The 132,024-nt window shown below is 41.1% G+C and overlaps 4 protein-coding genes across 5 annotated transcripts; 1 reads left to right on the plus strand and 3 right to left on the minus strand.

The window, feature by feature from the left end:
• The first annotated feature begins 46,175 nt into the window (after positions 1-46,175).
• Positions 46,176-58,954, plus strand: aco1 (aconitase 1, soluble). Of its 2 annotated transcripts, XM_076087201.1 has the most exons (22): positions 46,176-46,291; positions 47,591-47,723; positions 47,832-48,000; positions 48,942-49,079; positions 49,230-49,299; positions 49,401-49,584; positions 49,779-49,918; positions 50,030-50,201; positions 50,285-50,385; positions 50,749-50,865; positions 51,420-51,579; positions 51,677-51,812; positions 53,167-53,251; positions 53,504-53,660; positions 54,361-54,485; positions 54,560-54,664; positions 55,552-55,694; positions 55,934-56,081; positions 56,290-56,412; positions 57,042-57,227; positions 57,318-57,437; positions 58,230-58,954. In XM_076087201.1, the coding sequence occupies exons 2-21, from the start codon at positions 47,615-47,617 to the stop codon at positions 57,432-57,434; spliced, it is 2,685 nt and encodes an 894-aa protein (XP_075943316.1). In that variant the 5' UTR covers positions 46,176-46,291; positions 47,591-47,614; the 3' UTR covers positions 57,435-57,437; positions 58,230-58,954. The 2 variants fall into 2 exon arrangements, with proteins under 2 accessions (XP_075943316.1, XP_075943317.1); XM_076087202.1 differs by lacking the exons at positions 46,176-46,291; positions 47,591-47,723 and having other exon boundaries at positions 47,940-48,080.
• Positions 58,955-67,669: 8,715 nt separating this feature from the next.
• Positions 67,670-70,541, minus strand: paqr9 (progestin and adipoQ receptor family member 9). Its single transcript, XM_076086872.1, has one exon. The coding sequence runs from the start codon at positions 70,119-70,121 to the stop codon at positions 68,964-68,966; it is 1,158 nt and encodes a 385-aa protein (XP_075942987.1). The 5' UTR covers positions 70,122-70,541; the 3' UTR covers positions 67,670-68,963.
• A 7,211-nt stretch (positions 70,542-77,752) lies between these two features.
• On the minus strand, positions 77,753-82,288 carry LOC142945965 (leucine-rich melanocyte differentiation-associated protein). The gene is made up of 4 exons (XM_076086905.1): positions 82,125-82,288; positions 80,578-80,769; positions 79,175-79,252; positions 77,753-77,945 (listed from the first exon to the last, which is right to left on the minus strand). The coding sequence occupies exons 1-4, from the start codon at positions 82,286-82,288 to the stop codon at positions 77,753-77,755; spliced, it is 627 nt and encodes a 208-aa protein (XP_075943020.1).
• Positions 82,289-86,910: 4,622 nt separating this feature from the next.
• Positions 86,911-116,725, minus strand: frem1a (Fras1 related extracellular matrix 1a). Its single transcript, XM_076087203.1, has 36 exons — positions 116,402-116,725; positions 113,862-113,956; positions 113,448-113,758; positions 112,598-112,794; positions 112,062-112,385; positions 111,862-111,970; positions 111,040-111,171; positions 109,162-109,506; positions 108,933-109,075; positions 106,361-106,557; positions 106,182-106,272; positions 105,913-106,080; positions 105,584-105,792; positions 104,547-104,640; positions 104,208-104,460; positions 103,485-103,670; positions 102,148-102,333; positions 101,608-101,804; positions 101,326-101,536; positions 100,185-100,329; positions 99,952-100,093; positions 96,457-96,652; positions 96,018-96,282; positions 94,360-94,777; positions 92,527-92,728; positions 92,302-92,446; positions 92,087-92,216; positions 91,883-91,955; positions 90,541-90,690; positions 90,105-90,322; positions 89,967-90,014; positions 89,704-89,889; positions 88,960-89,091; positions 87,933-88,048; positions 87,696-87,781; positions 86,911-87,569 (listed from the first exon to the last, which is right to left on the minus strand). Exons 1-36 carry the CDS (start codon positions 116,642-116,644, stop codon positions 87,367-87,369), a joined length of 6,546 nt encoding a protein of 2,181 aa, XP_075943318.1. The 5' UTR covers positions 116,645-116,725; the 3' UTR covers positions 86,911-87,366.
• Positions 116,726-132,024: the final 15,299 nt, after the last annotated feature.

Consider the following 132,024-nt stretch of genomic DNA (forward strand, 5'->3'; position numbering starts at 1 on the left):
GGGGGGGGGGGGGGCATCTGGCCAAGCACCAGGCTCTCTGAATATTTTATGAGAGGGGGGGGGCATATCAAAAGAGGGGTGAATGAGGAGGAAAATGAAACGGAGGGAGATTATCGGTAAAGAAAAAGACGGTGAAGAAAAAAACCACAACCGTGTGTACACACGTAACAAAATTGTGTAAACTTTGGTTTACTTTCCTTCCAACGCACCCAGGATTATGAGACAGTGTAATCCTCTACAGGAGCCCGTTGAGAAACACTCCTCTCAGGACTGAATGGAGCAGTTGATCTTCATAGGTCCTGAGGTGAACGCCTGCTTTTGTGCTACAAAAATGTGCTCCACAACAACTCTTCAATGCCTCAACAATCGATCTACAGTCAACCACTCACCTGGCTCATACTACTGAATCAGTGGTGTCTCTAACGCTGGTCTCTGCCCATACACTTTACATTGTGATGACGTCACAGATTTACAACATATTTTCATGCTGATTAGTGAAGCTTTAACCATTTCATTGTTGAAGAATAATGAAACATGAACACAATGTCATTCACATACAAAACATTTGAATCTGTTCCAACTCTGATTTACCAAGTTTTACTTCTAGTTCCACAAATGTTACAGTTGTTTGGCACAACTCTACACAGAACTCAACAAGGTAGTCATTTGAACTGTATGTACAACACTGTAGGTTTATACAGTCTACTGTACATCACCAACCAAACATCTTCCTCATACACTGTTGCACTTGCACTTTAACCAGCATAACTCACACAATCAATTTGTATGTCATTTTCATAATCGTGAGTCAAGACAGGTGACGTAGTATAAAGAGCAATAAATAATCTGTAGAGAGGAAGTCAGGGTGGACAGGTGGAGCAAACGACACAGGGTTTTTTGTTACATAACTTCCATACCTCTGTAATTATTTGAACCCAAACAATCTTTTCCTAACCCCAACCAGGTAGTTTCGTTGCCTAAGCAGGTTCTGCACCACAGGGACTTGCACAGGCGTACAATCGCTCATGCTGCTTGACGTTCGTAGAAAATACGAACTTTTGTATGAGCATAAATTGCACCAACACACACTAAGTGAATGAGACCTGATCAGCTGCAGGCTCTAATGAGGCTATTGGCAGCTGCTGATGAGCTGGAGAGGATGGTGGCTAAAAGAAGTGATGATGAGGGATTGATCGGGACAGGCTGATCCATAGCGTGACCATGTAACATCTGAACCATTCTGCTGACCATTCTGTGACTGATGACGCAGGGACAGATCGGACATCTATTGATACTTCTCAGAGAACATAAAGAAGACGGTGATGAGAAGGATATCTGTGTCTGTAAGTCATATTTAATGGCTTTGATTAAAAGGGATGCAAATGAGAGCAAAGTCAAATCTGGGTCAATCTGAGCTGGTTCAAAGTCTGTTCGTAGTGTTCTCTGTGTTGTTTACAAAATTGTAAATTAGCTAACTACAATCAGGAAGATCTGTTATATTACCCATTGGGTAAACGTTGAATATCCTGGGTCAAAGTTTCCATTCAGGGGTAAACATTTTGTCCACAAGGTAGTTTCTATAAATACTTTCCGTGGGAAGAGGCAGAAACATCTTTCAAGCCCCCATCCTGTGCACGCCATGGTTAGAAATGGAGTTTTGTCATCACAGTAAAGTTTCCATGTTTGGTGCCATCTTCCACGTGCAGTACAGAGACAAAAGCAAACCTGTTCTCACTGACTGTATCCAGCAATATATATGATTGAGTTTAGAGCAGAGGAAAGACTGCATGGAACGTCCTCAGTGGTACACCAACTAACACTGTTCTGTGTGTTTCATGTGTTTCCACCTGGACTCCTGCTGAGCCACTTCCTCCCAGGCCCCCAGAAACAGCGTTGCTATAGTAATTGTATCTAAGTGAATAACCATAGCCACCATAGAGATGCTTTTGATGGCCCACTGGTAGCTGCTGGTTGGGATCAAACAGGCCTGATGTTGTTTGAGGAGGATGAGGAAAGCAGTGAATGTAGAGGGAGAACAGCAAGATAAAAGGACAAAGCAAGGAAAGGAGAGAGGAAAGGAGGAGAGTGGCAATAAGAAATGAAGGAGGCAGAAGAGAAGGAATAGGCGAAGAGGAAATTAACAAAAAAGAAGGTATTCTCTGAAAGCACTGCCACCCTTTCCAAATCCCTTTGGTCTAATAATGATCTACCCGTCGGGGGTAAAGTGTAGAGCAGCACCTGGAACAAGAGGAGGTGGTGATAAGTAGCTGTTTCATCCATGCTGTGCTTCATGTAATACAGAGCCCATTTAGAGCCAATGGCTTCCAAAAGAGATAGTTCTCTTTTGAGTGACTCTGTAAGTGACCCAGTCGCCAGAAAAGATGTTGGCATTGTAAGTTTGTGAACCAAAAATAAAATTCATCAATATGTTTCATAACATTATGAAAGAACTGTAAGCAGCAAAGCTGCTTGGTTAAGGTTAAAAAAATGGTTTGTGTTCAAATTATAAAGTAACAACATAACGTAAGAACCTAGTTACCGCAAATAAATAACAACCGCCCCCTAAGAAGCTAACAAGCATAACAACGTTACGCAACAAGCATAAAAGTTTACTTTAGGTTTCAAACGGGACTCAAACAGCAGTCTGCTGGGTGAAAGTCCTGTGTTTCTTTACAAGGTTAGGATAGATTGTGGGGCAACAAGTCTCCCAAGGTTTTTTGTTTTGTTTCTCAAATTGTTGGTAACCGTCTAGACAAAAACACGTAACTTTCAATAATGGGCGCTCGTTGTACTACGTTACTTGCTGCTAAATCGTCCTCATTCAGTCCGTGGTCTGCAAATACGATGCCAACATTTCTTTCTGGCGACTGGGCTGATATACTAGAGCTCTGCTTGTAGCTGCCAGTACGGGTCAAGATGATCACTGGTTTTAATTAAGACACCAAATAATCTTCCAGAATGTCTTCAGGTGCTGCTCTTAACATAGGACCCTAGCCCTATTTTTAGGCCTCTGCTCGAAAATTGCATAGCCATACGCAAAAGAGTCCTGAACTCTAACTACAAGGTATATTTTAATAATTTTGATGCTAGAATAGTGGTAACACTTGTGAGATGTGTTGAATTGTGTAAATATTGTGTATATGTTACTGGTTAATAACTGATACACTTATGGCACAGCTCAAATAGAAAAATTTCTAGGTTCGCCTGAAAAAAAGCACTTGTATTGAACATTTTTTTATTTAAATAATGCAGCTGCAAGCCTAAAATCACACCACAGTCATAGAACAACACGTGTTACATGTCCCCACAACATATTTTACTTCGATTGAGTGAAGAAAGGCCAGCATAAATGGTCATAAAAATCTAAATTTGGATTTTCGGAACCAGCTGTTGCATTGCTGTATACTCATTTTATATACTATATAACTACATATTAACTATATATTCACTTTTCTTATCACTAAGAGTGTTCAATAATCCTAATAAATCAGTTTGACACCATTTTGAATAATTTTGAGCAGTTATGATGCGTCATATCTGTCATTCATAACAATAAATGGCTCATTATGTGTGTCCATGTGACCCTGGTAAGGCCGATTTACTGTGTGAGACATTTTTAGATGCGGGATAGTCCAACGGGAGCCATGCAGGGGTGTTTGATCGTATCCGGGTCTGTTTACTGACTAAAAATCGCAAAATGCTGGGCGAACCCCCCTCTCTACATGGATTGCTCCACCCCACAGAATCGTCTGCCATTTTGTGATTCATTCCGCCAGCGCATTGATCTCACTCACAGACATGCAGCAGAACATGGCGGGCATAGTTGTGCAGAAATCGGCTGGAATAAATCCGTTTTTCATCGCCAAAACCCTCAAAACGTAAGTTTTTTTACCCAATTTCTTTTCTCGTGACCTGCGGCTGATGTTGGCATGCATACCCATAACTTTTGAACGGTTTGAAAGAGAGTAATTTGGACGCCATGTGCGATCCTGCTCCGTGATGAGAGAGCCATAGAGAGAGCATAGGTCGTCGATTTTTGGCCAAAATTGTGGCAAATCTTCTAGATATCTTCCAGATATGATATTAGTTCATGTATAATTGTGTTTGCAGTGTTTACAATGGCTGGTATGATGATGTTGCTCGGACTTTTCCCGTTAATTCGATATTTAATATGTCTGGAGCAATAATCATATTTCTTTATGAAAAATGCTTTCTACGACACGCTGAATGCTGCACACTCTAAAACAGCCCCCCGTGGGGGGCTCTCAGGTCCTATGGTTAAACTAAAACTTTAAACATAGTCTAGTACCTTACTGCAGCTTTGGAAGTTAGCAAAGAGGCAGGGAGTAGCCAATTTAAAGTGGTAACCCATGCTCAGCTTTGATCATGATAATTTATATTTAAGCTCCAAATGTTTATATCACAGACTGTGTATAAGAAGTGGACGTAGTCGTCATCCATTGGTTTGTGGACGGATGTTTTGAAGCCTTGAGTTTGGCGTTTTGGCCATCTTGGATTATGGCCGTCGCCATCTTTGCTTTTTGCACCCAGTAAACGGAAGTGACCATATTTAGAATGCGTAGGAGTGACGTATACGTACGTCTCTGGAAGCAACCTGTCAATCACAACATAGCCCTCCCCAAAGCATACCCTGCTTTATGGCCTATGTGACTCTAAATGGACCATCATTTAAAGACTTGAAACTAGAGATTGAGACCATAAACTCATGTTTACAATGTTTACTGAGGTAATAAATCAAGAGAGAAGTAGAGTCATTTTCTCATAGACTTCTATACAACCAGAGGAGTCGCCCCCTGGTGGTCAGTAGAGAGAATGCAGCTTTAAGACACTTTCCGTATCAGCTTCACTCTTCAGAACCAGAGGTTGCCGCCTGGTTTGAATAAACAATGGATCAAATGTCTGCGTATAATGTGAAAAAAGTGAGGAATCATCAGATTTCTGCAATTCAACTCCAAGGAACTGTTTTTGTCACATCTTATCAGTCTAAGAAGCATCTACACCACTCTACCCAGTCCGTCACATTGGTGATGTTTAACGCCTGACAGTGTTGGGCTAGTGGGAAATGGTGTTAAATATATACTTTTAAATTTTTAATCCTTTCTAGACAAATGGAGTGAACCGCTGGACAGATGTTGAGCAGGCTTATGCTCCAAGGCTGGAGTTTGAGTCATTTTGAAATGTGTGGATTTTGTAAAGAGGTTCTCTTACTCTGTGTCAGCTCTAGAGCGGTTAACATTGCTGTCTGCCACAGTGTCTGTCTTGATAATACCACCGGATGGCTCCAAAGTGAAACATTTGGTGGCTTCGCATTTTGATATAATGAGACCTTCTATTTCCTTTTTAGATCTTTCTTTATTTTGCCAAATTTTGAAAAGTGAAAAGTTTTTGTTCTAAGATTGAGAGGAGGCGTGTGACTCCTCATTGCCTTTCTCACTGCCCCTCCACCCTTAATGTCCTATAATCCAAATCCACAATCTGCCATACAGTCATGTGTTACTGTACTCACAAACATGATCCATACTCGCAAATCTAAAATATATCTTTGGACCTTGAGCCAAAGCTGCACTGCATTCTCCAAGAGCTCTGAACTGGGACAATCAAGAACAATAAGAGAAGAGCCGTCTCCAGTTATTTATCATCTAAATCAGATTTCACGTTCACATGTTGTGCTGCAACACAGGCTGTCAGTCCAGACAGGGGGGGTCCCTCATCTGTCTGGTCTCCAAGGGAACCCTTGCCTAGGTGTCTGTCTGTTGTCAGGGCAACGGGGCAAAGGGGAAAGATGGAGAGGAAAATACCGCTGGAGTCGAAGGGGCCGGAGGAGGGCTGATGTGGAGACGACAAAGACAGGCGTGGCCGCAGACCTTCTGTCCGCTGAGACCTTCACGATTTCATCGGCGTTAAAAATGTACATACATGCTTGGACTAAATATGAATGAGCAGCTGTGTAGCAGTGCATATATGAATATGATTTTAATATTGCATTCTCTGCTATAAGACAGAACACAAAATGCTCATTAATCTTTAAACAAGCAGCCAGGTGAAAAATACAGTGGAACACACTCAGAACATTAGAACATTAGATAGACTGGTCGTTAGACCTTTGGTGATAAATGATTTTACTTCATACCATCAAACTGCTAAATGATTACGATGAGTGAGTTGATGATCAGGATGGAGAGGACACTGTACAATGACTCAGGCCTTTTGAAGCTGCTCTCTTGTGGAACAGGTAAGACAGATCCGGCAGTACAAACACATTATGGGTAATGGTCTGCAAATAGAACCGAGATGCTAAGTTTGGTTGGGATGAAAACCAAAGAATGGTCTGATTACAATGTCCTGTTCCCTGAAATTCAAGCGGCACACACACCCTCTAGTGGAGCTACAGGCACATAAACAGACTACTGTGAGGTCTGAAAGTACAGACACATTGAATGAAACTTATTTCAGCTTTTCATGTAAATGCATTTAAGGTCAAAGTAAAATGTTGGTGTTGCCTTTTGTTCCTGCTTTAAATTGCGTCTATTTTAGGTGTTGTCACTTTTTCTTCTACTTTTCTTTCCAGAATCTTGACTCTCAACTGCCACCAGAAAAGGGAAATTATGAAATTGGAAGAATCTTCTGTTTATCATTTCCTATGAATTTAATTCAAAGTGAAAGATTTGCTCCCAAATCTGAGCCTTTCTAATTCACCCCATATTTCACTGATCCAAGTCTCTTCTCCTTCTAATCAGATTTCAGTTGGTGAATGGCGCCCTCTGGAGGATGCTTCCTAACATTACATGACCACAATAACTTGGCATGTGACTAAAGCCATTGACAGAGATGTAAACCTGAAATGGCTGATATGTAAGTAAGTAAACATGACTCCCAGTCTGGGGTTGTTCATATTGTGTTCAGTGACATTACTGTGTTGTGTCCTCTTCCTCTCCTGACCTTCTCCACAGCATTACAGTGGCTGTAGTATTATTCCTGGCAGCAGCTCACATAACTCACTAATGTGCCGAAGTGTTCGATCAAAGACACACAGAAGAGAGACGGAGAGCACGACAGACATTTACTGTCCCTGTCAAAAATAACACAGCTGACAGTTTGCCGTAAATAAAAGCGTGCAGCTGAAATCTGATCAGTGTTTGGAGCGGCAGCGTGTGACTGGCATCAGCTGCCACTGAACTGGTGTCAGAGTGTTTAGACAGATAGAGTCGCAGTAAAATCACCTTTGACTTACTGTAGTTGTACAGAAACATAAGAGCTGCTATATACCCTATTAAAGGGACACTCCACTGAATTCAAATGCCAGCTTTAGTTTTTTTAGCACTATTCAAACCTGCAGTCGCATGATGTCTTCTGTGGCTGTGGAGGAGCTTTAATGGAGAAAGTAACCCCTGATGAGGTCATCAGGGTTATCGAAGAACCTAAGAAGCTTTTCAGATGAGAGACAAAATTAAGGTAAGAAATCTACTTTTATTTTATCATTCATGGTCCCCTTCAAAATGCATGTAAGTGAAAAAGAGGCACAGAAGATGCAGTGGCCTTTCTCCTGCACTGTCTGCTGCAACACCTGGAAACAATGCTAGGCTTCTTTTCACTGATTTTAGCTCCGCCTTTAACACAATCGAGAGCCATCAGGTAATCAACAAACTACAGCACCTCCAAGTTCCACCACCACTAATCCACTGGATCCATAACTTCCTCTGCAAGAGACCAAGCAGTAAGGGTTGGCAATTCTGCACCCACCCTCATACGGGCGGTCCGCAGGGGTGCATACTCCATTTCTCTACACCCTTTGCACAAACGACTACAAACGACCACCACTACCCTCTCCTCAAATATGCAGACGACAGGACCATCCTTGCACTGCCTAACAACAACATCACCTCCCTCAGGATCAGGTGTGTCTCCTCCCACACCTGATCTCAATGCTCTCCTGAAGGAGTGGGTGGAGCCTTCTGGCTGGAATGTAGATTCCAGCCACTACCCTGCCCCTCAGGCCCTTACAATATATTGGTGATAGACTATCTCAGTTCAACATGAATCCATCATGTAAGACAGTTAAATGCATAGTTATTATTATTATTATGATTAATACAATATGTATGACTGCCCTATTGCTGCTCCAATTACAGGGTAGGAACAGGAGATGTATTTTGTGTCAGCACCCTGTTGTTATTTCCTCAGCAGGATATTTATTATAATATTAATTATGGATAGTCAAGATTGCACACACATACATAGAAACACATGAGGGCTCTCTGAGGGCATCTTCATCAAAAATGAATGCATCTGCTTCACGGCTCTACTCAAGGGGACCAGAGCACATTCACTCAGCTGTTGGTCATTGATTCCTTTAAACAAAAGGCAGACAGCACTCAGCCACAGGAGGTTAGCAGAAGGTTGTATATTTGACTTAAACAAACAGGATCTGTGGTTCCCGGGTATCACAGTCTCAAGCAGTCTATCTCAGGATGGATCTGGTCCAGATAACAGATAAGTGACCTCTTTGAGTTCAATGAGCCATGCGGTCAAACTAAAGTCATTCTCTTCTATGCAAACAGCAATTAATAAGCCATTAATAATGAATCTATGTTTTTATATGTTGCGATCAGAGCTCTCACTGTAAAGTAGGTCAAGCCTCTGGCTGGCTTTCCTTTAGTTTAATAATCTGCACATGCATTCACGTAGCTCTTTCTGTTTATGAAGCACAGCCAATGTTACGTGCTACATGGTGTTGTATAGTGCATATATCTATTTTGTTTTGACTTGTTTGGGATTGAAGTACTTTTTGGATTATTTTATAAAAGATTTGATCGGACAGGATTGAGGGCTTTATTTCAGGCATATTCATTCAAGTTGTGCCGCTCAATTATGTGCAAGGCCTATGCATTCTAATACTGTATATATGGGTATGCTGCTGCCTGTTACATCATTCACTGACCCATGCTAACCAATGCTAACACTGCAGCTTAGGCATTAGCATGTATGCATTACCTTCAATGATGAGAACAAGAAGACTAGAAGAAGGTGTGAAGCTAAATGATGAAGTGAAGTGTCATGGCCAACAGACATTACATTATGCAGGACACAATAAACAGAGTGTCTATGCTGTACTATACAAATATCTTTTGTAGATGGAAGGGCTCCAAATGACTACAGCTCCTTCTCGTACGAATGTTTTTCTGCTGCTCTTTGCTGCCATTGCTCCCCTCTGTCTGCATGCATGTATGAGTGACTTTGACAGGAGGTCAAATGTTTCCTTTTGGAAACAATGCACCACTTTGTCCACAAAGCAGACATCAAATCTGACTTTAGCTGAGCAACACTTTGCTAAAAACCTGCTGAATTCTAAAGAGGCACTCAGTAAATTCAAGCTTAGAGTTGCAACCAACGATTTATTTTATTAATCTACTTATTACTTGTTTTAATATACTCTTATTTGTTTGTTTATTTACCATATATTTATATTTTATTGTAAATTTCAATATGTTTCTATTTTTAAATCATGTCTTGTATTTTGCACTGTGTTGATTGTTTAATGTTATGCACCATCCACCTAGTCAATACTTTGGCAATTAAACGGTTCTGATTCTGATTATTGATCACTTAGCAAAACATGCACATCACAAGTTCCTAGAGCCCACAGTGACATCTGCAAATGTCTTCATTTGTTCAGAGAGTCAGAAAAGCCCAAAAAATACTCACATTGACAAGCTTGCCTTTAAAAAAAACGTATCAAAGTTGACAATCAATTCTCTGTTGAAAGACTAATCGAGCCAGAGGGACATGTAGACAGTTAAGGTACGACATAACAGCACTCACACAGCATTTTGACTACACTTCTAATGAGTATCAGGCACTGCTTGCATGCATTTTAATATACAGTGACATTATTATTCCAGATATGTTCTTTATTATTGGGCTGCTGGAATGCAATGGATTACACTGGAGCTTCTGTAAAACTGCATAAAGAGGTCAAACAGCGTCAAAGTTCAGCGTATGGGATCTTTACAGGACCGAAAATGAAAACACATCTAACAAATACGTCAGATAATAAATGAAAGCTTAACGAGTGAACAGTCACCAGAAACACGATCTTATGAGACGAGTAACAGCCAGTACAGTAGAACCAAGACAATGAAAGAGATCCCATCCCTTACCATCAACTGTATCTGTATCAATGGTTTATATCACAGCATGACACCAAATAATCAGCCCGGACAGGATGCTGGTCTGCTTCTGTCCTCTGTCTCCTCTGTATCATCTCCATCCATAGGAGTCAATAGCTGCTGCTTTGTCTTTTTATCAACAATCCTATGTTAAGACCCAAACCAAAAATGAACTAATCCTACTAACAAGTATCATATATAAGATTCATTTTTTCTTCTGACATCCACTGGAATTTAGCTCTGCATCCAACAAGAACAAAGAAACACACACTAAAGCCACATGAGAGTTATACAGTGAGGCCTCTGGTCTGAACCGATCCACGCCAACTTACCCAGAAGAGAAAAGACAAAATTATAAGAAAAAAGATTTAAAAAAGACTAATCGACTAAAGAAAACTTTGTCATCTAAGACCAACACAACTGATTAGTCGACTAAGAGAGAGCAGGCCCATTTAAATTCAAACTCTGTTTTGTCCTGTAGTTCATTTTTTGGAGGGGGGGGCTGGACTAGTTGATAGTAATGCAGATAACTTCAAGCCTGTAAAGTTATATCTACCAAAGTTTAATGGGCGACCTGAATATGAAGATAAATATCATGATTGAGCCTTTCAGGAAGCCTCTTTGCAACAAGAATAACGCTGTGTCTCCACAGTGGAACAGTTGCATCTCACTCACACTGAACAGAGGTTGAGTGTTGGGCTCTGACTGCTGCCAAGCTGCTGGTGACCTACACTCAAAACTAAATAACCACCTCTAATAAAACTGAAGCCTATTTGTTCCTTCAGACCTGCAGCCGTACAACTACAACTAAAGAAATCAAATAAAGTCACACTCTTCAATATGCTTACAATGGATCAAATAAATGTGAAAGGAATGTGCAATCAGATGGGTCTTAATTTTAATGAAAGAGCACAGAGAGATCCACAAATGAATTTCATGATAAAGGACTCTCATCAGCCGCCCTGTTCAGAGGACATCTCCTGGCTGTGTCCTGGTCCTCTACATCCCCTTGTGTGCAGCTTATCTCAGGGATATGACGTCTGACTCTGTGTGTAGTGCCCTCCTCAGAGGGTGTCTCTGAGGAGACACCCTCTGGGTCAGGTTGATGCTTTTTTGATCAAGTCAGCTCCTAGATCAGACCTTGTGGTTATGTTATGGGACCCCTGGTCGGGTGGTGCTCAATGGCCTGACCTTTTGAACTTTTTCACCCAGTCAGCAGTCCGGTCAGATATGTTTGTTGTTTGGTTTCGGGCCCAGCTGTAAGTACATCACATCCCTAACGGTGGTAACCAATAGCGAAGCCCTATTAGAGGGCATAGCAAGTATGAAATAGAAATATTAGTTACTGGACGTAACACCAGTTCTATAGTTCATCAAGTCATCAAGTCCAGGCCCACATGGGTCTATACCTGTATTTATAGAACTGGAGTTATTTCCAGTAACTACGATTTCACACATAACAAGCAGTCTGTAAATTCTGATTCAACAGTCTGTGAATAAATTTAACATCATCCAATTATGTTTTTGATGAAAATTGTAAATACTTTTAAAGACAGATATTTGTAGATTTCAATTACATTCATTTAAAAGAAGAAATAGTAGTGTTAGAAATACATTAGTGCACCTTCTGTGTACTTTTTTATATTCATAAAACGGTTGATCATTTTTCACATCATAACATTAATATTTTCTGTCTATATCGCTCTGTATTTTCAATAATACTTTGATCCTAACCACCTAACTAATTGTGACAAGTTCTATATCTTTGGTTTTAAAGGACCATACTGTTGTGTGTGTTTTCTTTCCATTTTATTGCTTATGCAGAAGAACATGAACAATACTACTGACCATTTTCCAAAGCACATTGATAACATGTTCTGTAGCAGCAGGTTCAGTGACAGCACCATGTTACAGGTGCTGTCACTGAACCTCAGTGGTGGAAAAAACATTCTGAGATGGGGAGCTACAGAGGTCTAGTAAGATGATTTCTTTCTAACTCCATACCTTCAGATTAGTTCATCTTAAAAGTAGAAGTCTTCAACCGACACTGACTCAAGTGACATCACATGATGGCATTTTTCAGACTTCACAATGCTCAATTTGAATAAACTAAAGGCTTTATCCTACCACAAATGCAGTAGCATGTAAAAAATGCAGTTGAATCAAGCTGCAACCTCCGGTTCTGAAAAGTAAAGCCTAAAGTGCCTTGAACTTACATTCTTTCTAATGACTCCTCTGGTTGTATAGAAGTCTATGAGAAAATGACTCTACTTCTCTCTTGATTTATTACCTCAGTAAACATTGTAAACATGAGTTTATGGTCTCAATCTCTAGTTTCAAGTCTTCTTCAATACAGCATGATGTTCATTTGGTACATTATGGTCCATTTAGAGTCAAACAGACCATAAAGCAGGGGATGCTTTAGGGCGGGGCTACACGGTGATCATTTTCCTCTTCGAACTTTGACCCTTCCACAGTGTTTTTTAATTCATGGCAGTTAATTGTAACATTTTGATGGCTTAAAAATGTCTTATTCAGTGTTCATATGTACTTAGCTCCACTCTCCTGTGTCACTTCTGGTTCCAAAAAAACAAGATGGCCACGGCTTAAATCCAAACTTGAGGCTCTGTCCACAAACAAATGGGTGATGCTGCAGTGACTACGTTCACTTTTCATATACAATCTATGAATTCAATTAGAAATGTAGTGGAGTAGAAGCTTATTGCAGCACATAAAAATAAATACTCAAGTATCTACATCAAGATTAGGACTTGAGAAAATGTACTTACAATCCACCAGCATTAGAACATCTCTATAAGCAGTATGTTAATTTTTCATAAATACACTACATGTATTGTAATATTTTTCCCATTATCTTATGTTCTCATTGCACAGCTACTGTCTTCCTCAGTTGCTCTGCTTCCAGTGCAGCTTGTTTTAAGTAGAGCTTTTATCCAATCAGATCTCACCTCTGTGTCTCTAGGTAAGAACAGAGGCAGAGGCCTGCAGACTCACAAGTGAATCCATGTGCAGTTTAAAGGAATGGGGACGATATTGTTGATTGTCATAGTGTTCAACCAATCAGATCTTTAGTTTGACATGTTGGGCGTATTCTTTGACGTGTCAGAGCCTGCTAGCTGGCCTACAAGTACGTGATTGGTCAGTGGGCTAGCGTGACATGTTGGGCGGTGACAATCCCAATATCTGCTGCCTCTGCTGAGTGGACATTTTCAGCCTCAAACGCATTAAAAATGTATTCAAGAAACACAACTGGGGAGGCTTGACTGTCTTCACTGGCGTCCATGAATGGAGAAGGACTTCTTACTGGAACTAAAACACACGGAGGTACTGAACAACCGTGAGATTAAACTCTTTGTTACCAAAGAAAGGAGGATGGACTTTGTCTTTAAATAGTGAACAGCAGCTCTGGTAAGTTAACTGCTATTCCCTCTGTTAAAGGAGGACAAAAAGTAGGACATCCAAGGTTGGTGACATATTTAAAACCTTGCTTATCATTTGACTTGTCTTTTTTGCCCCATCTTTGCAATAGGAATTTCATATGTTGCCAGATCTCGCCAATGACTTTGTAAAAACAGTATCATAATTGATAGAAACGATCGGCCAATTTCTGAAAATAAGTAAGTAATAAATACGTTGTAATAACCCAGAATTATAATTTTCATTTTAGGTTTTCTGTGAGCAAATTCCCTAAAAGGAACAGGAGTTTCACAGATAATCTTCACTCCCAAGTGTAATATCTCAGTAAGTTGTCTGTGGAAAGACACACTCACTGTCTGATTTTATAATACATCCATGTTCCTCCTCTGTCTTTGTGATAAAAGCAGCTAAAGTTAGACTAAAATGACAGTGAAATTAGCTGTTGTTATTTGTCTCAATAAAGCAATAAGGAAAAACAGCTCCAGTGATTTCTACACATTCAGTCACTGTAGGTCTAGAGAGCATAAAACGTTTGCCTTCCTCATACTTCACAAATATGAATCATTCATGTGTTTGTGTTACTTTATAGACAGCTGTTAGCTAATGGCAGATAAACTTATTATCTTATTGTTGTAACTAAACTACTAAAGTAACCGCCGTTCCTTCTGCCTTTCTTCGCAGTTACCGAACAGCTTCAGGTGAATAACCACCATCTTCTGAAGTAACGGAGGGCCGACCCTGATTTACATCTAGCCTAAGAAAACCAAGAATAATTGCAATCACATTTGTGTTCTGGCTAATGAAAAGCATATAATTCAATAAGGCGAAATAACAACATATCAGGCATTAGATCCAGTTCCCACCATCATAAAAATCAGCTTACATGAAAATATCCTGCTCCAACATTTCTTCAGTCCATTGTCCTAACGTCCTGTGGACATTTGTAAAACAGGGTTCTTTCACTATCCCCATTACTTGTTGCTCTTTTAACAGAAATTCGCATCTTGGGCAAAATAACAGATTTATCTGGCATTAAATCCACATCGCACCATAAAAAAATCACCATAAACGCAGAATGTTAAATATGACGTCTTCCTGAACATCCCTCCAGTCAGTTTGTTAAGTATGTGATTAATAAGAGTCTGACCCCTCCATCAACTGGCCTAATCCCAAGACACCTCTACTTACCAACATCTAATGGGATGTTGAGGTGATCTAATACCTAAGATTTCATAAATCATCAAATCTGAATGATATGAAATCAATGGCCACCTGGACGGTGAAAGATCTATCTTAAAACCTTTGCTTTGGAAATTCAACATCAGGTGCCAGTCTTTTATTTTTAAGGTCATCATTAACGTTGTATAACCGCAGGAACTATTGAGTATTCTACTCAGCGTGAGCTCACATGCTTACATGTACAGTAAGTGAATCAAGAGTTACAGGCTGTCCTCCACCAAGTGATCCAACTGGGACAGGGTAGCTCTCAAGCAGCAGCTTCAGACACTAAAACATACTAGAATCAGGAATCCAGTTTGGCCACAGGGAAGTTGAAGTATACAGTCGTTCTATGATATTAAAAACACACTTTTCATTGTGCAATTATTTTGACATGCACTGCATCAATGGCCTACATTTAACTACACAAAGTACAGCAATACTGGCAACAAAGCTGACTGTAATGTTTCTTTCTTTTTTTGTAGCTGGCAAGAATCTAAAAGCCATTGAACTGTTGGACTGTGCAGGGTCAAGAGATTGCATTATGAGGTCGCTACACGAGGCACCTTAAGGACTGTTTGACATCTGGTCTTAGTGAGTTTGTCACTATTTCAGTTTCCTTTTTTACACACTTAACAGTGGGCTTTAGTTTTGTGACTTACTTTGACTGATACACCCAGTACTGTTCCTCGTGAATTGGCCAGTGATGAGCTACTCTTGGCCCTAAGAAGTTCCATGATCTCCTATGTTTTTTGTTGTTAATAACCAAAGAGTACTTTGTTATAAGATCTGGTGAGTCCACCTACTATCTAACAGCTCACCTGTCAATGTCGCAGAGCCACATCTCAACATATGCAAACCACAGAGGGAAGAGAAGCAACGACTCGCTGTCACCCAGTCTGTATTTTTAGAGTTTTCTTCTTTTTTTTCTATTCAAAAAGACAAAAACAAGGACACCTTCCTCTAGGGAGAAGATGTCTCCTGCAGGTATAAAAAGCAAAGGCTTCTGAAAATCTTACTCTGTACAAGAAATGTGGAAATTGACCACACAGCGAGAGGCAAAGCAATCCGTGACCTTTCATCGGCCAAACATAATGACAGACATAGCTCCTCTGTGGGTTACAAATTGATATTTCACATATCATAGATACAACGTTTCAGCAAAAAACATTTTAAATACTTTGGAATTATGGAAGTGGCGGGCCGTGCATTTTATACCTGGGCCTTCACTGCTGTCCTGCAGCTGAAATACCACCTTATAACCACATGATGGCGCCACAGCTATTGTTTGTTTTTAAGGCTGTAATTATGTACATCTTCGTATTAAACCGTTCGGTACGAGTCGTTTGAATAATGCTAGAGCATTTAGAAAATGCAAAAGCCTAAATTCAGGAAAATATAATGTCCTCAGCTGGTCTGGCTGTGGGATCCACTGTCATTCGCAACCCAAAGAGATTATCATAGGATTTTACTTTCACAACTTGAACATTGAACGTACTGCTCTGCAATGTCTTTCCTCGTCTCAGCCCCCTGTGTCATGGTGTGTGGTACATCTCACTCGGGTCAGAATGCCCATATTTGATTGGCTGAGCTGCATCACGTGATGTAATTCACTACCCGACAGCCTCTGCTGTTAAGTTTCGTTTCATGATAGTCACGTGCTCGCCCACTGACCAATCACAGCACACTCTGCACCTGGCAGAGCTGCACATGGAAACTGAGCTGCATGTAATGCTGACGTCATTATAGGCCGGCTAGCAGGTGCTGACACGTCAAAGAATACGCCCAACATGTCAAACTAAAGATCTGATTGGTTGAACACTATGACAATCAACAATATCGTCCCCATTCACTTAAACTGCACATGGATGCACTTGTGAGTCTGCAGGCCTCTGCCTCTGTTCTTACCTAGAGACACAGAGGTGAGATCTGATTGGATAAAAGCTCTACTTAAAACAAGCTGCACTGGAAGCAGAGCAACTGAGGAAGACAGTAGCTGTGCAATGAGAAAATAAGATAATGGGGAAAATATTTTTATAAATTATAATACATGTAGTGTATTTAAGAAAAATTATTAAATGATAAAATAGCTATAACTTTGTGATTCTGTTTAGGCCAGCAGAGAAGGCCTTGAAGGCCCTGACGGCCCACCACTGAATTATGGATGACTAAGCTTAGATTCTTAAAGGACAAGCAGGGTGTCACACTGCTCTGCTGAGTCAGCTCTGACACTTGACCAAACAACCCGCTTCTTATATTGACATATAATGACTGGGAAAAGCAAAAGAGGACACTGATGGATGGGGTTGTCTTAAGAAGGCATTAAGGTAACATGAAAGTGATCCTTCATATTGATCCATATGTAGTGTTGACTGTAAATCTCAATATGGGACCCACATGGACTAAAAGCTCCACAGTAAGACAAATCTTCTTTCACTGAAGCTGCTGAAAAGGATTGACGTGAATACTCTGAATACTTGACAGAAAATGTTATAGATATTATTATTTTTATTACATAATGTGTTTATTGCATTTATAAAGACAAACACTGCATACCCATTAGGCTTCCTGGAAGAAGAACATTTCTGTATAACAATGCCAGAAATCATGCACGGCATATTGGTTGAAAACAAATAGTTAGGGGGGATTGTGAGTGTTCCAGGGATATAAGAACCATGTTGAAGGGACATTCAGAGCTTCAGAAGTCAAAAAAGATAAAGTGCAACATAATAGAGTTCATATTAATTAAGTCCTTTTTATTGTTTCTCTTACTTCTAGGGGGATAATATTTAGAACCACAGTTTCACAGGGGATGTAAACAGTAAGTGAGTTATGCTTTGGTCTACAACATGGGCCCAGGTTTTTTCACATATTTTGGGTACATTTTGACTAAAATGAACCAGTAAAAGTGAGCAGGAAATTCATGGATGATCACTGAATTTATTTGATACGGAAAATAATGTATAAATGATGATTCTTAGGCTTATACAGTATGTAATTAAATGATTGGCAGAGTCCGAGAGACGAAGAGAGAAAATCTTATGGAAAAATCCTGCTGTTAAAAACAACTTCACTAGCTTAGGACCCCGCCTCAGCCGAGGGCGAACCTACGTCGATTATTTGGAGCATTGAGGAATGGTTGGTGGAGATTGGCCAGTAGCGGTTTGGGGGAGGCTTAGTCCACTGCGGCTCCCGGGCCTTGCAGATCCCCAAAAGAAGTCCTCCTGGAAAGCAGGGTTGCCTGCCCGTGCGCGGGTCGATGAAGCTGGCGAGTGTAAGTTGGTAGGCGTGGGAAGGTAGGTTATTGACGGTGGAGTTCTGCTGATCGATGGTCGGCAAGATCGAGTAAGGATTTATGGGTTTAAAGACGGCGTTGGATATGGCTGAATCGATGTTGGACAGGCGTTTGCAGGAGGGCGGATCTTCTGAACTTCTGGAATGAGAAACAAGAAAGCCATGGCGTTGCGGGGGCCCAGACGTGAGCTGCATCGAGAACGCGCCCTTGACGGACGGGTGTCGCAGCGTCATTTGATGATTGGGTAACCGTCTGCTAGGTTGTCAGGAGTTTAAGAGATGGACTTGCTGGGCCATCCGTGGCCCCACGTAATGGCTGCGGCTAATATTGGTCAGATTTTGTAGCATGAGGGGAAAACGACTTGGCATTTGCTTGCGAGGTCCGAGGGCTGGTCTACGGCAAAATGTCTTCTGTCGTGGAGACCCCCCCAAAGACGGCAGAGGGAGCGGCATCGTTGTGTTCAGCTAAGTTGTATCTACAAAAAATAAGGGAAAAGGAAAAAGTGGAGATCAGGAGCCTTTTTGTTGGCCCACATCTGATGTGATGAAGTTTTAGTCCACACAAATAGTGTAGACAGACGAGGGTAACATCTTTCCTTTAGTCATCATGGAAGCGATAGGAGCCTTGCAAGACTAAAAATAAAGCTGTGGAGGAGTAAACAGAATGCACAATTTCTTTGACAGGGGAGGTTCAGAAAAAATGAAAGAATAAGGGTACAGAAGTAAATAACAAGACCAGTTTACAACATAAGGCAATCCAGTACAAACCACCACAGCTTTAGGCCTCAACAGGGACATATAACATATTTCTAAGCTAGTGGTGTGATGGAGATATCTGAACAACTTTTACAAAGATTAAAGATAACATTTTCTACTGACATTTATGGTCCCCAGAAGATGAATCATACTGACTTTGGTGGTCTCCTGACTTTACCTCTAGCTCCGCCAGCAGGTTCACATTTAGTTTTGTTTTTTTAGGAAATGTCTTGGCAATTATAGTATCAATAACCATAACATGTTGCACAGCCATTCATGTTCTCCTGGGGATGAACCCTTTTGATTTGAATGGCCTCCATGACATCCCTTACACCATCCTCTCGACATGTTAACGACATGTATGGTGATGAACATAACATCTAGTGGCTACTTGCGGGACTTTAAAATAACCTGTATATTTGCGTTTAACAAAATGTTTGTGTGCGCTAGCTTGCTCAAACTGCTTGTGACTGACTAGCACTAGCAGTTATCCAGCTACCCAGCATGTTGTCCCGGCAGCTACAGCAGTTCGCCAACTAGCCCTACAATAATTTACGACATCCAGAAAAACTTATTTCCCAAAAATGCTCAAATGCCCAAAAGTGCCCGTGCCACTTTCTGGTGACAGGGCTTTCACGATGTGCAAAAACAGAAGAATTCACTTGCACAAGTGTTAGACTTATAAGTAGCCTACTTTTGTTATGTTTAAATGTCGTATAGGAGAGAAGACAATGTCTTCAGATGTAATCAGACTAAGTAAAAACAAGCTGGCAGTTGCAAAACTGCATAAAGGAAAATAACAGAGTGTTCTGCTAAGAAATCAATAACATTGTTAAGAAAAATCTAGATAAATTAACTATTTTAATATTATATGCATAATCAACATTTTTGTACATAGTTTTCTTTTTCAAATGTGTGTCCCACAAAACAGGTGTTGGATGTTGATGTATGACTGGGATTGCAGTAGACATATTATTGATGGGTGATGGTTTTTAAACAAGAGAGGAGAGGCAAGGACAGGAGAGAGAAATTTGCTGAGTCATTATAATGACACTTTGAAATCGCAAAAGACATATTTGTATTAGTGCTGGGCAAGTTAATGCGTTATTATCGCGTAACGCATCAATTAATTAACGGCGACAATTATATTATCGAGCGTTAACGCAGTTTTTTTTAATTATTATTAAGCGGACATTTTTAATACAAGAACCAGGCAGCAAGCAGTGAACAGCTGTCTTTGTGTCGCGTCACTTCCTTCTCCCCCCCTACACTCAGTCACCGTGGTTCACTCTTGTCTCACAAACACACACACAGGCGCGCGCGATCGTCTCGTTACAGGATCAAAGTGACTGTTGTGAAGTGGAGCTTCTAGTGAGGACCTTGACACGTCTTGTTTGAACAGAATACTTTACTGTCTGAACTGCAATATTACAACAGTGTTACAGTGAACAGAACGCACTCTTGCACCCGACATGTGGTTTTCTAGTATCAATATTGTTAGCGCCAAGAACACGTACCATTCTACTTCCTGTCTCTTCAAAGTAAAAGCACTTCCGTTTTCATACTCTTCACAATAAAAGTAAATCATGCAATCAAACAATTTACAACAGTGACAATATTAAAATACATATTGTCGAGTTTTTAAAGTGTTTTTGTTTGGAATATGTATAATAAGCATAATTTTGTTGTCGCTACTGAGAATTTAACAAACATAAAAACATGACGTAGATAGGTTTGCAGTTTTCAAGGTGTATATTTCAAATTGCATCTATTACACACATGAAAATAAAGTTATGAACACCGGCTGAATATCTATTATCAGAATCATTATAACTGTATTATAACTGCTACTGTGTAAAGGGAATACTGCTGTTAAAAATAACCTGATATGTTTAAAGTGTTTGCAAACCAAATGTATTGCACTTTTGTTCATATAGCAGTACTTTTAAAATAAAAGTGCGCAATACAATACTTTTGAATTCATTATTGAACTTTGCGCATAACAATGTGATTAATCGTAAAAAAATCATGCGATTAATCGCGATTAAAAATTGTAATCGTTGCCCAGCACTAATTTTTATATCAGAGGGAAAGACAATAACAGCCCCATATCTGGGCCTTATCCTCCAGGACAGGGAGCTCTAACTTGTTTCAAGGTTGTTGGACACAGGTCACATTGAGTAACATATAAAGCTTAACATAGTGGCACCTTTCCCTGCATGTCTGTCTGTCTGTCTTCAAAAAGTAAATGGTAAATGTGATATTCCGCTGCATTCGACATTCCTTAGCTCGTTGCCCTGTCTGCCAGCTCTGGTGCTTTAATGACTTCTTTCAGTGGCAAACCATCAGTATTTCCATTTTCACAGCCCAGTAAAACTTGGATAGTATCCTCGTCCACGTGGAAACTACCAAAACATTACAGCTCTACATTAGCTCTGCATGCTAATCATGACTCATTCATTAATTTATTACAGTCAAGAATTGTAGGCTGAGAAAGTTCTAGCCAAAGGACTTTAATATGTTACATCTTTAAAGGTGCAGTAGTCCAATTCTTTTTTTATCATTGGATAAAAACAGTGGGTTTTTTCACGATCAGTGAACCCACAGAACATTATCACAAACAAACGTACAGTTCCGATCTGCTCTACTGAGCTTTTGGGGCACTTTCAGTTCGTTGTTTTGGTTTTACATCCCAACATAATGGACCCCCGTTAGATTTATGTTTAGCTATGTTACTGTGTATGTTCCCAGATATTAGCAATTTACTTGGTGGGTGGAACAGTTCCTTCCTAATGTTACAAATCACTGTAGGACCGTTTCCTTACCTGCCACAGCAATGGTGAAAGTTTGGTTTCTACTACTAAGTTTCGAACACAGTCTCAGTTAAAAACTAGTGCTGGGCAATGATTACAATTTTTTATCGCGATTAATCGCATGATTTTTTTGATTCATTGTTGTGCGCAAAATTCAATAATGAATTCAAAAGTAGTGTATTGCACACTTTTATTTTAAAAGTACTGCTATATGAACAAACGTGCAATAATATTTGGTTTGCAAACACTTTAAACAAATCAGGTTCTTTTTAACAGCAGTATTCCCTTTACACAGTATCAGTTATAATACAGTAATAATATAATGATTCTGATAATAGATATTCAGCCAGTGTTCACAACTTTATCTTCATGTGTGTAATAGATGCAATTTGAAATATACTTCTTGAAAGCTGCAAACCTATCTACGTCATGTTTTTTTCTTATTTTTTTATGTTTGTTAAATTCTCAGTAGCGATAACTAAATGATATGCTTATTATACATATTCCAAACAAAAACACTTTAAAAACTCTAAAAAAATAATTTAAATGAATCATTGCTTTTTTGCTTTTTTTGGTATTTTGGTCAGATTACCGTAATATGTGTGGTATTTGTTATAAATGTACGCGATAATAACGCGTTAACTTGCCCAGCAGTATTAAAAATATCTACTCTTTTAGGTTTGGGTAACAACATTGACCCTTGGTAAGAAACCTGACATGAACAGGGACCTTATCAAAGTAGCTCGCTTTGCGGACCCATACGACCACACACACCACCTCCCTACGAAGTTTTAAGGGTCTATTTCATGTTACACTACTTCCACCATTGCTCCTGGCAGTAAAGAGTCATAATTCACTCAGGCACTTAAGGTATTTGACAGTAAAATGAAAACAGAACTCATAACTAGGCATTTCAACAAATTACTTGTGCAGTCATTTTCTTGGTAGGACCTTCTCCATGGGATGATGTCCAAAACTATGAAGATCCAAATGGTAATAAACCAAAGGAAGCACCCTTTAATTAAGGACATTGCATTCTGTAAGCCATGGTTGCTTTTGACTAAACCTTTCAAAGCTAAAGGAATATATTTTAATAAATGAATGAATGATTGATCATCACATGCAGCATGCTAAGCTCCCTTTTAGAGTATTGTTATTTCAGGGTGAGTCCAAAGAGCACAAAAGCCAGAGTCAATGATAAATGAACAAACACTATGACCCAGCCAACAGCACAGCTTTGGGCAATGGTGGTGGTATGTCTTGATTAGAGTAGACTGACTTGATGAGGGCTATGCCTAAAGCTCTGTCTCCTCATTCAACATCAAACCCAAACAGAGCTGCCAGACTGTTTACCCTGAACTCACTAAGGTCACAAAAGGTCAGACAAAAATTCACCTGCAGTCTAAACGATCCAGGGTAAAAACGTGTCCTCTCACATCCGCACTCACTGAATCACATTCTCCTTTATGTTCTCTGAGATGGACCAATAGGTGACTGATCAGTCACAGCTGTGTGGTCTACAGAATCAGAGGCTGGTTCAGATGTTACATGGTCACGCTATGGATCAGCCTGTTCGCCCAATCAATCCCTCATCATCGCTTCTTTTAGCCACCATCCTCTCCAGCTCATCAGCAGCTGCCAATAGCCTCATTAGAGCCTGCAGCTGACAGAGTTACTCTCTGTCTCATCCACTTAGAGTGTGTGTGGGTGTGTTGGTGATGTACAGCATACTGTAGAAAACTACAGTATTGTACATACAGTTCAAACTACCTCGTTGAGTTGCAGTTCTATGTAGAGTTGTCCCAAAATAGAAGTGAAGTGAAAAGTGAAAACCTGATGATGAACAGACATTTTTTCCCTACAAATGTATGTATTTCTAATGTCATCATATTCAAACAAATGAAGACACTGTGGCTCCATCCCAGTATGAAAATACCACCAATCAGGAGGAAGAAGAGGAAAAGAGAAAGCAGACAGAGAGGGACAGCAGTGACCAACTTTGGCCATTTCATCAACAATCTGTCTCTCTGGGCGAAGATCCAAACTGGAGGCCGAGTCCAAAGATCACGTCCAGAGTTATCAGTTATGTGATGTGAAACGCTGTCAACACAAACGTGAGGTCAGTCATGATGACGAAGCCTCAACACGACCCTGACTCCACATACACATAACAAATGATGTGAGCGTTCAACAACCTAGCCCTATGTAGCCTATACTAGTCTGTATAAATATATGTATATGTGTGAATCAGACAGAGGATCCTAAAACACTAAAGAAAGAAAAAGCACAGCCACTGTGTGTGTGAAATCACAGCCTTGGTATGAGAGCTCACAGCTCCACCACTCCTCTGCTTTAAGGATCCAGATGACGTAACAGAATGCTGCACAGTGCGAACTTCAGGGCAGACACATTCAGAACCATGAGCAGAAGAGAACACCCAGAACAGTTCTGATGAATCCCAGAACCTCAGTCATCTTGTTAGCATCTGAGGCATGTGGCCGCTACCCAAGTGTTAATCATTGAGTGTCTGAGTGTGAGTCATCTGCATCACTATACCATACATCTGGCAGAGCAGCAGCCAAGCTAAGCCTTGAGCTAAACACGGCCCGGTTGGTAAAATGCTAATCTAGATACTGCTCAGGATATTAGATCATGGGATTAGAGCACTACCAGTGTGTGTGTGTGTGTGTGTGCTGGGGGGTTTCCAAGCTGGAGCCATTTTATCAAGGGAAGCCACAATAGCGAGTCCCCCTCCCTCAGATGTTCTTTTTCTTTTGGTTAGTGCGATGCCGAGGCTAATTCATTTCACATTGCAGGACAAATGACCGTTTTTTTAACTGCGGGTCAGTCCACCCAGATGTTTTCATGAAGTAGAAAAATCAGAACATGAAAATATGAAAATATGAATTGATGCAAGGACAGAGATACTGAAACTGTATTTAAAGCTATTTCCAGTCAACTGCTTTAGTTTATTGTGTATTAGTGTGTTTGATGTTGGTTCATTTTCAGAGTTTAACAAAGTTGCAGTATTAATGTTGAGTTTGTTCAGTTTAAAAGAATCCAAGGCAGATGGTGTGAAGTCATTTTACTGTAGTTTAGCACTATTAGTGATATTAATGATTATCAAGATAATACCGTTTACAGTGACAGTTTTGACCGCAATATTAGAGTGATTGTCTTTCTCAAAACTTGCATAAGAAATAACTAATAGCCCTCCCTAAGCAATCAAACTCCCCCCCCCCCCCCCCCCCCCCCCCCCCCCACACACACACACACTTTTCAGTCCACCTCTCTCAAATCATTTTCATACAGTCTTTCCAGAATTTACTACATTTAGCTGTTGAATTGTAACAACCACATTCTTCAAATACCTTTCACAAGTGAAACAATATTGAGGAGAAAAGCATGAAATCCTCAAAGAAATTCTTTCATGCATTCAATCTGCACAAATGTCAGGTAATCCTGCCTGCACACACACTCACAGACACACACACACACATACCTCATTACACACTGTTCCACTGGCTGGTGTACGTGCAACTACATGCAGAGTCATGCTGTCATGTGTGTGATGAAGAGTGTGCACCCGTTCATAAAGCCAGAGAGAAGAGCCTGATGGGATTGACTGGGTGTCATCCGCGTGCTTATCAGCCTGCAGACAGGCCTCTTATCGGTGCTATTGATCCGCCGTGTGGTGGGTGGCGTACAGACTATCCTCATGCTGAGATGGGGGTTCAAACCCACCAGCTGCTGGGCCATAACAACCTTCACCTCAAGGTCTGCTGAGCGTCAGCCCCCCCAGCACAGAGCCGCTCTGACAAACGACAGGTCACGGTGTGTGCTCCATAGCAGCAGGAAAATGGTACCAATAAACCAGATGCAGAAATGCATTGGATTTGATATTATGAAGTGCTCTGTGTAGCCTTTTAGCGCTAGTAAATCACAGCCACCTTCATTTTGAAGAAGAATAGCAGCCTAATTCTGGACTCTACAATACTCTGAATTCTTTTTTATTTTGACTTCATCAATCTATTGTGATCGTTGCTGCTCTATCAGAACAATACTTTGGTCACGGGCCAGATGAATCCAGGAGTTCCTGTTATATATAGGGATCTTATACAAATCAGTACACAGACCTTATTGAGCGAGTCAGGGTTTTCCCACGACGTGACCCCTCCACAGTTTCTTTGTCAATGTCACTGTGAAATTCTGTGTTTCTCTTGTCAGTTTCATTCATTCAGTCAGACCGGCCAGCAACTCAGTTATCTTACATTAAAAATGATTCCCGTCAGTATCCAATGAGTACTGACTGGACTCCTCCATCACAAAAATCACAAAAATGGAGGAAAACAGGTCTAACTCTTTTCATTTGTATCTAACTGTGAGCTCAAACAGAGCCCAAGAAACATTTCGTGAGTGGTTGTGTATTCGCCCACTGCAGAGCGGATTTAGGTCCAGATGTATCTGCATGGTGTGAAAATGCTTCAACTTGAGCTAAAGGTTTGTGCTAATCCCGGGACTTTATCAATCTGCCTCATAAGCGTACACAGACAAGAGAGACCAATAGAAGGAGCTGGAGTTCTACACAGACTGTGGAAGGTCCAACGGTCAAATAAATAAATGACACAGGGTAACCATTCCTTTCTCTTTCTGTCTGAGCACACGACACAAACCTCTCCTAGATGAACTGCATTGTGGGACTCTGGATGCCACGGTGACAGTGGAATATCTTGCACCTCCTTGAAGGTATTTAAAACGAATCAAATTTGCTCCAGTATCAGCCAGAACTCAACAAGCTGTGTGAGATCACACTATGTGACCTTTAAACGACGCCCACGAGAAGGCTCTGGAGATTCTCACTTTGCATTCACAGGGACAGACCAGGAGGCCCTGTTCTCATTCACGAGCTCACACTGTAAATGTAGAACACATGCCGTGTTTTTAGGGACACTCGTCTGTTTCCTGACCTAAACAAACAGCTTCAGGGCATCTCTGTGGACAACTTCAATACTCCAGCCTCCCCAGGACAGCAGCTCATTGGCATTCAGGACTCAGAGGCAAAGAAAAAGAACTGCATACACAGTACAATGCACAGCAAGGTTTTGCATTTGGGAGAACAATATGAAGCGATGAAGGTTGGGGTGGTATATCTATTTTCACCCCTGAATGAACTATAATCCATGTCTTGATCAGGTAAAGAGTTCAGGTCCGTGATTTCTCCATATTATCACCGTAAAGTTAAAGTCCATGTTACCTTGCAATGAGAATAAATGACAAATGTGAGTCTATCAACCTTCCCAACAAAACTTTCTTTTATCTAATAAAACAACTCTTATTTTTTTAGTTAGTGAGGTTCTTCAACCTCTCCTCTCAACATTAAAACAAACTGTGCCGGTTTACTGGAAAGAATGGCAAAACAGGAAGTGACTCAACATTAATATCTTAATATATTACAGTCGGTGTTTTTCCCTCTGTCTGATATAATTCCCTGCCACCAGGCCATACAACTGATCTATTGAGGATATCTACATAAAAGATGTAGCTTAATGAAGGATATTTGCCGTTCAGAATTCTCAAGACAGTTTTGTTTAGCTGGCAATTACTTTGACTTGAATTTTCAATGTTAGTCCAGTTAAAACAAAACACAGTAAAACAGTAAATATGTGTGTTCAAATATAGCTACTGCTGTACATACGTATATCACGTTTGCTGTTTCCTGAGCTCCAGCGTCTGATAGAGGAAGCAGAGATAGATGGCAACTTCCACTGACCGGTGAAAAAACAGCCTCAATTTAGATACTGGTTTAAATAGACCTGTTTATCAGGAAAGAGAGAGTATGTTGGATATGTTGGACGAAGTATGCACTCATCTCAAGACCTAATGCCAAAACCAGAACCATTAACCTGGACTGAATAAAAGGATGTTTAAAACCCAAGACTTGAGAAAGGCTTTCACATTCAGATTAAGCTTCAAGCTCATGTAAGAACATCATGATTCATCAAATATTAAGTTTGGAGGTATTGGAGATGTAACAAAACATTAAGGTTTGGATCACGAAGGAAATACGTGCTTTTTTTATCTGCGTTCTAACTGCCTTACAAATATCACCACTTTCTGCACAATATATTGTTTTTTTTATTGTCATTGCGTTGAATGAAACACATTGAAACACATTGAAACACATTGAAACACATTGCAAAAGACTGCCATATTCCACTCAGGGATATTTTCTGGAAATTTAAAGAGAGCTTGACTTTAAAATGTGACAATTTTTAATGGTGCCTTCAGTTCAGTTCAATAAATCATTTGTATAATTTGTTTTATTTCAACAAGCATTTTGCTGTTTTTATACCAGAGTACTGAAAGCAGCATAAAAGGCGAACTGTGTACACTTTAATATATATTAATTTATTGTAAGTTATATCGTTATTGCAATTTTCAACAGTGTTTATTATCCTCATATCCACATATATATAACACCAAAAATAAAAAATAAAACGCCAAACACGTTGTCAGCCCTCTAGAGATTTTACACACATAAAAACCTGACAGAAGTAAAACAGAGCTTTCTGATCAAATGTCCAGTTCTGAGGTTTTTTTGGGAGATGAACAGCTTCCCTAAAATCCAACTCCTTCTGTGACAAACACAAGTGCTCGCTTTGTCCTCTGGAGGCTGTGGACCGTTCCTGGACACACAGACTGCTATTCAGACGCACACACAAACACACACACCCATACCAAACAAGTAGAGCCTCCAGTTTGCACTTGATTCTCTCAATGCACCATACCGTTGTGCTCTTCACATGTCCTGTTTGTCCTCATGCACACACACACACGTGGTGACTTTATGTACTAACCCAGGAGGCCCAGTGAAGGCATGCCATACATGTGACACATGCCCACAGCCCACACCGGTGCAAATATGCTGTCAGCGCCTTCAGATTCAGACCTGAGAGTGAGTCAGTGACTCTGAGGAAGTGGAAGAGGTAGGGAATGAGCCTCAACGGAAAAGGACTGATGAAAGTTCTCACCGCTGTTGGACATTTGGTTTAGGTTAGATGGGACGCATGGACTTCAATGGCCTTATCACTCTAGATCCATGGTGTGAACCAGGATTGATTACAATCTACTGAACTGTGGGGGCTATGCATACCTATGAGGACATATATCCAAAACCTGCCGTTCTCTTTTTAGTTACTCTTCACTGTGTCCCTTTTTTATACAGAGGTGTATAAAAGGAAGCGAAGTATGAAACTTGAATCAAGAGGAATGTCATGTCACAATTATGGACAAATTAAGAACGAGTTCAGAACAGGACAGTCTGTCATATTTTATGATGTATAATTTGCTGTAATTTGAGACTGCCTGTAATCAAAAGCATTCATCATTTGTAAAGGTATCTACGTTTGGGATTGTCTTGTACCTTGTCATTGTTATACAGCTGCAAAACCTCCTAAGTCTGGTGGATGTTTAAGCATAGATCAGGATTTGCAATAGTCAAGGTCGGCTTTGTTTGACCATGATTTTCCCTTAAGCTAAGTAGTAATTAGCCATGCTATCAGTGGATGGTAATATTGGTCACCACTTTGGCTCGGACTGAACTCTCTCAGCAACAATCAGATGGATTGCCATGATTGTACCAACAACCTCTGTGTCTCTCTGGAGACCCGGAATGAAGGTGATATATTTGTTCTTGAGGAAATTACCTCGACGACTGTCGGATGGATTGAATGAAATGTGGTTCCGATATTCATCTTCATTCCAGCGCCACCATCAGGTCGAAATTTCAGTTTGTCCAATACCTTTTGTTTATGGCCAAATACCTATGTTCTAACCTGCCTAACCTGTACTTTGACAACCATCTGACACTTCAGTATGAACCGACCGACCAACAGCAGCAAAAAAACTAGGTGCCAACACTTAAAGATATGCAATCTGCCTATAACATTGGACAATATTTAAATAAATCAGTGGGGACCATGAAAGATATGTAGGGTTGACAGAACACATTAAGATTCATCCTCTTGGGACTACAAATATCTACAGCTAATTTCCAGCCCTTAGTTTTTGAGAAAGGTATTATGAAAAATTAGTCAAGTCCAATATGACCTCAGGGGGGCAAAAAAAGATTGGTCTTGAGCTCACCAAGAAAGGTTTATCCTCTGGGGAACATCCAAAGCAAAATGTATGTATGTCGGTTGGACAGACAGGCTGACCAGTCCACCTTATTGTCCATAGGTCTTGCCATTAAGGAGGTCAGTCACTGAAATGTTCCAGAAATCCAATGATCTTTGTTTCCTCTACACGTGGATCTGAGGTCATATACGTCTTAGAATAGAAATTCTCATCTACTACTTGATAGTAAGTTACAGGCAGTGAATGTAAAGATTGGTGTATCACAGACGTGTAGCAGTGTTACACATGAACAACTGAATAAAAGATGGAGATTGTATTTGTCTGTGTGGTGGCTCCTCCCTCCTTGATTCAGCTGTCCTCAGGCCTCCGTCACAGCTCATGGTTGGTTTGTCATCAGCTGATGTGTCCGCAGGACAAGCGTGTTGTGGGATTTGTGGGGGTAAAGAGACATAATGACGGCTAATGAAAGGGCTCGATGAACTATAATAACGGAGAGTGAGAGATCAGAGCGGAAACACAATGTGAATATATGAGGTGATGAAGGGAGAAGGATAGAAGTCAAAAACATAAAGAATTTAAAGAGTTAAGTTACTCAGAGGAGAATGAGTCGGATCTGAGTGCTGACGGATCGACAGCTTCGGATTTACTAAACACCAGCATAACACAGCAAACTGAGCTTGGTACATCTGTCTACTGCCAGCTGAGCGGCACATCTGTGTGGTATGATAGCCCCCCGACATACTCCACAGTCATACACAGCAAAGTAATTACTGATCAGGCCATAAAACCAAACACACAGTGTAAAGTCAAGGCAACATGCAAAAGCAACTCATGGTGTAGAAGTGGAGATATTTCAGTTTGGAACAAAGTGGTGGACAAACCAATCAACACGCAGGTGTAGCTGTGAAATGTCATTTTGACTGACGACTAACTTTGTCACCGGCAGTGGGAAAGTCATGGACATGGACTCTCACACGGCTCGTTTTAGCCATGACTTCCCTGAGATAGTGGATACGACATGTCAAGTGCACAGGACCGAGACCTTTCCCCTGTTATTCTTCATTAATGAATCTGTTACTTTCCATCACTACTACGGTGATGTTGTTGTTGATGATGTTCTCAGATCTTTTGTAGGCGGGATTAAGAATAGGGATCTACCCCCATTCAATTATTCAATTCAATATTTTTGTAGAATCAGAATCAGCTTTATTGGCCATGAATACGTACGCATGGTTTACATATTGCTCTCAACGTACATACATAGAATATACAAATAAACAAGAAAAATATAACAACAAGGACATTAAAGACAACAAAGTAGAACAGAGAAACTAAGCATAAACATTTAACATTTAACTACTATGTACAATACAAATATAAATATATATTGAAGAATATATATTAACATAAAGAACAACAATGACAATGGATTTGGGATATTAGTGTAAATGCAAATGGTAGTAATAGTGCAAATGGAGGTGGAATATCTCAAATATTAGGTCAATATCACAAATCATACATTTGCCTCAGAGGGCTTTACAGTCTGTACAACATGCGAAATCTTCTGTTCTTGGAGCCTCGCATCGGAACAGGAAAAACTCCCCAAAAATACTTTAATGGAGGAGTAAGAAACCGTAGAGAGAACTGATGGACAGAGGTGCAATAGATGTCATGTGTTCAGAATGAACAACACAATAGAGTTACAACATCAATCAATATGACAGAAATGATAAATATAATGAAAGTAGTAATTCCAGTAGTAGCACCAAAAATAAGAATAGGACAATGATTACTAATAATAAATATGTCACTCGTTTCTGATTGGTTTGGAGGAAAACCGAAATAAGTCCCCAAACTGACAGAGATGAGCACAATGTCGGGCCGAATGAATGAAGTGACACAGAATGGTGCTTGATCATTGGGCTAGTTGTACTCTAATTGTCTGTGGGTGGAACTCGTAACTTGTCTTGCCTGTAGAATGGCATACATTAGCATGTCTACATCTGCAGCTCTGCAGATGTAGACATGCTAATGCCTGCTGCTGCCGTGACTCTTTTTGTCTCCAGATGTGTATGTGAACATTAAACATTTACATCATTCAAATTGGCTTGTATAGAACTAAGTCCTTACTAGTCCTGTCACGTTTAAATCAAAATGATGTATGGTTTCCCATTGTAATGGCTAAAGCTGTCATTTTATTTGACTTTTAGGCTCCATAAAAACCTTAAAACATCTGCCCAGCCATCCCTGAAGAAAAGAAAGCTGAGACTCTGTTGCAGCGTGTGGGTTATTGACCGAGGCGAGTGGAGGGAAAGCGGCTGAATAGAATAGCCCCAATAGTCTGTTGGGGCTGGTGGGCAGGAGGAAGATTTGACAGACATCTACTGATTTCTGCCAGCCAAGAGGTCATAGCTGGATGTGCTGCTGTCCAAAGATTTCATGATGAATCGGGCCCAATTTGTTGAAATCATACAGATTTCACATTTGGTACATCATAGCTGAAAATAAGCCTGTGTTCATTGACAGATGAACTATTACAGATGAGATTACAGATTTTTTGTAATTTCTCCATTACTTCATGGAGAGAAACTAATGATAGAAATGGATTTGTTATGTGGAAATAAATCATGTTTCTCTGTACAGCCCCTTAATTCTCATGCTGCTCGCTCCACCTTAAAACAACGTGCTGCAGTTTATCATTGTGCTTTGCTCTTCCTTACAGGAGATAAATATCGTCTTCATCACTGTGTATACTACATGAAAAGTAGGCTAGTCCTCACTTGCAAGAAGAAGACTTCTATTTCTATAAGGTATCCTGTAAAAGCTTCACTTACCATATAATATATAAAATAATACATAAAATATATGAAGCACAAGATGTAAAGGAAGGGGGGAAGTAATGACATCATAAATCATTAGAACCTTTATTTTACATTTGATGTGTACTATGACTACGTGACAGGCATTACATTGCATTATCGCCTTTATTGTGAAATCTAGGTTGACAACTGTCAAGACACAATGGTCTAACAGCTTCCTTGAGAGAGGTGTCACCATTAATTTGGTAATAATATAAAGACTACGAATTAAAAAAAATACAATAAAATATTTCTTAGATGATGAATCTTCATGTTTCTATACGTAAGGCATTACCCATGTGTACTGCACCTCACATATTCTATCACATGAGCATCTGCTCGGCTGGCGAAACGCTTAGTCATGTCCTGCAAGGTGGAGGCAGAGACAGAGGCGGTTGCAGGAGGAAACTATGTACCCATCAGCACTTCAACACAGCTGTGACCCGGCTACTGCTCCTGACCTCAACCCTCTCAGGCCACCTTAAGTTTATATGAAGCTGTTCAAAAACACACATGATCTTTGATTCAATGGAGACAAGAGGTGTGATGGCACTGTTTCACTGCAGCAGAGTGAGATCTCAGTGACATCACATCATGAGATGAATGAGGGTCTGACACACTAGGGAGCACACGCACACACACACACGCACACACACGCACACACACAGCCTATTACCTCCCTACCTGGTACGAATCACTCTCATCTGTCATTCTAGTCCTCTTACTTCTTTCTTTTCTTTTCCTCTGTCTCATCGAATCATCAAATTTAAAGCTATCAATATGTATTCATATTACCCCTATATTGGTGTTAAGCAGTGCATGGATATCTGTTACTGGTTATTTCAGCACTAAACATTTAGCTGTATACTGTAAATGGTAAATGGACTGTACTTTTCTAGTCTTTCCGACCACCCAAATCACTTTAACACTACATGTCATCATTCACCCATTCATACACTGATGGCAGGGGCTACCATGCCCACCATCAGCACTAACTAACATTCACACACCATAGGCACAACTACGGGAGCAATTTTGGGGTTAAGTGTCTTGCCCAAGGACACTTCGTCGATCCTTTGATTGAAGAACTAAACCACAATATAGTGTAGATATTGTAATGACATTATGTTGGTCGTATTGATATATTGGATGTATGATGTACAGATTGTAAAGCCCTCTGAAGCAAATTTTTGGTTTGTGAGATTGGGCTATACAAATAAATTTGAATTGAAAATTGAATAAACTAGCTGCTTAGCCTCATCTGTGACCTCACCACTCAATCATAGCTTCATGATTCAAATCATCGAATATCGTGCTGAGATTTGTCAACATTTATCCTCTTTTGAATAAAGGAAACATATACACAACAGCTGTATTATAATCATAGCTAATATCTCCTTACCCAAAAGTGAGAATAATTCCCTTTCAGGAGATATAGGTGATGTGTTCTTTGAAAACCCTTTCTTTAGGTTAAAAAATGTACACACACTTTGTAAGATAATTATGGGAAGTGCAGAGGAAATGTAGCTAATAATCTCTGTAGCACTGTGGCCAGGATTATCTAACATGTAAATGCAAATGTTTTTTGCCACACAATTGTTCACAGGAGAGAATGAAATGTAGCCTCTGCATTTATCCCATCCTAGTATTAGGAGCAGTAGGTAGCTGTATACAGCGCTGGTGAGCAGTTTGGGGGTTCGGTGCCTAGCACAAGGGCAAACTTGTGCAAACATGGGCAAACTGGCTCCTCTCCAGCTACCAGTCCACACTTCGTACTTGGTCTGTGAGTGGGACCCACTGGTACCCAAGCCAAGTCTCCAGGGACTGAGCTACTGCTGCACCCATTCATCTGGAGGCAAAACTGAAGGTGAGCACACCTGCAATGTTTGAGATGATCCTTCACAGAAAAACTCTACGGCACGAACGATCGGCCAAAGTTTAACCAGGAAGTTGGTCTGAAACGGGCAGAAAAGTGAAAAGTGAAGCCAATGGGGAGGTGCGTTAAACTTACATTCTTTCTACTGGCCATCAGGGGGTGACTCCTCTGGTTGCAAAAATAAGTCTGATTGTATTGAGTTATGCAGGGATGACATATTTTTACAGGCCAACCCCGGCACACATGTTCCATTAACAAAAAGTCAGTGGGATTTTTCCATTCTTCAATACAGCATGATGTTTATTTAGTAAATGATGGTCCATTTAGAGTCAAATAGACCATAAACAGGGTATGCTTTAGGGCGGGGCTACTCTGTCTCTACCACGGTCTGGGAGTCGTCTGTGTTTTTGTCTTCCAAATAAAATTTTAACTTTGAACTAGTTGATGTAAGTTAACTCTAACATGATGGTCGCCTAAAAATGTCTTATTCAGCATTCCGTTGTACTTGGCTCCACCCTCTCTTCTGGTTGCAAAAAAACAAGATGGCGACTTCCAAGATGCAGAACTCAAGGCTTCAAAATCATAGTCCACAAACCAGTGGGTGATGTTGTGGTGACTATGTCCACTTCTTATACAGTCTATGGACTGAAAACTAAATTGCATGTTTACAAAAAATTGAACCTTGAAACTTTTGACATTTTATAATCATTATAATCAATTGGCTAACCTGTGCTAAAGCAGCCAGACTACTCCATCAGAAGTGCTTGTTGGGTGATTGATTAGCACGTTACACCTTTCCAGATAAAGGGTGTCTGTGTACGACCATTTCTGTAACTTTCAAAACTGATGATCCGACATTCACCGCCACTATAAATCATACAATGGCAATGACCCTAACCGCTCTGTTTACAACCGATCTCATGGTCTGGCTGCTCATTTTTCTTTCCGTCTGACTTTTAATGATGACAATGCATTTCCAGATCTTAACAATTACTTTAATGAGAACAATGTTACATTTAGAAACACTTCAAAAATTCAACCTACCTAGCATTATCCTATCTCACTTTCTCCTTCAGAGTTACATGTTAGCTGTTCTGGGATTTGAAAACCTAACTTGATCTTCCCCCATATCCATTCACATTTCTGTACGAGCTGCAAAGACAGAAACAGAGGCCTGATGTGCTGCCTTAGTGGCTATCACATTAACATCCTTCAATTGATCACTACCAAAGCACTGCATTTCTCTTCTCCGCTGTCTCTTTCTGTTTTCATCCATGTCTCTCTCTGCGTCGCCACAGTCACAATCTGACCTTGGCTGGGGCAGAAAGAAACGAGTGACAGATGTCCTCCTCTACAGGAGCAGACCTGGTGGCAAACCACACGTTCACCCCCCTCTCAATGCCCTGTCCGCCATCACACTCCTGTTTGCAATATGAATCACTCCACTTTCTCACATCCTGAATGCTGCGATGGCTACAAACAGCAACTCGCCTCCGTTTTAGGCCTGAGCTTCCGAGGGAGGAGACTCATTTGTTCTTCATGGCGGCGCAGCCTCGAGGAGGTCATACGCTTCCTGATTGGCCGTGAGTTCATATTGTGGATGTGTATCTGCAGGAGTTTCATGCAATTACAGCATTACTCAGAGTGGAGCAGGGCCTAAGTGTAGAAAAATGAGGCAATCTTATTGAAAATTGGTGCAGCGGTCGCGTTGCTTTCAGGCTATTCGTCATCTCACAATCACAGAGACCAATCCTTTTTTTTTAAGCAAAGTCACATAGTGACTTTAAATTTAAGGCAGAGGATAATGATACTCATTTTAAGACCAAATTACAGGTACATAACAGTCTGCCTAGCAGATTGTCTTCATTATTCTCTTGTGTGTCTTCAGTTTCCAGAGTTAAGTCAGTTGCACTTCTATATTTTAGGCTGCATGAATAAATATATTCATAGTATGTTGTGCACTTTTGCAGTGTTGGTTTTGCATCTGGCATTTCCTCAGAGCTCTGACTGGACTTGTGTTGATCATCATGAAGTTATAGCTCTGAGTAACTGGAGCTACTTTTACCAGAAAAGAGTATACAGCTCTTTAGTAGTTTGGTTGTTGTGGTGTATTGAGGTACCGAGGGTGGCCCAGCAAGCATGGTATTATGAGTACTCCTCTCTTTTAATGCCCTCCCTCTCAGCTCCACCTTCTCTCTCTCTTCACTCCACGACTGACTGTTGTGTTGATGTGAGCATGTGTGATGACAGGCACACCAACAGGTTAAAGCAGAAGGTCTACGGTGCTCTGTTACTGCAGCTTTAACCTTTTCATTTTGCTTTTTTAACCCAGGTCACTTGCTTACTGCACTAGGCTGATACTTGCACATGACTGCTCTGAGAATATATTTGCCTCAGACATTATTGCCTGAAAGCTTCCCTTGATCTGAGATTGAAAGCAAAAACTACAACAATAAAAACAGCATTAGGCAGGTCTGGCATGGCCACGCACCGTAATTATTTGATTGTTAGGCCTATGCACTAAAATGATTTGGTCTCAGTTACGTAAAAAACTCTATTAACACACACTTGAAGGGAACAGTTGAAAAGCTGCATTATTTCAATGGTCAGCATTCAAAGGATCAAAAGCCGATTTTGATCAGTTAAGGTCTCAACCCGTCTGATGAATTGATAAATGAAATGCAGATTATTCATTGTCTTTCAGGTGCTAATCATAAAGCAAACTGCCTTGCACACAAAACAAATGAAACTGCTGATTTTCTTATGTTCTTGCATATCATTTTGATGCCTCGCCTGTGCCTCTGCAGCTTCTTTGGCATAAATAAACAATATGTAACTCTTCCTATAAACCTGTGATGGGTTGAAACATCCATACTAACATGTCCATTACATGACCATTGAGTGCTTACAGTAAATACTGCAGTAAAATAATTTTGCATCTTCAGCAGATCTCCTGATTGCAACAATTACAAATAAATAAAAAGATTTCCCCTCTGAAATTTTACATTTTAAATCTGTAAACTGTTGACCAAAGTTACTAAAGTTACCTGTTGTGGTTTAGTCGATGTTCACCACAATAAGGAGTATAACAAATGACAGGCTCCTTATAAATAAGGTATTAACCATGTCCAACCCTAATTCCGTATTTCCCAAACATACAAAGTTTTAACAGAGCAGCCATGAAAAACCTGAACATGCATTTTATTGCTATCACTATGCAGGACTTCTGGGTTTTGAATCATAACCCAGATTTCAGCCTCAGATCTTTTCTCACAGACTCTCGGATGTCCCCTCACGCAGGTTTTCAGATCAAGCAGTCTCTGCTGTACGTCTGGCATTCACTTTGCATTCCCGTCACTCCGGCCGTGTGTACAAATTAGGACATCAGAGCCGGCGGGCCGGTGACACCGACACCACCATGCACCTGCTGTGAAGGCATCAGTGTAGAGACAACGTGCTGCATGGTGTCTAAATATGAGCGTCAGAGCACTCTGTGTTTCATATCTGACTGAAGCACATGTTGACTCTCCTATGTATGACTCATTCTCAAGCACGGCAGGCTGATCGAAATGAAATAGAGGCATCTATTGGCCTGTTTCAATATGTTCAGGACTATGATCTAAATAATGAAAACATAAGCCAATGTAAAATGTCAAGCACTGGGGTCAACATGGCTGTACACACTAGAAAGGTTTCCTCATCAGTGCACAGGAAGAAGTCATCTTCATATACAGCCCATCACTGCTCTGGATGAACAACAGTAACAGAATCAGCAGACAGACAACTTCCACTCAGTGCTTTGGACCATGCATGTGTCACATTCAGGGAAACGCCTTCCCAACTACTGCTTTTTTCTTTCTGCGAAAAACTATCCACTGAAGTATCCGTGTCAGAGACGTACGTGTGTCAGCAGAAACAATACGTCACACCAAACTCCATTTCAAAACACATCAGGTTTACGTTTCCTCAGACATGAGCAAATATGCATACATGTCATCGAATGACGTGGGCAGTCGCATGTGTCTTTATGTGTTGTGTACATTCAGTACTCACTGGATTACTTGAAATAACGATTATAAATTTAGATTTTATTTTAAATATATCGCTGTTTAAAGTATTAAATGCATGCCGAATTAAAAAGCACTTTCTGTTGACTCAGATTGTATCTTAAATCACACTCTTGCACGCATGCGCCCTTGTAGATGACCGAGTACGTTTCAAGTTGATGTATTTTCAAATGAAGTTTGGCATGTTTGTTTTTTTACACATTTGCAAAAATGGAAGGTTATCGGACATGCAGGGTACCTGTCGGGTTGTAGCGGGCTCCACATCCCCGGTGGGTGAAGGTGTTACTCCTTCGAGCGATGCTGGGGTGCACGGAGAAGAAGCCATGTCCCCCCCACGTCAATCACTCACTTTGCTCCTGGTGTCACTTTCTGCGGCGTCCTCCGGCATTCAGCCCCGCTGCCCGCAGCTGCTGCGAGAGGACCGGTAGCAGCGATGGTTTCTTGTCCGAACACAGTGACTCTCTGTCCGGCTACACAGTGGAGCGACTGTCCCTCCTCCGGACGGTGCTCGTATGCTTGTAGTCCGGTGGTCCGGTCCAGGCAGATGACGTTTCTCACTCTCACTCTTTCATACACACACACACGCGCCGCGTTCTCCCTCCGTCACACTCTCCTTCTCTGTGTCTTTGACTTCATCGCTGTGTGCTTCTGAACACAGAGACAAGAAAAGATTCTTATTTTGCGTGACATCTCTTTCCTCTCTTCCACGCACCACTGTGTTCGTGCGTGTATTTGTGTGTGAATCTCTGCTCCAGCACACAGCCAGTCTCATTTATTTTAGCTCAGTGCAACATTTGGTATGACAGGAATTACGTTGTCAACAGCATATCTTGCCTACGTGTGGATGATGTAATTCATTGCAAGTTCAATGTACCTATTTTGTGCTTTTAGGATGAACATGAGGGGTAAATACATTTGACACTGTCAGATGACAGCAGCGACATTCCCTCCTCCCACACACATCTCACACAGTAAAGTGTGAAATGACATCGCAGCATCGTCAACCCCCTGCTTCTGTTTTGTACTTCCATTTGTGTTACTATGATCTTCTACACTTTGCCTAAACACTGATGCATGCAGAGCAAAGCCAAGCAAGCTGCTTCCCATCATATCACATGCCCTTGCCTATCATCATCATCATCATCATGCAGGGGGTTTATGGGGGATGGTGGACTGTTTTATGGGGGTTGGGGTACCAAGAGGGAGAAGACGACCCTCAGCCATCCAATTTGTCACAGGGGATGCTGGGGAGGGAGTGTTGAGGATGGAGGGGGAGCTGGTTTTGGATGATTGGTTGGTTAAGGGCAGCGACATTGACCGCCCCTCTGGGTGACCCCAGAACAGAGGCAGAAGAATACAAGAGGGACTTTCTTACAGCCCAAATCAAGGAGAGGACAGTGTTTGCATGGAAAGACACCAAGTCATATTTGATCTGGCTCGAAATTTAAGAGCCTGACTGATTTCAATTGAATATGCTCCACTATGTTCACCAGCTAGTCTCTAGTTGTGTCCGTCTGCTGTTTGCTGTAGGTAGAGTAGAGTGACTTCATCAGAGCTTTCTCTCTGAAAACAGGAGCATGCTGCTGGAAACCAGATTGATAAGAGTGGTGAGAACAATAAAAAACAATAAAGTTGGGCTTAAAGATGCTAAAACACTTTGTACAACCAAGGGGTGCAGTCTGTGGGTTTAATTCACAAGGGACCACTTTCACATGAAACATACACATAGATCCATTGTTACTGCAAATATATTGATAAGTGCCGCTTCAAGGTAGATGTTGCTATGCAAACCAAACAGTGTGTTCCACAGGAAAAGATCCAGCTGTGATGCTATTGTTAAAATCCATGTAAAAACAGATCAACCCTTTATAACCTTAAAACCATTAGAGCTCATACACACACCTGACCTTGAAGCAGGCTAGAGCACCTTTCGCTCCTGCACTTCCACACATTTATGTGGGTGGGTGTGCTAGCAGGCCAAAGAGGGCTGTCTGTGGTAATTGAAATAAAGATGGATGATGCAATATTTCTGAGTGGAGGAGGAACTGGGACCCAAAGGTTACAAACCTTGTTAATCAGAGACAGATGGACAGGATCGAGACTTCTCCCGGACATACCGTATTCTCTGGATGGATCAGAGATCGTAGGTTAAGTTCATCTCAGGATTCCCCTGTTGTCTTGGTGTGCAGGGTTGTTAGTATGCCTGCACGAGGCTGAGAGCAGCCAGAGAGGTTATTTTAGCATTGGGAGGGAATGACTCAGTTCACCTGTCTAAGAAGATCCCAGCTGGATGAAAACCCCAAGCATTAGTGAACAAGGACTGCATGGCCCCGAGGGAGAAAGCACTTCACTGCTTTGTTTGTGTGTGTTGATGTAAAGGAAAGCCCACTGTATTGGTTTGGATTGATACGCTGTAAAACATCATACAAAAATGAAATGGCCTTCCTGATTCATCTTTCATCGTCTCAAAGGTACCTGAAAGAAAAAGTTTGCTTTTACAAATGTTTTTGATCTGAATAACCAGACTACTAATACATATTTGCTACCTTGAGTTACATTATGGAACTTTGTAAATAATAAATAAGTGGGAATTTCAAAGCAATAGATCACATCCCAGCTCAATTCAATAAACACAAAAATCTATGTTTGAAATGTAAACAGATTTTAAGTTGAATTAACTTAAAGTTTTAGTATTTATTTTCAGACCATTTCAGAACTCGTGTACATGATTGATTGACCTGTCATTTGACTTAAAATTATGAGTTGAGTAAATGTACTGCTGAGTGCTCACTAATGGAACAGGATTAGCAGACTTCCCAGCATGCATTGTTAGACAGTTTGAACTCTCTAGACTTCCTGTGTGTCTTTTATACATGTTAAATTATGCGTTGTTGTTTTGTTGATAACAATGAAGCAATGCAAACCTCAATGAAAGTGGATTTCACTCCCTATACTTAAGTTCTCTGAGGTCAAGTTAATATCTTGTCTTGTATGAGCTCTGGTACAAAAGTGGCTGCAGCGGTACTGGAAATGGAAATGGAAAGCAATTGAAAACCACACGTTATTACAGTTTGGGTTTTATCATTTTAGCAATGACCTTTGGTTCTATCTGTGCTTTTTGCACACAAGTTGGTTTTACCTGGCAAGAAACATGAGCGCGCAGGTGATGATACAGGTTGGAAACAAGCTGGCAATTTAGCTACATTAGCAGGCTTTGATTGATACACAGGAAAATCAAGAGTGCGCCCAATGAGGTGGGAAAGTGCCAGTACTCCCCTTATTCACATGTTGGTAAATATGTGTATCAGTAATCACTGTTACCCTCTGAATTTTAAAGTGAAGAAAAGATGCTATAGGAGATATTGTGGTTGGGGGTCCGCCCCCAAGAAAATCTGAAGGTTTTCGATTTAACACTATGCAATTCCACATCATTTTTGACCATTATTATTATTATTATTATTAATATTACCATATAACATTACCGTATATCTCCTAAAAAGCTAAAAGACATAACTTGCTATAGTTATGTAATTATTTTATCATTACAGCATTTATTTTCCTGTAAAATCATATTCTGTAAATCAAAAGGGCATATTCAGTTTCATTAATTATTGTTCACAAATTTTTTTTAAAGTATTGATATATTGCAGCACCCTCATTCTCACATTATCTCACAGCTAGCTAGCTTACTTAGCTACATACATGGAAAAAAAAGATATAAAAATGGCCAAAAGGGTCACAACTCTAAAATCAACATGTATTTTGATTTCATAAAGAACGTTAACTGCTCCTGGTAACGTCTACCACATCTTCTGTCTATGGTTGTCACTCACTACTGTTTGGTTAGGTTACAACAAGGGAAAGTACCGCCCTCCCAAACACAAATCGGCTAACATTAATCAACATTCTACATTCGAAATCAAACATTCAAACATAGAAACAGAAGGTGGAAGTAAGGGGGGTTAATAGGGGCCCAGCAGCTCATTTTACCCCAGGGCCCTCTACCAGGTTAATCCGGCTTTAAAGGCCCAATTTATAATACAAATGAAAGCAAACTTCTTTGGTAGTAGGGTAACTTGATTGGCAGGCTTTATAATATAGCAACTAAACAACAACTATTGTGTGAAAGTAGGTAAAAACCACAGGTTGGATCTATAGGTCATCTATGGGGTGAGGTGTGGGTCAAATGTGCTCACATGTGTCCAGATGTCATGGATAAATGAAGACAAAGGTGTGTGGAGACTCCAGCAGTGTCCCAATCGATGACATGTTTATCCCCGCATGATCAAGCATGAATAATGCTGCATGAATGTGAATGAAGTGTTAGTTTGACTGATCTGGACATTTTGAGGCAATCATCCCAATTTCTGACGTCACAGTTACATCATCACAGACCTGTCAGAATTCATTCATATTCCTTAGACCACGCCCATAATATTTAGTCAGCCAATCATGACCTGCTGCCAGAACCAAGCCCCTAATGTCATGGCCGATGTGTGTGTGTGTGTGTGTGTGTGTGTGTGTGTACTGTGACTGCTGAGGTCACACAGTGCATTGGCTGAATGGAAAACAAAATGTCTCAGTCACGGGAACAGACTGAGCTGTCAATCACTCTGTCACCTTCCTGCCTGGAGGACATTGACACAAAGGACAACTGGTATGAAGCATACCCACAACACACACACACACACACTCACACACACTTAAGTTTTTACATTCAGTTATTGTTATAATATGAGTATTTGTATTGATTTTCCAATGAATGCTGTAACAAGTGCTCTTTACAGTGTGTACAGATGGACTACAAGCTGGTTTTAGTCACCATAAGAAACATCAATTAAGCTTTTAGATGGTAAGAAGACAAACACTAGAAATTAATTATTTATTTCTCATTAGCCATAAGGTCATAAATCCCTGAAATGTTCCCAGGTGGGATGTGACTGTGTATGTGGTAGTTTTTCAGGTTGGGGAAACATTTAAACACAAAAAAAATGCTTTGTTAACCAACAAGTTGACACTGATGTTACTTCTGAGCCTACAGCGGCAGGTGAATAGATCTGCAGTGCAGAGCCACGATGTAGAGGTACTACATGAGAGGAAATAAAACCACTGGAACCACTGGAACTCATTGTTAATCTGGTAAAGTGAACCAATTATTTCGTCGGTGCCACGTTGATCCAAAGTGGGTCAATTTTTAATCCAGTGAGTCGACTGCACAGGACATGCACAAGTTTCCCAGTGACCTGAATCCATTGTCACACTCAAATATCTCTTATGAGAGTACATAGAAACTAGTTAGTATACTTACAGAAAAGTTGAAATGGTTAGCTAAAAGTGATGGATAAAGTATTATGAATGCATGTTTAAACCATTAAACAATTAAACAATGTATTCATGGTACCATTGTGCAGATCAGTGGGGATTATCTTGACTTTCATAGATTATTTGGGGTCATTTCTCCTTGAGCAAGTGTATGTGATGTGATGATGATCCTGTTGGTTTACTAAAAACTGTAAAGATGACGACAGTAAATGCTACTGTCTGATTACACGCTGCTGAACTTGAACTGGTGGAAGACAAATATGATTTGAATTGAAATGATGCGTTACATGTGCTCTCACCTTTGCGCCTCCTCTCAGCAGCACCATCTGGTCAAAAGGTCAGAAGCTCTTGAATGACTATCATACTGTGGAGCTGACAGCAGCTGTGAAGACTGCAACAGCACCACCACCTACTGGACAACGTAATGAACTGCAGGGACTCTCAACATTTAATCTACAGTTTAAACTCTTTTTTTCATGAACAATGAACAATGTGACTGAATCATCTGTAGTTTTTGAAACTGAAGCTTTAAAAGAAATTGATGACAGAACACAAGGGTCATTCTCTTTCTTCTAATGGTCCCTGGACGGCACAGGGCTGGCCTGCTGCAGCACAGGGGCCCACACATTCCAGGGCCCCGGATTGGTTAAATTCAAACACATAATATATATAATAAAACTTATATTTGTGTGAAATATAGGTGACAGGATATATTGTATGGCATTGTTATGCTGTACTCAGACAGTAGGGGTTTAGATACCTCCTTACTTTGAATTCCTGCTCATGTAGCAAATGAACATGCAGACGTATCGGCTAAACAGTCATTAAAACAACGTCATTGACATACATGTACCATTAAGCAAAGCAGAGGTTAAAACTCTCATTAAGGACAATATACGCAACACCTGGCAAGAATATTGAGACTTAAGTGACACAGGGAGACTTCTGTACAGTATTCAAAAACATGAAGGTGTTGGTGGAATACTGAACGGGAGCCCAAGGGAGGAGAAGGTCATTACCAATCTGAGAATAGGACATACAGGATTAAATCAAACACTCTATAGAATAGGCAAGCACCTGAATTGACAATGCACACACTGTAATAAAGCAGAAACTGCTTAAGCATAGGTATGAAGAAAGAAGGAATATAATCAGGACTGATCAATGGAAAATATAATATTATATTGGGGAATCTGTTGGAAAGGCATCAAGGAAAGTACACAATATCCTAATTAATTACCAAAGAGCAGTGGTGTATAAAGTACCCAAAAGTCATACTTGAGTAACAGTAAAGATACCTTACTGGAAAATGACTCCAGTAAAAGTGAAAGTCACCTATTAGAATACTACTTGAGTAAAAGTCTTAAAGTATCTGATATTTATTGTACTTAAGTATCAAAAGTAATTTTCTGATATTAAATGTACTTAAGTATTGAAAGTAAAAGTACAAGTAAATGCTGTTAATAAAAAAGCAAAGGGTCAGAATTTTGAGAATTATGAAGTTTATTCTTTTAAGTGCTGTGGCACCATGACCAAGGACATGGAGCTGTGTTGAACATAATTGGGTTGGCTGTGATCCATCCAGGAGCAACAATGTTCAACATAATATATTGTACATAAGTATACTTTTGCATCTACTATGAACTTATCATAATTCTCCGAAAAGCAATATGACACTATGAAGGAGTTGTAACAGTGCGTTTATAAGTATGCTCATTCCGACTAGAGGATCTAGAGGGCAAATGCATAATGTTGTGTTCAGCAGAGAATATCCACTTGATGCATCAGGTCAGTGTTGTGAGAAAGGACACCTGCCTTGTAAACTCCTATGGGCCTGATTTGAACACAATAGGCAAAGGTTTTGCTCAAGCTGAATCTGCTACCATCATAACTCCATCTGATCATCCACAAAATGACTCAAATATCAAAACATGATCAATACTAAAGCAGCACCGAAAGTAACCCAGTCATTACTTGAACCTGAAAAATGTCCTGTTCATCTTCAAAAGACAATTCTAATAGAATGTAGCTTCTTTACATTCTAATAGAATACAAATACAAGCTTCTTTACATTCCACTGCCAAAGAGCAACGGGAGTAATAGAGAAAATGTGTATTCATTTATTGTTTCCGTCAATCTACCGCTCCCACACTCCAGTCCAATAGGTGGCGGCAATGCACTTCTAAGGTGGTTTGCCAACTGCCAATAAACACCAAAGAAGACAAATGAATCGCTGTTGCTGCTTTCTGCGGAAGTAGTCTTATATTCTCTTTCTGTCAGTGTAAAACACGGCCGTGCTCTGTGGCGTCTCCTCCTGCACACAGAAGTAAGTAGAGTCTGACTAGATTGAATAAGTGTCTCGTAAACTGTCTTCACTAATGTTAGAGCGGATACTAGAGTAACGTTGTGGAATCCCTCTTCTGCACAATGTTGAGACGTAGGTTAAACTAGCTAACTTGGGCTGTCACATTCAACATTTGTATTGGTTGTACCATGTCATGCTAATAGATGGGAAACAGCCACTAGCAATGCTTTAAGACTGCCCCTTTCCTTTTATGTTTTCATACTAAACTCATGCGTTTTGTTAACATTTGAGTTAAGTACCGTTAGCTAATGCTAACTTCCGTCAGAGGGCCAAGTGAAGTTAAAGGGTTGGAATGTAAATATGGATGAACAATGTAGGACAAGATCCAAGTCAACTGCACTTACGGTAATACAGTTCTGGTTAGATCAAACAAAATCATCTCATTGTTTTAGAAAGAACATATTTATTTGCAATATACGGGATGGTTTGTTTATATGATATCCATAATTGTCAAATTTTAGATTCACATGAGGAACTGTGTGGTCAGAGAATTACGTCAACAAGATGACAAATCTGAACAGACATTCAGTTTTCCTAATACTCATGGCATGGACATATTTAGGTTTGAACCAAAGAATATAGACGTTCAATATCCAGCACCAGTCATTATCAATTAATTCACCAATACACTGAACATAACTGTTTCATATTGTCACACCAGACACGTGCTCTGGGTGTGTTGCATCACAGTAATGTCAGTGTCATAAATGGACTTTGCACTTTGCAGCAGACCTCTCTCTCTTCAACTAAGCAGCCAAATATGTGGCCATTCAGGATGTGAGAGAGTCTCTGTTGTTAACCATCTACAGGAACATGTAGCACAAGCAATCCTCTGAACTCTTATTCACTTTGTGTTCTTTTTCAACAAGTAAAGCTTGTCCAACACTCAGTTGCACATTTCCATTTCAAGTTTGTTTTTTTGAAGAATTGTTCTGTTTAAAGTTGAATGAGATTGCTAAAGAGGTTTCGGTGAGTTATGTAAGGGTTTGTAAAACATGCGATGAGAGTTCACTAACCCTCCGGCTAATCCATTACCACACTGAACATGGAAATGCCTCCGATGACTTGTATTTAACCCTCTTCATGCTCTGTATAGAGATACCACTTTCTGATTTGATTAATCTGGTCTTCACGTTAGCAGGAAAAAAAAAGACTAATGAGAATATTTCATATTTTCAATATGTTTAATTTCGTCCCTGCTTCTGTTATTTATTGTATGATATTACAAACATCCTTATGTTGCTTTTGTTCCTGCTTTAGATTCGTACCGACACACAGAGGAGGATGTCTGCAACTGTGAAAAATCCTTTCCAACATATAGTTGAGCCTCTGGACCCCAACGACCCAAAGCAGCAGTTTTACAATCTTTCCAAACTTGGAGATCCCCGATATGGTAACAACAATTCTCTACTGGATGCAGACATGCAACCTGTTGTCAGAGTAATGGAGTAGTTTTAGCGATCTATATTCCAGAGAGGTTCACTGTTCATCTGCTCCTCAGACCGCCTGCCCTTCTCTATCCGCGTCCTCCTGGAGTCTGCTGTCAGGAACTGTGATGAGTTTCTGGTGAAGCGCTCAGATGTGGAAAGCATCCTCAACTGGAAGCAGACCCAGACTCAAACTGTGGAGGTGCCATTCCGACCCGCTCGCGTCATCCTCCAGGACTTCACGTATGTGGACACTATTCATTTGCATTAGAATGTCAGTGAGTAGCTCCATAGGTTTTTAACAACGGACGGAGCCCTTTACAGTAAGTACAGCATAGGGCACTCCATCAGTTTTACACACATGGGCCACAGTCACTGGGAGAACTACTCATTGTTTAATGAGAATGAGTGATGTCATCAGAATATCTGTTTGGCTTTGAATTCTACAAATTCATAACAGAGAGCCTGCGTTACAGTCTGCCTACTTAAGCATGAAAGACATGGTTGTTTATCAGACAGTGTCTAAGGTTAAATGATACTGAGGTGCATTATGGGAAATGTAGGATGTGTTTATGCAGGTTGACCCATACAAGGACTAAAGTCAGGATATCTTGTTCTCCGCTGCTTCAAATGTTGACCATTTGGGAGAAATATGTTTAAAATGATATGAGCAGAGCCAAACTTGATAAACTACAGTGACCAGCTGTTTCATGGAATTATTAAGCTTCTTGAAGATTTAAATCTTCAGTGGAAACCAATGGGCTTGGAGCTCATAGCAATAGACTGGGTTAGAAAGTCAAACCGTTTTGAGCGATTGACTAACTCGTCGTCGTTGTTGGTTTTTTTTTGTTTTCTTTGTTTAGAAAAACACAAAAATATCGTCATCCTTATACTTATATGATATCTAATTTGATGGAATGGTGCAGCCATGAAATCATGGTGTCAAGCAAAAGCCTCAAAGGCTTGTTAACTGCTGAATATGTCATAGTCATAACCCATTCATATCAGTTTATTGTTCAACACAAATAATTAATAAGATGCTGCCTGTGGAGATAAAGAATCTTGTCCTAATTGTGATATTGATTTCAGGTGATGTCTCCCAAGCCCGATTTCCTTTTGAATTCAGTGATGATGATGATGATGATGATGATGATGGTGAGTGGACACTGTCTCTGTCTTTGCAGTGGTGTCCCTGCTGTGGTGGACTTTGCTGCCATGCGTGATGCGGTGATGAAACTGGGCGGTGACCCAGAGAAGATTAATCCTGTTTGCCCCGCCGACCTCGTCATCGATCATTCCATCCAGGTGGACTTTAACAGGAAGTAAGAACTCTCTCCACCATGGCGCCATCACTTCATATTCTCTATTATCCTTCATACGGATAAAACATGAACATCATCTCAGTTTATATCACTATAATATACTTTGTCTCCTTCTCTACGTCGTAAACACACGGGCTCTTTTTCCTTTAGGTCGGACAGTCTTCACAAAAACCAGGACTTGGAGTTTGACCGCAACAGAGAGAGGTTTCAGTTCTTAAAGGTGATAAAAGTGAACAAACCCAGTGTGAGGTCTGCGTGTCTGATATAAAGGGAACTATGTAGAGATTTTTTTTACCATTAAATATGTTGTGTCCTTCCCAGTGGGGCTCAAAAGCCTTCAGGAACATGCGCATCATCCCTCCTGGTTCAGGGATCGTTCACCAGGTCAACCTGGAGTACCTGGCCAGAGTGGTGTTCAACCAGGATGGCTTCTTCTACCCAGACAGCCTGGTGGGCACCGACTCCCACACCACCATGATCGATGGACTGGGAGTGCTGGGCTGGGGTAAGACACCGTCTCCTCTACACTATACATATCCACTTGTGGTTTATATTTGGTGCAGATGCCTGCTCTCATTTATTCATGCAGTGCAATGGATGAGCTCCTAGCTAACGATAGCGTGACAATAACCAAAACAGCCGCACTTTATTGATCTCTGATCATGAAGTTCCTAATAAGAGTCGCCATCAAACCCTCAGGTGTGGGTGGGATTGAGGCGGAGGCCGTTATGCTGGGTCAGCCAATAAGCATGGTGCTGCCTGAGGTGGTGGGATACAAGCTGTCCGGGACTCCAAACAACTTCATCACCTCCACAGACATTGTCCTCACAGTTACTACGGTAATCACGCTTAAACCTTTTAACAACGTAATCATCAAAGTAAAGAATGTCTAAATCTGTTGTGTTCATCATCACAATCTCACATTGTCCCCTCCCCCCTTGTGCTCTCAGCACCTCCGTCAGGTGGGTGTCGTGGGGAAGTTTGTGGAGTTCTTTGGCCCAGGCGTTGCTCAGCTGTCCATCGCCGACAGAGCCACCATCGCCAACATGTGTCCGGAGTACGGAGCCACAGCAGCCTTCTTCCCTGTGGACAAGGTCAGCATCCAGTACCTGGAGCAGACCGGTGAGTGTCCAGCTGTGGAGATCCGGACGTATTCATCTCTCTGATTCATGACAAGAAATTGTTTCCATTTTGTATGTATTCAGGGCGAGAAGCAGAAAAGCAGGCGTACGTTACAAAGTACCTGAAGGCAGTGGCCATGTTCAGAGACTACAACGATGTCTCCCAGGATCCAGACTTCACTCAGGTCAGTCTCTACATTGCTCTGCATTTTGAAGTTATAGTTGGAGATTGTTGAGCCTATAAAGAAAGGTTGATTAACAGTGGCTTTTTAAAAGGTCAAATAGTGTTTCCAAATGCCAAAATGGCTCAACAGAGTTCCTCGCTGACACTCTGAACCTGGTAGCTGTCAGCTGCAACATGTAGTAATGTGATACCAAACACTAAAATATGATGAGACGAAGAACATATATGACTTGGTTCAGCATATAAGACGTAAGTTTCGACTATGTGTAAGCAGAATAGTATGAATTGTCAAATGATGACGGAGACTTCTGGCAGCGCACAGTGAGACAGAGAGCTCTAGTACATCCTCATCTCCGTCTCTCAGGTGGTGGAGCTGGATCTGACCACAGTGGTCCCATGCTGCAGTGGCCCCAAAAGACCTCAGGACAGAATCCCTGTGTCCGACATGAAGACAGACTTTGAAGCCTGCCTGGGAGCAAAGGTAGGTGCTCACACATCACATCATGAAGAATCAAGGATTCAGGGATTCAGATACACTAACAATATATGTAGTGAAATGCAATGTGGCTTGCTCCTAAACAAAGAAGCGCTCAACATGAAATATGATAACGTATGCATTTAACGTGAATTAAGACTGGTGCCACTTGTCAGAAGGGCTGGGGATTGAATCTCAGTACCTTTTGATACTGACTCAAATGTCTGTAGTATTAAGTAAAGAAAACACAAAGAGCTAGCATCAAATGTCTGTTCAGAGCTGTAATCTTGCTTTATTTTTTAATTCGATATTTAAATCAAAACATTGCATATTTTAGACTTATTTGTATGGGTGCCTTCTGGATAAACATTATTTCATTTAAAACTTCTCTTGTTCTCTGTTGCGTTTTTTTTTTTAAATTAAATGAAAGTTTGTACAAAATTCTGTTCATATTTCTCAAAGTAAAGTATGGTGAAACGTATAGTTTCAACAATTGAAAGGACACTGCTGTTACTGTCAGTGTGTTTGACTCGTCTCATGTCGCTCTGTGACATCTTCAGCAAGGTTTCAAGGGCTTCCAGATGGCTCCAGAGCGTCACAGCGCTGTGGTCCCCTTCCAGTTTAACGGGAAAGAGTATTCACTAAGCCACGGCTCCGTGGTCATCGCTGCCATCACCAGCTGCACCAACACAAGCAACCCATCTGTCATGCTTGGAGCAGGTGGGTGTGCAAGACTTCTCTTAATGGGATTTCTGGAATATCATGGGGGTGTATTAACTCCTGACACAGTTAATACAGATAAATGCTCTTCTTTCAGGGCTCCTTGCAAAGAAAGCAATCGAGTGTGGCCTGAGCGTGAAGCCATACATAAAGACCAGCCTGTCGCCTGGCAGTGGAGTGGTCACCTCCTACCTAAAGGAGAGCGGGGTCATGGACTACCTCTCTCAGCTGGGGTAAGCTGCTCACAGTCCCATCAGTCAGTCCTCTCTGTATGGAGGATCAGGATGTTCAGTGTGGGGAAGACAAAGACGCTTAATGTGCTGAGTGTAAAAGTTCATTCTTTATTTAAAAAACACACACAAACAAAAAACAAGGTCCACTTTCTAGCTTTTTTTTCACATCTTTTAGGGCTTTTTTTTACCCGAAAAATCAAACATTTGTTGGCACGTTGTTAGTATTCAAACTGTAATGACGTGTTTGAATTCAAGATTTTTCCGTCTCTGAGACCGTTTGAAGTCATTTGCCTTGTGACCCAGCAGAGGGCACTCTAAACATTCACATGACCTGTTTCCTGTCCTGTTGACCAACAGTACCAGTAAGAGAAAGTAGTGATGTTCTGTTGTTTGCTACACTAGTGAGCACAGCCGTCCTGAGCCAACAGTCTGGACACCAGAGCTTCTGAGGAGCAGTGTGTGGAAGTCCTCATTTGAATTCATTCCAACATATTTTGTGTCATTTTAAGTCATATAATCGTTTAACAAAGTTTGCCCTGTTGAATAAAGCTCATAAATACATAGATTATGTTTGTATGTACTTTTATACAATAATACATACTTGTGTGTGTATATATACAGTATGTAACTGCCTGTTGTCATGTGACAAAAGTTGATCTTGACAACAAATCTGCTGAGAAAGACAATCTTTGAAAAATGTCGGCAAATAAGTAACAAGCACTTGTAATATTAGTTTTCAGTAAAATGATCCTCTTATTCAATTTCTATATATGTATCATGTGAAATATTCTGGAAATTGAATTGAGATACAACTCTGTTGATGAATGCCTGTTCTGTCTAATCCAGTGAGGTAGATACAACATGGGCTGCAGTGGCTTAATGCACACACACACACACACACATGAAAGAGACCGCGACCACTGAGGGGAGAGAAAAATGAATTGTGCTGAAAATATTTGAAAAATATAATTTTATTTTGAAGCATTTGATCGAGTGAAAATGGAACCATTGCTTGGCTGCCCTTGATATTGCATTTGTATTCAGTCAAAGACTGATAAAGGCCAGTTGAGTGTTTCATTGGAGAGGTTCCCACTTTAAACTGACCGCAGACTTTACAGCTCTGCTTCTGCTTTTAAAGCTTTCAAAAGCAAAACACTTTGTTTTTGCTTTTATGTGATCTCTGCAAAATTTCATTGAGAACATCCTGTCAAAATACAACAAATAAACACAAACATTTAGTCAAACAATGCTGTGATATAAGTGTGACACAACAGGCCTCGCTCATGGTGCTCATGTGATTCTTGGCACAGTATTAGGCTTACCTTGTGAACAATCCTTTTGTCTCTCCTGTTAGCTTTGAGGTCGTTGGCTACGGCTGCATGACGTGTATAGGAAACAGTGGGCCACTCCCCGAGCCGGTGGTGGAGGCCATAACACAGGTAATAAGAGTACTAGGAGGCTGTGTCCACATATCTATGAGCATTTCACATTCCAAGCACTCACTAGCTCCTCTTCTTCCTCATCTATCTTCTTTTTCTCTTCAGTTGTTTTCTGTTCCCGTTACTCTTTCTGGTCTGAAGTCTTCCTCATCTTATTTTACTAGCTCTGTAGATGAACAGTAATACATTTCCAAAATATAATGACAAAAAGTATTTTCTACCGTGCAGTGTTTACATCGCTTTGTGTTCCAGGGAGATCTGGTTGCTGCAGGGATCCTTTCAGGAAACAGAAACTTTGAAGGGAGAGTCCACCCCAACACCAGAGCCAACTACCTGGCTTCCCCCCCGCTCGTCATCGCCTACGCAATCGCCGGCACTGTGAGGATCAACTTTGAGAGCGAACCCGTTGGTGAGTCGTTGTGTTCTGAGAGTAACTACGCAGAGAGAAACACATGTAGTTGTTTCAAGTGTCTGCTGCAGGCTGGAAGCTCCAGGCTACATTAGCTGCTATCCATCCAAACTATATATATATATAGTTTGGATGGATGCTGAATCTATGTCTAGAAATTGCTTTCTCACTCCTGGACCGAGTGGGGGAGTGAGTATGATTGTGGAAGCTGTGTTTGAGATGTGTGATGCCTTTTTCAGTTTTCTGTGTGGAAATGTTTCTGAATTAGAAAACCAGGATTTTTCCAGATGAGAGTAGATTTAGTGGTGTTTGTGGTTTAGTGGAATCTCCACCAGTCTTCCAGCAGGAATTGGTTTAACGTTACACTGAACTTGTAGTCTACCAGTCTTCCCTTGACTATTGGAATAGTAGACTTGCTTGGCTTGATCCTCATACAGGCCCATACATCAAGTTGTATCCTCTAAAATATTCTTTAGGCCTGGAGAGGCTGTCTTGACTCTTTTTTTTTTTTTTTTTTTTTTCTTGTCGTTTGCGTGATGTCATCAGGTTAGCCTTGGGGTTGGAAATTACATTTGATAAGAACTTTTCTTATGTGATTTAAATCTCTTTGCGTCCATATTTGTGTTTGCCTGATGCATAAAACAAATGTAGCTTCCCGTCTTTAGTTGTGTCCTCTGGTGTCCTCTGGTGTCCTCTGTAGCCATAAACTCTGAAGGCAAAGAGGTTTTCCTGAGGGACATCTGGCCCACACGGGAGGAGATCCAGGCTGTGGAGAGGACGTTTGTCATCCCATCCATGTTCAAAGAAGTCTATGAGAAGATTGAGGTAGTGTAACCTTTAGTCTGTTGCAGTGTGATGTCATGTGTGATTGTTCTGAATCTTACTGTGTCATGTTGCAGAGAGTGAATGAACGCTGGAACGCTCTGGTTGCTCCCTCTGACAAGCTGTATACCTGGGACCCTAAATCAACCTACATCAAGTCCCCGCCGTTCTTCCATGGTTTGGTAAATATACAAATTAAAACATCTTCCCAAGCTCACGCAACTATAATAACTTAAGTCCAAGGCTGCCTTTATTAAAATACAGTCACTTCATCTACTAGAAATCTTGTTTTCCTTTAATGTGCTCATGATGAGAATTATATTTTTAAAATCCCGTTTACATTTTCATGTTTGGAAATGTGGAACTAGTGCCAGAATAGCAATGATAATGAAAACTCCCAAACATCTGTTTATTTACATGAACGTCTTTCTACAGTGGACCCCAATGGGGGCCATCGGTTGCTTTCAAATGAAAGGTAGAGTTACAAGTTTGGGTTTGAAAATGAAACAGAATTCTATTTTATCATCATCATGGGAGTGTTACGCTTATTAAGAGTTCACATTATAAGTCTATTTTCTTTTCTTTTTTTCACTACTAACACTTTTTCAAATAATACAATTCAAATTTATTTTTCATTTTAATTACATTAACATCATACAAACACAAATGGAAAATGATAATTCAATATTCTCATTAAATGATTTAATCAGCCCTGGATGTCCATACCTCTGCTGTTACTAATAGATGGATGGTTGTACTTTATTGTTACAGCAGCAGGTTATTCAGTGTAGCTATAGAATACACAATATAAAGAAGAATATGCTCTAAATACACCAAACCACTACAATATAAATACAGGATACTATACACATTAGACAAGTGTGCAACTTTGTTTTTCATATTTAATAGTTCACTACTAGGAAGGCTACTACTGTTTATGACCATTATTTCATATCTCTACTACTACTAGTACTCATACAGTTATTCAGACATTGTTCCATTTTTTGGTGACCTACTAATATCTTTATTATTGTTGGCCATAGCTTTACTGTATGTGCTCTTTATTCAGACCAAGGAGCTGCCGCTATCCAAGTCCATCCAGGACGCCTACGTGCTGCTGAACCTGGGAGACTCGGTCACCACCGACCACATCTCTCCTGCTGGGAACATCGCCAGGAACAGCTCTGCAGCACGCTACCTCACCGACAGAGGGTGAGCCACCACCAAGCAGTCTGACATGTGGATTTTCTTTTCATGAGTCATGTGACTCTGCAGTGACGATGGACTACTGTCAGACTTTAAATAAGCCCAGATTTAGATTGAAACGCTCCCTACAGGGCGTTTAATTGTACTCCTCTGCACAGGAATTGTCCTTTATTTCCTGCCTGAGATCAGTTGTGTTGTGTCTGTCCATAAAAGCTTGTTGCTTCACCATGTTTGTGCTTTGACAGTTTGAGCCCACGGGACTACAACTCCTACGGCTCACGTCGAGGTAACGACGCCGTCATGGCCAGGGGGACGTTTGCCAACATCCGCCTCTTTAACAAGTTCATCAACAAGCAGGCGCCACAAACCGTTCACCTGCCAACTGGAGAGACGGTCAGCATGCAACACCTCTAGAACATATAACAACTATGTAGATGCTGTTTGTCATTCTTGTATCTCAACAAAATGCTTTTACGTCAATTGTTTCAGTGTAACAAGAAGGGAAACTTCTGCATGCCGCGTTCTTAAGGTTTCTGTTGCCTCACCTCATGTAGGCTAGATGGACTGTTACATTTTCACTAACAGTTGCATGTTTGTCCAGCTGGATGTGTTTGATGCTGCAGAGAGATACCAGCAGGCCGGCGTCCCTCTGCTGGTTCTAGCAGGGAAGGAGTACGGCTCAGGCAGCTCCAGAGACTGGGCAGCTAAGGGCCCCTTCCTGCTGGTGAGGAGCACCTCTTTGTCTCATTGGATGCAATTTAAAGTTAGTCAGTTACCAAGGAGATAAGATCAAAAGAATGGGCGGGACTTTCTGCCCAAATTGTTGTTGTGGAATTAAGTACCCTCAAAAGTTATTGAAAAGTCTTGAATAATGGTGTGAAATTAGCAAAAACTTAAATTAAATATATTAATATACTTTTTATTTGTTTATCCATCATTCCATTTTATGTTACTTACCCGATCCAGGTCACATTGATTTCATAAATGATATCATCAGAAATGATTGTCATATTCTACAGGGAGTGCTGATAAAACATGGGATGTAATAATATGCCTTTTTGTCCCTACTGGTTTTCCATACATTCATAGTTTAGCCAGTATGATGGTGAAACAACTGCATTTTATGTTGTGTAAAAAAAAGTCTTGTGATATTATAAATATTGTGAACCTTGAAGAAACCCTGAATATAGAAATATTATTTTTTTATTTTCATACCGTTGGGACAAATTACAAGTCTAGGGACCTGTAGTGCAGCTGTCGTGGGGCTGGCTTAGTTATCATCATGTGACTTTAAGTGTGCAACTGTGGTCATGTGATGAGTTGTTCTGTTGAACTCTGTGCTTCTGCTTTCAGGGTATAAAGGCAGTGGTGGCAGAGAGCTATGAGCGGATCCACCGCAGTAACCTGGTGGGGATGGGAGTGATTCCTCTGGAGTATCTAGCAGGAGACACTGCCGACAGCCTGGGGCTGAGCGGCCGAGAGCGCTACACCATCATCATGCCCGAGCAGCTCACGCCCAGGATGATTGTGGATGTGAAGGTTCGTTAGACTCTTTCCTGTAGAGGAGGGACATGATTTCCCTGTTCAAGTGATGTGATACATGATGTCGTCTCGTCTCTGCCCTCGCAGCTGGACACGGGGAAAACATTCCAAGCGAGGATGAGATTCGACACCGACGTGGAGCTGACGTATTTCCACCACGGAGGCATCCTCAACTACATGATCCGCAAGATGTCCGAAAACTAACATGTAAAGATATACTTATATAGTAAAGATATGCAAATTAAGAGGATGGTGATTTAAAGAGTTTTAACAGTCTGCTCAACCAGATGTCGTAGCTGCTCTCTGGGGGGGGGGGGTCTGTCAGTGTTTCAGGTAACTGAGGTAAGCTCCTTTTCATGGTACCAACTGATATGATTTGGTAAAGTACAACAACACCAAAAGGTGAAGAATGGACCGTCAATACTACGTACTGATACTTAGAAGGTGATCAAGAAGTAGTTAATACTGTGTTGATAGGAAGGTTCACCTTGTTTCATGAGTTTAATATTGTGTTCGGTTGCTACCTCTACATAGTTTCACTGTGATAGTGCATGGGGATCAACGTGGGCCAGAGAGATACCGGAGTCCTTTCAATGTGCCTGTTTTTCTCTTTTAAGTGTGTCCGTTAGCTCCACTGCACATTCCAGCCAATGGTTGATCAACAGGTGGCAGTAATGAGCTAAGATATGCGGCAATGTGCCATCAAAGGCAGGAGGAGAAGCTAGTAGACATTGACGTAAACCTTTTTGATATGAAGTGCCATTTTTAAATAGTTTTCTTAATCCTTGAGCCACAGCATTAAGTTGAATCATGGCGTCACATCAAAATGTACTTCTCCAACAGATCTGTAATTCTATTCCATCCATATATGTAACGTGCATAGCATTATTTTGTAGTCGTATTAGAGCACTATACAAGAAGGCTGCCATCCTTATGAAAACATCCACATCTGAGTTGAAATCATTAACCTACCAACCTTCCCCCAATCTCATCCATCAGCAAGAAAGTTCTGCGAAGAAGAAAATGAGTACCAGCCAATCGGAGGCAGAGGGCGGGTCTTCACAGATGCCATAAATAACAGACGGATAAAGCTCTGCACTGACAAGAGTAGTGTCAATAAGGTCCTATCAATGCCAATGTTGTAATAATCCAGAATTCTTTAAAAACAAGGACCACAAGTCATATATTAATATATTATTCTTGATGTACATCTCAGCATCTCATATTATGGACTTGATGTACATCTCAGCTTTTAAGCTAACAATGGATCGGAAGTGGTTGAAAGCTCCACAAAAGCCACTGCATGGACCATGTGGTGAGGTCGCCTTGTTGGGGATAATATATTATTGGAGGTGTGGGATCCATAAATCATAAAGGAAGACATTTTTCTCCTCCAGCTAAACATGCTGTGGTGAAGGACTGTATTACAGTCATGGTTACCGTACATTCTGTGTACCAACCTGTAGATCTTCTGCACTTTTATTCACCAACATGTTCTCAGATTACTGTAAAGACAGTAAAACATAAAAACATAAAAACATTCCAAACGTCATTGTTCATCTGCTGTTGTGTGTGTGTCAACCTCATGTTTTTGACTGCCTTAATAACTTTCTTTATTGAGTCTTCACCCTTTGTCCTAAAACACTGATCATTCTGATTATGAAGTCTGACCAAATCTTCCACTCTGTCTGAATGCATTAAAACACTGATTACTGAAAACAGAATACATTGTGATTCTTTTTTTGTTGCTAGTTGTCCTGTCATTCATTTCCTTCAGCATTCTCAGATTTGAGCTTCTATTTGAACAATTCCTATTTATAGACGAGTCCATCATAAACGTGTATTGTGCCAGTCAGCTTGAAGCTCAAAGTCCTCTGCAGCCGTTTGGCACGGCTCTAAACTTCAAACACTATGATCAGACTATATTGGAATGCTTTTTTTTTTTTTTTTCACTGGGGAATATGAGCCTTAAATAGTCCCCACGTCTCTAAAGCTCTATAAATATGCTGCAGGCTGTTTGTACTGTGCTGTCACTGATCCTGCATTACTTTCACAGAATTGTCAAAGGTTTGAAGAAGAAAGTGAGTTTCTAAAGCACTCTATCTATAGCACACATGTTCTGATGTACCTTCATACTGTGGGTGGGAACATTACCTTCTAGAGCAGTGGTTCTCAACTGCGGGACCCACCATCACCCCTTAATGACAAGCCGCGACCCAAATCAAGGAAAATGTTCAACTTCTCAAATGTATTTTAATTAATGTACAGATGGTTCAGTTTGAAGCTGAGCTGAAAATGTCCTCTGCAGTCATAGTTCTCGTGCCAAACACCTCCCGAGCCGAACACCTCTCGTGCCGAACACCTCCCGAGCCGAACACCTCCCGTGCCGAACACCTCCCGTGCCGAACACCTCCCGAGCCGAACACCTCCCGTGCCGAACACCTCCCGTGCCGAACACCATCCTGAGCCGAACACCTCTCGTGCCGAACACCATCCTGAGCCGAACACCTCTCGTGCCGAACACCTCCCGTGCCGAACACCTCCCGAGCCGAACACCTCCCGTGCCGAACACCTCCCGTGCCGAACACCTCCCGAGCCGAACACCTCCCGAGGCTAACACCATCCTGAGCCGAACACCATCCTGAGCCGAACACCTCTCGTGCCGAACACCTCTCGTGCCGAACACCTCCCGAGGCGAACACCTCCCGAGGCGAACACCTCTCGTGCCGAACACCATCCTGAGCCGAACACCATCCTGAGCCGAACACCTCTCGTGCCGAACACCTCTCGTGCCGAACACCTCCCGTGCCGAACACCTCCCGTGCCGAACACCTCCCGTGCCGAACACCTCTCGTGCCGAACACCATCCTGAGCCGAACACCTCTCGTGCCGAACACCTCCCGAGCCGAACACCTCCCGTGCCGAACACCTCCCGTGCCGAACACCATCCTGAGCCGAACACCTCTCGTGCCGAACACCTCCCGAGCCGAACACCTCTCGTGCCGAACACCTCCCGAGCCGAACACCTCCCGTGCCGAACACCTCCCGTGCCGAACACCTCCCGTGCCGAACACCTCCCGAGCCGAACACCTCCCGTGCCGAACACCTCCCGTGCCGAACACCATCCGAGCCGAACACCTCTCGTGCCGAACACCATCCTGAGCCGAACACCTCTCGTGCCGAACACCTCCCGTGCCGAACACCTCCCGAGCCGAACACCTCCCGTGCCGAACACCTCCCGTGCCGAACACCTATCGTGCCGAACACCTCTCGTGCCGAACACCATCCTGAGCCGAACACCTCTCGTGCCGAACACCTCCCGAGCCGAACACCTCCCGTGCCGAACACCTCCCGTGCCGAACACCATCCTGAGCCGAACACCTCTCGTGCCGAACACCTCCCGAGCCGAACACCTCTCGTGCCGAACACCTCCCGAGCCGAACACCTCCCGAGCCGAACACCTCCCGTGCCGAACACCTCCCGTGCCGAACACCATCCTGAGCCGAACACCTCTCGTGCCGAACACCATCCTGAGCCGAACACCTCTCGTGCCGAACACCTCCCGAGCCGAACACCTCCCGAGGCTAACACCATCCTGAGCCGAACACCTCTTCTGCCGAACACCATCCTGAGCCGAACACCTCTCGTGCCGAACACCTCTCGTGCCGAACACCTCCCGAGGCGAACACCTCTCGTGCCGAACACCATCCTGAGCCGAACACCATCCTGAGCCGAACACCTCTCGTGCCGAACACCTCCCGTGCCGAACACCTCCCGTGCCGAACACCTCCCGTGCCGAACACCTCCCGTGCCGAACACCTATCGTGCCGAACACCTCTCGTGCCGAACACCATCCTGAGCCGAACACCTCTCGTGCCGAACACCTCCCGAGGCGAACACCTCCCGTGCCGAACACCTCCCGAGGCGAACACCTCCCGAGGCGAACACCTCCCGTGCCGAACACCTCCCGAGCCGAACACCTCTTGTGAATCCAAACTGTGGAGAGCGAACTCTTTGAGTTTTGAACTGCTGGAGAAAATCTACTTGATACGGAACTTGTTGGAGAACTAAACTACTGGATCACTATTATCGTGGGCAACAGAAGAGCCTGAAAATGGCTCTCAGTCGTCCGCTGAAGGAGCAGGAGCACCTGCTGAGGGGAGCGGGCCGACAGTTGGACAACAGCCGTGCAGGTAAGACAACTTTTACTTGAGCATTTTTCTTTTGATTCATCCCCATAAAACCATTTAAAGTGTTCTCAGTTTAGAAATCAGTGAAACTTTTTGTGTTTGTGCGTGTCCTGTCGTGTAGCTGCCTTGGTTAGCGTAGCGTAGCTCCAAACAGCTCCAAACACCAAGATGCTCAGTTGCAAATGAAACGCATTCTTAGCCATAAAATGTGCAACGCTTCTCCGACGCTGTCAGCCAGAAATACCGTTCATAGAAATCCTTTTCCATGCTGGGTCAGGGCTGCTAGCTGTGGGGTTGGCCGACCCTTTGATACGATGTCCAGTTTTTCCTGAAATGTCCTTCTCCAGAAATCCGTTTCTCCTCCTTCAGCCATTGAGTGTTCAGAAAACAAAGCTAGGTATAAAGAAAAGAATCTACACCAAGCAAAACACTAAAAATGTCATAACTTCTCTTACATATGTTTCAACCTGAACTCTTACTAAACACTAAGATCTGCTAGCTAGCTTCCTGTTTGACAAAATTCACGCTGGCCCACTGACCAATCACAGCGCACGTTAATGCAGACGTACTTAGGAGGCTACCTGGGTACCACTGGCACGTCAAAGAATACGCCCAACATGTCAAACTAAAGATCTGATTGGTTGAAGACTATGACAATCAACAATATCGTCCCCATTCACTTAAACTGCAAAGGCTCTCTAGGGCATCGGGCCTCTCTCCTTAGGCCTACATAGAGACATAGGGGCTGAATCTGATTGGATAAAAGCTCTCCTTAAAACAAGCTGTGCTGGAAGCAGAGCAACAGAGGAAGACAGGAGCTGTGCAATGAGGAAATAAGATAATGGAAAAACAAATTATAATACATGTAGTGTATTTCTGAAAAATTATTAAATGATAAAATAGCTATAACTTTGTGATTCTGTTTAGGCCAGCAGAGAAGGCTTTGCTGGCCCTGACGGCCCACCACTGGTATATTGTGTAAATGCATAAGTGCTTCTACTCAGTAGATGTTCATCCTTTGTGTTAACATATGTGCTCAAATGTATCTTGCTGTTTGTGTAATAGAAACTTGATATTTTATATTATTTATATATATTATTTTATATTTCACTTTATTTTATATTTTTCTGTAAATTTGAATATGTTTCTGTGTTGATTGTTGTTGATTGTTTAATGTTATGCACCACCCGTCATGTCAAATTCCTTGTATGTTCAATTCTGATTCTGATATTCATGAGTATTTTATATTCTTGTAAGTAGAACTGTTTTATATACTTGTTGTGAAACAGTCTATCATAAGCTTGCATCATGAGACTTTGCTTTTCTATTTTATTCATGGTAATATTACTATTTATACATTCATGTGACATCACTGTAGATTATATATTCTGATGGCCCAGTTGGTCCTGAAGACAGACGTGTAAATATCATGACATTACAGTGTTGAGGTTCTACGTGCATTATTATAAATGGCCCAGGCGGACCAGAAATAGGAAAATGGCTCAAAAACAATGTGACCTTGAAGTTTTAAATATGTTGCACTGACAATTGCTGACTTTCCTTAAGAGTAAAATCCACAGAAAAAAAGTTGCTGTTCTGTTGTTTAAACTCAGTGCTGCTTCTTTCTGCTCACCGGAGTCCAGATTGTGTACAGAATGCACACACTAACACATGTCAAACAGCTGCGTTTGTGACAACAAACACAAAGCAGCGCCTCTAAAGAGTTGAAGCACATCACAGTGATACAAGCTGATTCACCTCACGCTGCTGTGGATTCTGTTCTTCATTGAGCTGAATGAAAGAGACAAACTTTTAAAGCCGTGCTGTAGTTCTTCATCACACTGACGCACTCATGCAGAATATATACAAGCAATCAAACAAACACAAGAGATCCAGTAGCTCTCATGAAGAACCCGTCTGAAGCTTCCTGACTTTAACAGCCAGACGACATCAACCAGGAGAACAGTCAGACCGGCCACGTTCAAACTCACCAGCTCTGCTGTTCCATCAAATGCTTCTACGAGAACAACTGTTCAATTCGACTCTGAACATTGAACCTCTAAGTGTTTGAGATCTAATGCATTGAAATGGACAAACATGCACGACAGATTGTTTCATGTGAGGCCGGAAGAGTTTAAAACGGAAACCATCTGATGAATCTAAAGTCTAAAACTTAAGTCCACATCATGAATTTCACCAAAATGAAATGTGAAGTTGATAGTTTTCCTTTAAAAGACTACATCGATCAAAAACAGACCAAACTTTACAACAATCCTACCTTGAACCTTGAAATATTGTTGCATCAAAAACCAGCGGCTTTTAGCTGAAGTAACATCCACAGATATACAGTCCAGAGTCAGAAGAACTCACTTAGAGATGTTTTCATCTCATTTAAAACTTTCCATTTCTAAATCCATCAGAGAATATAACAGGCCATAACCTTTCTTTTAAATACACTTTTAAATAAGTTATAGTTTCAATAAGTAATAGTTTCAATTCTGGTGGGTTAAAGTTACCAACACATATATATGCCATGTACCTTTTTTATTCTAATTCTAACTAAATGCAAGATCCACAGGAATACCAAATCTGCCTGTTTTTTATTAAAAAGCTGGAGAAAACAATGAAAGCAGAGTATGTTGTACGGCCGCCTGCATAATAAAAGCAGCGTGATACTAACATGGGGGAGGATGAACTTTGTGTGGCAGGTTGTTACCACAGTGCTATCTGACACCTTCACCCTCCTCATTCATTCACTCTGGACTCACTTACATTTACTCTCGTTACTGAATTATTACCACATTTACATTACATTACATTACAGTCATTTAGCTTTAATCCAAAGCGATTTACAATAAGTGTAATTTAGCAGATTAACTTTTTTCTACTACTCTACTAAGAGGTGGATCTTCTCTCTGTGGGTCTTGTTTCACCGGATGTTTGATCGCGGCTCAGGACATCAAAGTAAAAACGGACAGAGGGATATAAAAGGCGGGGGGAGGAGGGGAGGAGCCGGCTGCACGTGTGGCTCAAACGCATGAGCCTGCCAAGGTCCAGCACACATACAGCATGTGCACCCTCACAAGGTCAGAAGGAGTGCTGGACTTGCAAATGAACACAACTCATTTGAAAACATTTAAATTATTCAAACCTTTTAAAAACCACAGACTTCAGTGCGCTTAACCCTTTCAGTCTAAAAGTCCACAGCAGCTCTGAGAAGCTGCTGCTCATTACACACCCGAAAACACAACAGTGGCCATTTTAAGACATGTGACACAAACTGGTCAGGCTGAACTTGGATGAACCTTTTGACTAATATATGCTTTTTTTCCACGATGAGAAGAAAAATAGTCTCATGTTTGTCAGGACGTGGCTAGCCTAGCTTAGCATATAGAACCATAACAATAGTGTAAAAACAACAATTTATCGTTTTAGCTATATAGAGAACCTCTTCCCACTCTGATGGCCCGCCCGCGGGCCAACCAGTCAAGTTGCAGTTTACATTCATGTCTGTCCAACATGTCATCCCTTCATCATTTTATCCTATTAGACATTTATGACAAATTGACATATTTAGCATGAATTCTTGACTTATGGCCAAAAACGTGCTTTGTGAGGTTACAGTGACCTTGAACCATGAAAATCTCATCAGTTCATCCTCAAGTCCAAATTGTCCCAAATTTGTAGAAATTTGCTCAAAGCAGTCTTGAGATATTCACGTATATGGTTCAGACAGACAGAAAACCCCAAAACATAATGTCTCCGGACACAGCAGTCAGCAGTGCAGAGGCATACAGAGATCTTTACCTCCTTGTTCTAAATGGTACGGCCCTGTTTGCTTGGAGTGGACCATTTAGCATGTTACTACGTAAATGTTAGCATAAAGTACAGAAACACAACCATAGTTTACATGTTAACATGCTAATGTTTTATTGTTAGATGCTATTGTTGTCTAAGTATGCTGTTTGTACGAGACAACATTTTAACCTCTTAACCTGTTAGTGGCACTAGATGAAAAGTAAAAAAAAGATAATTAAAGTATTTAGGATTCTTCCTCTTGAATGTAAGAACCAAACTTCCTGGAAATCCAGTTGTCCAGATATTCCCTCTGGAACGAATGGTAAACAGTAGAATCCAGAGCCATGTCAAGCCTCCTGATCAACATCTACACAGGGAAATAAATAAATTGCCACACTGATAATAGTTCTCTGCATAATTTATTTATTAAACTCAATCATCCATATTAGTGCTATTTGAATCATCAATAACAGACACAGATTCTTTAATCATCCTCCAGTAATGTATCATCTAAAGGCATGTAAATAACAGGTTAGTGTCGTTCCTCAGTCACCCCTGAGTACTTGACTGGGTTAGGAACAGCAGTGTGTAAGTCTCACATTCATATACTGAACTCTAACATTGATAGATTCAAGTCTGGCATCTAGACTGGGGACGGGACGAGATCCAGTTCAGCGTTGGTTCTTGTCATCGCTACAGTGACACACATACTCTATAGAGGTAGAAGCATGACTTCAACATTGGATGCATTGTTACCCGATGAATCTGACTATTCATTAGAAAGCACAACTTAAACCTGAAATGTTCTGAAATAATACAGTACTGCAGGGTTCCCTTAAAGGAACATTCTGAGGATCTTTGAAGAAGCTTTAAAGTGCACCATAACAGCATGAGTATCACAACCACAACCACAATCATTGCGGTGTCATACATAATTAACAACTCAGTTTTCATCTCTAAGCAAGTGAATGAAAAAGAAACACAAGTTAATGTGCAGATACAAGTAGAACTAATACAGTGGTAATCGTAACATCTTTGAAATGCGACAGTGACCAACATGATTTCAACATGTCAATGCGATGTGGGAGGTAAAAATTTAAGATGCAACTCCCTCAGAGACAGACAGCTTGACAGGACAAAATCACTGAGGACATGACACAATTACATAAAAACACGCAGAGAAAACACATGAATCTTCGTCCGAGCGCAAATAGTCATGGTCCATTTTCAGTGTGTGAATGAACTCAGAACAAAGGAATAAGTGTATAATTCTCTATACAAATCCTATTTCCTCTCCCCTCATCAGGGAGGACTGGCTCGGGTACACAGCAGCACCAAGTGTCTTGTTCGTGGACACTTCAGCAGATGGGTCTTGAAACCACCACATTGATTTTGTTGAAGACGAAAAACGCATTTTAGGAAAAAGAATCGAACCTGCCAGTAAATGTGAGCCAGCAGAAATAACTGTCAGCCAGTATCATTGACACAAGTAGGGGTTAGACAATATAGTTTCTTTTCTTTTCAGCTGGGACTAAAAGGCTGGACTTTAGCCTTCTTTGATCCATTACTGACGTTAGCATACCGTTAGCGTTCCCCCTTCTCTCTGGACACTGTGCTTCTATATGAAACACATGACAAACATGGACACAGACAATTGGCACAGTCACAGAGAGAAAAAGAATTTCTTAATAAATTTAATTTAAAACAACCAAACCCAAACATGGCTGATTCTGAAGCTTTAAGCAACAAAACAGGGCGTGTCAGGTAGCAGAACTCATTCAAAAACAACAAGAAAGACGGGAGAGCAGACGTCTACATGGCTTTTTCAAAAAGGGGTAAAAACTAACATTTATGCAGACAGGATATGATCCTACAACACAGCAATACCTGCTAGCAATAAGGCGAAACACTGCGTCATGCAGTTGAACGTTGAATGAAGAGATGATAGCATTTCATCTACATGGTGAACACAGTTTGTGCCTCTCACAAACCCAAGCATGCGTTATTCTCAAATGATAAATACCTCATCGTTTTTTAAAAAACCAGAAGGTCCTTGACAACATTTAATGTTGTTCTGAAGATAATTCCCGATTGTTTAATCACTTTTCTGTCCACTGGGATGAACAAACATGAAACATGTATTTTTAAACCTGTTCCTCTGTTTTATATCCAGCTAGACAAGAATTACTCCCTTTGCTTGTTTCATAAGATAAAATATATATTTTTGTATAGAGCTATGAAATAAGGCTAATATAACTAATCTTTTTCCAGATGATTGGAAGACTACGTACCCCCAAAGAATGATTATTTATTATTTATCTTGTGTGCGCACGATTAAAAAGAAAATCTTTTGGGGGGTACTTCAAGGGTACAAGAGTCACTGAGGATTATGGAAGGACCTTCATAACAGCAGCATGACCTTCTGGTTAAGAATGCCAGGTATATCTTTTTCAGAAAAACAGATGCTTAGCTCTGTGACTTGAACGTGATGATAATATATAAGGTACAAGCTGCTAAATCAACCATTACTGTAATCTAATCTGTCAAGTGCAAATCTATCCAGGAAGTGCCTGATGATATACTGTTGTACAACAGTACAATATTGCGAGTCTTTTAAATACCACTTTTCCAAAGTATGGCTTTAGCTAGGAGAGGTTGCTGTACATCACACGACATACAAAGCCCAACCTCTGCTTTCATCGTCCTTGTTCCATCTATCCCCATCATCCATCACACAGCAGGCCTTCAAACTGGAGCTGTTGCTGGTATGATGCAAACCATGTATGTAGAGTGGGTACCAGGTCCAGTATGCTTTTCATACTGATTAGAAAACATGAGATTTACACTTTAAGCCATGTGAGCATAATCTATGAAGAACTAGTCATCAGAGTAATGAAAACCATACATAAAGCAGATGTATTCTAAATAACTCATCAGAACATGTCAGCAGGACATCATTATACGCTTCAGTAATGATAGGCGTCCTTCAAGGTTACAAAGCGAACATGGCTTCTTAATGGCTTCCCCCTGAACGTGCTTTACTTTACGACTCATATGAGCTCTCAGCTATTTCTGTTGCGTCGTCAAGGCCACCGCACTTCCTGCTGCAAGTGTCACTTGGAAAGAGAGGAAATGAGACTGCGTGTGGGCGTCAAATGGAAGATACGGTGTGGTCAACAAAGGCCAGAAAAGGATTCATTCAATGTGAAACAAAAGTTCCAACAGCAACCATAGCAGAGGCTTTTCAGAAGATGCTGTGTAAGGTCAGAGGGAAGGGGAAGTGGAACAGGAGGAACTACTTGACAACAGCAACTTCTGTAAATGCTCACGCTTACATTTACGCCACATTACCCACATGTTATATGGAACAGTTCTTCTGGGTAGCAACACCTTTCCAGTGTCCTCAAGTGTACAGTCCCTGGAGGTAGTTATTATCGCCACAGCTCAGACATCCTGTTGGAACATGCTGGATGAGGGAAAGAACTGGCAAGGACTTTCAATATCCACTCAACCAGACAGCCACCCTGCGGTGAGCTCAGAATATAATCTTTTCATCTCCCATCGTCCCAGATTTCCGCTCATGAAAGCTTGAAAAAAAAAAAAGCTGTTGAAGGGATTGGAACATATGAGGGACTTGAAATTAGGAGAGAAATATTGTTTTACTTGTCTTTGTGGCATGGCTCTGTATGCGTGTGCAAACCTTCCTTCACAGTTGGGATTAAAAAAAAAAAAGATGTCTTTGTGATCAGTGGCATTTCAGGGGTTTCTTGGGGTGTTCCTTTTCCAGCTGGTCTCTCTGGGGTCCATAGATGCTGGTGGCATGCCAGGAGAACCACACGATGATGGAGATGATGGTGGTCTGGAGGAAGAACATCACCCCGTAGGTGGAAGCTATGGTAGGTCCTGGTAGGCGGGAGAGGATTGCAGGGGGCAAAAGCAGAGTTGGGCTGAGCAGGATTGCCCTCACCTCGGTCTTGATCATGTGGAGTTCGTCGAGGATGGACAAAAACGTGCAACAGTGGAACCACTGGTGGCTGTGCCCCCAGATGTCGAAGCGGCCCGGAGCAAGCCGCTCGGGGAACTTGCTGATGTTGAAGACGGCCGACACCAGCAGCCAGAGGCAGTGGCGATGGAAGAAGCTGGCCGTGGAGGTGGAAGCCGTGAAAGAGGAGGTGGTGGAGTAAGGCGATCTAGTGAGGAGGCGGTAGAAGACTGGCGTGGAGGAGATGAGGAACGGGAGGAGGAAAACAAAGGTTCGGATGACGTACCGATGCCGCCTCCACCTATGGCGAGTGTTGCAGCAAGATATGACGCAAATGATTGCTACAACGCATGCGGTCGGGATGTAGAAGGTCTCAAAAAACACAGAGAAATCTGGGATTGCATAGGATGATGTAAGAGATCCTGCAGGTTCAAGTTTCAAGTCCATATGGGAGCCATTTCGGCCTCCCGTCTCTACTATCCCTGCCCGAGGGTGGATGTAGTAGTAGTACGCCAATGATGAGCCAACGGTGTAGGAACTGATAGTGCCGTAATCCACAAAGAAGCAGACTTCTCTTACCACCAGAGACATTGAGTTGAGCAGGTGGGCCATGCTGCTAGCCATTAACAGACAGAACACCCCGATAAAGTAGTTCCACAACGGATAGAAGAACGGGGCGTCGCCATTTGGCGCACCTTCCCAACCAAACACCTCCACAAAATAGTATGAAAAAATAAAAACTGGGAGGAAGTGTGTCCAGAAGTTGCCTGTTTCATTGGTGGGCCTGAATGCCGATAGTAAGCAATCCCTTAGGCTGTAGTTTGGGAAGCGGTAGCCAGTCAGGATGAAGTTTTCTATGACACGCGGCGGCACATCCGTATGCCTCAGAAGAGGTAACGGCTGGCCACAGTTCAGTAGCATAATGTTCAGTTTGCTGACGGTCAAAAACGTCTATTTGAATCTGTCTTTTCCTGCACAGCACTTCAGTGTTTATTGCTTGGCTGATGACTTTATTGCTAATCACAGCATAGTAAGTGATCCCCATACACTCTCTTGCTAATGAGTAGATAAGGCATCTGCAGGCTCCTCCGGCTTAAAAAAGACCTTTCAGCCCTGCTCTTCTCAGGACCTTTGATCCCGGCTCCACTGTGGGCCCCGCGAGCTGTCGACTAGTCCAAAGAGCAGAGCTGGTGTATAGTCAGACAGACAGAAAAAGGCAGGGCAGAGAGTAGTACCCAGAGAAGTAGTACCCTGGGCCACCTGCTTGGTTAATTTTTCCTTTTGGTTTTCTCTTAAACCCCGAGAAAAAGGTCAGCAAAACATCCAGCATGCACTGCTTTTCGTGCATTTTATTTAGTTCCCCTACTTTGCATAGGATATGGTCTGCGTGGATGCTTCTGTTTGTTTAGTCAAAAGCGACTTCACATGTCTTGTGGACAGTTCTGAAGCAGCAAATCAAAATGAAGGTCACTTATTACTGTGTTACAAGGTTGAGCAGCGCGTCAATGTATCCATACAGCAGCAGAGATGTCCTGAAGACACGTCCATCAATGTATCCATACAGCAGCAGAGATGTCCTGAAGACACGTCCATCAAGCTCTGTGCTAAGTAGGTCATGCCGGCGATCAGCACTGTATCAGGCTACAGCGGGCTGCTCTTCCTCCTGTTGTTCCTGGTCCATCAGCCTGTATCCACGTCCGACTTCCATTCCGTTGTAATGCAGGGCGCTGCGGAGAAGAAGAAATCCCCGGGGACCGGTGAGCAATCCGTTAAGTGTGCCGGGGACGCAAGGTCAAGTTTGAATACATTCTGTGAGAGACAGCACACTGCCGTGAGTCTTTAGCCCTGTTAGTCTGAAGCCAACCGGCATTTCGGCAACACACTGAGGAGAACGGGGGACTGTTTGACAGGTACCAGCGTCAAGCTACGCACGCCATAATACCTGGGTTCCGGTTGTGAGTTTCAAAATAAAACTCAGAGGTCGTGACGTAACACTCTTTAGAGGTCATATTGCTTGTTTCCAGTAACCTATAAGCTAAATGCACGTGATTAATATTTCTGTCATTTACAAGACCTTTACATCAAATCAGCTGTACATTCCTTCACTTTCGCCAACGTAGAATTTAGGCCTACTTTTACAAATGTAGGCTAGTTATTCAGGATGTAACGAAAAACAAACAACAATGACTGCATATACTACAATGATAAGGAAGGACAAAGGAGAACTGAATGTTGGAAACAATTTATTAAAAAATATATGCACAATAATATGTGCAAAATAAGAGGAGATTGCAATCAAATGTAATGGCAACGGTTCGAACCCCTCTATTAAAAGAAAAATATGAAATAAAAAGGAGTCCGATTTGGAAGGAAATGGAAGAATGGAAGAATTGGAAGAAGGTGTTATCAACACGGGCTAAAATTGACATTGCCAAGTGAAAACCAGCAGAACAACAGCAAACTATACTGAGCTCTATTTGATATATTTTTCTTTGATGGTTTGCATCATTATCACATTTTATAATATTCTTTATATTTGTAATTGTATATTTATTTTTTGTCATAAGTTATTTATGTCATCATATAGTGTGGGCTACTAGTATGTTGTAGATGGTCTATGATATTGTAGATGTAATATAGAATGTATATTTTCAGCATGTAGGCTACATGGTAGCTAATATCCACTTACACTTATTGTATTTTTTTTTCATTCTGGATTATGTCACTTACATTATAAAGAATGCCATCAAAAAACTGTGCTTATATGGTCAGGCCTGAACGTGACAGAAAACCTTACCCTTTTATTTTGAAGGCGAATTCACTCAGTTTCCGGTCCCCTTCTGATTAACTGCGCGCCTCCTCAACGGACAGTGGGAACTATTTCTAAGCTTTGCCCTTTCTGCTTTTTCCTTCTCATGTATTTTTACAAGCAACGGGATACAGAGGCTCATTTCCTCTGGCCAATTAGGCTTTTATGTCAAATGTATTTATGTAGCCTGTTGCAAGCATGGGGTTTTCATACAATATCACTTTATAGGCCTTTCAATGCTTTGACACTGTCTTAATTATATATAGCATGTTGGCTGTCCAAACAAAATGACTTCTTTTGGAGAGGATTGGCTCGTCTTTTGCAACATTACATTCTGAAGAAACTAAACTTCCTGTATATCAGTAAACCAGGACCACAGCCTGCCCGCCCTTTCCCCCATTCACCCTCCAGCAATGACTGCTGTGGCCAGATGTCAGGAAGTCTTTGAACCAGCACTTTCAGCAGGATGGGGTGGAGGTGGGGGAGGGGTGCAGTGGCCACTTTCCAAATTTCCCTGAAGAATGAGAAGCAGGCCACACTCCACAGCAGACTGGGAGAGAACGCCAACATGCATTTTTTAATTAGCGACTGACAGCACAGAAGGGTGAATGGATGTGGAGCCACGCCTGTAGCCAGTCATTATGACGTAATAGACATTACAGACCCTCAGACAGACTCATATTCGGCACGGGACACATGTGAAGTGAAAGACTGTTTTTTGGTAGTACAACCCGGCTCAAAGGCTGCAACATAAATGGGAGACCAGATGAGTTAAAAGTGATAAATAAACACATTTATTCAAAGAACACATAAACTAAACTAAACAAATCAGCAGCTGTGTGAGCCAAAGGAGAGCCGAGATCCGTGTTCAGGTGCTATAGCTGACACTCCCACCAGGCTCCAGTGTGGCTCATCAGCTGACGATGAACAGCCTGAAAGACATGAAAGAGACAGCAAACAGGACACAGACCCCTGGTGGAAGGGAGGGGTCATCACAGTAGAACATTGTTAAGGTCTTGATTATATTCTAGTCCAACTATTAAAAGCTCTCTGAGCCTCTTTGAGCACCTGTGGGTCCCCCTGCTTCCGTGCACTTCTTGGTGCTGGTTCTGCCTTCAGCACGATGCCTCACCAACACTACTGTGAAAAAGCCTGGTATTTCTTTGAACTGCAAGAGTCATGAGTTAGTCTGCATGTGTAAACAAGACAAAGACTTGTCACAGCGACAACAAATATGTAGCAAGTCCAGCCGCTTGACTTGTCATGTTTTGCAGAGGGGGAAAATGCTGCTTTACATATTTATGTCCCCCGGCCATAAACATGCGGCAGCAAAGAAAGACATCAATAAACTACAACTAGTTTAAAACCGAGCGGCCAGATTGGCACTCTAGTGCTCAATAAGAACAAATAGAGCATATACTCTGCCAGTCATGGTTCTCAGTTAAAATGAAACTTCTTATTGCTTTCTCATGTTTTTCAGAAATGTAGTATTTAATCAGACACCTGAATATTTCTTCAACCAAGTACAAAAACATGCAACAGACATAACACAAGGAATGCTAGTTCAGGTCACTGGATACCTCCAACCCCAAGAACAAACCTCCTCAAACGCACAGTTATCACCGTTAAAAACAGCTTGGAACTCCCCACCTCCTCATATAACTGAGAGTGGAAACAAACTGTCATTTAAAAAACAATTAAAGGCTCACCTAAGGCTTATGACTAGAACTCCATTGTCTTTGTAGATTCCTGATCCTTCTTTGAAGGAGTTATGGATGCATAATGTATATGGTCGGTTCTAATACTAGACACTTAACCCCAAGTTGCTCCCGCAGGCTGTTCCTGTGGTGTATGAATGTTGTATGAATGTTAGATCGTCCTGATGGGCAGGTGGCACTTTGCAATAGCCCCTGTCATCAGTGTATGAATGTGTGTGAATGGTGAATGATGACATGTGGTGTTAAAGAGCTTTGAGTGGTTGGAAGACTAGAAAAGAGGTTTACGAGTACAGTCCATTTAGAATTTATCCATTTACTATACATCCGTCTCAGACTGTACTGTTCTAAATGTATGTTTTATGTCATTTATTGTATGTTTTGTTCTTTCTGTGGACCCAGGGAGAACAGCAGCCGCCAAGAGAGTCAGCTAATGGGGATCCAGTTAATCAACAAATATCTCACTTGTCTTATTTAATGATAATAGCGCATGTTCTTCTGGGCAGCCTCACTCTCCCTGAAGGTCAGGAACGGCAAGACTGGTGTTACTGACGGCTACCGGGTGCTGGACGTTTGGTAAAGGTTTGTACATGAGGAGGAAGGTAAAGCCATTGGAATACCTGGGAGGCAGTGAAACACAGACAAATTAAGAGCAGTACAGAGTAACACGATTAAAATGTATCCGAGAACAAAGTCACAAGAACAATAAATAGAGAATTCATGGACTGATAACTGCAGCGCTGCGATAACATGCAGCAGAGTCCCAACATGTCCAAGTTCACAGCTGTTGATGAGCTGATGAGTCAACTTTTGAACATCTAATCTAAATGTGTGTGTGTGTATTTGTGTACTGTTTATGTGTGTGTCCTTCGCATGTCTCGACAGCTGTTCCTCCGATCGACTTCACACTTGGTGGGTGTGTTGCTGGGGACCCAAGGGAGTGCCATGTTGAAATGAGCTTCATAAGTGAATAGTTCAATATGAATAAACATAATAAACAGGTTAGCAGCGCACTGTTCAGGCCTCTTCAGACTCGAGCATGTTGCCTGCAGCGGGCCTGCTCACTTTTGCTGCTGGATGCTGGACGTTACAACCGGACTCTTCTTCACTTCTCTGGAATCAACATGAGCGGATAGTCAACTGGAAGCAGCATCGTAGTGTATTTCACCGCTGAGTAAGCTGTGGGTGTGTTTTTCCTCCATGAATGAATTTCTCTGCTGTGAGACGTAAAACTAACTTATGACACTAATGATGTTACTGCCAGCAATATACCTCTGCTAATTAAATCCATGCTCTACTTTAGAACTGAGGTATGTCAAAGCAAGTGACTAATACGCCTCCTAAGTGTATTTCACTGATGTTGACTGTGAGTGACCCTGACACAGGTTTGTTTTTCAGGGGCAGATTTAGGGATTTTTGGGTTCCAAGATATCGCTGCCTTGCTTTCCGTTTCACCCTTATACTCTAACTGGGAATGTTGGTATTGACAGTGTTAGAGGAAAAAAGCTCTGTAGTAAAATTATTAACTTATAATAGTAAAACTATTATTACCACACAGTGAAAGTTCTGCATTCACATGTTTACTTCAAGTGAAGAGTGAAAGAGAGGCATTATAAGCATAATGTACTTAAATGTACATCACTCTGTTCAAGGTGGAGCTTTACATTCTAATATGATGCTGGATAGTTAATGAATTAATAATGAATCATATTTGAGTTGTTATATTTTGTGAGTCAAATCTGAACATAACCAGTAACATTTCTTTGTCAGGTAAATGTAATAACAGCTTCTGGTTGGCAAATGAAAATAAGTGGTTACCGAGTCCCTCACAGGTCAACAGTGGAGTTTGCAGCAAGATATTCATGGTAAGTTTGGTGCAGTGGCCACAGTAGGAACTGCAGCTGACGTGACCCTTCGATTCTTTGCATGTACATATTTCACAACATAAACAACTGTATTTGGTTGGTTATGTATAGGTTGCCAGATCTGGTCTGTGAGCACAGGTGTTGTTGTTGGTCCCTTTACAGGCATAGCAGTACTAAACCTGGCAACCTCACTATGACGACAAAGACTCTTGTTGTTGTGACATGAAATAGTCCCAGCTTTCTGTAGTGGCACACATTGAAGGTTATATTACAGGTCCGTCTCCCTGCTGCACAGCTGAACAGCAGCTCTGCCAGCTGGGCCTCACGCTCCATGTAACCGGCCAGTTTGGCACACCAGTGCTCATGCTTGGCATCCTCTAGGAAACACTGCTCACAGAAAAAACCTGCTCTACACCGGGCGATTCGGAGAGATGCATTTAAACACAGGCGAAGGGGGCAATGAAAGAACATCCAGTACCAAAGCAGGGAGTCCTGCACAAGCGGAGGAAGGAACTCAGATACAATTACAAAGAGGATTGCTATGAAAACACTGACATTACAAAGAACCGAGTAGAAAATTTGTTTTCTGACAAAACAAAGCATGTGAATAAAAGTCAGCATGTGTCAACAGGGAAACGATGTGTGGAACAATGTGGCAACATTTCACAAGAGAGTTAGCCTGTTTTACCTAACTGCTGTGGTTCCCCACTTATTCTTCTTAGGCTTCTTATACTATCTTAAAGTTAACACAGGAAGTGGAAAGTCCAAACTAATAAAAACTGTTGGACTCTAATAAGTAAGCCTTTGCTGTTTTTTTACAGGATTTGTGGGTAATGAATTCCTTCAAAATTCAACCAGTTAACTGACACCTTTATCCAGACCAGTGAAGTACCAGGTTGCCAGGAAATGCATGAATGCCATTTGGCTACACAGCAAAGTAACCAGTTAATCCGTAGTAACAGCTGCCAACAGTGTGAAGAAGCCTGAAGAGGTTTAAGAAACTGCTCTGTACCACAGGAAGAATAAGCTATAGACAGCCTGAGCCTGGCAGCCACAGTCAGCTGGTCTCTGCAGTGCAAATGAAGTGAATAGACTTGACCTGCAGGCCCTGGTGGAAAACACCTTAATCATCTGCTCACACGGTCTACAGACACAGCATGAGGCAAACTGACCAGCATGCTGATGATATAAAACTGAATGGATGTTTTTTAGTTGTATATTGTAGAACTGAAAGTGCTTATATACATTTGTGACCAACAAAATCACTTTGTCCTAAAACATATGTAATAGCACCAGCTAATATTTATTCACTTTAATTCTTTATTCTTTTTTTTTGAATCTGTCTTTCTCAATAATCCCAATTTTGTGGAAGTGAAAAATAAGTTGCTGGAGTAAAAGCTCTCAGACAGCTAGCGTTGCAACCTCCGCTTCAACTGTTTTCAATGTAAATGTCAGCAGACGTTGGTGGCATGGCAAGGACAGGGCCAGCTGCCACTCTCTGTGATGCATTTATGATATTAGTTAGCAAAACTTGCTATGCTAATCATGTCATATTGCTAACCATTATTTCTCAACATTATTTCACAAACTCAAAATTGAGTATTGTGCCAATACATTGGCTGGAAATGCTGAGACAAACAAAACGTAGCAACCACTGGTGCTTTCTGTTTGACTGTGGCTCCCCCTAGTGGAGGCATCAACGATGACACTTACAAAACATGCAGCTACAGCTCCAATCCCCCTCAGCGTCCCACCCAGGGAAACGGAGATATGTGGGCTGAAAACTAGACTGCTCCAACTTCATCTTGGATTGTCTTATCTGTCCACAAACAAATACCATCAGAATATTTAATGACAGATAGTTCAATTTGTGCCTGTTGCAGCTTTAACTTAAATGACGAAACACTGTTCAAATCCACAGATTTGTAGACCACACCACAGAATGAAATGTGGTTAAGGTGTCAAAAACGATGCACAAAACATAACTAGAATGTTTCCTTTTTTTATTTGACAGTACAGTGTAAGACATGGTGTTTGATTTGAATATAAACTTGTATATATAATATACTATACTGTATATATTAAGAAACAGTGTATCATAATGTTGACAATGCAGCATTAAAGGTGTGATTTTAAGCACCGTGTTCAAAAATGTGGTATATCCTATTGTCTTGTTACAGTATTTGGCTTTTTCTGCACGTGTGTGTGTTTCTTTGATGAGTCCTCCTTCTTCTTTCTGCTGCTGTGACTGCTCTGCTGCAGTCTGTAGGTTTTTTTAGCCTGGACTCTCTCCTTCTCCAGGACCTCAGTGTCATCCAGAATCTCTAGGCCTGGGATCTGACTGATGACATACTGTCTAAGGAGACAAAGGTCAGGATAAATTCAACAACAAACAGAGAGTGGGAATGTTACATGAGTGTAAACGTTTGCACAACCTAATTGGGTCTGATTACGTTACACACGTTTTAATAAAGACTATGCACAGGGCTTATGTTACAGTGTGTATATTAAAGAAGACTTTCTGCTTGTATGGTTATGACTTGAAAGGTACATTCATGGGCTGATTATGAGACCATGGGGAACTGGGCACAGACATGCAAAAGGCCCCACCACCTCTCCTTTAAAAGATAAAGATAGATAGTCTTTATAGTTTAGCTTCTTTTTGTTGTTGTTTTGAGTCTCTTTACAGTTGTCTCTTTGTAGTCATTTTGAGTCTCTATGTAGTTGTTTTGAGTTGCTTTGTGGTAATTTTTGTGTCAGTTTGAAGTCATTTTGTGTCTCTTTTTAGTCGTTTCGAGTCTCTTTGAAGTCATTTTGAATCTCTCATTTTTGCCCTTTTGCTCTTTGTAGTTATGTTTCTTTGTAGTCAGTTTGAATCTTTTCTTTGTTGGTACATGTCTCCTTAAGTAACATTTAGTTGGTGACGGTCAGGGGGGCCCCTGACACTTTGGGCCAACTGATGCATCTGTTGTAGCATTGTTCACTGGTGAGATAAAGATCCATGTCCATTAGTTTGTCCATTAGTTTTGAACAAAAATGGACATTATATATTCTAAAATGATAGACACATTATCACTGGTTTGCCCGTTAACCAAGTAGATAATACTAATTAACTGGATCTGAACAGTTAACATTGAGCATTGGGGGACTTTTTTTCTTTTACAATATTCTGTACCCTGTTTTCTGTTGGTTTTCTATGTTGGAATTGTATATCGTTGTACTGTATGATATATATATATATATATATATATATATATATATATATATATATAATGTGTGTGTGTGTGTGTGTGTGTGTGTGTGTGTGTGTGTGTATGTATGTTGTGTTGTCGTGTGATATGATTGGTTATCCTATTTTGGCTTCCCTAAACTATAAATAAAATAGCAGAAGGATTGTTAATAAATACTTTATTCTTCATCAGAACTTTTAATATCAGACGGCACAAGTCCAAACCAAGTGAAAACCTGGAAGATTATTTTTTATAAAGAAAGAATATAAAGAGTGCATAGAGGGTTTTGATTTATGTTAAATAGACCACATCTGTGCAAACTGGAGCAGGTAGTGAAAATGATGTCGTTTCTCACCTGTAGTCTTCGTACTGAGTCAGACTTCCTCCATTGAAATAGCTAGGGGCTGCCCCGTTGTTCATCATACTGAGGATCCTATGTTGGAAAGGAACATAGCAGCATAAAGAATAAATATCATGTTTATATGCACTAACATACTAATCCAGTGGTGGGCCGTCAGGACCTTCAAGGCCTTCTCTGCTGGCCTAAACAGAATCACAAAGTTATAGCTATTTTATAATTTAATAATTTTTCTTAAATACACTACATGTATTATAATTTGTAAATGTATTTTTTCCCATTATCTTATGTTCTCATTGCACAGCTACTGTCTTCCTCAGTTGCTCTGCTTCCAGTGCAGCTTGTTTTAAGTAGAGCTTTTATCCAATCAGATCTCACCTCTGTGTCTCTAGGTAAGAACAGAGGCAGAGGCCTGCAGACTCACAAGTGCATCCATGTGCACTTTAAGTGAACGGGGACGATATTGTTGATTGTCATAGTGTTCAACCAATCAGATCTTTAGTTTGACATGTTGGGCGTATTCTTTGAAGTGTCAGAGCCTGCTAGCTGGCCTACAAGTACGTGATTGGTCAGTGGGCTAGCGTGACATGTTGGGTGGTGACAATCCCAATATCTGCTGCCTCTGTGGAGTGGACATTTTCAGCCTCAAACGCATTAAAACCTATTCAAGAAATACAACTGGGGAGGCTCGACTGTCTTCACTGGCGTCCATGAATGGAGAAGGACTTCTTACTGGAACTAAAACACACGGATGTACTGAACAACCGTGAGATTAAACTCTTTGTTAACAAAGAAAGGAGGATGGACTTTGTCTTTAAATAGTGAACAGCAGCTCTGGTAAGTCAACTGCTTTTGTTTTTACATCTGCAGTAGCTTTATATGCTTGTTTATATATTATTATTTGTACAACTTGTTTTATGAAGATGGATTTTTGTTTGGTTTAATATGTGATAGGAACTATTGTTACGTCCAATGTTGCTCTGGGGACATATTTTACCAACTTGGCGACTCTCTCGCTAAATCTGGCAACTTTCCAAACCCTCATGGCGACTTTTTTTGTCAAAAGCTACTAGTGACAAATCTAGCGACTTGTTCTGGTGTTGTTGGAGACTTTTGTGGTGTTTTGACTCGTGAAAGCACGTACGTTCTGCACTGTCGTGAACGAGCAGCGGGAGCTGCCGCGAGCCCCTCCGCCGCCCCAAAGCACACACAGGCGCCTCGCGCAGCAGTCCCAGCTGCAGTCAGAGCAGAGAGGAGACGCACTCTATCTATAGGTGTTGGCTTCATTTTGACACGAAACAAATAATAACCGTAGCTGTGTTTCAGCTGCAGGACAGCAGTGAAGGCCCAGGTATAAAATGCACGGCCCGCCACTGGTAATAGCTCAATCCAAGGCTCACTTTATGTTTGGGAACTTCCGTCGGATTTCTTCCACAAACACAGGCAGATTGTTGATCTTGTTCTTGTTGATGCACACTGTGGTGACACTGGGCATGTAGGGGAACTTGATGTGAGATGTGTAGTTGTTGCAGTCCAGGATCAGAGTGCTGAGCTTCTCCAGCTGGCCCAGCAGAGCCGGGTTCCAATAAGGACTGAATGAAGGACAACACAGCAAACTCAAACTGCTCAGGTTTGTAAGTCTCTGAGGAAATAAACATTGAATGTATATCTGTGTGATTGATTTAATATTTACTAACAATATGTTGTTTCCTGTAATATGTTGTTGCAGAAATATAGAGGGGCTAAACTATGACTTCAAGAAGAAGTTCATGCACACAACTAGCAACACCCTGAACAGTTTTTGGATTTATAAACTTATCTGATATCTATCTATAACTTCCATTTGTCAGCTCAGACAAAATAAATACCATTAGCTCCACCTCTTGGTCCCGCACAAACACTGTACCTTTCAGTTTCTTCCTACATGGTAAGATTTCATGTGTGTCTTTAGCCATGTCGAGGAATTGCTTTAAGGATGGCAACGTCAGTCGGTCAACCAGTTTGATTAACACTGAAATATCTTGTCAATAATAAATAATAATTATCCCTAAAAGATGAATCCTACTAATTTGTTGATCCCCTGACTTCCATTCAACTGTTAGGCAAATTTTAAACAAACTTTTGAAATGTCAAATGCCAATTAGGGGCGTTTCCAATAACTGGTTTGAAGCAAATAAACTACAACGTGTAGTTTGCTTTAGGCTACACATGGCTGTAATCCACCAGTGATTCCTGTGTTGAAGAAGTGGAGATTGCAAACCGGAAACAAAAAGTTGCCTTCAACCATCTAACCTCCAGGAAGAGTGTCCGTCTTTGAAGCAAATTTTATAAAGTGGCCAAACGGTGGAAATCCAATTTCACGTGATGCCATTGGGCCCAAAAATACTTTTCCCTATAGACTTACATTGAGAAAGAGAAACTGTAAATCATCAAAAAAAAAATGTAGGCATCAACTTCCCATTACAAATACTTGAATAGTGCTTGTCATAGACTGTAAATGAGAAGTGTTGAAGCCTTGAATTCAGCAATTTGCCAAGTTGTTTTTTCAACATAAACTAATCCTTGGAAGTCAAACTTTTTTCCCTTCATGTGCCACTGAGCAACTTTCATAGGAATGAACGGGGGTGCTGCCTCCAACGCTGTATGTGTTTTTGTACATCCATGCTTCTTTTCATTTCTTTTCATGTTTCATACATATATGTTCCCTTCAAGATAAATTGGAATAACTCTGGTGATCCGTTAACTTTTTATCTATTGGAATCATCAGGTAACAATATTTATTTGTCCAATACGTATTACCAAATAAATACCTGCAAAACTAATGACATTCCCTTGACCGTCGTTTCAGATAAGGAAAAACTCCACAAACAAGACCAGGAAATAACAAACACTGGATCACGGAGTAGTCGTTTGGTCTTTAAACTTCTGGTTATTAAGTAAAGGATACTCATCCAGCAGGTTGTAACTCAGGTCCAGCACCTCCAGTGAGTCTGTATGTGGCAGAATGGATTCATAGGGGATTTCTGTTAGACTCTGGTAAGCAAAAGAAAGCCACTGAAAGCTTGAGGTGTGGCTGGGTTGGCTGTGTTGGCCGGAGGTGGGATGATCCATGACAAAAAACAACAACTCAGCTGCTCCTCTTCCCTTGTATTGATGGAGATGAGGAGAGAAGTCAGATGATTATGTCATGATCAAACCTTTAATAAACAGCACAACAATAAACTGTTAATAGATATGAATAACTCAGAACAGAGTCTGACGAGTCAGAAAGAAATTATGTTTGGGTTTCAGCTGAGTAGAAATGACACATGACACATTTCATTCTCCAGGCTATAGTATATACTCCATTTACAATTTACCCCTGGAAGAATGACACCACACATTTTCTAGTCTAAAGACACGTATGCGTTCTAATAGAGACTAATGGGAGGATTGGGTCCACATTACGTTGCGATCTGGAGAAAGTAACACTGAGATCATCTGAAAAGTATTGCTGTAGTGTTGGTGCAACCAGTTCAGCAATTAAAGTAGAAAAACACTTTTTATGTGTCTTTCTTCAATTTGTAACAAACACATCACATTCACATTACGTGATACCTGAAATGTGGCTCTGTCCCAAGCTCCAGCTAGCTAGTTCTTGATGAACAACAGTGTATTAATCCGCCCAGAGTGGCCTGCACATATCCACTGTAAGGACAAGACTCTATGAAGCGGTGTACAGTCACTGCGCCAACCACAAATCCTCTAAACCCATATATGTTGATTTTACATTTCAATTAGTATTTTTGGGCAAATAAAAAAAATTGGACACAACATGTTGATTAGTGAACTCTAGATGTGTTGGTATTGGCGTATTTTTAAGCTTTGGTCAGTCTTAATGCTAAGCTAGGCTAACAACGTCCAGACTTCAGAAGCCGGTGGCACCACCTGATCCTTACTACGCCTGGTCCTAAGTGCTAAGTCGGTCTTCTTTAAGACCACTCTTTAGAAACATCGGTTGCACCAACCAAACTTAATCCTAGTCTTAACTATACCTGGTCTTAGTGGTGCGCATTTATCTGCATGCCCATACGACTATGCCTATTGCCTAGCAGCGCAGGTTGCTACATGGTGTTAGCAATCTCCCCCTGTCTTGACAATTTGTAGCAAATAATTTGTAATTTGCAGCAACGTTACGGAGGATCAAAGAGAAAAAAGAGATGAATAGAGCTGTAGAGCCAGCACGAGAACAAGCAGTTCAACCTATAGAGACAAATAAGAAGAAGCAGTCGATTGGAGAGAGATAACAGTGGTGATAAATGATTGTTCAGACTCAGGCAGCCTTTGCTCTGAAAATGATGTAAAGAAAAAGTGGAAGAACCTATAAAAAGAAAGGTGTTTGCTCTAAAACACCCGCCAGGGTCCTCCCCCGACAACGTCAGAACACAGTGACATGATACTTAACACACAGACATGAGATTGATATCAATCATCTCTCTGAAAGAAAGTCAATACGCTCTTTTTTTTAATAATCAATTACCATTTCAAAGATTAGAAAATAAACAAAAGACATTTTGAATGAAACTGTTAGCTGGCACATGTAACGATAACCTGGATACTTTAACCAGAATACAAGTCATATATTGTTTTTAGAGACACTAGTGTGATGGTCTATGGTTCGCCGGCTGACATAGTGACATCGTCTTAACACACAAATGCTCAGATATATCAGAAATGATAAAGACAAAAAAAACTAAAATGCTTCATTAAAACAGCACAGAAGTAAAATGAGCTTATAATAGCCACTGAGGCCAAAACATGTTGACCTGAAAACTGCAGCCACAGGGTGTGTTATGTCACCTGAAAGCCTCTTTAGTCTAAAACATATTATGGATTATATTATGTAAGTATAGTCGCTGAGAGAGATATTAGGGTTCATATCATTCAAAGCAGGAATGTTTTTGGTATTAAATTGTCTTTTCATAGCCCATGCCGGCACATGACTGTGAGGTAAGTACTGATAGTTCACTTAACATGTTACCTGGCAGCAAAGTACTCTATTCCATTAAACACTCTCAAAATGTACTGCTGTTCTAAATGCTACTATCAAAGGCTTTGCAAATAACATGTTTTATGATTTACAGTAGTATACACACCATAACAACATGTTGGCACTGATCGTAAACTGCACACATATTTCAGTTTGTCCTGCTACTTTGTGAAACCCTTAAATAAGAATCTAGATGCATTATAGACAGTTTTAGCAGGACTTACCGAGCTGAAGAGCATCTGGTCGATCTTTTCAGTCCATGGAAACCTCTGAGAAATGCTTTCAGCTCATATAAAAGGCCCTCTTTCATACCCCCGGCTGTAGATCACATGACGGGGATAATCACATTGCTGCTGAACCTTGTGGTCCAGATCTTCACAACAACACGGCTTATAAACAGTGAAGATATAGTATATATATATATATATATATATATATATATATATATATATAGTTTTACTGTACGCAATGACAGATAGATTGCTAATCATAGACAATGGCATATTATTGGAATGAAAAATTACATTTTCTCTATAACAGGGGGACATTTTGGAGTAGATGTTCACACACACATGACACATCACAGATGATTACACAAATACTGATTTCATTCTTCTAGGACATACTGTAAGATCATTTCTACAAAATATTAAATGAGACCTTTCTTAATGGAATTCAACACATTCTATAAATGAAAAAATAAGTGAACTGATCGTACAAAATATTCCATTAGAGCTTAATTTACACAAATCAACTATGATTTTATTTTTTATTTTGAAAACAATGTTGGTGCTTTTTTCCGTTTACAGTAACAAATAAACATGTTTATGAATGGAAATAATGAGGCTTGAAGAGATCTTTGAAGAAATGAAGCGTTCTAATCTTCATAGAAATATGTTGAAACAGACTTCTCAATGAGCACTTCAACAAAGTGGATGCAGATGTTCGGTCCATGGCCGGCTTATCTTTTTATGAGTTCCCCCGGCAAATATTCGCTGGTGGGCCCCAATGCCCCCCCATCCTCCCCACCAACACCACCGCTGTCTGTGCATTGTGTGTGTTCCCATCCACCCCCAGCATCCCATCGAGAACACGTAGCAGTTTACACATGGCATTTTCATTATATTTTGCCTGTAGACACGGAAACCAAGAAGTACTCCTCTGCTGGAAGACTATAGCAATTAGGTTGCAGTAATCTGATTAAACACAAATGAATTTAAAATATGCACAATGCAAGCACATGATAATGCACATCAAATAATAAAAGCTGTAAAACAAGATTCGGACACAGGGTGCCTTATAATGTTGCAGGAGCTGTAGAAAATAATAAACAATATAAACAAGCAGATTTAAGAATTTATCTCTACCACGAACCAACAGTGAATCAGGGCACCCGGTTGGTAATAGTATCATGGTTCTGTCTGAAATAAGTAAAATACACTACATACCTTTTTTAAAAGTCTCTTTTGAGCTTTACATATATTCTACGGAAGCCCAGATAGGCAAGTGAGAAAAACAATCGATGGTCCATTTCCTAAGTCTAAGTTGTTTTCTGTCCTGTGTTTATGACGAAAGAATAATTGAAACAGTTATTGCCAGGAGAATCTTTCTAAATTCCTTTTTTTTTTAATCTGTCAAACAAGTGGAAAAAGATTTTACCAGGATAATTTTTTCACAGATAGAAAAAAGTGACTTTGTTTCACAGATTTTAGGAATTTTGATAGATCATGGCAAAACCTTCTTTTATGGGGTCAGATCAGTCTCAATAGTATTGAATGCTCAAAGAGGGATTCACAAATGCATTTTGTGATTTATATATAAATCTCTCCACAAAAATATTTGTTGTTGCACACACAACAGTTATCATTATATATGATTGTTGACAAATTCTACATATAAAAAAAAGTCACAATTTCTTTTTAAATAAATGTATTAGAAGTCCACGAATATATATATTTAAAAGGATTTTAAATTGTTATCAAAAACATATTTGGTTGTCGTTACATTAATACAAAAACTTTTGAACTTGCATTTACTTGCTTGTCATGAGTGAACTTCACTGCATTAGTTTGTGGGGCTTTTTAGACTCCGATGATGCTGCTTGATTCACAAATGCATTATTTTCAACAGGGAGTATTCTGTAACCAATCAGATGCCTCCTCCATTTTCAACCAATCACATGAGCATGACCCCACAAGGATATTGGATGGTGCAGGAATAAGTCCTTAAACCAGGAAATGATTTTACTTCCGGTTCCTTTGTCTCAATTCAATGTTTTTTTTGAATGGGTCTATTGTCAGATGTCTGACATAAGATCTGTGATTTACACAAGCTAAAGATAATTTAACGTTTTCTTCGACAATATGAATTACGTCAGTAGATACCCCTCTTGTGAATTTTGAAGCTTTTAAGTGTCTTAAAAAGGCGGTTGCTAACAAGTGGCTAAATGAGAGTACAAAACATCATCATGCCAACTAGTCCACCTTCACAGCCTTGTTGTGTAGACTTGTGCTCCTGCGAGTGGTGGGGTTCGTTTATACCCTTAGCAAAAATCCCAAATCCAATCGAAATATCCTATTGGCTTTTTGTACTGGAACCAGTGGGATGCTAGCTAAATCAATAAATATTTGTGTGTGTGTCAGAAATATATTTGTGAATCTTACTTTATACATGTGGATTTGAACTATTTTTGTGTATTGAAAAGTATTTTTATGGAGAGTCATTTATATATAAATCACAAAATACATTAGTTAATACCCCTTTATGTGCATTCATTAATAATGAGACTGATCTGACCCATTATTTTTTTTCACCTGCTCTTAAATCATACACACAGGAGAGAAAAAAGGTTTTGATCAGAATTATAAAATGGATCACCAGATTTTTTGCTCATTGCCTCTCAGAGCTTCTGTAAGAAATACTTTCAGTGGCTAATTAGAATAAATGCAGCTTAAAAAATGTCACTTAGTGTTGCAGGTTACTTTTTAGAAACAATATTTTTCAATAGTTATAAATGATATAAACAGTTCCAGCAAAGTTCCCTTTGATACTTATTGGAAAGTTGTCTGGTATTGCAGTTTAAATGTCCCGAGGATCAGTCCTTCCTCCTTCTGAAACAACACAGTGGCTCATGGCTGTGATGCTGTAAACACTGTTGAACTCAAGTTTTTATTGAACACACGAAGCGATGAACCCTACTCGTCTTGCAGTCCCTGATTTGCCACTTTGCCCTTCTCCACACCAGGACGCACTTTTTGTTTTCCTTCATTTTGGACCGGGGGGGCGTCTTTCTCCAATTAGTGTAGCTAACAGGCTCACCACTCGCCCATTCCCAGTGTCCTCGGCCATCCCTGTCATTCAGGCCTTCAACAATAGGAGAAAAATACATACATTAGCGTGAATAAGTTGTACTCTACCATGTAAAAATGTATTTAATGATGAAAAAACAAAACAGAATGGTGTTGCAACAAATGATTCAAAGATACCCACCTATCCAAAATGGTTTTCTTCTGCTGAAGTCCCACAGCCAGTCCATTTCGACTTTAGAGAGAACGCTTGCAAGAGTGCCTTTGTATCTGAAATCAATTGACATAGTGCATATAATTCATATTATATAGTTTTAATGCATGACAGACAACTAATCAGTAGCATGCTTTGTGCCTCAATTTGTCTGTGTGTTTATCTTTTGACACAAAGAATGTGTACAAGCTCCGTGTTAAATTGTACCTCTCTCTGCAGGCCCTGTTAGCTGTGCTCCATGTGACTTTGTGCTCAGTGCTAAGGGAGTAACAGTGGCCACCATGAAAGGTCCAGCCCTGAGGACACATCTGAGCACTCACCATCTGTGATTCAGAAAGAGGCAGACATTTGCAGGTGAATGTCAATGATTTGATAATTGTTTTTAAGTACTTATTTCAGAGGTCAATCAACGTTTTGTCAAGGAAAAAGAATAAAGTAGCGTCTACAAACATTCCATATGGAGATACTCAAGGTTCTATCCTAGATCTACTACCTTTCACTCATTATATGTTAACATTTACAGGCATCATTCAAAAGGACACTATTGTCCTTTCATCACTATGCAGACGACACCCAATTCTATATATACTGTCAGTCCGGATGATCTGAGACCCTTAAAACTACATTTCTGACATTCATTTAAGTATGTCAGAAAGGATTTTTTCTCCAACTGAAATCAAGACAAAACACCATAATATAATCATTGGCTTCATATCATAGTAATTGGTCTACAATGGCAAATAAAGAAACTTTCTCAGCAATTTACTTTGCGATCTCAGCAAATTACAGCTCAAGCCAGAAATGTCATCTGTATATAAGGATATAAGGAACAAAGCATCACTGTTTGGCAAAAACCTTCTATGTCCAAAACCGTTACTTTTCTGGAAATTATTTTTAAAAAGGCCTGTGATTTTCAAATAATTTAACCCAATTTGACGACACAGTTTATTTTGAGGATCCAATGGAGTTACAAATTTAACCACAAGATATATTGAATACTTTTCATCGGTGGAATAATTGTAAAACTCACAGAAATACGTAAAGGGTGACCAACATCATTGAATCGCAGAAAAAAAGATAAAAGTATGGAGACATAAGGTTTCCGCCAGACAGCGACGATAAGTAAAACAGCATTATATGCTTATTTGAAAAATATTGCGAAGGTCAGACATCTTTCTCCCAGAGATGCAAAGAAGCTAGTGCATGCTAATTACAAGTAGGTCAACTTGAATACCTGATCAGTTGGTACCCAGGGTTTCCAGGAGACACCATTGCAGTGAAAGAGCTGATTGGTGGTCTGGTTGAAATGCAGGAGTCCCATCAGTTCTGGCACACAGGGCTTTGGTATGGTGTTATCAGCTTGAGCCTACGGGCCATACAAAGTCACAGGAAAATTAATTCAGTGTTGCTTTAACTGAAATGCAATGCATTTTCCCACAATGATATACCCTAGAACTGTGTAAATATGAGATAGAAAGTTTGTTACAAGCAGGTAGTCCCGCCCTAAAGCATCCCCTGCTTTATGGTCTGTTTGACTCTAAATGGACCATAATGTACTAAATGAACATCATGCTGTGTTGAAGAAGACTTGAAACTAGAGATTGAGACCATAAACTCATGTTTACAATGTTTACTGAGGTAATAAATCAAGAGAGAAGTAGAGTCATTTTCTCATAGACTTCTATACAACCAGACTTATATTTACAATAAGAGGAGTCGCCCCCTCATGGCCAGTAGAAAGGAAGCAAGTTTAAGGCATCTTTGCATTGGTTTCACTATTCAGAACCGGAGTATGCCAGAGTTAGCAAGGTAAAGAGATGAAGTGACACAAAATGGATATTAGTTTGATTATCAAGCAACTCTATGTGGCCCTGGTCACAAAGCTAAAGATCCTGGCAAAAGAGAGTTACTCTTTGCTGACTCAACACTACACACATTTTCCAAGAAACAGAAAAGGACCAGTAACATTTGTACTCACATGTCCTTTAGCCAGTGCCGTTTCTTGTGGTTTTAAGATCTTTCTGTGAGGCTCTGACTTTGACTCAGTAAGCACAGCTGGCACCTGCTGTTGTGCTCCCCTGCTAACCACACGGACGTTTGCCTTTCTGCCCTTCCTCGATGGGGAGGTGTCATCCTCTACTTGTATTTGCATGATACCATGATACTAGAATTAAAAAGACAACACAAATGAAGACTCTTCTGACTTTACGGTTCAGTCAGTTAGTACCAGCTGCTGCTTACCGTGTAAATGATGTCTGTCCCGTTGTGAAAAACGGATGAAGGTGCAATCTGAAAGACAAAGCAGTAACAGTTTATAGACTTTTAAGCTGCAACAAAGTCATGATGAGAAGGAAGAGGTCAGCAAGAACAGGTACTTACAGACTTTGGGTTGCCCATAACTTTAAGTTGTTTTTTTGGGACATGAGCTCCAGGCCTGGAGATGCTGTCTCCACGGGTCCAGATCACTGATTCTGTGCCGAGAGGCAACTTCTCTAGCTGAATGGATCCATGTTGGGGGTACATGTCTGACCGAACCTCTTTTCCTACAAGAACAGGAGCCTCCTGATCGTGGTTCAGCCTGGACTGTCCTGTGGTGTCTTAAGTTTTAACAGTCTTATTAGTTTTTAATCAGAATGACGGGCGCCATCTTATTTCAAAAATACTTTATAAAGGACACTTCATATAGTCGATTTATAATCAGTGTAAAATATATATATATATACTGTATATATTTGGCCAGTTGCTATGGATTATAAAAAATGAATAATGTGAAGAGATGCAACCTTGCAGTATCTTATAAGATGTTTATTTTTACCGCTTCCCGAGTCCCTGATGGTGACCTGAGCCTTCTTGATGCTGCCGATTACTGTGCCTTCAGGGGACACCAGCAGCACTTCAAACATCTCTGCAGTCTCCTCAAGGTGATCCTGAATGATCTTGGTTTGCCAGTTCCTCTTTGACACTCCTACAAAGCAGAGACCATCACAACCTTTTACAAGAGCTGGTGCAGGTCTCATGTATTGTGGCTTTGTCTGTTTTGTACCTTTTATTTCACAGCAAATGTTAAATAACTGAAATTGATTATGGTTGTTTTAGTTCTTGTGAACAATAAACACACTGTATATCTGCAGCTTGGGGTCTCTTAATCAAAACAACAACAAAAGACGGACTTTGATGATGTCGTGAAGTAGTGTGGGTTCATGGGAGTTGTTGTCTTCATTGGTAAACATCCACTATTGCCAATTAAAATATACCTTGTGATGGGTGGTTTCACAGATTGATCTATATATGGTATCATGTATCAGTCAATAAAGAGTGCTGTAGGAATGAGTCCTAAAACACAGAATGATACAGCATTTTTGCACTTCTGATTCCCTCGTCTCAAAGTCAAAGGGATGTTTGAATGGGTTTTTGATTAGATGCCTGAAATAAGGTATGTGGTTACCACAAGCTTAAGAGATTAAAACACTTTATTCTATGATATAAAATGCATCAGTAAATGGCCCATTCTTCACTTTGGGGACTTTTTCCTGTCTTAGACTTTAATCATTTACAATGGTCATATACATACATGAAATGTGACCTCTGCATGTAATGCATCATAAACATTTTATGAGGAGTTGGCTGCTGTGAAGAGCCCGTGGAGCTCAGGCTTAGGGTTTGTTTGTTTTGCTCAAAGACAACGCCAGTATCAAACCACCTACCTTCTGGTTATAGGACGACACGCTCAACACACTGATTATCTTCTTAACAATACGTGTAAGTATCTTAAACGTTTGTTTGCCACAGAGTATATACTCTGCAATAATCCAAAATCCAATGGAAAAATCCCATTGGCTGAATGTGGAGGAACTTATTTATCTGTGCTAGCTTCCAAGCTGGCCTAGATAAACTGAGTAAACTCCATACATGATATTTGGTCAAGCACCCAAAACACTGGATCCTACACTTCCAACAATGGAACTAAAAAGTCTTCAAGCCTAAAATTCCCCTGATGACATCATCAGTAATCATCTCAGACTTGACAAAGCTGCTCTAAAGCCCCAGAAGGCTTCTACAGGCTGAGTAGTACTAACCAAGACCAGACATTATTTGTAAAATCTGTGAAATTAAAAAGCATAACGTAAGCTTTCTACATCAATGAGGACATACTGTACCTGGATCAAACTGAATGAGGGAAGAAGGGCTTATAAGGAAGTCTTTTCCAGCTGTTGCAGTCACCTCCTCCATCTATGATAAAGAAACATGACACAGAAACAGGTCTGAAAATCTGTAAGAGAAAGGCCAAGCATCAGGTGACCGATGAGTTCAATGTACGTATAAAGTGAGTAAAGAGCAGTTTTAATAACTGGCTTGCAGACCTTGACAGTGATGTATGAAGACTCTGCCAGGTTTCCTCTCCGGATGATGTCCAGCGAGACGGTTCCCTGCTCCTCACACACAGAGTACTCGGGCTGAGATAGCTCCACACTGGACCAGCTGAACTTAAGTCTGCAAAGGCACGGTCAAGAACGGTGAAGACTAAACTGTGATTTCAAAGATGTCATAGAAATCAGTGTTACAATGTTTTTCTTACATGTGAGGGGGCCCCGTGTTCCCTAAAGGGTCAGACACCGTGAACTCCAGGCTGTCTGAGAGAGACTCCTTGTCTGGGCTGATGATGTAGGCGATAGTTCTCTTGTTCAGCTCCATCTGAGAAAAGTGCTGTGGTACAAAACCACCTGCAAGAACAAACACAAGCTTTTTTTTTACATTCTAAGCTAAGCTGTGATTCAGATGGAAATAAAAGGTATTTCTCAACCTGTGGTCATGTTTTCTAGGTAACCAAAGTAGGGCTGTCGAACAATGCAGAATATCAGCTCCTCTTCTCTGCTATCACTGTCTTGGGCCTTCAGCTCTCGAGATGACACAAAGATCCCGTGTCGTCCGTCGTCAAGAGGCTCTGCTTTCCAAAGAGGAAGCAGCTTGACAATCTCAGGACACAATTTATCCAGAAGCTTGATCTGAAAAACATATATGGTTTGTTAATGAAGTAGAGATTGATTAACATTGATTAACATGAACATCATTGAAAAGTACTTTGGACTTGGCGTGACATAGCCCATATGATAAACACAGATGTTACTATTTTTTCATAGCAAACTGATTCATAGCACACTGATATACCAGAGCATCAATGGAGCATATGGTGACAGCCACACACAGAACATCACATCTTTTGATCAAGTTTTATTTTTCAAGAAGTTTCTTTGCTACTATAAAGTATAAAGTTGAGTTTAATAGTGTTTTAACTCCTTTTCGATCAGATTTAGAAGGTAACAGTTCTGTAGTTTTAGTGTAAAAACATTCTATAGTTAAATGTAAAAATGCAACATGGAAATTGGAATGCCAAATTGGGCAAATATATGAGATTACCATTTTGCATATGGTCACACTGTGTTTGTCATTCAAGTAACGGTACGCTCTCATGTTGAATGGGAAAGAGATTTAAAAAATGTTAATCGTTATTTTTGTATTGTAGTTACTCGTTTTTAAGGCATTAAAAAACAAGAGTAAGGACAAATATAACGAATAGATGCATCTGTCAAAGGGGTTAACTTGAACTTGGTTGTGAATGGTTCTAACAAGAAATACATTTCTTAATATGATGGTAAAATATAAAACTGAGGTGAATATTATTTGTTTGTTTAGTTTCTTTTTTTGTACAACCTAAACCTAGGAGTGAAAGGGTTGCCTATTTTTGTTTTCCCTTATTGTTTTATTTATTTATTTTGATGTAAATGGTAAATGGTCTGTACTCATATAGACCTTTTCTAGTCTTCCGACCACTCGAAGCTTTAACACTACATGTCATCATTCACCCATTCACACACATTCATACAGTGATGACAGGGCTACCATGCAAAGTGCCATCTTCCCATCAGGACTTACTACCCATTCATACACCGTAGGCACAGCCAACAGGAACAATTTGGGGTTAAGTGGCTTGCCCAAGGACACATGGACATGGACTATTGGATCGAACAGCTGATGTTTTAATTGAAGGATTGAAGGACTGAGCCACCTTTTGAAAGATTGTTGATAAGGACTGAAATAAATTGCTGCTGCTTACTAATACTTCATGAAGAAAATTCACTAAAATCAAACGTTGCCATTGACAATACAGGAGAAGTTTTCAGTGTTCATTTGTTACACATTACTTTATGGCCCTAGACATACATTTCATGTTACCTTGTTCAACATGCTAACATCAGCCACACGTCAACTAGTGTAGCTATTCAGCTTATTTGGTATTTCTTTCCGATATGACCAGTAGTTAGCTAATGTTAGCAAGCTCCACATTAATATTGTTGTATAGATGACATCAACGGCAATTTGCTAACTTTATGACTTTTTACTTGTGCTACATTTAGCATTGTAGCTTGTGACCATATTGGCTGCTGTGCAGAAAACCATTATGAGCATTGTTACATCTGGTTAAATACATTTCTTATGGAAAAAAGGCAGCAAAAGGAAATCACACCTTGGTATCATACTCTCTTCCCATTGGCTCACTGACCTGGGATCCCCAGTACATAACTCATCCTTTGACCAGCTGAGGTTGCTGGAGAACAAGACCCCCGTTATCTCCTACCTGAATAGTGAAGAACACAGGTTCCGTTTGTAGCTGGCCGTCCAGCAGGAAACCCCGTTTGGTGCTGTCAGAGGCAGTAAAGGCAAATCGGTCGATCTGTGACGGCCCCCCGTCATGTTTGTAAGCTACCTCAAGCTCCTCTATGTCTCTCTGGGTGAAGTTAGAGCCAGCAGTTAGTGTGGTACCTCCTAAAAGCAGTCTGCCATACTGTGGAGGCTGGAGAAGGACAAAGGTCAGGGCGCTGGGTGGAGTGTCGGGGTCAGACATGACCAGGCAGTCAGGACCCATGATCATGAAGGCGCCTTGTGGAACAAAGAGGCCTTTGTTGGAAGACAGAGACGGCAGAATGCGGTCCACCATTTCCACTGTGATCTCAAAGCTTCCATTTCGGCTGGTTTTACCATTACTCACAACAAACCTGGCAAAATATACAGACTTGATGTTAGGCTTCTGAACAAATGTGATCACTATAAGAAATCAACTGTGAATCAGGTATGAAATATTCTTTACGAGACAGTTAGTATCTCAAAACCAATGTGCTGCTCTTTTGTCATGTTGATGTGAGTGTGCACGACCACACAACTTGATCACAACTGATCTCAGAGCAGGTGTACTGATCACAAGATTATTCTGGATGAATAGATGGAGCTCCACCCACAAGCCAAGCAGATCTTTTTTTTTTTTTTTACCTCTTGAACTAGAAAACTTGTGATGATGACAATTTGAGCTATTAGCTCTCAAATCTTTCAAGTTTGACCTGGAAAACGTTATGTAACTGCACCAGGCTTTAGGTATGTTAACACAGTATGCTTGCTCACAAACTATTGCTAATACTTGCTTTATTAAAATGACAATTCAAAAATAATAATTCATCTTTTCTAAAAACATCTTCCTTGTTTCAACGTCTTATAACTCTTTTTGAATTCTGAAGGTTTTGCAATCTTTGTTGGTTAATGTCCTGTCATAGCTGACAAGCTACTGCTCTCTGCCGTACTTCCAATGACAAACTGTGTGCGCACACTCACGTACGTCATCACATTTAACAAACTGTAAAAGGGTCTTTTGCCAGTTTTTCTGCTTTTGTTTCCATTCTTCTATGGTCAGCCCCAAGAACAGTTCTTGGAACTAAATTTCATCATTACAGGAGGAGGTACTAAATCCAGGTTCCACAAACTGTTAGGGGTTTCTTGCAGTATTGTTGACGTAAATTGGCCAGCGCAACTAGGACGAGCACAATCTGAGAGTCTACCAGCTCACAGTCAAACAGAGCAGGGAACAAGATTGAGCAAATTATAGTGATGACACAAGGCAGGCCAAGTTTAGGTTAAGGCAAGGAAAAGGCTTCAAGGCTAATGCTATTTCAGCTAAGCTATTATTGTGTTAACATTGTGCCAGGGATGACGGACGGAGGAAGATTTATTTGGCATGGCTTTCCTGACTAATTTACATCTTGACTGTATAACTGAATAATAATGTCAATACATTATGTTGAAATAACATAATAAGGTTTATATTATTACTGTGCCATGTAGTTAGCATAGGATCCAATTCTGAACTATAAATTTGTAATTCTTACACCCAACAACTGTGACATCGAAACTGTGTTATGTGAGAAAACAATGATGGGATTTCATAATCTAAATGGCTGCTAGACTCACTGAAAGTTTTCCATGGGTGTGGTTGCTCGGTTGTTGTGCACATAAGCCACAAGGTTGGCGGCTATGTCCATCTGGCTGAAGGTGGAGATGGCCAGTCCAGGATGCTTGATGTACTCTACGTGTCCGTGAGCCGGAGGGTTAGTGATGATATACAGAAGCTCCTCTGGCATTTCTGTGCCATCTGTGGCCAACAGCACATCCGTGGTGAGAACCACACGGTCTCCACGACTGACGTTCACCGGCTTCACAAAAATGGCAATGTTTCCTGGAAATGACGGTGGAAGAGACATTTAGAGGCTACGTTAAAACTGGAACCCCATCCATTTGAATTAACAGTGGACAGAGGACAGGGGTACACGGTGTGGTCTGGCAGTCACAAGCACCTCACAAGTGGACCAAACCTATGACTAATGGAGAATTATAGAGTGAATTCCTGTACCTTTTTCCACATCTTTGACAGAGATGTGGAAGTGCTGTGGGGGCAATTGATTCTTTCCATCCGACAAGTAGAAGACAAAGAAGTCCTGTGTTTTAGCACCATGCAGGCCTGTGTTCACATAGCGCAGGAGGTTCATGTCCACCATCTCCTGGGTGCAGTTCCTCCCCGCTGTCAATGTCCTCCAGTCCGGACCTTCCTGAGACAGGAGCACAACATCTATCAGTGTCACCGCAGTGTTTACAGTGGCAGCTACTGTTAAGCAGCATATCTCAAACGAATGGTAATTGGGACTGGATTTGATAAAAAGTGAAAACCCCTTTAGGATACATGACAGAAACATGATATAAATGTCCCCAGTATGATTGGCCAATCCAACTCCTCAGTTCAACACCTTTCTGATTATAACTGAAAATAGTCAAGCATTGGTTTCTACCAACTCAAGAGAACAATATCTGTCTTTGTGACTTTACAAGTGACATTTTTCACATTGCAAATAGTCATTCATCTACTGTTTATAATTCCCTTCACTTAAACGTATAGTGTGTAGGATTTAGTTGCATCTAGTGGTGAGGTTGCAGATTGCAACCAACTGAATATCTCTGCACTCACCCCTCCCTTTCTATGCGTATCGTAGAACTGGCCTTCAAGTAACATAAAAAGGTGGAAGTCTCTCTCTAGAGCCAGTGTTTTGTTTCTTCGTTCTGGGGTACTGTAGAAACATGGCGGTGCAACATAATGGACTTGCACCCTATAAAGATACTAGAAAATTTCGCAAGAATTTATGACAGTGTGGCTTCTACTGCCCGAAGACGTCGCAATATATATACACGGCAATGTTACCAGTAGTATCATTGAGGTTCAATTGAGATATCGCTTCTCTCTTTTCTGCATTTTAGATTCATACTCTTGGATCTTGTATTCGTGATGGACAGTCCACAAATGTCTCCCATCATTTCTGTATTTGAGATACACTTCTTTGTTTGAGAAGCCTTTGGTAATGATGGGAGCGTATTTGAGATATATACCTTTGGAAATTACATTTCTGTGTTTGTGATGGAAAGACTTGAACTTAACATTTCTTAACATGAACCTCATTCTGAGCTTCATGTTCAGATACAGTTAATGCATGGGGCTTTTATTTTAGGGTGGGACTGAGTGGGTGAGAGAAGGGGAGAGGAGACATAATCATAATGTTTGACACACAGAGGTTATTAAATGACAGGCTTCATTACAAGCATTCCAGTTAGAATTCACTCTCTGGGGCTTTTATTTTGAAAGGGTGGGACTGGGTGGGTGAGAGAGGGGGAGAGGAGACATAATCATAATGTGACTGAATTGACTGAATATCTCCAAGTCGTGTGTGTGTGTGTGTGTGTGTGTGTGTGTCTCTGTGTGTTCATCAACTGCACTAATGAGCTCATATCAAACACCTGTGTGATTGGGTGCATGTGTGTCACTTAAGATGTGTTAGACTATACAGGGATTTTCAACAAAACTACCTGTCAAACCTCTGCCCTTTATACCAAAAGCATGAGTCCAATCAACAACATATGGATACCATGAGAGAGATAAGACTGCCGAACGCGCTATGTACACGTAATGTGGTTTTTATGTTTGTGGTGTTAAAAATTAGAGCTACAGAGCAATATACAAAACTAATACCATCTGCTTTCTTTGAGAAATTAGTGGTGAGATTTAACATGGAGTCTAATGGAGCAGTTGGTTGGAGTTCATGTCGCTCTACAGCTCTTTGAGCCAAATGTGTAAGTCTGTTGGATTCCATAGACACTTGACTGCGACCAACACAACATTATCCAATCTTTTTGACCATGAATGGTGTATAAAGAGTAAAAATTGTGGGACTGGAAGCAATTTATTTGGAAAAATCACGGAATACTTTTCATGCTCTGCTCCACTCTGACCGTGATGTCATCACTCTAGCACTTAACGAGCCGTGCAATACACACTCATTATACAGTGGGTACGGAAAGTATTCAGATCCCTTTAAATTTTTCACTCTTTGTTTCATTGCAGCCATTTGCTAAAATCAAAAAAGTTCATTTTATTTCTCATTAATGTACACTCAGCACCCCATCTTGACAGAAACCTTGGCCAGATCTGTGCCTTGCCACAATTCTGTCTCTGAGCTCTTGGGCAGTTCCTTCGACCTCATGATTCTCATTTGCTCTGACATGCACTGTGAGCTGTAAGGTCTTATATAGACAGGTGTGTGTGCCTTTCCTAATCAAGTCCAATCAGTTTAATTAAACACAGCTGGACTCCAATGAAGGAGTAGAACCATCTCAAGGAGGATCAGAAGAAATGGACAGCATGCGAGTTAAATATGAGTGTCACAGCAAAGGGTCTGAATACTTATGACCATGTGATATTTCAGTTTTTCTTTTTTAATAAATTTGCAAAAATTTCTACATTTCTGTTTTTTTCTGTCAAGATGGTGTACATTAATGAGAAATAAAATGAACTTTTTTGATTTTAACAAATGGCTGCAATGAAACAAAGAGTGAAAAATTGAAAGGGGTCTGAATACTTTCCGTACCCACTGTAAATCTGAAACTGGCCCAAGATTTTCCTGAAACTTAATCTGTGATGAAAACTGTGCTAGCTATCAAAATGCCCATGAGGCTCAATAAAATAAAGTCCAGCGTTTTGTCTACATTTTAAACTTTTAATAATTTTCTACGTTAAAGTATGGCTAGTCAATATGGACCCAAAGTTAAGCATTTTATTTGCTCTCTTCAAGCCGAAACCCCATTCAAGTCAATGGAGAAATTTTGCTCCGTTTTTCACAATTTCGGGAAAACCGCTGGGCGAATCTCTGAGAAAAGTCATAGCACACCTATGTATGTATTTTTTGCGCAGGTGTTGGCAACGCTCCAGGATGAGAAGTGCGTCAAACTTTTGTACAGAAGATGGAGAATAAGAAGAATAGTCCCGCAGTGCTACAAAGCCCCACTGAATTAAGGGGTTATTCCAAGCTAGCGGGAAAAAAAAAAAATACTTCAGATGATTATACACTAACGAAAACATAGTTACGAATACTACATAACATTTTTTCTAATAAATGATAAATGGACTGTACTTGTATAGCGCTTTTTTTAGTCTTCCGACCACTCAAAATGCTTTAATACTACATATCATCATTTACTGATTCACACCCATTCACTGATGGCAGGGGCTACCATGCAAGGTGCCACCTGCTCATCAGGACACTAACTAACCATTCATACCCATTCATACACCAATGTGTATGAGCAATTTGGGGTTAAGTGTCTTGCCATCGACATGGAGTAGTGGAGCGGGAGATCGAACCGCCGATCCTCTGATTGAAGGAGGACCCTGCTCTACCACTGAGCAACAGTCGCCCCACTAATATTCCCTAAATCCTACACACTGGCCCTTTAACACAGTTAAACTGGGGACATAATATCACAACCTCTAGTGTTTCTCTTTAACATTTGATGGCAGTACACCTACCTTAAACTGAAGTAGTCCTTGGGTGGGAACACTATCAAATATGTACATGACCTGTGAAGAAGGAGTGTCACCATCCTGTGCCAACAGTGCAATGCTGGAGATAAGCCTGGCTTCTCCCACCTCCACCTCCAGTCCATTGTTCCTGAGGGACAGTGGATTGAGACAAGGTCCAGCTACTTTCACACAATGATGTGAGGACTCACTTTAAGCAGGAACTGTATTAAAGATGTTACCTGATGACGCGAGGCTCTTCGTCGTTGACTGGCAGTACCTTAACCATGACTTGTCTTTGGAGTTGATGCCTGCCATCAGTCAACTGAATGGTGAAACTGTCCTCCTTATTCTCTGAGTCATCGTGCATGTACATCAGATCCATACCTAAATGCAAATAATCATTTAGATTTATTTGACTTTTTCAACTCATTTAAATTATTCTACAAAGGTGTGGTGCTCAGTTTTATTTCCTGCCATTATAGCAGGCGATATGTTCCTTTTCAACAGAAGGGACAGACCTGGTTTGTTCCATTCAGCCTTATAGCTAACCGTCCTATCAACAACTCTTATCTGCCCTCATCCCCCCTCAAAGCGCTGGGCGTAGACAATAGTTGATGGGATAAAAACTGATTATTCAAATGAAAGGCATATGTCAGTATTTTCTTGTTGGTGACATCAGAATCCTGGAACTTGTAGAAATTGGAATTCATCACAATTTACCACAAGTCAGCTTTTTCTGCTGATTAAAATAAAATAAGGATGTCAGGGAGCAAGTGAAACATCTAAACATTGCTGGAAAACCCAGTGTAATACACATGCTGTTAGTCCTTCATTTGAATATAGCATGACAGAGACCCTGCCTCAAGGTGAGGACGAGTCTAAAGGTAGAAGTTGTTTTGTGCATAGCTATGGAATGGCAGGGTGGTCTAGTTAGTTATCTTGTGTTTGGACTTGCTACTTGCTTGTTACTGAGTTGCATCTCTCTTAACATAATTTTATAGTGTTCTTGAGTCTAACAGAGGTGCTGTGTCCCCAGATGTTGTGGTTTTAAAGTAAGACTGTATCATAACTGACGTTTTGTTAGTTTGACCGTTATAAATGATTGTCAAACTAACAAGACTGAGCAGCTAAGACACAGCTGAATAAATACAGAATTTCCCTTTAATATTTGACAGATGAGGAGAGTTGTAGTTTCCAATGGGAAACTCAAATACCATCTTTCCCATAGTACATGAATGCAGCATGAGCACTGAGATGACTTAAACCAGAGACTTAGACCACAGCTACACTGAGACTAACTGTAACCCAGAGCAGATTAATAATCAGTGACCTGAATTTGAAAGTGTGAAACAAGCTTTAGCACTGTCTTGTAAGAAGTACCATTTGAAAGATCCGTCATTGTGAAGTCCACCACAGGGGACTGAGGACTGGCCTGTTGTCTCTTGTAGGCTGACTTTTCACTGCCGTGAGTGACGATGCTGCCGTGCTGCGGGGCTCTGACCACACTGAAGAGCAGGCTGTCCTTGGGGACATCCAGATCCACCGCTTGTAAAACTGATGAGTCCAGCTGCTTCATTTCTCCTTCTCGCACCTCATCACAGAAGGACATCAATGAATATCAACAAAATCTGATCAGTAGTGAGACAGACCACAAAAACTTACTGTGATGTTCCGAGCCACAAACTGTGGGATCTCGTCATTGGTCGGGTTAATGAGAATGTAGAAGGGGACATGGGCAGAGCTGTGTTTGCCGTCTGATACACAGAGCACGAACTGGTCAGCTGTGGGCTCCATCCTCTGGTGTCTGGACTGTACGTAGTTCACATGCCCGTCAATAATGTCTTTGTATGAAAAGGAAGCTGTGGAAAGGGAGGTTGGACAGAAAAACACATGAAATATTCTTTTGTTTCTCCTTTCTGATGATAATATAAATATATATAAATATATATATATATAAATATATATATATATATATATATATATATATAAATATATATATATATAAATATATATATATATATATATATATATATATATATATATATATATATACATATACATATACATATACATATATATATATATATATATACATATACATATACATATACATATATATATATATACATATACATATACATATACATATATATATATATACACACACACACACAGTGTATATATATATATCATAATGCTTACCTATGCTTATGCCCGTGTTGCTTTTCTCAAAGCCAGGACTGGGCAGGACATTTTCTATGTAGCCAAACTGAGGCGAAGAAATGAGACTGACCACCAGTTTGTCCAGAACAGTGTCCACGTCAAAGGCCTTCAAATGAGATGCAGTTATCGGGGCAGAACCACCTTCATCCACCGTAAAAATGTCTCCTACAAACATAAAAAAAGCACAAATCATCCTTAAACATCATGCTTTAAAAACCTCTTTAACTGACAAAATGATTAGCCACATAACCACAGCATTTATTCTGGTCATGGGCCAAATTAAACTATTTTAACCTCTTTTCTATTCATCAGGTTTTATTCTGGTGATTTCTAGAAGTGTGCTTTACTTGCTTTGGTCTTTAAATATATATATTTTTTGTGGTGTTTGTTTTTAAATCTCTCAATTGACACAAAACATCAGTGAAGTTTCATATGAGCCTTATCCTTTTAAGGGGTCCTCCATTTTGTGCATTGAGAAGAATAAACTAGGCTGGCTAACAAGTTAACAAAGCGTTGCCTGCTGAATTAAAGTCTGATATAAACTCTTCTTTTAGCTTTGTCTTCACCAGCGTCTGAGAAATATTATACATGAAGCTAGAAGAGGCTAAAAAAACCTCCCTGACAACTTTCACAAACTAGTCATTCAATCCACTGTTGATACAGAAAAACAATTGTAAGCCACCAGCATTATTAAGTTAACAAGCTAACAAGTTCGCTTCAGCAAACACGTGCTTATTTAAACCTTTTACAAACACAGTGCAACATTAGCATTCATTTGTTAGAGTCATGTTTGTGTCCACCTGTTAAGTTTAAGTCCAATTCTCACAGTCCTTTTAAAAATCCCGTAAAAAAATCAAATAAAATGTAGCTGCTAGCTGAATGCTAAGTGTGCATACAGGTTTTTGTGGATAGAAAAAGCTAGCTGTTCCTTCAGGTTTTTTGTATCCTCGTACTGCAAAACTAGAATGTAAGTAAATATTTATTTTGAACAAAACAAAAGAAATACATTGAACAGTTTTATACTGTATGTGTCACATATGTTGCTTCAATTTATTTTGTCACAGATATCAACAGATATCAATTTTTAAAAGCCTTTGTGCTAATAAGCCTCTCTTGTGGCAATAATAAACAGCAATTACATGGTAATTACATCTGTGTTTCTACTGCAATGACATGATAATATTTCTCATGGAAAAGACAGATTAGAATAATGGAGGTGTAGATTTAGCCTACGGTGTAAAAGAGTGGAAATGTCAATGAAGCACTGTCACTCGGAGCTGGTTCTCTGGACATAATTTGAGTTCAAAATGCCCCACCTGTTGTTAGAGAAGGTGGTTGGCTGTCGACTGGAAACACTGTGATCTGGAGGTCATACACAGGCAGACTGAGTCTGAACTTGGTGAGATTTTCTTCACCACAGCATAAAGCAGAGTTTTCTGTTCCTCCGTCAGATATGACAAAAGTGATGGTGTCATGGCGAGGAGTGAGTCCAATCTCCAGTCCTAAAACCACAAGCATAAGAAGTATGTTTAGAGACAGTCCCTACTGGGTTGTTATTCACTTGTTTATCGCTCCAAGATATTTACTGTATGTGTTACATAATCTGGTGCTTTGTAAAAAGAAATATGTACAGCTCTGAGAATGAGCTCAGTCATTAGGTAGAATGATAATGAAGAGAATGGAGCAACTATATAGGCCAATATATCAATAAGTGCCAATTCAGCATAAGGCAAGGGTCACCAGGAGCTTAAACAAGAAATCAGCAGTTCAACATTTTTTATTATTATTTTTTATCAAAGATACATCATGAAAATGCACTCCATTATATAAAGATGGATAAATAATGTGCAAATAAAGATAGGGCAATCTTGGGTTTCAATATCGCTCCTTGAATGTGGAAACAGATGTAAAGTACAGATATTGTTGTACTGCGGCTACTGAGAGTTGACAATTTATAAGAAGGGAGCTCACAAAATGTAAACGATAATGATAGAGTAGTAGTAAACACTTTAGCCTTAAGCCCACTCCGCGCTGCCCACCTGTGTGTTTGTAGGTGATGATCCTCGCAGTGATGTCTGCCTGGATGAAGCGATCAACCACGACGGAGTTCCGGAGAACCACGCCATGATAGGGCTGCCGGGCGATCAGGAAGGCCAGGCTGCTGTTGTCACTGTCTGCGTCAGTAGCGTAGATGTACTCAGCTGTGATGACCATTTCCTGCCCCTCTGCACAGCTGAGAACCGGTTTCAAACCAGCGACCAACACTGGGACCTCGTCATTGATGGGCCACACCTGGAGATGACATGCAAGTCACTGCGAGTTAAACATTTAACGTTTCTATTTTTAGAAGACCAACAATGTAAATCCATTTCTATTACCTTCACTTGCAGGAAAAAACGGACTGAATTGGAGCCATCTGTTGCTGTGAATTCAATGTGGTCCTCTACAGTTTCTGAGCTGTCATGTTTGTACCTGATTTGACAAATGACAGATAAAATTAGGATTTGATGAGTGATGAAATAAACACAACGTTTGTAATGTGAATTAAAGTCTGAGGATACAAATAAATAAATGTAAATGTTGTAATCAGCTTGGGTAATTGGAGTAACTGTCCATTCTATTTTAATTCAAATAACAGTTGGTGACACTTGGCATGTATCAGGATTTGCAAAAATCATGTTTATCTATTGGCTCACACAGTGTTCTTAAGAACACACAGCAATAAACTGATACTGATTATGAGCTGGTTATATTCTTAATCTAGGAACTGAGTTTACATCAATATGTTCTGTGAACACTGCTTGTCTTAGTAATGGTGCTTTGGGTCTTTTTTTCTTTTGGTATATAAAAAGCTATTCTAAAAGCACACAACTTGTGCTTTTAGATATCAATGTTTTGATACATTATTTCATTGATTAGTGAATTCAGTTTTAAGCAGCACTAACCTTTTTTTGGGGGGGCCATTTTGGAGCAGAACTCCACAACAAGCTAAGTTTGACAGAACATGACCGTATTAAGTTGATATGGCTAACGTTTTGACAAGCAGTTGCCTATTTAGCAGACACAGAGCAACATTAGCATTTATGGAGTCCTGGTTCTGTCAATCTGAAAAATATAAGTCCAATATTCACTTTTCTTTTAGCTCTGTTTTGGTCTCCACCAACTCCTGTGAAAAAATATAACTTGATGGATATAAAGGCTCTGTTTGTTCTGCCCTCTACTGGTCAGATATCACTTCTTGCAGCTTTGAACTAAAACCCCTACAACAATCCCCAGATGTATACTGATGGAACAGTTTACTGTACAATATAACGCAATTCAACGGCCTCTAAGTGATCAGTTTTTCTTGACGCAGTGTCAGAGGAGAATATTAAATTCTATGCCCACATGAAACAACTGAAGCAGGATGTCTGACCTAACTTTAAGGCTTTTCAGGTCCTGCACAGTGAAAGCCTGGCCCGGTTTCAGCGCGAGGCCATCGAGCTGCAGAGCTCCATGCTGCGGTTCCCTCTGAAGCACCACCTGCAGGGCTTCTTCTACGGAGTCCACGTCTGACAGCAGCAAGTGTTCAGGGCCGAGCCAGCACTGCCCGCCTTCATCTACAGTCGGAGGGTTGGTAATAACCTGAAACAGAACATACCCACACTTTATATATATATATATATGTATATACAAACACATCCACATGCAATTAATTAGGTAACAATACATTAAAATGCATTACGATAAAACTTTCATTTTCACCTGTGGAGGCTGGTTGTCCACTGGCACCACAGTGATGTTAAAGCAGATCCCAGTGACCGTTTTGCCCAGGAGGTTGGTTACAGAGAGAACAAATTGGATATACTGGGGGTAAGGGCCGATGTCCATGACTGGAGGCATGTAGGCTACTTTCATGAAGTTCACGGCATGCTAGAAAAAAACATAAAATGAAAAAATGGATATCTTTTTTTTAGCTAGTCTCGATGCATGTAGCTATAATACTTTCCTGAATAAAAAATGAAAAGAGTCACCTGTGTGAAGAGCCTCAGCACCGGTACATTAGAGTCTTTGGTGAATTTGGGTATGCTGTCGACTAAGAACAACCTCCCAGCATCTGGACTGCTGCTCATGAAGACAACAGCACAAAATTCAGACGGAATGTTTTCCCCCTGGTGTCCACTGTGTTCTCTGAAGGTGAGGACATACTAACCTGTGAGGACCAGTGTACAAAGGCGGAGTAGTAACCGTATATGTAAGCTCACTGTCTGGAGACTCCTGGTCTACAAAGTGAAGCTGTTGCCGTGTTATATGGACCACTTCTGTTTCTTTGATCACAAGACACCGACTGGAACCAGGAACCTCTTTAGGTGGTTGGTCTGGAACAGGCTCTATGTGCACTAGCACCACCTGCACCACAAGCATTTGGATTACTGAATCAGAAATCATGATCACAAATGAAATTTCATTGGAAAGTATCAGTGGTGGGCCGTCAGGGCCTTCAAGGCCTTCTCTGCTGGCCTAAACAGAATCACAAAGTTATAGCTATTTTATAATTTAATAATTTTTCTTAAATACACTACATGTATTATAATTTATAAAAATATTGTTCCCATTATTTTCTCATTGCACAGCTCCTGTCTTCCTCAGTTGCTCTGCTTCCAGTGCAGCTTGTTTTAAGTAGAGCTTTTATCCAATCAGATTTCACCTCTGTGTCTCTAGGTAAGAACAGAGGCAGAGGCCTGCAGACTCACAAGTGAATCCATGTGCAGTTTAAGTGAATGGGGACGATATTGTTGATTGTCATAGTGTTCAACCAATCAGATCTTTAGTTTGACATGTTGGGCGTATTCTTTGACATGTCAGAGCCTGCTAGCTGGCCTACAAGTACGTGATTGGTCAGTGGGCTAGCCTGACATGTTGGGCGGTGACAATCCCAATATCTGCTGCCTCTGCTGAGCGGACATTTTCAGCCTCAAATGCATTAAAACGTATTCAAGAAATACAACTGGGGAGGCTTGACTGTCTTCACTGGCGTCCATGAATGGAGAAGGACTTCTTACTGGAACTAAAACACACGGATGTACTGAACAACCGTGAGATTAAACTCTTTGTTACCAAAGAAAGGAGGATGGACTTTGTCTTTAAATAGTGAATAGCAGCTCTGGTAAGTGAACTGCAGTAGCTTTATTAACTGCCATAAATATTATTTGTGTCATTATTTAATATGATTGTTTATATTATATATTATTATTTGTACAACTTGTTTCTATGAATATGGATTTTTGTTTGGTTTTATATGTGATAAGAACTATTGTTACGTCCTATGTTGCGGGGGACACATTTAGCCGGTGCACAGCAACAAGAAGATGTGTGAAGCGGCAGCGGTCTATATACTCCGTGCAAAGTGTTAAAGTTAAAGTGTTAAAGTTAAGTTTAAGTTTTTAAGTGATCTACTTTGAAGGTTCATGTGTTTTCATGTGGACTCATTTTCCCTCTCGGTGTTGACAGACGAATAAATCCGTCAGTAACAAGAACTATGGAGTCGTGTATTTCCTGGAGGGAGTGGTACTCAGTTAATTTGTCTATCGTGTCGTTTTCATGATATGGGTAATATTGTTCCCTCTGATATGAATAATATTTGAATGGCCCGTGCTCTTGAGTGTGTGGCGGAATGCGTGTTTTAGCTGAATTGATTTTGACTCATTGTTCGTTAATGCCGCCGCATCCCGCCATGCGGGTATTCATGTATCTGCACTCATAGTGTGTTTGTAGGTGTTGAGCTTCATTTTGACGAGTGCAGGCCCAGGTATAAAATGCACGGCCCGCCACTGCAAAGTATACTTTTTAAATCCTAGACTATGGATTTTTTTCCATCGATTTTTTTCATTTACTTTTTTTAGCCATGCAAGCAACATAGCTCAAGGGACAGCAATTTCAGTTGGTGGGTCAGTTTTCCTCCACTTTGGTTCATGATTGAATATCTCAGCAACATTTAAATGGATTATTATGGAACTTGTTGCCATTCATGGGCCCATAACTTTGGTAAGCTTGAGGTTGGCAGCTTCGGTTTGAGTCAAATGTCTTGACAGCGGATGAATTGCCACAACATTTACTAGACATTCAGCTGTTCTTCGTGTTTAGTGCTAACTAGAAAATGTTAGTATGCTAACTCACTAAACTAAGATAGTGAACATGATAAACGTCTACTGCGAAACATCAGCATGTTAGCATTGACATTGTGAGCATGTTAGCAAGCTGACGTGTGTATTTACCTCAAAGCACCACTGAGTCTATGTACAGCTCACAGAGCTACTAGCATGACCTTTAAGCTAATTCATACTTCTGGGTTAAGGGGTTATGGTGTAGCTTCGAAGCCATGTAGCCACCTATGTGAACTGAGCTACTCATATTTGTTTCTTTAATCTTAAAATCTGACCATTTGAATGTAAAATGCCAATATTATCAGTGTTTCCCACAATAGAAGACTGACTCTTGTCAAAGTGAAAAAGGTCTTTGAAAAGTATTTTAAATGATGAATTAATTCTACATTGAAATTGGGAAAATTGTAACAAGGATAACAATAAATAACATATTCATTTTATCATATTTGATACATTTTACACTGTAATATTGAAAAAATAGACCTCACAAGGGCCAGTTAGTGAAATCCAATGTAGATTTCTTAATGATCATTGAGATTAAATTGAAATGGTGTTCCGTTTTCTTGTCTTTGATTAACTCACAAAATGACATTCATTTAGAGATGTGTTGCTGTTACCCACTTGAGGCTCTGACAGGTTGGGGGGGTCATGGAAATCAGACAGCACCACCTCAAAGGAGTCATCAAACACCTCGTTTCCAAGGTGTCGATAGTAAACCATGGACTGAGACAGGTCCCTCTGCAGAAAGTGGCTGACAGGATAACCTGGTTCAAGCCAACAGACACATGACAATTTGATTAATAAATAAAATGAACTCCATGTAGGGTAAAATAAAATCCATCCGTCTGACCTGTGAGCCCTGATGTTGGCATTTTCATAACCTCCCCTGCCTGTGGGGGGCGGGTGATGTTAAAGAGGATGTAGTCGTCGCTGGAGTCCATGTCTGAAGCCTGGAGGGTGGAGCCTCTCAGCAAAGCCATCTGGCCCTCAGACACCTCCAGCAGCATGTTGGTGATGAGGACCGGAGGGCTGTCATCCTTCGGCAGGATCTTGATGGGGAACTTGTGTCGGGTCTGATGGTGGCCGTCGGTGATGCGGAAGATGATGAAGTCTTTGGTGGAGTCGCTGTCGTCGTGGTGATAGCGAACCACGCCCGTTTTGATGTCATTGACATTAAACATGAAGCCCTTTCCCCCTGGATTAAAACAAAGTTGAATATGTGATGATATCAATATCATATTACTGACGCATTTAAGTAAATGTGATGAAAAAAATACTTGTGCTACATAAACTGTATTCATTTAACTATATTATATTTATTTCAGGATATCCTGTAATATTTGCTTTTTAAATATTAAAGTGAGATACTTTTCCTCTTATATGCTACTAAAACTATCTAAATGAAACAACTAAAGGGAACTATACACATCATTGACATACTATGCAACCTGAGTAGACATCAATTCACTTTAACCCTCGTGCATCCTTTTAAAATGTTGCTCTGATGTCCTTGAAGGACAAAAATGTCTGCATCAAAAAACTGCCATAGAATTATATTAGTGCTGGGCAAGTTAACGCGTTAATTTCGCGTTAACGCATTCATTAATTAACGCCGACAATTATTTTATCGCACATTAACGCATTTTTTAAATTTATTACATTTTTTTTTTTTTTTTTATTGAAAGACAAGAGACAATACATATACATAACAACAAGAGGATGACAAGAACAGTGGGATAAAAGCCAGCAAACATCCTATAGTCAGTAATTTTAGTGCACCTATATGCTGAAATTCACGGTAAACGCATTCAAACTGCACAGATCGGGAGCGAGCGAAGGACTTTGAAAGTTAGCGGAAAGATTAACGTGAGACAACATCCGGTTTCTTCAGACTAACATCCGGTTTTCAGAATAAGATGCCAACAAAGTATGAATTATATTCACATTAAGTATAAAACATGCTACCTGCATCTCGTGAACCAAATGGTATTGCCCTTTTGTTCATATAGCAGTACTTTTAAAATAAAAGTGCGCAATACACTACTTTTGAATTCATTATTGAACTTTGCCATAACAATGCGATTAATCGCGATTAATCGCAAAAAATCCATGCGATTAATCGCGATTAAATATTTTAATCGTTGCCCAGCACTAAATTATATATTAATATTATTTTCTACTTTCGCTGAGTTACATTTTTTTAACCATCTTCGGTCCTGATGATATGCATTCATTTTCAAATCCTATTGAACATCTGTGCAAGGAGCTGAAACATGCAGTCTGGAGAAGGCACCCTTCAAACCTGAGACAGCTGGAGCAGTTTGAGAGTTACAGAAATCACTTGATTGCAGTGCAGTGATTGCCTCATGAGGTTGTGCAACAAAATATTAAGTTAAGGGTACCATCATTTTTGTCCAGGCCATTTTCATTCGTTTTTTTTTTTTTAAATTATTCTGTTGAACAACAATTCAAAAGCAATGTCTGATTTTCATTAGTTAATTTTCAGTACATTTTTATTTATTATTACTTTTGTCAGTTTCAAGTTATTTCGGTGACCATTGTGGGTTTTCTTTCTTTAATGGAAGGGTACCAACAATTTTGTCCACGTGTGCATCTGCAGCCCAGACAGACAGATTTTAGCATGAGTGAGCTAGAAATCGAATTCAGGTAACCAGATTGAAGAGACGATGTCATTTTGTCTGTGTCCACTGGCAGTTGTTGTGTATACCTCTGACAGTGAGTCGTCCATGCTGCAGGCCGTCCACAGTGATGATACGAACAGCATTCAGGTTGTCGTTGTCCACAATCTGGAGCTGCTCCCACATTATTGGCCGAGACTGACCCTCCAACAGACTGAGGCCTATAAGACAAATTGCCCTTAGAAACGCTACTTAGCTAAGTATACTACATGCAAAGACTAATTGTGACATACTGTATAAATACTCTGCGGACAGTACAGACTCATTTACATGGAAATTATTTTGTCTTTGGTCTCACAGCTTTTAGATTTATGCTATTTCAATTTTCACATAGAAAGCTTGCCTAATGCTGTCTTAAAGCTGTATTCATTATTTTTATGATCACTCACAAAAACTCACATTTGACTAACAATTAACAAACACAAATATTAGCATTCATTTGAGTTTTGTTTCTGTTCACAAGTCCAATATTCACTCTTCTTTGAGCTCTGTTTTGGTCTTCACCAACTCCTGAGTGGATATGTGGCTCTTTGGCTGCAAAATGTTTGACTTTCTGTCTGTTAGTTATTAGGAGATAGTGTACAGTGAGTTTTTCAAAGCTGAAAACAGCTGTTCTGCTGCATCTGAAAGCGAGATTGATGAGAGGTGAGGAGACTTCGATAAAAACATTTAGCTAAAAGAGGCTAAAGAGCTCCATGGAGCTGATAAGTTGGGTGATATCTCTTGATGGTGTTATCACACAAGTGATCATAGTTAAAATGAATTGGTTATACAAGTTATTACATAAACAACTCAACGGCTTCCATGTGTTTGAAAGAGCTTTGTGCATTTGCAATGTGATGCTAGCATACCCATGTTCCAAGACACCCTGGGTGCATTCGTGTCTGCATTCCTTACAGACATGTGAACAGTCATTGATGGGCTCTTCTCAAAGAAAAAATCATGAACCTCAAATTCCATCTGTATGGGAAGACAACAACGACTTTCAGAGACCGCTGACAAAACAAATTGTTTTATATACTGCCCAAAGCATACGAAAGGGAAAAGCTACCTCGTAATTCCTGCGTTGGGTGTTTGAGGAGTTCGGAGGTTGATACCCAATGAGCATGTCATTGAGATCGAGCCATGTAAAGGAGGAGATTGGGCAAGTATGATCGGACAGATGGGCGATGAAGCCGTCCACGGGCGGTTTGGTGATGTTGAAAACCAAAAGTTGTTTGGGAGTTTCTTCGTCTTCAGTGTCTAGTGTAGCAGTGGAGAGTGGAGTGAGGATGAACTGGTCCACTTCAAGGATAAACATGGACATGAAGGACGGTTTGGGAGGCTGGTTGGTCAAGGCACCAACTATATACACTGGAATCCAGGCCTGTTCAGACTACACAGAAAAACACAATGCACTTCAAACTAAATTTCCTATATATTTGTCATAAAAACTTTAAAGCTGTGAGCAAAATCAATTATTAAATAAAATACAGTTTTTTATACTAAAATCACAGTGCTAGTACTAGTAGTTAGAAACAAAGAAATACACAATTGTTAGCATTACAGAAATACATTTAAAAAAATGCATTAAAACAGGTAAAGGACCTGATATGTGCTGCCACTACGGGTGTCCATGAGATCCAGTCTGATTGCGATGTAGTCAACGTCTGGAGATGGAGGGTCTCTGTGCTGATACCTCAGCCCCATCAAAAGGAAGTCATCACAGGGAATTTTGGTGAACTTCACTAGCTTCGGACCTTTCAGGCAGTCTTCAGATTTACACATTGCTCTGGCTTTATTATCTGAATAATTACACAAAAGATTTTAGATCACTTTTTGTAAAGGCAGACCAACTGGTTCCACATTTACTCTACAGAGAGAAAACTGTCTGTTGTAGCTTAAAGTGCTAAACCAAGCCATCTTTTCACCAGTAATCAGTTGCCACAGCGGTCTTTTCTTGATCCATTACCCCTTACATTACATATAAATAACATTATTCTGCCTAATCTGGACATTCTTTATTCTTTTGCAGATGACATAATTTTGGATGGGATTTAATACCAAACCTGGTGCCCCCTTTGATACCATAACAAAAATACACTGTGGCAGGCAGCCACGCCCCAATGAATCTGACCAGGACAGACAGAGAATGAAGGGATGAAACATATGCTGCACCCATTTTTACCAGGAGTGTATAACCTATCTACAAACATTTAAAGATGTTCTACAACTAGAGCATAATGCAGAGGCTGCTGGTGCAGCACATTAGGACTCAAAGCATGAAAATCACCTTTTAAAACCTTTACAAAGTTAATAACCAGCTAATAGTGTTGCTGTTATTTCTGGGTAAAATCTGTTCTTTTATTGGTGGATTGTTTCGCTATGCACTTATGGATAAGCGAGGGATGGGGATTTTTCCACCCTCGGCTGTCAGCCATGCAGTCTCATAGGTTACCTAGCTGCTGGCGTAGGTGGATGAAGCTCTCTGGCTCGTCCCCTCTTTTCATAGCTTTCTCTGGCTCTCCGGTGACCAGTTGGCCGTGGGCTGGTAGGTGGGTGTCATGGCTACTTAAATAGATGCTACACTCCAGACTAGACCTCTGCTCATAATGGAAGGACACCACATTGCCATCCACGGCATCGGAGAAGCCGTAGAATTCAGGAACCTCCAGGGATTTGGGCCCCAGCTTTATGATGCTACATTCAGGTTCCATAATGTCCACATGGAGAGAAAACACCTCCATGTATGTCTCTGTCTCTGTGAACCTGGTCAGACAAATCACAATATGATCATACTGCCACACCAGCAAGAACAGTAAAGAAAGACAATAAGCATGTTTCCCTTTTGAAGGATACCCAGGTGTTTTACCTGTATAGTCGAAGCTTGACAGTGTCCTCCTTTAACAATGGACATCCGTTATGGACGTACTTTACCTCATCAGCCAGATAGTGGCAATCAAATACCTGCAAAAATAAATAATCAAATACATGAGTGAGTTGGGACTATGGTGTGTGGAACTACCTGGACATTGCTTTGCTAGCTTCATTGTTAAAATGTAACAAGACTATGTAACTTTTGCTGGATATGACACAATTGTGGTGACAAAAAGGAGTCAGCTGACTAATATAAGTTACACAGCAATATTGATCTAAAGTTTACTAACATAAGCTAACAATAGCCTCCATAACTACAGATGAAAAATAGCCTTTTGGCTAACTCTGGCGCATTTACAGAAATGTTTTTATTAATGTGCACTGTCCCTTATCAAATAAACCAATAGATAAATAAGCGACCCAGACCAAGTAAGGCTGTAACAACTAAACACCTGAAGGTTGCAAGGTTGTATTGTAATTTAATTTTTTTCTTTGTAAGAGGACAAATTAGTTATTTCTTCTGTCAAGATGTACATAATCTTGCTGTAACATTTGAGCATGCAGTGTGTTCATGATAACAGCTTCCATTATGTTCAGACTGGAAGCCAAAATACAATTTTTTTTGTGTTTTTACGTTTTCATGAAAAAACCCACAGGGTAACAGATTTAAGACCAGATGTAAGATTTAAACTACACTCACAGGTTATTTGCCAATGAACTAAAACCAAATCAGAAACTAAAGTCATTAGTTAATTTACAGTTCTGTCATTTTGTACTTCCTAATAATGCTCAATAAGTTTGTAGAACAATGTCATTTGGTATTAATTATGGATTAAACAGAGATAGTGTCAATAGTTTTCCAGATTTTTATTTGCGATTAGTGTAATCTAGATTTCTAGTCAGAACACAGCAAGTCAACTCAACATGAAATGTGTCATTTCCACAGGCAAAAATACATATTGATATATTTGGAGAATAAAGTGTTCAATAGTTAATTGATAATGCATTTATATTTACTTGGGTTACAATGTAGCGTTACTTTAAAGGACATTTCCATTTCCCCTATAATTAAACTACATTACATTCATATTACATTTCCAGGAAACTTACTCGGAAATTATCAGGAAATTAAAGACAATTGGAATGGAACAAACAACCATTTAATTAATATCTAAGATGCATTTCCAATTGTTGTGAATCAAAGACCATTTGGCAGATGATGATACATGACTTGAGTGAATAGGATGTACTTGTATAACGCTTTTCTAGTCTTCCGACTACTCAAAGCTCTTTAACATACAACACCCTGATGACAGGGGCAATGTGCAAGGTGCCACCTGCCCATCAGGACTATCTATCATTCATACCCATTCATGCAACGCAGGAACAGCCTGCAGAGGCAATTTGGGGTTAAGTGTCCTGCCCAAAGACACATTGACATGGACTAGAGGAGCCGGGTAAATTGCAAAGAAATTTAATTTCATTGAATATTTATGCATGACTGCATAATCGGGCCATTGTAAGAAAAACAATAATAGTTACTTTGATTTAATTAAAGTCTTAAATTCAGCAGATATAACTTGGATATTCTCTGATATTAAAGTCGCAAAAGCACAAGAATTATTTTATTTATTTATTTATTGTTCTGCCAAGGAACCACATTGCTTGACTTTGTAAGGTTGAATCAAGCTCAACACACCTCAGACGCCACCGCTTGCCTGTATTACGCCGGCAGTGGATGATCTAATCAAATTTTACTTTGCAATCAGATTTAACAACAAGGAAATACTTGTGATTTTTGCCCAGAATTGCTACATTATCTCGTAAATTTGCAAGTTTTTTCTTGTAAATTTACGATTTGAATCACATAAATTCACATAAAGGTTTTCTGTAATTTTTTTAACCTATTGCCCCAATACGCATTCATATAAAGGGCTTGATTGTCACCAACTCAAATGGAACTAAACTCATATGTAAAATAATTAAATGTTGTGTGGGCTTTCTTATGGCGAATGATTTTGTATTTTTTGTATCTGATTCTGGACATTCAACGGATGACTGTATCTGTCAGCACAGACTCATTAGAGAGGAGGCGGCCTGTCAACCTGGAAAACAAAGGAAGAAGTATAGATGGGTCCCTCCACCCTCTCTTCCCTCTGAAGAGAGGGTGGAGACTGAAGACTGAAGAATAGGCTGCTGCAGACATGGAAATATATCTCCAAGCCAGGTGTGTATAGGATGAAGGGCAGACAGTAAAGGTCCGGAACAAAGCTTTCACACTTGACCTTGGCCTAATGTGCTGGGATATACAACCGTGGGATCTGAGGGCCAGTTACATTTAGTAGGGACATGATAGAATCTGCTCAATCCATCACTGAGCTCTTGTCATCATTACCACAACACTAATCATACCTTACATGGTTTCCTACATGTTCACTGTCAAACAGTGCTATGGAAGTGTAATGCATGCCTTTCATTTGGTTTTACAACACAAGGTAAACAGCCTGGAACATTGTAAAAGGGTTTTTCCTTTACCTGAGGCATGACTCTTCCCACTCGTTGAGTTATGGGCTCATTTAACACCACCTCCACCTTGCAGGCATCCTTCTGACGGGGAATATGGAACTGTAGGTCACCATCCTGGAGGTAGGCTGACTGACCCCGTTTCACCTTTACACCCTTATTGACTTTCACAAGGGACCCATGTGATGAGCAGGTCATTCCCAGCAGAAGCACTGGAAGCAAGGTCCAGGCCAGTGTTTGACCCTGTGAACCCATCGCTGTCAGGCACAAGCTGAAGTTTTCAAGCACTGGATCCAAACTAAAGCTTTCAGAAACACACTTCAATTGGAGAAGGAAGTAATCCGAGATGTCGCTCTCTTTAGAAGAAGCTTCATTTTGCTGTGGTTGTATGATTTCATTGTGGCATGAGTCTCCAAGCTTTTAACCAGTTCACATGATCGGTCAGGAGCTGTAAAGGAATTTAACAAACGTCAGTGTTTGGCATTTCTTACATGAAGAATGTCTGTTTTATTACTGTACTCTCCATCACTGTAATCTGTCCTGTGGCCTGGAAGGAAACGCAAAAAACACAGCATTCACAAAGTAAATTAAGAAAAGCAGGAACACCTCAACATTTGAGGGAACCAAATGAGGAAGTCTAAAGATATTGCATTCAAAGCAATAAAAGCTGCTTTGAGAAGAACCAAATGTAGTTTATGTTGTGACAATTGAACAAATGATGATACATGAAGAAGTCAGTGGACTGTGATTGTAAGAGATCAGGGCCATGGTTGAAAAATCTTTTTTTGTCTTTGGAAGGTTCCTAACTGGTGAATTGACCCAGAAGTATCTAAGTGGCAGCCATGATACGAGCTGCTTGAATTTTGTAAATGCTTTAGCACAGGGAACACTGGACCATCCTTTACAGATGGAAAGGAGATATGCTGTCCCACAATTCCTTGTGGCTGCAACATTAAAAGCAATTCATTTGCATGTTTTTTTTCTCACTGTTGTTTTTAGAGGTTGGAGGTAAGTACAACTGAAAAAGACATTTTTAGGCAACCAACATGTTACAATTAACTTTCATGAACTGAAAACACGTTGTGAAAGGGTTCAAGTTGTAAGACGAAAAAGCAGACAACACCTAGACCGAACAACACTGTGGTAGTGACCTGTCAATCACAAAGTAGCCCCGCCCTAAAGCATAATCTGCTTTATGGTCTATTTGTTAGGATCCCTGTCTGCTCCTAGTGTGTTCTCCTCTGTTTTTGCCCCTGTCTGTTTTGTTATTGAGGGCCATGTGCTTATGTTTTGTTTTTGTGTCAGCCTACAGTTTCCACCCCCGTGTTCCGCCCACTTCACGCCCCTCTCCTTAGATTCAGCTGTGGCTCATTCCAGTGATCGCCGCTGGCTGGCTTAAATACCTCGGCGTTTCACCGGCGCGTCGTCAGTCCGTCCAGTTACCAGTCTGGTCATGTAAGTCTGAACACGATTCAGTGAAGATCGTTATCTGTCTGTTTTTCTGTTCCTTTGCCGCTCAGCGTCGATCCCTAGAAGATCACCTGTGCCTTCTGTTTGCTGTGTCGGACCTCGGGCCTCCACACAGTCGCGCCGTCCTGTTCCTCCAGTATTGAGTGCGGTCGAGTTTCCCTCCGGAGTCTATCTGTCCCGGCCTCTTTAATTTGCTGGACAGTTAGTCTTTGTTTTTTGTTTGTTCATTCTTTGACTCCTCCTGCACATTTAAATAAAGTCTTGGCTGGAGTAAACCTGCTGTGTGTGCGTGCGTTTGGGTCTACCAACTACACTACCCCATAACAGAACGGACTGACCATTATGGACCCAGCAGCCGCAGCAGGATCTCCTCCTGCGGACCAGCTGCAGAGGGCGATCTCCACCCAGGGTGCACTCCTCGGGCAACACCATCAGGTTCTGAGGGACCTAGTGGACTCGCAGCGTTCTATCGGGTCCCAGGTAGCGGAGATAGGAAGTCTGCTGCAGGACATCACGCTGCGCCATTCTCCTCCCCCGGAGCCGGTCCCTGGGGACTCATCCAGCACCCGTGAGTCTTTCGTTCCCTCACCTGTGCCCTTTGATGGAGCGTCCGGGGAATATTGAGGGTTCACGCTCCAGTGTGGATTTGTTTTTAACCAGCAACCCCGCACATTTGCTTCAGACAATGCCAAGGTGGCCTTTACGGTGGGGTTGCTGGCGCTAAGATATTCACAAAGCTGGACCTCCGCAATGCATATCATCTGGTCCAAATTCGCGAGGGAGACGAATGGAAGACGGCCTTTAACACACTCTTGGAACACTTTGAATATCTGGTGATGCCGTTTGGATTAACTAATGCCCCTGCTGTTTTTCAAGCACTGGTTAATGACGTCCTCCGCGACTTCCTCAACCGGTTCGTTTTTGTGTATATTGACGACATTCTCATCTTCTCCCTGAATCCCCAGGAGCACACTAACCATGTCCGCCAGGTTCTGCAACGACTGTTGGAGAATCAGCTCTTCATTAAGGCTGAGAAGTGCGAGTTCCACGTTACGTCAGTGCAGTTCCTGGGCGTCTTCATTGAGGGGGGTCAGGTGAGAAAGGACCCCGAGAAGGTTAAAGCCGTAACGAAGTGGCCGGTGCCCGCCTCACGAAAGAAGCTCCAGCAGTTTCTGGGGTTCGCTAATTTCTACCGACGGTTCATCCGGGACTACAGCCGAACGGCAGAACCGATGACGCGACTCGCCTCCTCCAAGGTGCCTTTTTCATGAACCCCAGAGGCCGACAAGGCTTTTCGTGCCCTCAAGGAGCAGTTCGCCTTGGCTCCAATCCTGATCCACCTAGACGAGACACGCCAGTTTGTCGTCGAGGCGGACGCCTCGGACACCGGAGTCAGAGCCGTACTGTCCCAGCGGTCAGCTTCCGACTCTAAGCTCGATCCTTGTGCTTTCTTCTCCCGTAGACTTTCCCCGGCGGAGAGAAACTACGATGTAGGCGACCGAGAGCTGTTGGCTGTCAAGTTAGCCTTGGAGGAGTGGAGGCACTGGCTGGAGGGATCGGTGCTCCCCTTTATCGTTTGGACCGACCACCGAAATCTGGAGTATATCCATACGGTGAGACGCCTCAATTCTCACCAGGCCCGCTGGGCTTTGTTCTTCGCCCGGTTCAATTTCACCATCACCTATCGGCCCGGCCACAAGAACACCAAGCCGGACGCACTCTCCCGTCAGTTTGCCCCGGAAGAGGGAGACGCTACTCCCGACACCATCCTGCCTGCCTCGTACGTGCTCGGTGCTGTCACCTGGGAGATCGAGAGGGTGGTACGTGAGGCCCAGCACACCCAACCTGACCCCGGAGGGGGCCCTCCGAATCGTCTGTTTGTTCCTCCGTCCGTCCGCCCCCAAGTCCTGCGGTGGGCCCACGACTCCCGTCTCTCTGGTCACCCGGCATCCGCCGGACTATAGACTGGCTCCGGCGCACCTTTTGGTGGCCGTCCCTCGAAGAGGAGACCCGTACGTATGTGCGGGCCTGCACTACGTGCGCCCGGAACAAGGCCTCGCACCGACCCCCCCCCCCCCCCATGGGGTTACTACGACCACTCCCTGTTCCACAACGTCCGTGGTCCCACATCGCAGTGGATTTCGTAACTGGTCTCTCCCCATCAAACGGTGACACCGTCATTCTGACTGTGGTAGACCGGTTCTCAAAGGCGGCTCACTTCATTCCCCTGCCCAAGCTTCCATCGGCCAGGGAGACCGCTGACCTACTAGTCCAACACGTCATTAGGCTTCATGGCATTCCTGCGAACATAGTCTCGGACCGTGGCCCGCAGTTCTCATCCCAATTATGGAAGGCATTCTGTCACACCCTTGGCGCCACGGCCAGTCTCTCCTCGGGATTCCATCCGCAAACTAACGGCCAGACGGAGAGGCTGAACCAGGAGCTCGAGGCCATCCTCAGGTGTGTGACCGCCACTAATCCCTCCTCTTGGAGCCATCACCTCCCGTGGGTTGAGTACGCCCACAATTCCCACACGTCAACTGCCACCGGACTGTCTCCTTTTGAGGCCTCCTTGGGTTATCAGCCTCCCCTGTTCCCTAGCCAGGAGGTCGAGGTGGCAGTTCCGTCAGTCCAACACAATGCCCGTCATTCTAGACGGGTGTGGAGAGAGACTCGGGTGGCTCTGCTCCGCACGGCAGAGCAGAATAAGAGTGGTGGATCGGCGTCGTGTCCCAGCTCCAGCCTACCGTATTGGACAATCGGTTTGGCTTTCGACCAGGGACATCCCCCTACGCACCGAGTCAAGGAAGCTCTCTCCCAGATATGTCAGCCCCTTTCCCATCAATCCAGTAGCGGTCAAACTGCAGTTGCCTCGCTCCATGAGGATTCACCCGGTGTTTCATGTCTCCCTCCTCAAGCCTGTTGTCTCCAGTCCCCTAAATCCTCTGCCAGAACCCCCTCCACCCCTCCCACCCCCGACTCTTCGAGGGGGGCCCCGTCTACACGGTCAATCGCCTCCTGGATGTCCGCCGTCGAGGTAGGGGGTTTCAGTACCTGGTGGACTGGGAGGGTTATGGACCAGAGGAGCGGTGGCTGGGTGTCGCGATCCCGGATCTTTGACCCGGGGCTCATACGCGACTACCACTGACAGAACCCGGTAAACCAGGCGGTTCGCCAAGAGGCTCCCATTGAGGGGGGGAGGGGGGTACTGTTAGGATCCCTGTCTGCTCCTGGTGTGTTCTCCTCTGTTTTTGCCCCTGTCTGTTTTGTTATTGAGGGCCATGTGCTTATGTTTTGTTTTTGTGTCAGCCTACAGTTTCCACCCCCGTGTTCCGCCCACTTCACGCCCCTCTCCTTAGATTCAGCTGTGGCTCATTCCAGTGATCGCCGCTGGCTGGCTTAAATACCTCGGCGTTTCACCGGCGCATCGTCAGTCCGCCCGGTTACCAGTCTGGTCACGTAAGTCTGAACACGATTCAGTGAAGATCGTTATCTGTTTGTTTTTCTGTTCCTTTGCCGCTCAGCGTCGATCCCTGGAAGATCACCTGTGCCTTCTGTTTGCTGTGTCGGACCTCGGGTCTCCACACAGTCGCGCCGTCCTGTTCCTCCAGTATTGAGTGCGGTCGAGTTTCCCTCCCGACTCCGGTGGAGAAAGAGGAGTGACTTTAATTTGCTGGACAGTTAGTCTTTGTTTTTAGTTTGTTCATTCTTTGACTCCTCCTGCACATTTAAATAAAGTCTTGGCTGGAGTAAACCTGCTGTGCATGCATTTGGGTCTACCAACTACACTATCCCATTACACTATTTGACTCTAAATGGACCATAATTTAATAAATGAACATCGTGCTGTATTGAAGAAGACTTGAAACTAGAATCATGTTTAAAATGTTTACTGAGGGAATATATTTGTACGATAGAAGTACGGTCAGACCTTTTTTTTGCAACCAGAGTCGCCCCCTGATGGCCATTTGATAGAAGTCAAGCAACAATGCTGCATGACAACAGCCTAAAATGTAAAATTGTTGTACATTACTTTTGAACAGCAATGATTTTTCGGCCAGCTTCAGGCATGTTTTTTGTTGACTGTGTAACTTGCTCTGTGGTCAGCTTGTCAGGAAATATGTTCATTACAAACAAATGTTGGCCTTTCCCTGAGCCCCAACAGGCTCTCTGTCGTAATGACATGATGTTACGCAATGAACTTTGACCTTTTTATGGAGTCACCCTCCACATAGGCCTTTCCACTACAGGAGACTTCCATTTTCTGCTCGAGTTACCATACTTATTAATAGCAGTAGGGGACAGAAGTGCTATATCACCATCTATTAAAACTCTCTTTAATATAACCTAATTGCAAAACAAGGGGAGCAATTTAAGACTCAATCATAGCCTGCTTTCATGCTATTTACTGTTTTGCTGCTGGCTCTTAGTGCTTCATTTCTCCTCTCTTCTTGTAGATCAATACAGTTTCAACTTATCTCACCTTATATCCCACTGAGGATATGTAGAGTAGCTGTTTTGTATTTGAAAACAGGCTTCAGATGTCAAACGGCTACATTCCTTGAACACTTGTCTAGGACACCTACCACAGACCTCACACAGCAAGCACCTTGAACAGAGGAGCACCTTATAATCAGCCTCTGCTTTAGGGAACATGTTATAGCTTGTCCCCATGAACAATGCTTGTTTGGAGAGCTGGTAAGATCATGTTCAAGGAGCTGAGTGCAAAAGCACGATATCAAAAGGTCACAACCCCTTTTCACATGGTAGCAAAGAGTTGTCTCTGTGTCCACCAGGGATGGGGACTTGGACATGGACTCAAGTCCAATTTACGTCGCACACACAGTGACTTTAGACTTTCCTTTGACTATAGCAAAAAAAGATGTGTGAGCATCTCCGGGTTTGAGAGACTAAAGGTATGTGTACAGTAGATCATAGGCTGTCATTGGAGACGAAGTGTAACTAAACAATACAGATCTACTGTAACTGTTAAAGAAAATATTAGTTATTATTGCATGCCAAATATTTAACGTTCGTCTATATCCATACAGTTATTGTTTTACATTGTGTTTTTTTTGTATTACATTGTAACATGTTAAAAGAGATCATTTACCAACAACAAATAAATGCTGATACTGTATGCTAATAGATAAAAAAGTGGTGATACAGCACAGGCTTTGATTTCCTCAGATATAGCCATGCAGTGTTCTAAGCAGCCCTGATGACATTCAGCAGATAATAGAACGTTTATTACAACCAGTAGAGATTTCAGACTTGTGATCAAAGATTCAATACCTAACTTGGTCTCTAGATCAAAGACTTGAGACCTGACATAGACTTTCATAAAACAACTTGTCAGCATCTCTGGTGTCCACCTGATGAATATAAGTCCAACTGTCACTCTCTTTTCAGCTCTGTTTTGATCTCCACCAACTCCTGAAAAACATCTGTCTCTTAAGCTGCTCCACTTTGTTCACCAGGTAGAGTCCAGAGGGTTCATCAGGGTTTTATACCTGAACACAGCTGCCTGCTGCTGCTGGAAACCAGGTTGATGAGAGTGGTAAACCAAAAGAGTCCAGTCGTAAAACAATAGGCTAAAAGAGGCTAAAACGCTCCATAGATGTGAGGGGAACTGCAGAGTTTGGTGATAATTCTTCACATTACACATGATTATTGTACATAGTTATATTGTATATTGTATACATCGTTAAAATAAAGATACTGATTAGTGCAACAATTCTTGTCTGCACTTTGACATTATGATCAGAATTAGTACCACAGTTAATAAACTGGTTGAAAGTATAGTAAAGATTACAAGCATTTAGGTTTAGCTACTGTTGTCAGTGTATTTATTTTCAGATACTAACAGCAGTCATTCACTATATTGCCAGAAGTATGTGGACAGTGGTCTGTGGGTCTGTTTTTCACAGTTTGGTCTTATAGTGCAATAGAGAGACATCTTGTATACAGTTATATTATCCAACTTTGTGTCAATGGTTTTGCTTTGGTCCTGTCCTGTTTCAACATGACAATGCCCCCGTGCACAAAACCAGTTCCTTGAAGAAAGGATTTTCCCAGTTTTGTGTGGCAGAACTTGTCTGATTTGCACAGAGTCCTGGCCTTCGCCCACAATTTTTGGGATGAGCTGGAATACCAGCTGAGAGCCAGGCCTTATAACTCAATATCAGTGTTGGACCTCACTTTTCATATCTTTTCATGTCACAATGAAATCAAATTTTAAACAGCCAGTCAGATGAAGGAAAAAATGATGAGCCGTTTCTCTGTACTATTCTACACCAGCCGCATGCAGCTTTGTGAGTACTGCGATGTAGAGCAAACCAAGGTCCAACTGCATGCCAGAGCTGAGTGTGGATCACATTTTAGCAGATAACACCCAGTCCAGCATTGTGTCACAGTAAATGAGTGCATGTCACTGATATGAGTGTAACAGCACAAAGGCCTCACTAATCTGTCCTGTTAAAGATTTGAACAACCCACTGACTGATGTGAGCCCCAGTGGTGAGGCTGCAGACGGGAGGTGGGAGTGCTGGGAAAGGTCCTAATGTTAAGCCGCCTGGAGCACTCTGTGGGTCCTGTCCCTGTTTGCAGTTGATCCTTTTCCTGTTTTGGCAGAGCTTCACATTACAGTTGCTATAGAATATAATGTCAACAAGATGCATCCAGGGAAGCCATCCCATTTCCTGAGGTGTTGTGGATTTAGGTCCAAGATAGATGGGCAAAGACCATCAACTTCCCCCCGCATGTCAGGAGTGAACTGTTTTCTTTACTGACATGTCATTCAGGGTGGGCTCAGCATCTGCTGAGTGTCAGAGCCAGCAGGTCTAATGACAGGCTGGATTTACATTGCCATAAGCTTGTGGTGCGTAGTACAACATGCACTCCCTAATTCAGAGACTAAAACAAACATCAGTGTTGTGGCACCACTCTCTCCAGCTCATTCACTCTTAAAGGGGAACTCCACAGATTTAACACGGAAAGGTCAGTTTACACATCATGAGGAGTTCTGCTCATCCTGTGAAAACAGTTGCATAATGTCTTCTGTGGAGAATTCATTTGGTTATAGAGTAACCAATGACACTCTTTTGTGTCAAGTTTGTACTGTTGACCAAAAATACCTTAGTGGGAGCGTAGAACCGAGAGGTTAGAAAGAGTTGACGAAGAGTTCAAAATAATTTTTACAAATGTACATAATCTGGCTTCAATTCCAGATGATGGCTGGTTTATCTCCAGGCGGCAACCTCCAGCTCTAAAGAAATATAGCCAATGTGAAGGTGCCTTCAACCTGCATCACTTCTATAAAGTAGGGTATGCTTTAGGGCGGGGCTTACTGTGATTGACAGGCTGCTACCAGAGCCGTATACGGTGTCCCTACATCACTCCTCCGCATCCAAATATGGTCACTTCCACTCACTGGTTGCAAAAACCAAGATGACGCAACCAAAATGCCAAATTTGAGGCTTCAAGACCGCTGTCCACAAACCAATGGGTGACATCAAGACTACTACATCCACTTCTTATAAACACATTCTGCATGGTAGCCCCTGCCATCAGTCAGCCACTTACTAAAGGCTGTGCCATCAGTAAATGGGAGCAATTTTGGGTTAAATCTCTTGCTCAAGGACACATTGGTATGGACTGGAGGAGCCAAAGATTGCACCACCGATCTTTCTATTGCCTCAAATCTGAACCACAGCCGCCCAACATGCTGCCCAGGCATGAAGGGTCTATCCAATAAGTTCCATTATGTAGCATACAGCTATACAGTATATTAGGGACTGAAAGTTTGGATACCTCAGCATCTGCTGCTAAAAATGTTGGCCATTCTCTATAAAAATCTAGGGGGGGGGGGGGGGGGGGACACATACCAGCTGGGAAAATCAGAACATGTGCCTTCTGTTTGTTTTCACAAAAGCCAAGCTAAGGATAATAATCAACAGTCATGAAGGTCAAATAACATCTTATAATTCCATCCTCATGATCAGTAACCCTTTCCTTTCCCAAAGCACAAACCAGTGATGAACACAAAGCACACAGCTACGAGGGAATGTGATTCGTCATGTAACAAGTGGCTTCGCTCCACAGCTGGGAATGTCTACTACATCCATTCACAGCTTCTTCTTCTAATCTTAATAATGACAGGGTCCTTAGCAGCCAGCAATTTTCAAAGAAAGACGAGCCATCGGGGAAGAGGAAGGCATTCTGCTGAAAACATGAAGGAATAACATTTGGCTCCCGTCCAGCAGCAAAGTCCTGGGTGTGCAACAGAAAGCCATAAAAAAGCCTCCAAATACTCCCTAAATGCCAGAAACAATAGCTGTGTATCTGATGAATGAGTGAAAGTGCAGTTTGGAGCACCGGTGCATGTTACAAAGAGTAAGTATGTGCAGTTTAAAAATGTATTTCCTTTTAAATACGCCATCTCTGAAAACCAGATTGCTTACATGTATATCTGGCTGTGATCATTAAATAGCATGTACTGACATTTTGACTGTAAGAGACAGATTTATCATCAAAATGATACTTTGTGAGGAGACAGGTGAGAGAAACACAAACAAACGTTGCAAATCAAAGTCATCAGGAAGAAAATGACCTAAAAAAAGGAGGATGAAGAAGAAAATGACATCCAAGCAAACTTCTTATTATGTTGCTGAAGAGGAAAAGTCCCCAGCGGAGATCTCCACATACATTAAGACATGTCCTTACCTGATCTGCAAACATCTAGCGCTTCTTCTTCTTCCCTACCTGTCTGCTCTCCTCTGCTTTCAACTGCAACTCCCTCATTGACAGAATGCTGCTTGCTCCTCAGCGACAAACTCCACCCACAAGAGAGTGAGATGAGTAGGGGGGGACGGAGGGAGGGACAGAGACCAAGGACGCCTTCCTCCTCTTGTTGCTGCTGCTGTGGGATCAGCAATCGGAGCGGAAAAACCAAAAGACAAACACTCTGAGCTCTGAGATCAAAGTCTTGTCCAAAGTGCCCGGTGGTTTAAGGAGCAGCTTTGTCATTAGTGAACAGAAAGGGGCAAAGATAAAAGGCTAAACAGCGCACTAATGTGAGGAAAACAGCAAGGGAGAGAAAATGGACCTCATGTTGGCCTACTCCTCTATTAAAGGATACACATCCTGTAAAGCCAGAGACAGTTGTTGGACCAAGACATGTAAAAACACAATGATTGTGTGAAATCAAATTAAAATCTTCAGTTATATTATATATTTGGTCTTCTTATTAAGCCAGCGCAAACCCAGCATTGGGGGTCTGATCCAGGGGGCTTTATGTCAGGGGACTGATGTCAAGGGTCTGGGGGGGAATTCCCCGACTCTCTGCAGAATCAGCAAACTTTCGGTTGATGCCATTGCACAAGTATGCTAGTAGCTACAGCTAACTGAAGGTCTGTCTGCCACTTTGAATTTAGTCCAATAAAGAAACTATGAAAACTTACACTGACCGTACAGATGGCTGACATATACAGTTGTGTGAAAAAGTGTTTGCCCCCTTCCTGATTTCTTATTTTTTTGCATGTTTGTCACACTTAAATGTTTCAGATCATCAAACACATTTAAATGTTAGACAAAGATAACACAAGTAAACACAAAATGCAGTTTTTAAATGAAGGTTTTTATTATTAAGGGGGAAAAAAATCCAAACCTACATGGCCCTGTGTGAAAAAGTGATTGCCCCCTAAACCTAATAACTGGTTGGGCCACCCTTAGCAGCAACAACTGCAATCAAGCGTTTGCGATAACTGGCAATGAGTCTTTTACAGCGCTGTAGAGGAATTTTGGCCCACTCATCTTTGCAGAATTGTTGTAATTCAGCCACATTGGAGGGTTTTCGAGCATGAACCGCCTTTTTAAGGTCATGCCACAGCATCTCAATCGGATTCAGGTCGGGACTTTGACTAGGCCACTCCAAAGTCTTCATTTTGTTTTTCTTAAGCCATTCAGAGGTGGACTTGCTGGTGTGTTTTGGATCATTGTCCTGCTGCAGAACCCAAGTGCGCTTCAGCTTGAGGTCACGAACAGATGGCCGGACATTCTCCTTCAGGATTTTTTGGTAGACAGCAGAATTCATGGTTCCATTTACCACAGCAAGTCTTCCAGGTCCTGAAGCAGCAAAACAGCCCCAGACCATCACACTACCACCACCATATGTTACTGTTGGTATGATGTTCCTTTTCTGAAATGCCGTGTTACTTTTACACCAGATGTAATGGGACATACACCTTCCAAAAAGTTCAACTTTTGTCTCGTCAGTCCACAGAGTATTTTCCCAAAAGTCTTGGGGATCATCAAGATGTTTTCTGGCAAAACTGAGACGAGCCTTTATGTTCTTTTTGCTCAGCAGTGGTTTTCGTCTTGGAACTCTGCCATGCAGGCCATTTTTGCCCAGTCTCTTTCTTATGGTGGAGTCATGAACACTGACCTTAATTGAGGCAAGTGAGGCCTGCAGTTCTTTGCTGCTAAGGGTGGCCCAACCAGTTATTAGGTTTAGGGGGCAATCACTTTTTCACACAGGGCCATGTAGGTTTGGATTTTTTTTCCCCCTTAATAATAAAAACCTTCATTTAAAAACTGCATTTTGTGTTTACTTGTGTTATCTTTGTCTAACATTTAAATGTGTTTGATGATCTGAAACATTTAAGTGTGACAAACATGCAAAAAAATAAGAAATCAGGAAGGGGGCAAACACTTTTTCACACAACTGTACATAAACTATAGGTGAAGGCCACACATTAAGATTATAAAATAACATATTGTATATTCTTGCCCTGCTATAAGTTAGTTGTTGGCTTTTTGTTTTTTCATAACTGATGACTGTAAATGTAGATTGTATGGATCCAGTACTAGAGGTGAAATGCTGCCCCCTATTAGTTTGGAGCTTGTGGCCAGATATTACACATTACACCTGAAGAACAGACTTCATGCAGCAAAGGACTGCAGGTTGGATTTGAACATGTGCTGCCGCAGTAAGGACTCTTCATCTTGTTGTTTGGCAACCAGTGAATGCAAGTGACCATATTTGGACTGTGGAGGAGTGATGCCGTGGTCAAGGCGCCGTATACGGCTCTGGTAGCGACCTGTCAAACCCAAGGTAACCCGGCCTAAAGCATTCCCTGCTTTAGGGTCTATTTTACTCTGAATGGGACCATAATTGTTTTGGTATTGAACATCATTCTGTATCGAAGAAGACTTGAAACTAGAGATTGAGACCATAAACTCATGTTTACAATGTTTACTGAGGTAATAAATCAAGAGAGAAGTAGAGTCGTTTTCTCATAGACTTCTATACAACCAGAGGATTCGCCCCCTGGTGGACATTAGAGAGAATGCAAGAAAACAACTAACGTCATCAGACACTTGTTGTATTACAATCAATTCCAGTATGCTGCTTAGAGGGATCACAGGGACAGGCTCCTCTGCCGACAGCAGGGAGCTAAACTACTAACGTTAACAGAGGTCGCGTAGACTTGCATGATGTGCTTAAGCTGTACTCAGTAAAAATATGCATTGGGCAAAGGTGAATTATAATAACACTATTATGTGTTCAAATGTAATTAGATGTTTTTGGTGAGAAACTTGAATAAATATAGTTTTTTGAAGGTGTTTTCTGCAAATAATCACTATAGATAAGAAATTTAAAATATAATATTTTAGAATTGTTTTCGGTTTACATTTATTTCGGGATGATTGAAATTATGCCATTCAGTTACCATACCAGAGTTCTGCCACTTCAAATAAACAAACAAATATACCGTGATACATACCATTACCAGCTGTGCTTCAGAGTTATACCATGATATCAATTTCAAGCCATAATCTAACAAATAGTTAACATTAGTTACTCCCACCTTAAATTCTTTAGGGAAAGTTTGAAAGACTATTTAGGTGTTTGGGGAATAACCTGGAACAAAATCTTACTAGAGTAATGTTGTAACTCAAACACATGAAGCTAAGCAGATTTTGTGTGAGTGATATGGACACAATGATTGGTGGTGGAATTGACTGCGATGCAAGGGGCACCAGCTAAAATCTTGCCTCAAAGGCACTAAATTGGTCAAGGTTGATTTCTGCAAGAAACCATCAAACATCCCAAATATAACAAAATCTCTTTGATTCAGTCCAGCCCTGTACAACCAGCGAGCTAACGTCCGGTGGGCTGGCTAGCAGAGCTAGTTTACAGCTGGCTAGAGTCATTTGGCCAAGCAGGTTCATTCAACATACGCTAGCCTATCTTTTCCTATGCTCTATTTTTAGTCTATGATCCCAGTTAATTAAGCTAAATAATGACATGTTTCTTATCTCTGGAAACAGTAAGACTAATAAATATTGGGGATGCATTTGCTTTACTTGCTTTATTGCTCAGGGGACCATGCATCAGCCCATGGGTTGCTTGTTGAGAGCAGAGCAGGACTGTGGCTCAGTACAGTCCATGGTAGAGTGTTTGTCAAAAGAAAGTAACATTCCTCAGCTTCAGAATGGGATCGGTTCACTAGGTCCTACAGCCCCTGTGGTTCCTGCATACCTATTAGGGAACACACTGTTACAATAGTCAGGTGGAAATTCCTACCTCACTTTATAGGAAAAAGAAGGGCAGATAAAGTATCATATCAGACTGGTTGGAAATAATCTGAACTCAGAATGTTCCGAGGAGTCTGCTTGGGATATTTTCATATAACGTTGGTCTTCCTCCTGCTGGGCTCCGTCACAGGTTTGCTGCTGATGGATCACCGCAGAGATACAGAGAATGACCAGGAGCGGAACAAAGCCATTTTGGAAATGCTACATATCAATAAAGTGTCTGCGAGTCATCAGGCTAAACCACATCCCTACATGAGGGGGATCTATCAGCGATTGGACTCACTGGAGGCTCAAGACTTTGGGAGTTCAGATGGAACGCTGGTGCAGAGTTTTCGGAGTGTAGCTGGTAAGGATTTCACATGAAATGCCATCTTGATTTAAATGTGTTCATTTTGCTTCTTTCTTGACATAATAATTAAAACTACTGTATAGTAATATTGAAACCTATGCAATCACGGAAAGCAATGTTTTATATTTCCTTTTTGATTGCATTAAAATAATAAAAGAACAAGGTAGTTAGCCTTAGCTGTGTTCCAGTGATGACGTCTTTGCAATGGGCAACCTGGAAGTGTTCCATTAGTAAAACATCTGCTGTCATAGCCTATCACTGTTTGGATTTTGATGTGCAGCATACTTAAAACCTACCAAATATGAAGACAACAATGACCCAAAATGTAACACTAGATACTGTATAACATATTGGCCAGCTGTAAACACAATATTGAATATTATCATTACATTACAGTCATTTAGCAGACGTTTTTATCCAAAGCGACTTAAATTCAGAGTCTATCACATTTCTACACCGTAGGCACAATTACGGGAGCAATTTTGGGGTTAAGTGTCTTGCTCAAGGACACATCGACATGCAACTAGCAGAGCCGGAGCCGGGGATTGAACCGCTGCCCCTCTGATTGAAATACGGCCCTGCTATCCACTTAGGCACAGTCGCCCCCACTCACTGTATAAAGTTGTTTTGGCTGACATGTTAGGAAAAAGTTGCCTATTTACACATACAGCAGACACATCTGGAATCTTGTTAGTGTCAACCTGATGAATGTCAGTCTAATGTTCACTCTCCTTTTAGCTCCTTTTTGGTCTCCACCAACTCCTAAGAAAGATATCTGGTTCTTTACAGCTGCTAACAGTGAGCACAAATTGGGTATGATGGATGCATCTTTTACGCACCATTCATATTACACAGTCATTTGATCCACTGTTAATATTAAAAGATTGATGAGTGCAAAATGAAGATGCACTAACAAGATAGATACAAGACATATGTCAGACTGCAAATTTAGTTTCCCATCATTTTACAAGGAGGAATTGTATAATATATGTTGCTAAACCTGTATTCACACCACCTTCGGCAATATCAGAAACTTTTTTTTACCAGTAATGGCCTCCTCTATTTCATCATGACAACTCTCAAATAACAAACAGCTCAAAGAAAATTACCTTCACGCGGTTATCAACATGTCAAAGGCTGAGCGCGACTGTGCCTAAGTGGAGAGCAGGGCCGTCCTTCAATCAGAGGATCGGCGGTTCGATCCCCAGCTCCGCTA

This window comes from Anarhichas minor, unplaced genomic scaffold (assembly GCF_050575085.1).
Source record: "Anarhichas minor isolate MPS153535 unplaced genomic scaffold, ASM5057508v1 ptg000009l, whole genome shotgun sequence".
NCBI classification, from domain to species: Eukaryota; Metazoa; Chordata; class Actinopteri; order Perciformes; family Anarhichadidae; genus Anarhichas; species Anarhichas minor.

Excerpts from the sequence above, each read along its gene's own strand:
- aco1 (XM_076087201.1), top strand. The coding sequence starts at position 47,615 with ATGTCTGCAACTGTGAAAAATCCTTTCCAACATATAGTTGAGCCTCTG. Across the intron at positions 48,001-48,941 it reads GTCATCCTCCAGGACTTCAC|TGGTGTCCCTGCTGTGGTGG; the intron begins GTATGTGGACAC and ends CTGTCTTTGCAG. Across the intron at positions 50,202-50,284 it reads CCAGTACCTGGAGCAGACCG|GGCGAGAAGCAGAAAAGCAG; the intron begins GTGAGTGTCCAG and ends GTATGTATTCAG.
- paqr9 (XM_076086872.1), bottom strand. The coding sequence starts at position 70,121 with ATGCTACTGAACTGTGGCCAGCCGTTACCTCTTCTGAGGCATACGGAT.
- LOC142945965 (XM_076086905.1), bottom strand. The coding sequence starts at position 82,288 with ATGGATCATCCCACCTCCGGCCAACACAGCCAACCCAGCCACACCTCA. Across the intron at positions 80,770-82,124 it reads AGTTACAACCTGCTGGATGA|TCCTTATTGGAACCCGGCTC; the intron begins GTATCCTTTACT and ends TCCTTCATTCAG. Across the intron at positions 79,253-80,577 it reads CGGAAGTTCCCAAACATAAA|GATCCTCAGTATGATGAACA; the intron begins GTGAGCCTTGGA and ends TTTCCAACATAG.
- frem1a (XM_076087203.1), bottom strand. The coding sequence starts at position 116,644 with ATGGGTTCACAGGGTCAAACACTGGCCTGGACCTTGCTTCCAGTGCTT. Across the intron at positions 113,759-113,861 it reads GTCAAGCTTCGACTATACAG|GTTCACAGAGACAGAGACAT; the intron begins GTAAAACACCTG and ends TTGTCTGACCAG. Across the intron at positions 89,092-89,703 it reads CGGCACTGGCTAAAGGACAT|GCTCAAGCTGATAACACCAT; the intron begins GTGAGTACAAAT and ends TATGGCCCGTAG.